Source organism: Euleptes europaea, chromosome 15, assembly GCF_029931775.1.
Source record: "Euleptes europaea isolate rEulEur1 chromosome 15, rEulEur1.hap1, whole genome shotgun sequence".
NCBI lineage: Eukaryota > Metazoa > Chordata > Lepidosauria > Squamata > Sphaerodactylidae > Euleptes > Euleptes europaea.
In genome coordinates, this window is record NC_079326.1 from 56,612,172 (window position 1) to 56,756,350 (window position 144,179).

At 46.0% G+C, this 144,179-nt stretch overlaps 1 non-coding gene across 1 annotated transcript; it reads right to left on the bottom strand.

Moving 5' to 3' along the window:
- Nucleotides 1-78,696: 78,696 nt before the first annotated feature.
- On the bottom strand, nucleotides 78,697-78,768 carry TRNAG-ACC (transfer RNA glycine (anticodon ACC)). Its single transcript has one exon. It is a non-coding gene; the product is annotated as a tRNA-Gly (tRNA).
- Between the last annotated feature and the right edge of the window lie 65,411 nt (nucleotides 78,769-144,179).

Sequence of the window (144,179 nt, forward strand, 5' to 3'; positions counted from 1 at the left end):
CAGGGGCGATCCTGGTCCAAATCTCTTCTCAGCCATGAAGTTCACTGGGAGATGTAGCTTGATTCATTCCTTAGCCTTGAATACATCACAGGGTTCTTGTGAGGATAAAATGTGAGCAACAACAATCCCTGATCTCTCTGGAGAAAGGAGAGGATAAAAAAGTGAAGGATATATAGATAAATACTGTCTGGCACACTGAGACATGAAAGCCAGCATGGTGAGGTGGTTAAGAGTGGCGGACTCTAATCTGGAAAAACGGGTTCCATTCCCCACCTCCACATGAAGCCTGCTGGGTAACCTTGGGCTAGTCACAGTTCTCTCTCTGAACTCTCTCAGCCCATGCTGAGGCAAGCAGCGGCAAACCCTCTCCAAATGTCTCTTGCTTGAAAACCCTCTAAGGTCATCATAAGTCAGCCGTGCCATGATTGCACACACTTACACACACACATAGACACACACAAATACTAGGGTTGCCTGGTTCCTCTTCTCCACCGGAGGGAGGTTTTATGGGGGGAGCCTGATGAGGGCGGGATTTGGGGAGGGGAGGGACTTCGAGTCCATAGAGTCCAATGGCCAAAGCAGCCATTTCTCCAGGTGAACTGATCTCTATTGGCTGGAGATCAGTTCTAGTGGGAGATTTCCAGCTAGTACCTGGAGGATGACAAGCCAACAAACACACACACTGAGACATGGGCTTCCTCAAATTTGATAATGAAGATGAACTTTACATCTGGTGCTTTAGCGGCATTTCCAGGCCAAGCCGGCAGGGTTTGGAGGGTGGGGTTTGGAGAAGGGAGGGACTTCAATGCTATAGAGTCCAAAGCGCCCATTTTCTCCAGGGGAACTGATCTCTGTCGCCTGGAGATCAGTTGTAATAGCAGGATATCTCCAGCTGCTGCCTGGAGGCTGGCAACCCTGCTGTTGCCCCAGTTGGCTCCAGGAGAGCCAGTGTGGTGTAGTGGTTAAGAGCAGAAGTGTGGAGTGGCGGACTCTAATCTGGAGAACCAGGTTTGATTCCCGAGTCCTCCACGAGTTGCGGACTCTAATCTGGTGAACTGTATTTGCTTCCCCACTCCTCCACATGAGGCCAGCTGGGTGACCTTGGGTTAGTCACCCAAGGTCTCAGCCCCACCTACCTCATAGGGAAGGGAAGGGAAGGCGATTGTAAGCCGGTTTGATTCTCCTTTATGTGGTAAAGAAAGTCGGCATATAAAAACCAACTCCTCCTCCTCCTTCTTCATCTTCTTCTTCTTGCCATATCTAAGCACCAGCTCTGGATACAGCTACACTTCACAGAGAGATCCAACGTATGTGACTTCTTATCACAGAAGCACTGTGACGGGACAGACTGAGTCAGCCACCACATCCTGTCACACTGCTTCAAAGACACAGAAAGCAGCTTTGCATCAGGAATTGGCAGGCCCATCCGATTCTCAGAAGCACTGCCAGGGACTCGCGGTTCGTAGGTCCTGGAGCGGGAATTTTTCCAAGATATTTTGAAACACGCGATTAATTCACAGGAGCGCTGCCAGGTCCTTCCAATATAACAGCAGCATCTTTGAAAAGTCAGATGTACTGAAATGCAAAATAGGAAGGGGGGGGGGGAAGGAGGCAGCTGAAATCCTTCCAATAAATTATCAGAAATGCTCAGGCTAGGGTTGATGACAATGTACAGGTGGGGGCCGGTAATCTCCCAGAATTACAAGCAATCTCCCGATGCCAGAGATCAGTTCCCCTTGAGAAAACGCTTTGGAAGGAAGAACCCTATATAGGGTTGCCTTCCTCTAAGTAATAGCTGGAGATCTCTTGCTATTACAACTGATCTCCAGCCAATAGAGATCTGATCACTTGAAGGAAATGGCGGTTTGGCCATTGGAGTCTATGGCATTGAAGTCCCTCCCCTCCCCAAACCTCGCCCTCCTCAGGCTCCACCCCAAAAAACCTCCTGCCAGTGGCAAAGAGGGACCTAGCAACCCTAACCCTATGGCATGATACCCTACTAGGGTTGCCAACCTCGTTAGTGGCTGGAGATCGCTCGCTGTTACAACTGATCTCCTGGTGAGAGAGAACAGTTCCCCTGGGGAAATGGCTGCTTTGGAAGGTGGACTCTATGGCATTAAACCTCACTGAAGCCCCTCCCCCCTCCAAACCCCATCCTCCTCATCCACCCCCAAAATATCCAGGTATTTCCCAACCCAGAGTTGACATCCCTGTACCCAACTGATGTTCCTCCTCTTCTCAAACCTCAGCTTCTCCAGGCTCCACCCCAAAAAACTCCCAACCCAGATTTGGCAACCCTAGTTCAGTCAGAATGGGAAAACCTGAGCTTGCCCAGAACTGGATGAATTGGTAGGGTTGCCAACCTACAGGTACTAGCTGGAGATCTCCTGCTATTACAATTGATCTCCAGCCAATAGAGATCAGTTCACCTGGAGAAAATGGCCACTTGGGCAATTGGACACTATGGCATTGAAGTTCCCCCTCCCCAAACCCAGCATTCCTCAGGCTCTACCCCCAAAACCTCCTGCTGATGGTGAAGAGGGACCTGGCAACCCTATGAATTGGTGGCCCACATAGCCAAATACCTGCTTTGTAAGGCAACTCAATCAACTTCTTACTTTTGCTTTCTGTTTGAGACCATAAGAAAAGAGGAGGTGCATAAATAGAGTTGCCAGTTCTGGGCTGGGAATTACCTGGAGATTTTGGGGATGGAGTCTGAAGAGGGCAGGGTTTGGAGAGGGGAGGGACTTCAATGCCATAGAGTCCAATTACCAATTGCCAAAGCAGCCATCTTCTCCAGGAGAATTGATTTCTATCGCCTGGAGATCAGTTGTAATAGTGGGAGATCTCCAGCTGCCACCTGGAGGTTGACAACCCTAATAATCAAATATTTGGGAGACCGTCAATAGATCGTCAATGAGCTGTATTTAGCTTGGTGTATCTCACATTGTAACATTAACAATTGGAGATATGCCGATGATAGTACATTACTGGCAGAAAACAGTGAAGACTTGAAACGCCCACTGCTGAAGGTTAAAGCAGAAAGTGCCAAAGCAGGATTATAGATGAACATCAAGAAGACGAAAATAATGGCTACTGGGGAATTACACACCTTTAAGGGAGACAATGATGAAATGGAAATTATTAAAGATTTTCTATTCTTTGGCTCCATCATCAACCAAAAAGGAGACTGTAACTAAGAAATCAGAAGGATATTGATACTGGGAAGGGCAGCCAAGAAGGAGCTAGAAAAGATTCTTAAGTATGAGGATGTTGCTGGTGTCCAAGATCGAGATGCCTTAGTATTCCCCATAGTATTCCCCATGCCATAATATTCCCCATTAATATGTATGGATGGGAAAGTTGAACAATGAAGAAAGTTGACAGGAAGAAAGTTGATTCCTTTGAAATGTGGTGTTGGAGGATAATTTTATAAATACCGTGGACAGCCAAAAAGGAAAATCAGTGGGTTCTAGATCAAATCAATCCTGAACTTTCCCTAAAAGCTAAAATGACTAAACTGAGGCTGTCATACTTTGGTCACATTCTGAGAAGACAGGAAATACTGAAAAAGTCAGTAATACTAGGAAAAATTGAGGGCAGCAGGAAAATAGGAAGGCCCAACATGAGATGGGTTGACTCAATTAAGGAAGCCACTGCCCTCAGTTTGCAAGCCCTAAGCTAGGCTTTTAATGATAGGACATAAGAATGTAAGAAAGGCCATGCTGGATCAGACCAAAGCCCATCCAGTCCAGCAGTCTGTTCACACAGTGGCCAACCAGGTGCCTCTAGGAAGCCCACAAACAAGACAATTGCAGCAGCACCATCCTGCCTGTGTTCCACAGCACCTAAGATAACAGGCACGCTCCTCTGATCCTGGAGAGAATAGGTATGCATCATGACTAGTATCCATTTTGACTAGTAGCCATGGATAGCCCTCTCCTCCATGAACATGTCCACTCCCCTCTTCAAGCCTTCCAAGTTGGCAGCCGTCACCACATCCTTGAGCAGGGAGTTCCACAATTTAACTATGTGTTGTGTGAAGAAGTACTTCCTTTGTCTGTTTTCAATCTCTCACCCTCCAGCTTCTGCAGGTGACCCCGCGATCTAGTATTATGAGAGAGGGAGAAAAGCTTCTCCCTGTCCACTCTCTCCATACCATCCATACCACTCTCTCTGCACCATGGACGTTTCGGAGGACATTAATTCATAGGATTGCCATATATTGGAGGTGACTTGATGGCACTTAACACACACATGCCCATCACGGGTCGTGTAGGCCCAGTTCACATTTAGGAACAAGGATTGGGATTCCAGTACCCAGCACTATGTATCAGGCACTCACCTTCTCAATTTACATCATGCCCAGTTTTGGAATGGAAAATTACTCACTTGGGGGTTTCTGACTATTGCCCTCAATTAAGAAAAAATGCAAGATTTCATTGGCTTGTCTGGCTTTTGAAGGGTATACTCAAACTGTCAGACAACTGGCGCAATTAATATATGTTAATGAGTTGTTTTCTTCCTATTCTACGTCACTGTGTATGTTATGTTTTCTCTTTGTTTTGTCCCCAATTCCCAGCCTTCCAACAGGGTGGGGGGGCATATAACTAATGAAAGGACTGCCTTGAACAAGAATATACTCTTCCGAAAACACCCATACATAGCTCAGAAAGGAAGACGTCCAGGTTTGTTTGCTGAACTGGTGGTGGTGGGAAGTGCCGGAGTTGGTTTGCTATTGTCTGCCTCTGTGAGGGCTGAGAAAGTTCTGAGAGAACTGTGACAAGCCCAAGGTAGGGCTGCTAGGTCCTCCTTCACTCCTTTTTGGGGTGGAGCCTGAGGAGGGCGGGGTTTGGGGTTGGGAGGGACTTCAATGCCATAGAGTCCTATTGGCAAAGCGGCCATTTTCTCCAGGTGAACTGATCTCTATGGGCTGGAGTTCAGTTGTAATAGCAGGAGATCTCCAGCTAGTACCTGCTGGATGGCAGCCCTAGCCCAAGATCACCCAGCAGGTTTCATGTGGAGGAGTGGGGAATCGAACCCGGTTTTCAAGATTAGAGTCCGTCACTCTTAACTACTACACCACTGTTATTACAACATATGTTCTTATTGGTTGGGTCACCCAGAAGTCTTCTTCACCGATACAATAGCCCTACATACAGTATTCTCGATGCTTGTAGTTGCCATGACAACAGCAAAGACCAAATGCAATCCTTCTTGTATTTGTACACTTCAGATATTCTTGACCCTCCCCAGCATTAGATTTCAACACCTTTTTGGAAATGTTCAAGCTGCGTGGTGTGTTCTTTTCTCTTAAATGCCTTCTTCTCTGCACAAAATATATTCCTGATACCAGACAGCCAAAGCTTGTTACATGCTGCTTTCCCAGAGCAATCCCAAGCATGTTTACTCAGAAGTAAGTCCCAGAAGTTTCAGTATCTTTTGATTTGCTCTAGAACCCACTGATTTGTTTTTTTTGGCAGTCCACGGTATCCGTAACACTCTCCTCCAACACCACATTTCAAAGGAATCTATTTTCTTCCTATCAGCTTTCTTCACTGTCCAGCTTTTACACCCATACACAGTAATAGGGAATACGATGGCATGAATTAATCTAGTCTTGGTGGCCAGTGACACATCCTTACACTTCAAAATCTTTTCTAGCTCCCTTCCCAGTCTCCTTCTGATTTCTGGGCTGCAGTCTCCCTTTTGGTTGATGGTGGAGCCAAGGCACAGAAAGTCTTGAACAATTTCAATTTCCTAATTGTCAACCTTAAAGTTGTGTACTACTACTTCTACTACTACTACTACTACTACTACTTAAAACCTTGGAGAACCATTGTCAGCTGCAGTGGACAATGCTGGGCAGGCCAAATCATAGTCTAAAGTAGGGGTGTGCAAAAACAATTGGTAAATTTCGGGTTTATTGGGCCCAGTTTTTTTCTGGCAACCCCAAAATAAGCCAAATACCCATACTGGTAAATGAGTATTTGGCTTTATTTCCAGGTTTACCAAAAAAAATTCCAGATCCATTTTAGCCTATGGGTTTTTTTTGTGAAGCTCCTGTGGGGGCATTTTTTGAGGTAGGATTCCCAAATTTTCAGGGTAGCTCCTCCTAAAGACTTTCAGCCCTTGAGGTGAGGAATGGGCTGTTAGTATAGTAGAGATATATTCTTCTCCAACTGCCTTTGCAAAAGAAGCAGGCGGCCTGTGGTGTCACACAGCACCACTCTAATTAGAATGCTCCTCATTGGCACACAGAGAAAGTTTAAAAAATAGAGGACGCGGGGAGAGGGGGAGACGACTGATTTCTGTTTGAAAAAATGTTCAAAGCCAAAGGTTTCTCGCCGAAAACTCCTGAAGATCTTTTGAAAGTACAAACCAGTCATTCGTTAAGCCGGGAGTTTATTTACCTGCCCGCAGAGAGAAATCGGACTCGGTGGTGAGGAAGCCGAGGCAGGAGTTCCGAAAAGCACTCCGTCTACTCATTGTGCAGCAAAGAACAGAACGCGGAGAAGTAATTAGAAGGTCAGAACCGGCAATAACACCCAGGTGTTTTTCCCCTTCTCGATATATTTACTGCCGCCTGCCACTACAGCTGTGGGTGCCCAAGTATGACTTTTCGGATATTAATTGCATGCAAAGATGGCACTTCTTCTTGATGAAGATTCATTGCCTCTCCACCAAGGCAATCCAAAGTACATGGCCACTCCGTTGTGACCAAGTGTCAGTCCGTGTGCGTGTGGCGAATTTAGCAAGCAAGAAGTAGCATTTTTCCAGTAATCCTGTTGTGGGAAGAAATGCTCATCAGGGACTGTGTTAATACTGCTACTTCTTTTGGAGGCTCTAGGCCTCTAACTTCATGGCAAGCGGAAAGTCGTCAGTGGCAATATTTCCCAGCGGAGGAGGAGGAGTTGGTTTTTATATGCTGACTTTCTCTACCACTTAAGGAAGAATCAAACCAGCTTACAATCACCTTCCCTTACCCTCCTTACAGGGGAGGTAGGTGAGGCTGAGACAGTGTGACTAACCCAAGGTCACCCAGCTGGCTTCATGTCGAGGAGTGGGGAAACAAATCCAGCTCATCAGATTACCCCATGTGGAAGTGGGGAATCAAACTCGGTTCCCCAGTCAAGGCAAGCGATGTTCAGTGGTGGTTTGCCATTGCTTGCCTCAATTAGAGGTCAAAGATTTTAATCAAGGGATTAGAGTTGCAGTATAATGAAGCAATCCTAGAGAACACTTTTAAAAGGGAATAGAAATGCAGTCGGTTGCATTGTATATTGGTAGGGTTACCAGCTCCAGGTTGGGAAATACCAGTAGATTTTGGGGGTGGAGCCTAAGAAGGGTGGGGTTTGGAGAGGGGAGGGACTTCAATGCCATAGAGTCCACCTTCCAAAGTGGCCATTTTCTCCAGGCAAACGGATCTTTGTCACCTGAAGAGCAGTTGTAATCCCAGATCTCCAGCCACCACCTGGATCTCGGCAACTCCATTCATTGAGTATCTAGCACTGATAGATTAAATATATATATATACATATTTTGTATCCACCTTGAGGCCCAGTGAGAAAGGCAAGTCCTATATGAAGTAAATAATTAAAAATGAAAATTTTGCTTTTCAGGTTCCATATCGGATCATACCTGGTTAATAGGTTTGCCAGGTCCCTCTTCGCCACCAGCGGGAGGTTTTTTGGGGCGGAGTCTGAAGAGGGAGGGGTTTGGAGAGGGGAGGGGCTTCAATGTCATAGAGTCCCATGGCCAAAGCGGCCATTTTCTCCAGGGGAACTGATCTCTATCTGTTGGAGATCAGTTGTAGTAGCAGGAAATCTCCAGCTAGTACCTGGAGGTTGGCAACTCTACCAGTTAACTTGCTCTTCTCTTTGTTCTGGTAACATGGCTCTTGGCTCCAAGATCTGCCACACACACAGAGAGAGGAAGACGATTAAAGCTGTGGAAATGCAAACAGTGAATAGGTTTGCCATGTCTTAAGGGATTACCTCCAGCTATGGCACCTCTTCTGTTGGAAACAGCAGACGGAGCATCGATGCAGGAGTTTTCCGGCTCCATTCCAAGAAAGGGATAATGCTGGGATGGAGGGGAGATTTGAACATCCAGGAGCTTTTGTTTGACTTTTCTCCAGATGACTTTGTACGTACTTTTCATCAGCATGGACATCTTGGCACTGATACCGTAAGCATCCTCTATCTGAGAAGACGGAGGAATGTTTATGTTTGATTCTTTTCCAATTTGTCTGCGTGACCCTTTAAAGAATGAGCATCAATAGCAGGGGTGTCGAACTCAATTTTTATGAGGGCCGGAGACAACATAAATCCCACTTGGTTGAGCCGGGCCTAGGGTTACCAGATCCCTCTTCATCACCAGTGGGATGTTTTTGGGGCAGAGCCTCAGGAGGGTGGGGTTTAGGGAGGGGTGGGACTTCAATGGCATAAAGTCCAATTACCAAAGCAGCCATTTTCTCGGCTTGAGATCAGTTGTAATAGCAGGAGATCTCCAGCTAATACCTGGAGATTGGCAACCCGGGCCGGGCCATGTCTTTCCAGCCCAGATCGAGAGTGAGGGGGGGTGGCTGCCTTGGCTGGCTCGCAGCCCGGATAAGAGCTCTCAAGGGGCAGGATCCGGCCCACAGGCCTTACAGTGGGGGGAAAAAGTATCAATCTCTGACTTTTGTCTTCTGGGTTTCTGGGGTTTTTCCTGTTGTTATTCTGTCTCTCACAGCTACGATAGACCTACCATTACAATTATGGACTGGTCATTTCTTCTTCGTAGGGCAAACGGGCAAATTCAGCAGGGGATCAAATACTTTTTTCCCTCACTGTACATCAACTAGTCAATCAAACTCAAATGTATCATGGCATGTGTCTGTTCATTAAAGGAAGAAGAAACGTGTCTAGTACAGAAAATGGGAACAGAGGCTGATTTAATCACAGCCTTTGGAACATCTGTCTCGGCTGTGTTATTTACTCAGGTAGGGGAGGATTCCTTGCCGGGCTCTCGTGGCATTTGCTGCATCAAAAGAGACATCAAGAACTGATCCAGGGAGATTGTCTGCGCCAGGGGTTCCTAAACCTTTGAGCCAGCTGGCACCTTTGGAATTGTGATAAGTGTCATCGCCAAAACGGCTGCCACAGAAGGCAGAGCCAAATGCAATACCTTCCTCCTGGCTTGGCAGCTATGGAAAACCCTTTCAATTGAATGACCTTGGGGGTGCATCAACAGAGGCGTAACATCCAAATCGCAAGATGTCCTAGTTCCGCTGTACACCGCATTGGTCAGGCCGCACCTGGAGTACCGTGTGCAGTTCGGGAGGCCTCACTTCAAAAAGGATGTGGACAGAATGGAGCGGGTCCAGAGGAGAGTGATGAGGGTGATCAAGGGCCTGGAGACCGAGCCCTAGGAGGAAGAGCTGAGGGAGTTGGGAATGTTTAGTCTGGAGAAGAGGAGGATGAGGGGGGACATGATTTCTCTCTTTAAGTATTTGAACGGGCTGTCACTTAGAGGAGGGCAGGGAGCTGTTCCTGTTGGCAGCAGAGGATGGGACTTGCAATGATGGGTTTAAATGGTAAGTGGAAAGGTACCGGCTGGATATAAGGAACAAAATTTTACAGTAAGAGTTGTTCGTGGAATGGGCTACCTAGGGAGGTGGTGAGCTCCCCCTCATTGGCAGTCTTTAAGCAGAGGCTGGACAAGCACTTGTCAGGGATGTTCTCTAGGCTGATTCTGCATTGAGCCTGTAAAGACTAGAGGGCCTGTCTGGCCCCTTCGAACTCTATGATTCTATGAGGGCAACCAGTAACAAGCCCTGCCTTACAATGGCCACATCCCCTTTCTGAAAAGTAGTGTGGGTGCCAAGGAAAGAATTGATGGGTGACATGGTGCCCATGGGGAAACCTGTTCTATGCAAAGGATTAACAGTGGCCCTTGTCCACATATACCTGGTTAGGAGTGTATGGTTGTTATTCAGAGTAATCTCAACAAAAGAATAGCACCCAGAATTCTTTGGGGGAAGCCAGGGAACAAATGCTGGTATACCGGTGTGTAGGTAACCCCTGGCATACAGAACTATGCTAGACATTGTTTGTTCTCCAAATATCAGATTAAAATAGCATCCATAAAACCCGGGCAAAATGTGGGAGAGCGAGGCAACCTCTGACTGGCGGGAAAGTCATGCAAAATCAAAAGGAAAATATGAAAATAAATATGAAAGTAAATAAATAAATATGAAAATAAAGAACGAAAATAAGGAATCCCTGAAGCAGTCGCCAGGGGTGGCCGTGGGAAAATATCCTTGCATAAAAGCCATAGTAAAATCCAGCTGCAAATTGCATTGAAAGTGGATTGAAAGTGCATTATTCAGCAGGTGTGAAAGCGCCCTTTCTCAATGCACAATGTAAAGTGGATCCATTACAGAACTCTGCAGAAGAGCTCTACTGAGCCACTAAACCATGCTCCAAGGATTGGGTTGGGCATGTGATTTTCTTTTGTTGGCTTGGTCCAAGGTACAGTCTGGTCATTCATGCATGGTCGCTGTAACCTCCTTTATTCCATGTTTCAGCCAGGATCTAACTTTTCAGTATGCACGATACCCCGTTCCTTGGTAGCTCGATGATGTTACAGCACAATACTAACCTGGGTACTCCCACATTTCTGTTAATCCGACTTTCCCCTCTCCCTTGAGCTCAGCCTGGCTCAACTTTCCATGCAGTTGGCAAGCAGGAGAAACACAGAAGATTGGCTTCTCTCACAGCCAATCACAAAGCAGTGTGTAAAGAAGCAGGGATTCAAGTGCTTCCTGCTACCTCGGAGCTTTTTCTGAGCAAAAGAAAGGCTTTTTAAAAACGAGGTTTGGATTTTCTCTCCCCCCCCCTTCCATTTCAGATTGCTCCGTTTTTTGTTCTTAAAATGCTTTTTTATGCGGCAATTGCGTTTGGGGGGGGGGAGGAAATCTCTCACGGTGAGCACTGCGAAGTAAGCCAATTACAAAGCAGCATTTAAAGAGGCGGGACTTGATCTGAGCTTGGAAGACGGCCGGTGCATAGATTCCCAACAGAAAAGTGTGAGTCCAGCCAACAACGAACCTCAGGTAAAACTCCCATGCAGAAATGACCACTGTTTCTGTTCTGACTTTGGAAAGAGCCGAGAGAAATGCAAACGGCTCTCCTTTCTTACTGTCCAGAAAGTGTGTCTGGAAATCTCAGCAGTAGCATCTCAAAGGCAATTCCCCTCGGGGCCTCTTGTCATCACCTGTTGAACAGTTCTTGGGCATGTGATCACTGAAGCTGTAAGAAAAGCTACCCTCCCCACCCCGTGGATTATAACTGGTGATATTTGAAAGGGATGCTTTTGCATGGGCAAAAATAAAAAGGGGAAAGCGGCGGCATCCTCTGTCAAGGGAACTGAAACCCAGAAATATGTTTCTCCATAGCAATGACTTTAAAATAAATTTCGGGTTGTCTTTTATGCTCCTAGCTGGTGCTGTTTCTCCCAAAACATCCTCTAACAATCGATTAGATGTTTCCCCCTATCTGCTAAGCTTGGCATTAACTATCGTTTTAGATAAGATAAAGCAGCCAAGCAAGGGGGCCTGAAAGATGTACTTTTTGCACTCCTGCATCTATCCAAGCGAGCCCCGTGGTGCAGAGTGTTAAGCTGCAGTACTGCAGTCAAAACCTCTGCTCACGACCTGAGTTCGATCCCGACGGAAGTCGGTTTCAGGTAGCCGGCTCAAGGTTGACTCAGCCTTCCATCCTTCCGAGGTTGGTAAAATGAGGACCCAGCTTGCTGGGGGTAAAGGGAAGATGACTGGGGAAGGCAATGGCAAAACCACCAGCAAACAAAGTCTGCCTTGGAAACGTCGGGATGTGACATCACCCCATGGGTCAGGAATGACCCAGTGCTTGCACAGGGAACCTTTACCTTTTTATCTATCCAAGCATGCATCTCAGTTTCACAGTTTAGAGATACACGAGAATGCACTTTTTCATTTCTTTTTGATTGGGTATGGCTACTATAAGAAAAGAGAGCCAGCGTGGTATAATGGTTAAGAGCTGTGGTTTGGAGAGGTGGAGTCTGAGCTGGAGAACCGGGTTTGATTACCCACTCCTCCACATGAGCAGCAGAGGCTAATCTGGTGAACTGGATTTGCTTCCCCACTCCTACACACGAAGCCATCTGGGTGACCTTGGGCTGGTCACAGTTCTCTCAGCCCCACCTAAATCACAGGGTGCCTGTTGTGGGGAGAGGAAAGGAAGGTGATTGTAAGCCAGTTTGATTCTTCTTTAAGTGGTAGAGAAAGTAGGCATATTAAAACCAACAGTACTTCTTCTTCTTACTGTACTTTGGTCAAAACAGAGGGGGAAATGACCCAACCTAACAAAAAAAGTTGGGTACCCAGGCTGTCTTTCTTGGTTTATACTGATATATGCACAATTTGAGTGCAATGACAGCCCAGTCCAGAAAGAAATAATCCTCCCTCCGTTTCCCCACATTTTGCCTGCGTATTCAAAATTCGAGATGAAACAGGTCCCTGAAGATGCGGGCAAAATGTGGGGAAACATAGGGGGAGAGTGAGGTGACCTCTGAAGGTCAGAAATGGCAGGCATAATCACAACAAAGACCTGGCTGTAGGAGGGTGATGGCGAGTGAAACAGCCATACATAAAAGACCATGTTGACAGCTGACAAAACAGGATCCACTACGTTGATGGATGAGCCCAAGATGGTGTTGCTGTTGTTAGGACCTATAATATTTGGAATGCAGGGAGGATTTTTTGGGGGGGAGGAAGCCTGCTCGCGAAGTTTACGCATCATGTCTGTGGCCCAGGGTTTTTCATAAGGAACCGTATTTTGGGGTTGCCTTCACAAACCCAGTCTCCTTTGACTCAACTCTGCTTTTCTACTTCACGAGGGCTGCATTGCCGCTCACGCTCGGTTGCAAAAGGTGGCATTTATTCTAATTCTTTGCTCACCCTCTCCCGTTAAGCTTCCATTTCCAGTCATCAGCTATTGAAGCACTTCGCTGCACCGCTAAGCAAGCCATAGTGGTGTTGCATGCCGCAGCTGTGCGTGGATCCTCCGTTATCAGTTTGCTGATACTCAGCTGATAAAAACTTATCCGCTGCAGTGACGACTGCCAGCGAAAGGTGTCTAGATTTTAAAAAAAATATAATACTCTGAGTTTAAAGATAGCTTTGTTCATAGGCCCAGGAGCAAATCTTTAATCCAGCAGAGAAATGCCATCAGTCTGAGTTTGGGCTCCAGGATTTAAGGACAATGTCTGTGTCGTGTTTGTCTGGTATTTGAGCAGCACAGTTGAGAAAGAGGGAATGGAAGGATACACTCTGGACAAGTGAGAAAGAATATTTTTCTAAATCCATTGAGACAAACAAACAACAAATCCTCTTGACAATAGAGCTGCCAGGTGGGTGGTTTCAATGGACAAATGCCCGCCAATCCACCCAGCTGTTCCAGAGCAGTGATCACATGCAAGCGCTGTCGTGCACATGCAATGGCATCACTTTCGGGTTTACCCCCAAAAGTGCCGCATCACCGTGGCTGCTTTAGCACTCAAACCCCCCAGCTGAAATCAAGAAGTATTTCAGTCCTCACCCCTTGAAATGCTGCTTCCTAATTGGCTGTAGTGAGACAAAAGTTCCTTCCCCTCAAACCCAATTGCTGCATAAAAAAGCATTTTAAGAACATAAAACAAAAAACGTAGCAATCTGAAAAGAAGGGTGGGGGAGATATCTAAGCCTCGGTTTTAAAAAAGCCTTTCTGCTGCTCAGAAAGAGCTCCGAGGAAGCAGGAAGCATTTGAATCCCCGCCTCTGGACATGCTGCTTTGTAATTGGCTGTGAACAAAACTAAGCTTGCATGTGCCGCACTTTGCCTTATGCATGGGGATTTCACCCAGGCTGAGCTCAAGGGAGAGGGAAGAATCAGGTTAACAGAGGAAAGGGAAGTCCCGAGATTTGTGAGGGCTGGCAGCGAGATCATCTCTAATGGAAGGGAAAACTCATGCATAACGCCAAGGAACAACCGAGACAAATGGAGGGTGAATGTGAGTGAAAGTACCCATGCATAAATGACCTTTATGAATGAATTATATCTGGCCACCACTTAGAGGGAGAGCTTCAATGTAAACTATGCCATCCTTACTCTTCTTAATGAGATCCTTGCTCGAGAATCGACTGAAGTTTTGCCCTCACTGGGACTTCGAAGTTCGCTACTCCTAAATCATCATAACTGTTGGGGAAATTAAAATGTGAGGCAAATAGAGCCGACTGCTTAGACTGTGGAAGGAAAGATTTTTCACATTGCTTAATCTAGGGATTCATGACTTTTGATCACAGCATTACAAAAAGAAAGATGGAACCATAATTTTTTTAAAAAATTCTGTCTGTATCTCAATGACAAGAGTTATTCTCTGCCTTTGACCCATGATGTTGAATCTTGAACAGCCCAAATGACAATTATCCCCGTGACAATTATGAAAATGAAGGTTTGCATTGATCTGTCATAGATGCCATGTTTAAATCAAAGGCAAAACTGCACACTACACAGGTTTTTTTAAAGCAAGGTAATTCAATCGATAGAAATCCAGATGGGATGCAAAGACTGAAGACCAAACGGCTGACGCTTTACATTTAAGGGGACGCAGGCATTTTCCTGCTTGCTTCTAAAGAATGAATGCCCTGTCCGTACAGCCGATTAAACTGGCCATATGAAATATTAAGCAAGAATAAACTGTTCCTTCAGAATTTTCATAGCTGGTCACCGATCACCTCCACTCTTTCTCAGTAGAAAAATTATTGTTGATCAATACAGGGTTTGAAAAGAAATATAACAGAACACTTCAAACTTATGGCCTTGATTTGGAAGTAATTATCATTCTGCAGTTCTAGTAGAAGTCTATGAAGAGTGCCTGTTATAGATAATATCTTCCCAAGGAAGGAGACTGCAGAAAGCATGGAAAAAATATATTTATTATGAACTGTTTACTAGGTGCCTTACTGTTTCTTGCTAGTTCCAATTTTGTCTAAAGTTGGGGACAGACATTACATTGTGAGAACCAGCATGGTGTAGTGGTAAAGAGCGGTGGTTTGGAGCAGTAGATTCTGATCTGGAGAACCAGGTTTGATTCTCCACTCCTCCACATGAGCGGCAGAACTGGATCTGGTGAACTGGATTTGTTTCCCCGCTCCTACACACGAATCCAGCTGGGTGACCTTGGGCTAGTCACACTCTCTCAGCCTCACCTACCTCATAGGGTGTCTGTTGTGGGGAGGGGAAGGGAAGGTGATTGTAAGCTGGTTTGAGTTTCCCTTAAGTGGTAGAGAAAGTCAACATATAAAAACCAACTCTTCTTCTTGTTGTTACATTTCAACAGTTTCTGAAAAGGGACTTGAGGAGGTCCTCATAAGAAAGTCCTGCTAGATCGAGCCCAAAATCCTTCTCATGCAGCATCCTGATTCTCACAGTGGCTGGAGAGAAGAAGTCAACTGGCAGTGGACATAAAGATGCAAGTTAGGGTTGCCAGTCTCCAGGTGGCGGCTGGAGATCTCCCACTATTATAACTGATTTCCAGGCGACAGAGATCAGTTCCCCTGGAAAAAATGGTCACTATGGACTCTTTGGTATTGAAGTCCTTCCCCTCTCCAAACCCCATCCTTAGGCTCCACCCCCAAAATCTCCAGGCATTTCCCAACCTGTAGTTGGTGACCCTATTTACAGTGCTCACAAATTACCCCTTCCTATGTTGTATGAAGACTTCCTATTCCAACTAGCGAGGTGTAGTAGTTAAGAGTGGTGGTTTAGTGGTGGACTCTGATCTGGAGAACCGGGTTTGATTCCCCACTCCTCCACATGAGCAGCGGAGGCTAATCTGGTGAACTGGATTTGTTTCCCCACTCCTACACATGAAGCCAGCTGGGGGACCTTGGGCTAGTTGCAGCTCTCTCAGCCCCAGCACTCAGCAGGCCGATTCAGCTTTGGGAAATTGAAAAATGGCATGAAAACACTGGCTCATAGGTTCAGTTTCCATGAGGGAGCAGTCAAATCAAAACAGGGATATTGGATTCACACCACAAAGCTTGCCAAATTCAATACTGTCCCAAGGTTCAACCCCTCTCAAGTCATCTTTTTTGTAGAATGCCATTCACCTTTTGTGCTGTGTTGTGACTTAAATCTGGTGAGAGCCAGCATGGTATAATGGTTAAGTGTGGTGGTTTGGCGCAGTGGACTTTGATATGGAGAACCGGGTTTGATTCCCCACTCCTACACATAAGTGGCAGAGGTTAATCTGGTGAACTGAATTTATTTCCCCACTCCTACACATGAAGCCAGCTGGGTGCCCTTGGGCCAGTCACATTCTCTCAGCCCCACCTACCTCACAGGGTGTTGGTTGTGGGGAGAAGAAAGGAAGGTGATTGTTAGCTGGTTTGATTCTTCCTTAAGTGGTAGAGAAAGTTGGCATATAAAAATCAACTCTTCTACTACTACTATTAACCCAAGTTATGATGACTCAAAAGTGACTAGACATAAGAAAAGCCATGCTGGTCCATCAAGTCCAGCAGTCTGTTCACACAGTGGCCAATCAGGTGCCTCTAGGAAGCGCACAAGCAAGACGACTGCAGCAGCATTTATCCTGCCTGTGTTCCACAGCACCTAATATATTTGGCATGCTCCTCTGATCCTAGAGAGAATAGGTATGCATCATGACTAAGAACATAAGAAAGGCCATGCTGGATCAGACCAAGGTCTATCAGCTCCAGCAGTCTGTTCACACAGTGGCCAACCAGGTGCCTCCAGGAAGCCCACAAACAAGACGCCTGCAGCAGCATCGTCCTGCTTGTGTTCCAAAGCACCAAATAATATAGCATGCTCCTAGATTTATGAAGGCTCTTCCACCAGTAACCAAACCAGCTGGCCACTATATGAGCAATGCTTAACAGGGCAATCCATTCCTAAACAGAGCTACACAGCTGGCAACCCTATCCATGCTGAATGGGTCACATATGGAAGCTTTGATTCTGTGGGTCAACCAGGTCACATACTGGCTTCTCATACCAGCAGTGAGCTCCATTGAGTCCACTGTTATGACCATGGGAAGTGGTCCTGTGATCCAGGTCATATGTGGGATTGGAGCTGCCATATGTTAACCGGTTTGATGTAGGGTTGGACGACATGGAAACACTCCCCCCTCCCCCGTGTCCAACTCATGCCAGATTGGCAACGTATGAATTGGCCTTTAGCATCCCTGTTCAATCACTTAGAATCTTTCTGATGGTCGGTCCTGCTGAGAACGAGTCTCCGCTTATTTTTCTCTTTTCATCAAACCAAATGAAGCCATATGGCCAAATTACGCAAGGCTTGCCAGAATTGTTCACAAAAGACTGCGCTCAGGGACTTTCTTTTTTAATTCTGTGAAATTGCGTAGCCGCTGGTTAATGCACTGCAGATCTTTGGTAAATGCAGCGAAGTCCAGGGAGATCTCTCTTGCGCGCACGCATTGTTGAAGGTGCTTCACTTGAACATTGGCCTGATTCTGCCTCAATGGTTCAGAAAGGGCCCACCTCTCATACGATGAAGGCTTTCAGATTTTCACTATTTAAAAACACACACTCACCCCCAACCACCAGTGAAGCACTTTGTAGCTCGGCACAGCAAGGAGCGCATAATTATACCGGGGAGATTCAAAGGCATCGCCTGTCATCAGACATCAAAGAGAAGAAAACATATTTTGCATCATTAGAGTCACAGTTGTTTGTCATTGCGAATGCGCCCGAATGAGACGGGAATGCAGCTTGCGCCAGATGATTGACGTTTCCCTCAGATGTCTACGGTGCGTTTCTAAGAAAGGCTAAGTGATGTGGATCCCCTTTGATTGTTTAACATCATACTGGTGAGATCTGTGAATCTTAGGGTTGCCAGGTACCTTTGCTCCACCAGCTGGAGCTTTGCAGGGGCGTGGCTAGGGTCACGTGACACGCATGTGCGCCCTGTGAGATGCGCGCGTGCCCTGCATGATGCAGGTGCTCTAGAAATCTCCACTAAAACTCTATGGTTGCTAGAGTATCCACAGGTAAACCCGGAAGCGAGGTCAGCACGTCACGTGGATCGCATGCACTCACGTCTCCCACCTCCCTCCAGCCCACAGACCCACCGGGCACCTGGCAAGTCTAGTGACTCTATGTAAAATGTTTAACGTCACACTGGTGAGATATGTGACTATATGTAGAATGTTTCTACCCACCCTCCCTGGCGTAGGCTGGGCTCAGAGTGTCTCACAGAGCATTATGTTGGCAATGATGCTTCTGGGTATTCCACCCTCCCTGCCCCCTCCAGAGTTTCATCTGAATCCTTGAGCATCACATGAGCATCTTGTCAGTGACGAGAAGAAGAAGAAGAAGAAGAAGAAGAAGAAGAAGAAGAAGAAGAAGAAGAAGAAGAAGAAGAAGAAGAAGAAGAAGATGGTTTTTATATGCCAACTTTCTCATACCACTTCAGGAAGAATCAAACCGGCTAACAATCACCTTCCCTTCCCCACTCCACAACAGACACCCAGTGAGGTAGGTGAGACTGAGAGAGTGTGACTAGCCCAAGGTCACCCAGCTGGCTTCATATGTAGGAGAGGGGAAACAAATCCAGTTCACCAGATTAGCATCCACCACTCATGTGGAGGAGTGGGGATCAAACCCCATTCTCCAGATCAGAGTCCACAGCTCCAAACCACCGCTCTTAACCACTACACCATGATGTCACTTCTGGATTTTTTTTTAAATGACATTGCGTCACCAACACAACATTGGCTTTTCAGCAATTTTCTTTCCCCCTCCCCCCACTACCACTCCACCGAGGGGCAGCAGGCAACAAAGAGAAAGACCTGGTCTCCTGAGTCTCAACAGTAAGAAACTGAATTTGGAAAGGACAACCTGAACCTAGGCCAAATTCCATAAAGCTTGGCTCTACCTTGTAGTCATGACTTGCCAGATTTGCATTTTTGCATGAATGTTATTGATTTGCATAATCTACCAGGGTGACTTTGGTGCAGAATGTTTCAAGTCACCTAGCAATATTTGTAGGTAAGTTTCAGTGAGTGATGGAGGAATACACCCTTATTCGTTTTGTCTTTGTTCACTGACATCGTGAACAGTTTTGGTTGATCCCTTTTCACTGTTCACATTAATGATTCATTTGTTTCTCTCCGACCTGTTAAAAGCAACGTATACAATGTTTAGCAGCCTGAATCGTCAGAGCTTGAAAGCTAAGCAGGGTTGGCCCTGGTTAGCACTTGGATGGGAGATCGCCAAGGAAGTCCAGGGTCTCTACACATTGGCCAGCAATGGCAAACCACCTCTCCTCATCTCTTGCCTTGAAAACTCCTGGATGAGCCAGCGTGGTGTAGTGGTTAAGAGCGGTGGTTTGGAGTGGTGGACTCTGATCTGGAGAACTGGGTTTGATTCCCCACTCCTCCACATGAGCAGCGGAGGCTAATCTGGTGAACTGGATTTGTTTCCCCACTCCTACACACGAAGCCTGCTGGGTGACCTTGGGCTAGTCATGGCTCTCTTAGAGCTCTCTCAGCCCTACCTACCTCACTGGGTGTCTGTTGTGGGGAGGGGAAGGGAAGGTGAAGGGAAGGAACTCAGCCGGAAGTCGACTGAGTTCCTGTCTAAGAAGCTTCTGATGGGGGAGATTCCTCATCTTTCACTCCCCACTGCTAAATTCTGCGCCATTGCAATTAAAATATGCAAAAATAGGGTGGAACAAACTGTTAAACTCTTTTATACTTTCATATTTTTAGTAATCTTAAATTGGCAAGCCACTTTTATGTCATGCACTAATTTTGTATATCTTATTAATACCAGATTTTTTATCAATGTTTGTAATTTGTAACAATTTTTACATTTTTATCAAGTTGGACAATAGGATAAACTAACTTCTGGCTGGTTAAATAGACGGTATTAATAAACTTGACTTGACTTGATTGTAAGCTGGTTTGAGTCTCCCTTAAGTGGTAGAGAAAGTCAGCATATAAAAACCAACTCTTCTTCTTCTTCTTCTTCTTCGTTGCCATGAGTCATTTGTGACTCAACAGTACTTAATTATTATTATATTATACAATGCTTATATGCATCATGCACATGTATTATGTAAAAATCATTAATCGACTCACAAGTCATGTGGCAAAAGCGTGCATTCTGCAGGCCTATTCTGCTTCAGGAAATTGAAAAATGGCATGAAAAAACTGACTCACAGGTTCAGTTTCCACGAGGGAGCAGTCAAACCAAAATAGGGGTATTGGATTCGCACCACAAAGCTTGCAAAATTCAATAGTGTTCCAAGATTCAACTCCTCGCAAGTCGTCTTCTTTGTGGAAGGCTTTTTGCCTTCTTTTTTTGTAATATGGCCCAACAACATTGTACTGTGACGTGACTCGAATCTGGAATCTCAATAGCTCTAGAGGGATTGAGTCGGGACAGACTGAGTTTCTCTTTCTTTTCTTTCCCCCTGTTCTTAGACTGAGGTCTTCAACAATAAAAATATAAAACTTAAATAAGTCCCATCTCTAAAAACCCCTCCTTTCGTCTCTTCTCTGCAGCCTCCAGAAAATGAGAAACAAAATAAGTAAGCTGAAGACTGAGTTTCTCTTGCAAACTTCCACAGAAGTAACCGGATCAGCACATTGCAGGCAATGTACTTTTTCGTAAGATTGTTTATGCCTGGGAGTTTTACCTGAGGTTCGTTGCTCGCTGGATCCACATTTTCCTGTTGGGAGTCTATGCACCAGCATTCTCAACACTCAAATCAGGAAGTACAGTATTTGAATCCCTGCCCCTTGAAATGCTACTTCGTAATTGGCTGTAGTGAGAGAAAGGTTCCCTCCCCACCAAACCCAATTGCTGCATAAAAAAAGCATTTTAAGAAAATAAAACAAAAAACAGAGCAATCTGAACAGAAGGGGAGGGGAATCCAAGCCTTGGTTTTAAAAAAGCCTTTCTTCTGCTCAAAAAGGGCTCAGAGAAAGCAGGAAGTATTTGAATCCATGCCTCTGGACATGCTGCTTTGTAATTGGCTGTGAGCGAAACTAAGCTTGCGTGTCCCACACTTTGCCTTAAGCATGGGGATTTCACCCAGGCTGAGCTCAGGGAAGAGGGAAGAATCGGGTTAACAGAGAAACAGGAAGTCCCGGGATTTGTGAGGGCTGGTTGCGAGGTCATCTCTAATGGAGGGAAATCTCATGTATAACTCCAAGGAACAGCCTAGACAGGCGGGGGGGGGGGGGTAAAGTGAGTGAAAGTACCCATGCATAAATGACCTGTGTTTTTCATTGTCTTTTTTCTCCTTCCTTACACACAGTGACCATCCCCCCCCCCCCCGAGATTTTCCTGTGCTTTTTCAGAGCACCACAGTTATAAAAACAGAGGGGAAATGTGAAAAAAATGACCGGCAAATGTTATTGTGTGTAAGGGGTGTGTAAGATGTTAAGAAGCCAAGCCGGGACAAAAACCTGATGTGGAAAAGTCCGCCTTCATCTGAATGCCATCAACAGGTTTGAAATAAACACGCATACCAGCAGTAGCCTGGTACCATGCGCCAAAGAGAGCCTGCAACATTTCTGGCGGGCAAGTTGTCTTAAGCATGCAATCAGCATGGGAAATGGTCTTCCACACTGGAGGTTTATGAAGCGCCAGGATCTCAATGGTACTTCACGCGGTGTAGACAAATAGACTGAATTCTATTCTTGGCTAGGCTGCCATAAAACTGAAGTGAGTCATCTGTCTTCGTCGCGGCATTTAATGCTCGCTGTTCCTGGAGGCGTGATCTCATGACTGCAGCTTTCAACATTTCTGGAGCCTGTCATGAAAAGCCTTCCTTTTATGCTGTTTTCTCCCTGTCTTCAGCATTTCAATCTTTTGTAGATAAGGATGGCATGAAGTAGCCGCAATGATGTGTCAAAGAGCTTCTATTCAAAGAAATGCGCTTAGGACAATCAGAGCCCTCGAAGCCCAAACGCATCAGTCACTGAAGAGGACTTGCGCTTAATGAAAAGCGATACTGAATTTTCCGGCTTTCATATTTTGAAGGGAGTTGGGCCCAGGCAGAATCCGCTTGCCACAAAAGAAAAGTCAGGGGTGTGTTGAATAAGTTAGTGTCAGTTTTATTGCACTTGGCCAAAGGTTGTTACAAAAAATAAAACACTATGAGTACAGGGGAGCCCCGTGGCACAGAGTGGTAATCCACAGTACTGCAGTCAAAAGCTCTGCTCACGACCTGAGTTCGATCCCGACGGAAGTTGGTTTCAGGTGGCCGGCTCATGGTTGATCCTTCCGAGGTCGGTAAAACGAGTACCCGGCTTGCTGGGTAAAGTGTAGATGACTGGGGAAGGCAATGGCCAACCACCACGTAAACAAAGTCTGCCTAGTAAACGTTGGGATGTCACATCACTCCATGGGTCAGTAATGACCCAGTGCTTGCACAGGGGACTACCTTTACCTTTTTAAGATCATGGTGCTAGGAGCCCTGTGGCACAGAGTGGTAAGCTGCAGTACCACGGTTAAAAGCTCTGCTCATGACCTGAGTTTAGTGTGTAGATGACTGGGGAAGGCAATGGCCAACCACCCCGTCAACATAGTCTGCCTACTAAACGTCGGGATGTGATGTCACCCCATGGGTCAGGAATGACCTGGTGCTTGCACAGGGGACTACCTTTACCTTTATGAGTACAGATGACAATCATTAACAAAGTGTTGAATAAAATTGGCTTCTGACAGTACTGGATCAACTCTCGCTAGCTGGGACAGCAGACGGAAACACATGACTACATAAAAAACCATCTCTGTCCTGAGGTTCTGGTATAGCTTTAGCAAGTCTAACAATGCCAAAACCCCTCTGTTCAGGAAGGGAAGGCAGCGTGGTAGAGCCTGGTCTTGTCAGATCTTGGAATGTAAGCAGGGTCAGCCCTGGTTAGTACCAGGAAGGGAGACAACCGAGGAAGCACAGGGTCACTATGCAGGGGCAGGCAAGGAGAAACCATTTCTGCTCACCTCTTGCCTTGAAACCCCCATGAGGGGGCACCATGAATCGTTTGCGACTTGATGGCACTTTCCACCACCACACACAGAGTCTATTCCCTTTTATCCCCTGTGCATGAATCACCACCCCCTTCAGCTGTCCGGCTTTTGCCCGTAGTGATGCTCTAGGAATTTCCCCATGTCTATAGTCTTCATCATAGACAGTAGAGGAAATTCCTTGACTGTCACCTAGAAGAGACATCACATTCCCCCCAACTCCACTGTCCTCAGGCACCGCCCTCAAAATCTCTCATTTTCCAAGGCAGCGCCGGCAGTCTTAAGGAGCCATGACAGCCGAACCAGAAGAATGCTGATAAAAATGAGTGGCACAGATGTAACCTTCCTCCCTGACTTCCTCTTGCACACACCAGGGGCACATGCGCCACTTCAACTCTGAGATGAAAATAAGACAATGTCAAGTAGACTGGTCCTTCAAAAGAATATCAGTGAGCTCTCGCCTTTCCTTCCCACTTCCTTCTGTGAGTCAGTGTGGTATAGTGGTTAAGAGCAGTGGTTTGGAGCAGTGGACTCTGATCTGGAGAACTGGGTTTGATTCCCCATTCCTCCACATGAGCAGCAGATGCTAATCTGGTGAACTGGATTTGTTTCCCCACCCCTACACACGAAGCCAGCTGGGTGACCTTAGGCTAGTCACACTCTCTCAGCCTCACCTACCTTACAGAGCGTCTGCTGTGGGGAGGGGAAGGCGATTGTAAGCCAATTTGATTCTTCCTTAAGTGGTAGAGAAAGTCGGCATATAAAAACCAGTTCTTCTTTTTCTTCTTTTTCTTTTCCTTCTTCTTCTTCTTCCTCTTCCTCTTCTTCACTTTGCAAGAGTTCCAAACAACAACCAGGGCACATGTGCAGAATGTGCAATGTGATCCTCCCCTTGATGGAACAAGGAAGAACCTGGGTATCATTATTCAACTAGGGGTGAAAATGCATGGTCGCTTTATCCTCCTTTAATCCCTGTTTCACCCAGGATTCAGCCTGGATCGAATGCATGCATTTCGCCTAATGTGCATTCGATCCTGGCTAAAACAGGGATTAAAGGAGGATAAAGCGACCATGCGTTTTCGCCCTATGTCTCCTGGAAGCGCGGTTTTCATTGCAAGGAAGGCAGCCTCGCCAAGATTCTGAGTGAAATGCCACGTCTATTAGCCTATCTCCAGGACACCGTTGAGCCCCCCTTTTTTTTCATTCCCCCTTATTGTGTTCCTTTGGGCAAAACTGGCTATCTTTGAACACCCTGACATTTTTTTTTCTCCCTGTGGTCTGGTGAAAAGCTCAGAGCACTCAGGCACGCCGCTTCTGATGCTAGCCACCATTCTCCTACCTCGGGGGTCACCGGGAAGAATAGATTGCTGCGAATTTCACCTCGCGAAGGTCATTTCATTCAGGAACGGAGAGCGCGGTTGCCAGAGGGTAATCCCATCTCATTTGATCCGTCAGCTGGCTGATGAGTTCAAACGGTGACATTCAAAAGGCCCCGACGCAGGAGAGCTGCGCTATGACTAAGGCAGCAGAAACGCCTGTAACACCAGCAGTGTGGGATTTTTTTTTAAAAAAAGGAGAACAAAGCATTCCTGCTGTCCCAAGGTGTTTGCTCGATTAATACCACATTTGCAAGAGAAAACTGATTGATCGCTCATGCCGGGCTCCCTGTGCAAATTGTACCGCTCTGTTGAGTTGCAATGAGAACCAGCGTGGTGTAGTGGTTAAGAGCGGTGGTTTGGAGCAGTGGACTCTGATCTGAGAATTGGGTTTGATTCCCCACTCCTCCATGTGAGCAGCAGATGCTAATCTGGAGAACCGGGTTGGTTTCCCCACTCCTCCTCTTGAAGCCTGCTGGGTGACCTTGGGTGAGTCACAACTCTCTTAGAGCTCTCTCAGTGTGGTGTAGTGGTTAAGAACAGTGGTTTGGAGCAGTGGAATCTGGAGAACCGGGTTTGATTCCCCACTCCTCCACATGAGCGGCAGACTTAATCTGGTGAACTGGGTTGGTTTCCCCACTCCTCCGCATGAAGCCAGGTGGGTGACTTTGGACTAGGCACAGTTCTCTCCAAACTCTCTCAGCCCCACCTACCTCACAGGGTGTCTGTTGTGGGGAGAGGAAGGGAAGGAGATTGTAAACCGGTTTGATTCTGCCTTAAGTGGAAGAGAAAATCGGCATATAAAAACCAACTCTTCTTCTTGTATCTATGAATGGAATTTCCCAGGACCAGTGTGGTATAGTAGTTAATAGTGGCAGACTCTAATCTGGTGAACTGGGTTGGTTTCCCCACTCCTCCACATGAAGCCAGTTGGGAGACCTTGGGCCAGTCACAGTTCTCTCTGAACCCTCTCAGCCCCACCTACCTCACAAGGTGTCTGTTGTGGGGAGAGGAAGGGAAGGAGATTGTAAGCAGGTTTGATTCTCCTTAAAAGGTTCAGAAAGTCAGCATATAAAACCAACTCTTCTTCTTCACGTAGGTTCATATGGGAAAATTGTTGTCTTCTGGAAGCAGACAAAGACTTTTTTGTTTTGTTTGGCAACCCCCCAATGACTATTATTGACCTTCCTCCCAGGTTTTGGTGTTACATGGGTTGGTGTGTTTTTATTGAATTACTGGATATAAACTTTATTCTAAATATTTCTTTTATTGTTGAAATGTTTTGATGTTCACTGCCTTGGGGACCCTGTTTGGGTGGGAAAGCAGCACAGAAATTTCTTAAAGTAAAAAGGTAATCTATAGTTAAATGCCCTGCCCTTGAAGAGAACATCCCCCTTTTTAATATAAAAAACCCACTTCTTAATTAAGAAATGTGCAAAAAAAATCAAGCGTGGATAACAACATCATAGGATTTAATGAGCATCAGAGATTAGGCATAAATTCAACAGAAAAGATGGACTTTTCAGATGCTACAGCTAGAGGTGCCTTTCTGTCAGGGTTTTAGTATGCCGCTTCTCACCTCAGGCTGGAATAGATTTTCAGCAAATAAACACAGATCTGAAATCTTCCCTGGTTTCATCTACATCTTCAAACAACCCCTTTCCAATCACATGAAAATGAGAACTCTCAAGAGGAGGTGGCGGAAAGTGAACAGATGGATGGAGGAGGAAAAGAACCGTGTTCCTCTTCCCACCATTTCAGTTCCTGTGTGCCAATTGAAAGCTGATATACAGTATATGCAGGTTGAGTATCCCTTATCCAGATTTCTTGGAACCAGAAGTGGTCCATATTTTGGATCTTTCCATATATTGGAATATTTTGGAATTTTTGCATATACAGAATGAGATATCTTGGGGATGGGACCCAAATTCATTTATGTTTTATATACACTTTATACACATAGCCTGAATGTAATTTTAAACAATATTTTTAATAGTTTTGTGCACACTGAACAATCAGAAAGCACAGAACTGCTTTGGCAGTTGGACTCTAAGTCCCTCCCCTCTCCAAACCCCACCCTCCTCAGGCTCTGCCCCAAAAACCTCCCACCGGTGACGAAGAAGGACCTGGCATCCCTTTTCTCTCACTACAGCCAATTACAAAGCAGTATTTCAAGGGGCGGGGCTTCAAATACTTCCTGGTTTCAGCTTGGAGACTGCTAGCGCATAGACTCCCAACAGGAAAGTGTGGGTCCAGCGAGCAACTCCCAGGCAAAAACGACCAGATGTGATATGCTTGTAGCACACATCCTTATTAAAAATGCAGAATTCCTTCCCCCCTTCATATAGTTCACAAAATCAAATCCAATGCAACTGAGGCTCATCATACTGATAGCAAATATTACAAAGGCCTTTCATATGCAAAATCTTGTCCCCGTGATTGAAGGTTTGAAATAAATTAGGCCTATCTTGGATTGCAAAAGCCGCTTCTTGGGGCTTAGTGGGATTTTTAAAAAAGGATTTCTCTGCCATTGTGGATGTTTCATGAAGTGCTAGTGTTATTAGTACTTACTTAAAATTTCATCTCTCCTCCCCCTCCCACCACTATCCAAACATGGGATTAAAACAAACGCTATATCCCAGAGTGAGAGCAGTAGGCATAGGGAGCTAGAAAAATATTCACAGAACTTTTTTTGGGGGGGGGGGATCTGAGATTACTTCATTCAAAAACTTACCCTGACTTCAATATTTCGGGACCAGTCTTTGGAAAGTTTTGCAGTCCTCTTTTGCATCTCCAAGGAAGAGGGTAATCTCACTGGTGAGATGTTTCGGACAGAATTTATGGTTACAAAATGCATTTTTGCTAAAATAAAATCACAAACAAATGTTGCATGAACACACATGAAGCTGCCTTTTACTGAATCAGACCCTCGGTCCATCAAAGTCAGTATTGTCTACTCAGACTGTCAGCGGCTCTCCAGGGTCTCTGGCGGAGGTCTTTCACATTACCTACTTGCCCAGTCCCTTTAACTGGAGATGCTGAGGATTGAACTTGGGACCTGCTGCATGCCTAGCAAATGCTCTACCACTGAGCCACAGCCCATCCCCAGGTCTGGTTTTGCCACAGGAAAAGCAATTTCAGCAACTCTTACACCACACTGAGATGTCCATATCATAAAGCCTAACCACAATCTGTACAATAGAGATAGGGTTGCCAACCTCCAGGTAGTTAGTGAACAGAAACAGCAGCAACAACAATGCAACAATATATTTTGTAACACTAGTGGTATTTTAAGTCATATCCACTAAATCATATAGAATTTGGCCTTACCTAATTTTTATTATTATCATATGATTATAATTATGTATTTAGTGGTCCCTGAGGAAGGCTTCTAAGCCGAAACAGAGAGATAAACAGATCTCTGTAAAGAACTACACCTCTTGAAAGGACTGGAACCACAAGACGCTGAATTATTATTGATATAATTTTATTCAAGTTGTCATTGTACATACTGAACATAATTTCAGCACATGTGTCCTTGTTTGGACTTGTATATCAATGTATATACTATGAAATGATGAATTTTTTGAACCTATGTAACCAATAGTGGATATGACTTAAAATACCACTAGTGTTACAAAATATATTGTTGCATTGTTGTTGCTGCTGTTTCTGTTCACTAATTAATTTACAGCAGGCTAACTACCTTGTTAGCATGGCAAAATAGAAAGAATCTTTTGCTTTTTCTATAGAAGAAAGGGACAAGATTTTAGACTTTGCTTTACCCTTCTCTACTACTGCCAACGCGTAAGCGAAGTACTAACAGCTAGCGTGTGAGTATATGAATTGTTGTATATTATTGTATTCAAGCAAAATTCTATATGATTTATGCCTATATACCTTACCTAATTTTTATTATTATCATATGATTATAATTATGTATTTAGTGGTCCCTGAGGAAGGCTTCTAAGCCGAAACAGAGAGATAACAGGACCTCTGTAAAGAACTACACCTCTTGAAAGGACTGGAACCACAAGACGCTGAATTATTATTGATATAATTTTATCAAGTTGTCATTGTACATATTGAACATAATTTCAGCGCATGTGTCCTCGTTTGGACTTGTATATCAATGTATATACTATGAAATGATGAATTTTTTGAACCTATGTAACCAATAGTGGATATGACTTAAAATACCACTAGTGTTACAAAATATATTGTTGCATTGCTGTTGCTGCTGTTTCTGTTCACTAATTAATTTACAGCAGGCTAACCTCCAGGTAGTAGCTGGAGATCTCCTGCTATTACAACAGCCGATAGAGATCAGTTCACCTGAAGAAAACGGCTGCTTTGGCACTTGGACTCTATGGCATCAAAGTCCCTCCCCTCCCCAAACCCCACCCTTCTCAGGCTCTGCCCCCAAAACCTCCCGCTGCTGGCGAAGAGGGACCTGGCAACCCTAAATAGAGACCATTCTGGTAACCACCTAGGGTTGCCGGGTCTCTCTTCACCACTGGTGGGAGGTTTGGGGTGCAGAGCCTGAAGAGGGTGCAGTTTCGGGAGGGGAGGGACTTCAATGCCATAGAGTCCAATGGCCAAAGCGGGCATTTTCTCAAGCTGAACGGATCTCTATTGGCTGGAGATCAGTTGTAATAGCAGGAGATCTCCAGCTAGTACCTGGAGGCTGCCAGCCCTATAATCAACTGTGAATCTTGTATGATCTCATGACCGACACTTGCATATGTGAATTGTCCTATCCAGGAAGCAAATCTGAGAAAGTACTATCATTCTAAAAGTGCAATCTTGAGCAGCGTTATGCTCTTCTAAGTAGGGTTGCCAGACAACTTGTGGGACAGTTGGGGGAGGCAAAATCCTGGGAGGAAAATTCAGAAGAAAAATAAAGCCTCGGCTATTTACCAGAAGTTCTGACCATAGGGTTCCTGGTGATTACATTGCATTGAAGCCCCTCCATATCCCCACCCACAAACCTTCCAGTGGATGCCAGGCAATGCCTGGCTACTCTAGTTAAGAGAACTGGCAAGTTCTATGCCCTTACTAGTTACCGCCACTGGGTTTTGGGAAGGCAACTTCCTGGTGGGGCCTGGAGATCTGCCAAAGTCTATTGCTTTGAATTATTTTTGGGAGGACTGGGTAATATCGCCATTCCCCAGAGACTTCAAAAGAGAATGAATCCTTTAGGGGATACTTCAGGCATTAACCAATACACCCCCACCCACACACATCCCCCCACATACACACACACACACAGAAACCTTATGATTTCCACCCCAGGGAATCATAAATTGCTTATAGCAATATGGAGTGAGTATAGTTCCACTCATAAATAGACGGTAAGCTTATTCCATTTGTTAAACCAATCTGGTCCCTCAAACAGCCTGTAGTTCTATTAGCTCAACTTCCTCTTTACTGTTGAGGTCTAAAGATGTCTTTAGACCAGAGGTTCCCAAACTGTTTGAGTCATGGAGCACTTTTCAGGAGAGAAATTTGTCACGGAGCACTAATTTTCACCTAGCGCCTATATACTAAACCGAATGACGGTAGTATTTTTCTTTCCAATCTCTTCACGGACCATTAGGAGATTCTTAGCGGAGCACCAAGTGCTCCTTGGAACAGTTTGTGAACCTCTGCTTTAGACTGTGTTCCATTTACCAAGTAGCTAACTCACCATTCAATCCTAAGAACGCTTTCTTGAGAGTAAACCTCACTGAATAGACCTGAGTAGGATTCTGTACTGGCCGGGTAGGAGCTTTTGTGAGCCACAGCTCACTTCTTCAGATACAGCTAGAACCACCCTTGTCATAGGCATAGGGTTGCCAGGTCCCCCCCCCCTTTACCACCAGGGACAGCTCACATCTGTTCAACACAGTTGAATGTGGTAACTTGTCGAACTCCACAAAGACTCGACGGAAACCTGTTCGGCAGACATTGGAGCTGTTTAGTACTCAACCAAACAGACTCAGTCTTTATTTAGATATGTATTGATTTCAAAAATGTATATCCTGCCTCTCCAGAGACCTGCGCAACAAAGCTCACACATCTCTTCATCACAGGTGAGCATGGTTAAGTTTGACTGCCATGTCATTCCTAGCAAAATTCGCAGCATCGTTAATCATGACCTACACAGATCGAAAGCTTCAGCACAATCAGAAAATACTCAAGGTGTCCCAGAATCAGGTATATTGGCTCGTAAACCCTGCTGCTTCTATGATCCAGTACAAGTGCCACATTTTGCCTCTTAAAAGAAATCTTTCATCTAGAGAGAGAATTCAACGAGATCTGAGCACACTGCAAAAGTGGGCGGATGTGAACAGGATGCAATTCAGCAAGGATAAGTGCGGAGTTCTACACCTGGGTTACAGAAATGAGGGTCGTGCATACTGGAAGGGGGATACACTTCTGGGCAGCAGTGTGTGAGAACAAGATCTTGGGGTACGGGTGGACCGTATGTTAAATATGATCAGCCAGTGTGATGCAGCGACAAAAAAAGCTAATGCGATCTTGGGGTGCGTCAACAGAGGCATGACATCCAAATCGCAAGATGTCATAGTTCTGCTGCAGTTGTCGCTCATTGGTGTGGAAGTATGATTTATTGGCAGCGTCTTCCCCAGGCAGATCTGCTCAGCTTCCTATCATGTCACTTGAGGCCAAGCTCTGAGCCTTATATATGGTTTCAAACCACAGGTATGCCTTGTGACATCAAAAGCTGCCCTCAGTAATGTGGATGTGAATCATTAATTTTCCTCCCACTCTTTTGGGTTGCCTTCTAGCAATATCTTTGCTGGAAAAGGAGCCAAGAAGAGTAATTACCTTTCCCCCATTTGCATGCATATTATTGCCTATTTCTCATTATTCTCCATTTATTTAATAACCTTTATTTTCAACAGTCTTAATGGCTGCAGCTCATGAGCCTTTGAGCGTAATTTTGTTAGTTAAATAAACCAAAGCCAGTACGTAAAATGGCATATTATGTGCAGGAGGATTTTTCTTCTGTTAATTGAAAACAAACTGGAACTAAGCGAAATGACATGAATATTCAAACCGTTCTCTACCACACAAAGGTTATTAATGGGTTCAAGTGTGTATTTGTTTCTTGACAGAAATGGAGACCGAGCCTTCTAAGCAACTTGGTGGATGAGGAATATTTCCAAGTGTCTTGGCATCTTTCCTGTCATGTCATTGATTTCATCACGCAGCTCCATGTTCAGAGGCAACATGAGTCTAATTAGCAGATGCGGAAACCAAGCGCCAGTTGTAGGACATCAACCCCTCGACTTCTTTGTGAGCCTCCTGTGGTTAGAAACGGTAAGAAACAGAGACCGTGGGAAAAGAGGCCGAGCTTGCACTGATACAAGGCACTTATGGCTAGGGGCGGTTATGGGTCATGAATTTCTGAAGCGAATAGAACTTCCGAGAGCTGATTTGTGAATGACGCTTGTAAGGAACACTGACCGTGATCTCGCAAGTTCCCGTACAAGTGTGGACATGTGCGGCGTCTGACTATTTTCCTTTTTTTTGCAGAAGCTGGCACATGTCCTACCACTCTACTCAGCTAAATTGGAATACTTTATCCAGTTTAAGGAAGCAGCATGGTAGAGTGGTTAAGAGCAGTGGAGTCTGATCTGGAGAACCGGTTTGATTCCCCACTCCTCCACATGAGCAGAGGACTCTAATTTGGTGAAGCGGGTTGGTTTCCCCATTCCTACGCATGAAGTCCTCTGGGTGACCTTGGGCCAGTCACAGTTCTCTCCAAACAGTCCCTGAAGAACTCTTTAAGGTCCCGCAGGATCCTGATGTTACCAGGCAGAGCATTCCACTAAGCCAAGAAGGCCTTGACTCTAGTTGAGGACAGCCGTACACTCTTAGTGCCAGGGACCACCATCAAATTCTTTTCAGATGATCTTACTGTGCTTCAGGGGGGGGGGGGTTTATGAAATCAAAGATGATGTTCATAGTAAGGAAAAAATAAGTTCCTGCATTGGGTCATAGAAAAATCCAAAAAATATTATACGGAATCTGCTTTGGATTCTCATAAGAAATTGTACCGAATTTCCTAGCCTCACTGTTTTGTCTAGAAAAATCCCATTTTTTCCTTCTTCCTTGTATGAATGAAATCCTCTTTGACTCATTTGTTGTAAAGTTTTCTAATTTCTCACTTCAATTTTACACCCCTTTTCTTTTTTGGCATAGTTACTTATAAATGGATGGTGCATATTTCATACCTAGCATAAAATGGTGCAAAAAAAAAAATAAAGACATAAAACTTCCACTTCTCAGTTTGCTTGGAATTAACTAAATCACACATTGGAAACAAAAGACATTTATTCCGATGTTATCATTTTTGGCTATCCATGGACACTTGGGACTTTTCCCCTTTGTTATATTCTTGAGCAGAGGCAGCGGGTGGACTCATTATTCATGAAATGAAATTACTCGGGGATAATTTTGACAGTAACATGGCAAGTGAGACTCAAGGGGGGTTAATGAAGAAAGGTGCTGTCTTTAACAGGCAGGCGGGACTCTGAGAGACGCGTGAGGCTTTTATAGTGTACAAATCGCACAAAGGTTTCTAATAAATTATCCCATCAAGGAACTCATTTTACCAGAGCTAAGAGGGAAGACCGCAGAAGATAAAGACTGACAAATGTAAAACTGGAGGATGGATAGGGTTGCCAGGTCCCTCCTTGCCACTGGCGGGAGCTTCATTGTGATGGGGCTGGGGGGGGGGGTCCATAGAGTTTTTGGAGGAATGTGCTTGAGCATCCCCATCACTACCCAGTGATGGAGACGCTCTAGCACATTCTTCCAAAAACTCTATGGTTTCCAGCATGGTGTAGTGGTAGAGAGCTAGTGCGGTGTAGTGGTTAAGAACAGTGGTTTGGAGCAGTAGACTGTAATCTGGAGAACCGGGTTTGATTCTCCACTCCTCCACATGAGCGGCAGACTCTAATCTGGTGAACTGGGTTGGTTTCCCCACCCCTCCACATGAAGCCTGCTGGGTGACCTTGGGTTAGTCACAGTGCTCTTAGAGCTCTCTCAGCCCTAGCAGGAATGTGCTAGAGCGTCCCCATCACCGGAAGCAGTGGGGACACTCTAGCACATTCCGAAGAAGAAGAAGAAGAAGAAGAAGAAGAGGAGGAGGAGGAGGAGGAGGAGGAGGAGGAGGAGGAGGAGGAGGAGATTTTTATATGCTGACTTTCTCCACCACTTAAGGAAGACTCAAACCAGCTTACAATCACCTTCCCTTCCCCTCCCCACAACAGACACCCTGTGAGGTAGGTGAGGCTGAGAGAGTGTGACTAGCCCAAGATTATCCAGCTGGCTTCATGTGTAGGAGTGGAGAAACCAACCTGGTTCATCAGATTATCGTCCGCTCATGCTCATGGAAAATTCAGCTGTCGTTGGAAATGATGCATCAAGCAAGATACATTTGTTGAGAGCAACCACCTATTTGGAAGCAAAAAGCTAACCTATATACAAAACGGAATGGCAAATGTCGAGGGAAAGAGGGGAAAGAGTGAGAATTTCTTCTTCCGACAGGTGCTGATGAGCAAAGTAACTCCTAAGCAAAGCAGTTGTAAAATGTTATGTCTGACGAATTTGACCTTTGAATGAATAATTAACCCTCTCCACAGCCTGCTGCCCCATGTCTGGAAGAGGATTGCCAGCTCCAGGTTGGGAAATACCTGGAGATTTGGGGGTGGAGCCGAGGAGGGCAGGGTTTGAGGAAGGAAGGGACTTCAATGGGGCATAATGCCATCGAGTCCACCTTTCAAAGCAGCCATTTTCTCCAGGGGAACTGAACTTTGTCGCCTAGGGTTGCCAGGTCCCTCTTCGCCACCAGTGGGAGATTTTGGGGGCAGAGCCTGAGGAGGGTGAGACTTAATTGCCATAGAGTCCACCTTCTAAAGCGGCCATTTTCTCCAGGTGAACTGATCTCTATCGGCTGGAGATCAGTTGTAATAGCAGGAGATCTCCAGCTAGTACCTTGAGGTTGGCAACCCTACTGTCACCAGGCGATCAGTTGTAATCCCAGGAGGTCTCCAGCCACAACCTGGAGGTTGGCTACCTTACTATGGAAGAAGATTGGTTCACAAGCAAGAGCAGAGGCCCCTTAGCTGGAAACGGTGTTTGTTCTCCAAACGGCAACCACTGAGCTGTTGAAGGTTTTGAGATCCCAACGAGTTTCTCTCCGGCAGGTTTCGGTTTCAGATTTGCTTCAGCTAATCAACTTGCAATTTGGCCCAAAGACGAAGACAGAAATATATACATTCAGCAAAGCGTCGGGACATATGCAAGTGGGAAGGGAGACGTACCGCTGCTTTCTCGACGCAAACTCCGATTTACTGTCGTTGTCATGTCTGATCATTGTAAGCCGTAAAGAAGCCGGCGCAAAGGATGAAACATTGGAGCTCCGGTGCAAGCGGCGAGCAGCTTGGGAGCGCACCGTTATTGATATTCTGCTAGGTCAGCAGATCTAAGATTTATTAGAAAATAAATTACTCAGGTACGATCATGTCTAGCAAGATAATGAAACACTATCTGATATATGTGATGGTGCCGTATGTATAAAGCCCAGGGAAGAGAAAGCAAGATCAACAGAGAAAAGATTTCCGTATCATAACATTTCACGGTTATGATGCTTCTGTATTTGTATTTCCAACTCAGAGGCTGCCCGGGATGAAATAATAACATCCCTCCCCTCCCATCATTCTCGCAAACCTCACCAGCTTCTGACGTTGGGTTTCATATGATGAGGAACAGGTGGAAACTGCAGTCATAAAAGCAGGACAACCGAGGCCTGTAAGCAGAAACACAAAGGGTTTTTTGCCTGAGTTCACTGCTAGACATAGGGTTGCCAACCTCCAGGTACTAGCTGGAGATCTCCTGCTATTACAGCTGTTCTCCAGCCGATAGAGATCAGTTCCCCTGGAGAAAATGCCCACTTTGGCAACTGGACTCTACGGCATTGAAGTCCCTCCCCAAACCCCGCCCTCCTCAGGCTCCGGCCCAAAATCCTCCCGCTGGTGGCGAAGAGGGACCTGGCAACCCTACATGACAAAGGAAATCTTCTTTCAAAAAAATTGTCTTTCTCACTTTTCTTTAGTCCCAAAATATGTTTACTAATAACTGAGCTTCAGTGAATGAAAAGATCCCATTTGGAAATTAGGTCAAAAGGTGACTAAGCCAGAGATGGTGATGTTTAATAGCTCTGCTCTATCAGGAACCAAAAACGTATTCTTATCAGGCAGAAACACAAAGGGTTTTTTGGCCTGAGTTGACTACTAGACATAGGGTTGCCAATCTCCAGGTAGTTGCTGGAGGTCTTGTTTTAAAGAACAGGAAAATTTCTGGTCTGTAATGGTGGAAACTATTTTTCCCTTTCTCCAAGAAGCTCAGGGGGACAAAAATTGTTATCCATACCTCTATTTTTCCCTCACAACAACCCTGTGAGGTCTGTTAGCCTGAGAGAACGATACTTTGGAATATTTCTGTAAGTGGGAGCGGGAGGTTTTAGGGGTGGAGGTTTTAGGGGTGGAGCCTGGGCAGGGTTTGGGGAGGGGAGGGACTTCAATGCCATAGAGTCCAATTGCCAAAGCTCCAGGTTGGGAAATATCTGGAGATTTGGGGGGTTGGAACCTGAGGAGGGCAGGGTTTGGGGAGGGGAGGGACTTCAATGGCGTATAATGCAATGGAGTCCACCTTCCAAAGTGGCCATTTTCTCCAGGTGAACTGATCTCTGTCGCCTGGAGATCAGTTGTAATAGCAGGAGATCTCCAGCTAGTACCTGGAGGTTGGTAACCCTACCAACCAATCTTAGCTCCTTAATGACTGTGGGCTGGAGACAGTATTGACAACCTCCTGCTAATACAACTGATCTCCAGGAGACAGAGATCAGTTCACCTGGAGGAAATGGCCACTTTGGAAGGCGGACTCTATGACATTATAGCCCCTTGAAGTCCCTCCCCACACCACGCCCTGCTCAGGCTCCACTCCCAAAATCTCCAGGTATTTCCCAACTGGGAACTGGGAACCCTAGCTGGAGCGCACCAGCATGACCATCATTTGGTGATTTCAAATAGCTAGTGGGCATGAATAGAAAATCACCAGATAGGCGCTTACACAGCAGAGGGTTGTTTGGGGGTTTTGCCATCAGTTCATTCATTCAGCTGCCAAGTTTACAGACAGCGTGATGTCTGTTCATGCGTGGACCGTGCCAGTATGCATATGACACACCTATGTGCTATACGACTTTATTTGCATTTCTGGTTCGCACTTTAGATTTCAATTTTTTAAAAAATCTCAGGTGTATCCTGGGGGGAAAATAATGTGTGAATCAATCCGAATGTCTGCGATGTAACTATGTTAATGTGTTTCTTTCCCTCTTACCATTCTGAAAAATGCAGTGGGATCCAATATCAAAGCTGTGAATAAATAACTCTTTTTGCTGGGGAGAAGTACATACTGCAATTACCTTAGACATCTCACTCCATGACTACTTGGTGTCAAACGTTCTATTCTTGGTTGACCTCGTGGAAAAGATATTCAGATGCAGGTGTACACAGTCCATTTACTTCCTGTCTGGAATAGCAAACTGAGAAGGGCTGGTTCCAGGGTTACAGGGGCCCTGGGGAGAGAGTGTCAGCATACCTTGCCTCCCACCAGCCCCCCCTTAAGCCTCCCTTCCCACCCACTGACCCACATATCTCTGTATCCTTCCTCCACCCACTTCATGAGCCCTCTTATCACCTTCACTCACAGTAGGGTCGACAGCTCCGGGTTGGGAAATACCTGATCTCCAGGTGATAGAGATCAGTTTGCCTGGAGAAAATGGCCAATTTGAAAGGTGGACTCTATGGCATTACACCCCACCGAAGACCCTCCCTTCCCCAAACCCCGCCATCCTCAGGCTCCACACACCCCCAAATCTCCAAGTATTTCCCAAACCAGAGCTGGCAACGGTCCTATGCATACAATTTGTGATATACTGTTAACTTGGCCAAGCATTTCCTTTCTCCACCTCAGATCAGGTTGCTGGATATTGGTGGGGGTAGAAGAAGAGTTGGTTTTTATATGCTGACTCTCTCTACCACTTAAGGCAGAATCAAACCAGCTTACAATCACCTTCCCTTCCCCTCCCCACAACAGACACCCTGTGAGGTAGGTGGGGTGGAGAGGGTGTGACTAGCCCAAGGTCACCCAGCTGGCTGCATGTGGAGGAGTGGGAAAACCAACCCGGTTCACCAGATTAGCCTCCGCCGCTCATGTGGAGGAGCGGGGAATCAAACCAGGTTCTCCAGATCAGAGTCCACCACTCCAAACCACCGCTCTTAACCACTACACTGTGCTGGGGAAATGATGCCATCACTTGTCCTGCTGTGATACAAGAGACAGATCACAGTAGGTCTACTCTCAGCAGTGTTTCTTTTCTTATTTTGCTGACCTCTGAGGATTCATGCAGCCCTGGACTTTATTTTTTTAAGACAGCCAAGGAGAGCTGAATAGTTCTCCAATTAGGAATGTGATCAAAAATTGATGACATGCCAGTGTTATTTAAGAGTGATCACCGCACAACTAATTCCACCTCGAGTTTCCACTTTGTTCTCCTGACATTTATAGATTGTGACACTCTTTGCTTTTCATTTTGTGATGATACTCGAATCCCCTGAAGGAGATATTTTCCTTCCAAATGATGCTTCAACGTCTACTGTTCCATGTTGGATACAGCGTCATGTCACTCTTAATGCTTCATGGCATATGGCAAAACCCCTTGTTTTCCTATTCATAGACTCGACTGTTGAGATGATTTATCACTTGCATTAAAAGATGGGTATACTCACAGAATTATTTCCCATCAACCAGTCCTTCCAGATAGTGCTAAAAAGAACTAATAAGCTTTACTATAAACCCAGAGGGGCAGTTGGGATATTATATTTGGTGGCTCTTTGCACTAGCAGGAATCCTCCCCGTGTCTTTATGAGTAATGTTAATGAGTAATCTGGGACCACTGATGATTGTTAATAGATGCTTTGGTAGAAAGGATTACATGGGCTGTCAAGATTAGCTTCCTGAGTCTTAAGGGGCTTTGTGGTGTATGAAGCTCTCCACCAGCAGCAGGAATCAGAACAAAATGCACTGGTAGATGGACAACACCCTGACCTGGACAGCTCAGGCTAGCCCAATCTTGTCAGATCTTGGAAGCTAAGAAGGATTGGCCCTGGTTAACATCTGGATGGGAGACCACCAAGGAAGTCTAGGGTCATGACGCAGAAGCAGGTAATGGCAAACCACCTCTGTTAGAAGAAGAGTTGTTTTTTATATCCTGCTTTTCTCTACCATAAGGAGTTTCAAAGTGGCTTACAATCACAATCCTTTCCTCTCTCCACAACAGGCACCTTGTGAGGTAGGTGGGGCTGAGAGAGTTCGTAGAGAACTGTGACTGGCCCAAGGTCACAGAGCAGGCCTCATGTGAAAGAGCAGGGACTCGAACCCAGTTCTCCAGATTAGAGTCCACCACTCTTATCCACCACTCCATGCTGGCTCTCTTGCCTTGAAAACCCTACAGATTGCCATAAATTGGCTGTAACTTGATGGCACTTTCCAGCACCAGATGGAAGAGAGGGACCCTCTCCATTAACAAGACTTTTCCTTCTGATACACTCTGTCCATCCAAACAGTGGGGTTTTCTCTTGGTTCAAACTCCTCTCTATTTCTACTTCAGGATTTTTGTTCTATTTCTTTGTTTCAAACCACCACCAGAGATGTCATAAAATTCCACAAAGCTGTCAGTCCCCCAACAGAGGTGTGCAGGAACCTACACAGTGAAATTACTTGTATGTCACTAAGGAGCAATGAATAGGTATTGCAAGCATTCATGGGAAACTGAGTTTTCCCATGACTCTTGGATGTGGCCATTAAAGACAGTGAAAAGTAAGTGCTTGTAAAATTCTCTTGGGGGGGGGCATTTTTCGAGGTAGAGTCACCAAATTTGCAGCATAGCTGCAAGGGAATCTCCTTGCATGAACCCCAAAGTTTGGCAAAGTTTAGAATGAAGGGGTCTGATTTTATGAGTTCTCACAGGGGTAGCCTCCATTCCCCAAAGAAAAGCATTGTAAACGATAGCATGCATTTCTATGGAGGGGGCGCTCTCTTCCGTTAGGGCTGTTAAAAAAAAATCCGGTATAGTTCAGATTCGGCCGAATTCAGCCCGTCTGGATTCAGGATATGCTGAAGTCCGAACTCCCCCGCTTCGGGTCCGTGCAATTCGGCGCAAATTCAAAGTTCGGGAAAAAATTTGGCCGAATAAAGCCATTAAAAACACAACCGGGCCTTTCCGCGGCTCCAGGGGGGCATTTTTGGGGGTAGAGGTCCCAAACTTTCAGTGGAGCTTCAAAGGACGCTTCTTGCAAGATCCCCCAAGTTTTGTAAAGATTGGGTCAGGGGGGGCTGAGATATGGGCCTCGAAAGGGGTCCCCCCACCCTTAATGTGCATCTCTGAGCAGAGCTTGCCACCCACGCACAAAGCTCCCAGCCCCGACAAACAGCTGAGAGCAAGGGCGGGGCAGGTGCTAAGAAGTTTGCAAAGCAACACAACTGCAAAGCAACACTGCAAAGCAACACAACTGCAAAGCAACACCCACAACTGCAAAGCAACACCTTTGCAACCATGCAAAGCAACACCTGACACCTGGGAGTTTGCAAACCATGGAAAGGGACAGAGGCAGCTAGCTATGCACAATGAGCAGGAGGGGGTGGAATTTCCCCTTTTGCATCGGACCCGGGACCAGGCAAATGCATTCTTTAAGTAACCATTTGAAAACCAGTTTTGAGCAAGCATCAAAATAGACCTAACCGATCTTATGAATGAGGGAAAACCTGAGGACACACAACTGAAGCCCCCCCCCTCAAACCAGGGAGAGAGAGACTCAAGGGGGCACACACACCCCAGGCAGAATGGGCGAAAGCCCCCTTTGGCTTCCCCCACCCACCCACAGAAACTGCTCCCTCCCCACACACACACAGACTCTGCTTCCCCCCCACACACACACACACAGGAGAAAAATTATAGATTAAAGCCCCCAAAGGGGTCTTACTGTGGCTGTCTTCTGTTCCATCAGGAGGGGCTGGGAGGGAGAAGGCTAATAAGGTCAAATATTTGGGAATCTGGATCTCTGCAAAGAATAAAGAATTGATAACTAATAACTATCTTAAATTATGGGACAAAATAAAAACTGACATGATCATTTGGTCAAATAAAAAACTGTCACTTTTGGGACATATATCAACAGTCCAAATGAATATTTTACCAAGGATGCTTTTCTTATTCCAAAATTTGCCTATAATATCACATGTTAAATACTTTGATACATGGAGGAAAGATGTATTAAATTTCATCTGGCAAGGGAAAAAGCCGAGGATTGCTTATAAACACTTGGTGGACTCTAAAGTTAGAGGAGGTTTAGCATTTCCCAACTTTCAACTCTATGCTGAAGCGGCCGCTTTAGTATGGCTAAAGGACTGGATGAACTTATCTAACTCGCGTTTGTTAGATCTTGAAGGTTTTAACAATATAAGTGGATGGCATGGCTATTTGTGGTATGGTAAAATTAAGATACAAGCATCATTTCGTAATCATATAATCAGGTCCTCCTTATTTCATATTTGGATGAGATATAAACATATTCTTGAACCAGTAACACCGATGTGGATATCACCTCAAGAAATGTTGACATTACGCCCACTTAGATTGGACAAATTTATCACCTACCAAGAGTTAATTAACTGGGAAGGGAAAAAAAGCTCACTAAAAGACTTTCAGTTACTTAAAGACTATTTACAATGGCTTCAATATCATCAAATTAAATCAGTATTTACACAAGATATGAAGAATGGATTTTCTAAAGAAAAATCGCCTTTTCACAGGATGCTATTAGATAATAACACTCAACTGATTTCTAAAATGTACAATCTTCTTTTAACAATTTATTGTGAGCAGGAAATAATCAAACCAACAATGATTAATTGGGCTCAAACTGTGGGACATGATATTGCCCTAAACAAATGGGAAAGACTATGGGTGAAAGACCTGAAAGGAATAAATGCGCAGTCAATTCGAGAAAATATCTACAAAATGATGTATAGATGGCATTTAACACCTAAGAAGATTGCAAGGATTTACAAAGTGACATCCCCTAAATGCTGGAAATGTAATAAAGAAGTTGGTTCTTTTTATCATATGTGGTGGACTTGTGACAAAGCTAAGGATTTTTGGGATATGATTTATAATGAATTAAGACTAATAGTACAAAAAAATATACCCAAAACACCAGAAATGATGCTATTGAGTATGATACCTGATGACTTGTTAATACAACGGACTTTTTTGATCTATGCGACAACAGCTGCCAGACTGCTTTATGCAGCAAAATGGAAAGGGGCAGACACTCCTGGGAAAAAAGACTGGATTATGAAAATGTTTGAACTGGTGGAAATGGCAAAACTTACAGCTACTTTAAATCAAAAAGACAATGTTCAATTTATGGGGGAATGGGAGGCTTGGATGAAATATTGTGAATATGAATTAGGACTGGGGAAAATGGAAGAGTACCTTTTAATCTGATCTAGATGACATTGCTAACATAAAGAAGTGTAATCAATTATATTAATAGCATATTGTGATTGAAACTTAATTGAGATATAAGAATAATTAAGATCAGACCATATCACGATGGGATAGAATACTTTATTAAGAGGCGGACGGAGGTGATGGGGAAGTCAATAAATTTTCCTTTATTTTTTATTTTTATTTAGTAGTTAAATAACTATAACAACATTACTTATGATTTAGTTTTTTATATTACTTTTATTGTTGTTTGTTAACATGGAAAATTTATATTATAAAAACCAATAAAAAATTTCAAAAAAAAGGAGGGGCTGGGAGGAGGACTGGGTAATCCAATATGATTCTATTTAAGCACGGGAGGTTTGCCTTGGATTTGCCGCTCTGGAGATGCATACAGGATAGGGTGATCCATTCATCCCAACAGGGAAAAGGGGAAAGCCCATATCTCAGGACCCCCTGACCCAATGTTTACAAAACTTGGCGGGTCTCTTAAGAAGGCTCGTCTGAAGCTATGCTGAATATTTGGGGGCTGCACCCCCAAAAATGCACCCCCTGCAGCCACGGAAAGAGAAAAGGGGGGAGCCCATATTTCTGTCCCCACTGAACCCATCTTTACAAAACTTGGGGGGTTTCTTAAGAAGGCTCATCTGAAGCTATGCTGAAAGTTTGGGGGCTGCACCCCCAAAAAAGTGCCCCCTGAAGCCACGGAAATGGAAAAAAGGGAGGGAAAAGGGGTGGAGCCCATATCTCGGGACCCCCTGACCCAATGTTTACAAAACTTGGGGGGTCTCTTAATAAGGCTCATCTGAAGCTCCGCTGAAAGTTTGGGGTCTCTACCCCCAAAAATGCACCCCCTGCAGCCATGGAAAGGAGCAAATGTGCACAAGCACCCCCCCCCACGAGGATTTCTCTCACTCTCTCTCTCTCCCCGGCCCGGCCGAGCAGCAGCTGATTCCTCCAGTACTCAATCCTGACTGATTGGCCAGAAGAAGACCCAGCTTGGCCACCAATTGGCTGGGGGAGGAGAATGCTGCTTACTGACAGTTATGCTGCTTACTGACGCCCCGAATTTGCTGAATTTATTTGTGAACTCCCGAACTCGCTGAATTCGGCTCCCCCAGTTTCCCACCATTTTTAAGTTCGGTTCGTCCCGAACTAAAAACCACCGAATCAGGGGAAATTCGGCTGTTTTTCGGTTCAGGCCGAACTGAATCAACAGCCCTATCTTCCGTATCCCATAAAATCGGACCCCCTGACCCAAACTTCACCAAACTTTGGGGCTCATGCAAGGAAAGTCCCTTGAAGTTCATTTAAAAATTCCCATAGGGAAAAGCTTGGGGAAAGCCGAAGCTGAAAACAGCCGAATACCTATTCGGCTTTTTCAGGAATTGCCTATTCGGCTTCGCGCAGATTCCCAGGTTTTGGTAATTGATAAAACTGACACCCGAATATTGCCGAAACAACTAATTTTGAGTTTATTGTTGGTTCGGGTATATTGATATGCACAACCCTACTCTGGTAGTATGACATGGGATTCAAAACATGCCTGCTAGATTGCTTGATATGGATTTATCTTCCCGCCAGCATATTTGTGAAGCAGCCTGAACAGCCCTGGTTAGCCTGAGCTTGTCAGCTAAAATGACTAAACTGAGGCAGTTGTACTTTAGTCACATTATGAGAAGACAAGAGTCACTGGAAAAGACAGTCATGCTAGGAAAAGTTGAGGGCATCAAGAAAAGAGGAAGACCCAACAAGAGATGGATTGACTCTATAAAGGAAGCCATGGCCCTCAGTTTGCAAGATCTGACGGGTAGTTTCGGAGGACATTGATTCATAGGGTCGCCATGAGTCAGAGATGACTTGACAGCACTTAACACACACAACTAGATGACCAAACCTTTCCCCATTCACTCTGGGCTCCTTTTATTAAGCCAGTTTTCCTTTTGTGGAAATCCTGTTGTCTTCCACAGCTCTGTCTTTGGATACCAAAATCAAATGCCTCATTCATTCTGGATGGATATCCTTTTTGCAGAGAATACCGATCTTGATAGTTCACCTTATTAGCTGTTACTCTTGTGTTCGGTGCTGACAGTACGAATTCTGTGGTTTTCTGTGAATTCTGTGATTTGTGCTTACCATATATTCAGAAGAATAAAAATATTTGCAACCACCTTATCTTTTATTTGGGGGGTGGGGAGGAATAAACACTCCCCTTCTTCAGCCACTCCAAAAAAATGCTTTGTTTGTTCTTGGTAGTTCCGTTGCTAAGGGTAGCAAGCGTTTTGCAGCTTCCTTTTTAACTGATGTTTCATCTTAACACTTGTCAGTTCACTCAATGAGAACAAAGCAAAGAGGTTTATTTTTTTAAAAAAATTAACATCACCTAAGGCTTTTTTCAAGGGTAGGTACACCACGGATTCTATTCTCTTGTCACTTATACTGTCTGCCTGTCTGCCTTATGCATGAAATAAATGAAATATAATGCCACTTCCTTGGGAAAAATTATGCACAATGGTTTTTATGAGGCCATACTTGATTCTTGAAAGAAAGAGCTGCATTCAGCCAACTGAAGGTCACCGCTTAGGATGGGTAACTGTGTATGCAGAGAAACCAGTTCCTTTTAGCTTTCTTCCTTTGCAGCTGCCATGGCTTTGTAATCTAGATTCAACAAGGTTTTTGTCTACAGCAACAAACGTCGCCTCCCCAGTCCACACTCTGAGGCAGAATTTAATTGAAAATTCGTTGAATTGGGAGCAAGTTCTTCTGCAACCAGCACCATGTCACTGTATAAACATGTCCTACAAGGAAAGGCTGAGGAACTTGGGCATGTTTAGACTATAGTAGGGTCATGCAAAAACAAAATCGGTAAATTTCGGGTTCAGGTTTATTGGGCCTGGTTTTTTTCAATAAACCCGGAATAAGCTGAACACCCATACCAGTAAAGGGGTATTTTGGCTTTATTTCCAGGTATACTGAAAAACTCAATAAAGGAAGCCACAGCCCTCAGTTTGCAAGACCAAAGCAAGGCTGTCAAAGACTGGACATTTTGGAGGACATTGATTGATAGGGTCGCCATGAGTCGGAAGCGACTTGACAGCACTTAACACACAAACACATACTGAAAAAATTCAGGTCCATTATAGTCCATGGGAATATCCTGTGGGAGCATTTTTGGAGGTAGAGTGCCCGGAAGTCATGTTCACCATGCTGTGTGACACTATAGGAACTGCCCCAATCACTATGGTAAAAATCATAGAGCTCAGAGAAATCCCCAGCGCCCCACACGATGCATTGATGACACTTCTGGGTGCTAGCCTGGAAGTGTCATCATGGGGTTGTGCAATGGCTTCCCCCCTCTCTCTTGTTGCAGGGGCCAGAAGCTGGTGACAGGAGGTTGCCTGCCAAAGCAGGCAACTTGGCAAGCCTATGGGCTGTCCATCAGATGCACATGAAGCTGCCTTATACTGAATCAGACCCTTGGTCCATCAAAGTCAGTATTGTCTACTCAGACCGGGAGTGACTCTCCAGGGTCTCAGGCAGGGGTCTTTCACTTCACCTACTTGCCTGGTCCCTTTAACTGGAGATGCTGGGGATTGAACCTGGGACCTTCTGCATACCAAGCAGATGCTCTACCACTGAGCCACAGCCCCTCTCCACAGCTCCCCAGGGTCTCAGGTAGAGGTCTTTCACATCACCTACTTGCCTGGTCCCTTTAACTGGAGATGCCAGGGATTGAACCTGCTAATATTGCACCCTCGCTCGGCATCAAGCACACACTAGAATTTAGGAAGGAAGGTTTCTCATTTTCCATGTCTTTTCTTCTTTTCTCCCTCTTCTATTAATAAGAAACAACCTGGCTCTTTATTAAACCCCGCATGTCCAATTACCTTAAAACTCTGTTTCCACAGCACAGTTTGTTTCCCCACTGCCCACAATGATTCTGGCTGCTTGTCAGAATAAACTATGGCTCTCCGGTTCTCTTTCTACCTCTATTTGTTGGATACCAATCCTCCCCTCCCCTCTCCCCCCACCCCAGTAAAATTCTTGGAAAGAAAAACTGTAGTCTGCGTGAAGAAGTGAGTGGGGAAACAATGGTTGCCAATTAAATGTATGTTTGTTTCTTCCAACAGCATCTTTCTAACCATAGATTTTTCTCAGTTTCCGCTTATTAAGGATTAACATTGAGGGTTTGCTTTCATGAGCATATATTGCCAAGTGAGAAGATAAATGTGCAAACGCTGCTGCACGGTCGTCTGTTTTACTCTCATCTTTCTTCCCTGTACGCTCTGAGCACAAGAGTACAAGGCTACAAAACGTGATGTGTCTTGCGGGTGTACTCATAACGCCGGAAGGATGGTGGGGAGGTCGGCTTCCCATTGGACATGTGTGTCGCTTACTTGGTGTACATCACAGCATGAACTGCTGTGGCGTAGACCTGAGGGCCACAAGGGGAACATGGGCCCATATTTCATGCGCAGAACCGCTGCCCATGTTTCTAGGTGATGGTCCAGCATATTACAAGCGAAGCTGCAAAAATGTGAGTGATATTGCTAGAAGGATCTGGGTAGTCCAAGCTAGGAAGAGAAGCAATGAGGATGTTCTGTGTTGCTTTCATTAGGGGCGGGGAAAGGGTTGCCAACCGCCGGGTACTAGCTGGAGATCTCCTGCTATTACAGCTGAGCTCCAGACGATAGAGATCAGTTCACCAGGAAAAAATGGCCGCTTTGGTAATTGGACTCCATGGCATTGAAGTCCCACCCCTCCCCAAACCCCACCCTCCTCAGGCTCCACCCCAAAAACTTCCTGCCGGTGGCAAAGAGGGACCTGGCAACCCTAGGCGGGGAGAAGTCGAGCAAGGATGCACATAGGGTTTCCAGTTCCAGGTTGGGAAATAACTGGAGATTTGGGGGGTGGAGCCTGAAGAGGGCAGAGTATGGGAAGGGGAAATATTTCAATGGGGTATAATGTGGCCATTTTCTCCAGGTAAACTGATCTCTGTCACCTGGAGATCAGTTGTAATAGCGGGAGATCTCCAGCCACCTCCTGGAGGTTAAAGGAAAAAAGACACTTCCGTGTACAAAATGTAGTTACAACCCAAATTTGACACAGAAGGCTATATATACATAAGCAACTATACAAAGTGTATTGAAACAAGAATGATACAATATATATGGGTAGGTATATTGTTACAATCAATACTACTATCAAGACACTTCCACAGTATACACATACAGTTTGGTGGGCTCAATAAATTGATAGTATAAGTATCAAATCAGTTGCCAGTGGTATTCAAGTTCTGGTCAATCTGCAAATGAGGAAGAGGAAGACGGCTGTTTCTGAATTCTTCATCAGTTCCTCTTCTTCAGCCCTTCCTAATCCCACGTATCCATGTCCCTTTCAAATGGTATATGTGCCTATCTGTTTCTCAAGTTCCCCACTGCTCATGTGGAGGAGTGGGGAATCAAACCCAGTTCTCCAGATTAGAGTCCACCGCTCCAAACCACCGCTCTTAACCACTATACCACGCTGGCCACAGAGGTATACAAAACATTCCAAAAGCATCACTACAGTGGCCATTTTTCATCTATTTTTGCTCTTGTTTCTCAAGGGCAGAGGATTGGAGCTGTGGGTGCAGGTTTGCCTACCGTGGGTGGGCAAATGGCGAGCCTACTCACAGCAATCCTGCTTCTGCCTGCCTTCTTGGTCTTCTAATTACCTCTCTCTGCCTGATGCGCTCCTAGTGTTGCCCACTGAAGGAGGGGTGATTAACATCACTTACAACCACTGGCTTGCAATCTCCTTCCCTTCTTCTCCCCACAACTGACACCCTGTGAGGTAGGTGGGGCTGAGAGAGCTGTGACTAGCCCAAGGTCACCCAGCTGGCTTTGTGTGGAGGAGTGGGGAAACCAATCCTGTTCACCAGATTAGCCTCCACCACTCACATGGAGGAGAGGGGAATCAAACCCACTTCTCCAGATCAGAGTCCACCACTCCAAACCACCGCTCTTAACCACTACACCATGCTGGTTCTCACACCACGCTGGAAGACAAATAAACATTTGCAACACCAAAAGAAATTGCACACCACACTTTGGAAGCAATCATTTCCTTGTATAGATTCGCTCTTGCATGGATTCTCCCATGGGTAATGACACCGGATGTTCAGCTCAAAGGATTTCTAACCACACAAAAATGGACATTATTATGTTTATTATTATGAACAGAAATATGTTATCTCTCATATCCAGCATGGTAACATTTGTACTTGCTGTTTTTGCCCCAGTCTGAACATTTAGATGGTGATTTTGCTTCTCTATGTGTTCTTTCATGTATTGTAAGGTATCATCTCTCCCCTGGAGGGTTTTTCGCAACCTGAGCATTTATATCATTTTTTTCCTGCACAAATTCCTCTCATGTGTAATAAGACTTAATCTGCAATTGAAGTTTCCCACAGGTTCAGCCCGTTATGTGACCTCTCTCCTATATCAATTCTCTTATGTCTAAATTGTGATCTGTAATTAAATCTTTTTTTTCCCCTGTGAATTCAGCACCAGGTGGATTATTTCCTGTATAGATTTTCTAGCATTTGATGAAGCTCAGTTTCGGATGCAAGTGCTTTGCACGAAATTAACATGGGCCTACCAGCGTGGTGTAGTGGTTAGGAGAGGTGGAGTAAAATCTGGAGAACTGGGTTAGTTTCCTCACTCCTCCACATGAGTGATGGACTCTAATTGGGGGAACCGGGTTTGATTCCCCACTCCTTGTCATGAGCGGTGGACTCTAATCGGGTGAACCAAGTTTGATTCCCCTCTCCTCCACATGAGCAGCGGACTCTAATCTGGTGAACCAGGTTGGTTTCCCCACTCCTCCACATGAAGCCTGCTGGCTGACTTTGGGCCAGTTACAGTTCTCTCCAAACTCTCTCAGCCCCACCTACCTCACAAGGTGTCTGTTGTGGAGAGAGGAAGGGAAGGCGATTGTAAGCTGGTTTGATTGTCCTTAAAGGTAGAGAAAAATGAGGCATAAAAACCACCTGCTTCTTCCTCTTCTTCTTCCTCCTCCTCCTCCCTCTCTTACCCCCTAGTTCCTACACCCATCAGCTCCTGATGCACCTTACTTTCTTCTGCCCCGAAGCCGCTTCCTTGCTAGACCAGCCAAGGCCCACCTGCATGCGGCTCCAAGTCATAAAATCAGGCTTCTGTTTTTGCGGCACCTTCCGGTATTGCTGCCTTTAAGGCAGTTTTGGTCTTAAACCATGATGCAGCCTTGGCATTTCCTGGGAGGAAATGAATGTTGGCCTACCATGAATCTTAATGTCATCCTCCTCTCGTTTCGTATCATGTCGGCATCGAGGGCACGAGGGAATCCCTCTCGCTAACGCAAGGTGGCTCTTTTTAAAATTTCAAGTGGGCCTTTTCTGGCAGCACTCCATCCGAGTTCCCGTTTCGCACTCTCAGTTTGCTTTGAGTCGGTTTCAGTGCTATGCCAGCAGTCGACTTCAGCAAACTGCTCAAACATTTGCCCGCCCACGATAAAACAAGCACCGCGAATTATAACAATTTAATTTAAAAATGCTTTTCATATAGTAGCTTGTAACCCAGTCAAGATAGGGCAGTCTTCTGACTCTCGTATTACAAATCAGAGTCAGAAGCTGACAGCAAGCATCTTTACTAATGCCATGGAGTGAGTTTGTGGTGTGGATGAGATCTGAAAGCTTCCAGATCACAGGTCAGTAGATGTGTCCACTACGGTACGGCAACTAATCAATGCCTTTGGGAATTAATATTCTTTCTGCATTCTTCCTCCTTTTGGTAGTGTGCCATAAAGACTTCAGCTTCCATCTCTCTATTCTAGTTTGTGAACATATACCAAGATTTGAGAGGATTAGTGGCTCATTTAGGAAGGAGAGTTGTAAAGTGTGTCTGTGATTAATGGTGCAAAACCAGAAATCCAGTCGGAAGCTTTTTGCATTACCCCGTGCCTCTGGTTTAAATGTGAGCTCCCTTTCATCACTATGTTTACACTGCTTTCATCTGAACTCTGTTTATATTCTATTCCTCGCAATATTAGCTTGTGGATTCGTTTGTCAATTTGAAAATAAATAATTCTTTTTTCGCCACCCACTATCATTAGACTTACCGTACATATGCTTTGTTACACGGGAAGAAGCTATTTACAGAGTTCCTTGCCTTCTATTCCGTCTGGTGCAAAATAAATCCGCTTTATTCTCTGAATTCAATGGTGCCTGAATAAAGGTCATTTAAATACATTCTTCCCACCCACCCCCTTCCCTTTTTCTTATCTCCCGTGTGTTTATTCTTTAATTCCGCCTCCTGTGGCTCAGGAGAGAGCACCGTTCTTCCGGATACCTTCTCTCAGCTTGCAGAGAAACCGTAACCTTTTATTAAACAGCTCCATGCCAGTTCTGCTCTAAATCCCTAATGGCTGAGTTTTAGGGGAGTCTGCTGCTTAAATAAAGTTTATTTGTGTGTTTAGACTTATCGTAGGTAATTGTACCTGCCAAGCTATCTCTAATTGTCATGTCCTAGGGCCAGAGGAAGGGAGGCAGGGTCAACAGCTGTACAAAGTCAAAGCTGGTGTATCTGTAGAGTTCATCGAATCATAGAGTTGGAAGGGACCACCAGGGTCATCTAGTCCAGCCCTCTGCACAATGCAGGACATTCACAACTACCTCCCCCCCACACCCCCAGTGACCCCTGCTCCATGCCCAGAAGATGGCCAAGATGCCCTCCCTCTCATGAGCTGCCTAAGATCATACAATCAGCATTGCTGACAGATGGCCATCTAGCCTCTGCTTAGAAACCTCCAGGGAAGAGCTCACCACCTCCCGAGGAAGCCTGTTCCACTGAGGAACTGCTCTAACAGTTAGAAAATTCTTATGTCTAGATGGAAACTCTTTTGATTTAATTTCAACCCGTTGGTTCAGTACCAATTAGTACAAACACAGTCCGAGAGACTAGTCAGGGTTCAGTGCAGACTCATAGGCATGCCGAGTTGAGTTCCAAGGTAACATCACCTTTTAGCACAAGGTGGTAGCACAATTTGTTCCCACACCCACCTGGATGCAAGCCTCTGCTTAAATATGCTTAGGAGAAACCAGCTGTTGCAGTTTCCGCTGACTCAGCACTCCTTGGAGGAGGCTCACTATCCTCACTGTTGTCAGCTGGCAGTGCTCTTAGTTGTGCTTGCAACCTAGCACTTCTCCTACACTCGAGTAGTACTAAGGTTGCCAACCTCCAGGGACTAGCAGGAGATCTCCTGCTATTACAACTGATCTCCAGCCGATAGAGATCAGTTCACCTGGAGAAAATGGCCGCTTTGGCAATTGAACTCTATGGCATTGAAGTCCCTCCCCTCCCCAAGCCCCTCTTTCCTCAGGCTCCGCCCCCAAAAACCTCCTGACTGTAGTGAAGAGGGACCTGGCAGCCCTAAGTCGGACTCAACTGCTCTTCCTGCATCGCTGCTCCAGAGGCTGTGGAGGGCTGCTGTCAGACGCAGGTGAGTCCCCTGCCCTGGATGGTTGTAGGCACGGGGAACCTTACTCTGTTTGTGCCTGCTCTGCTTGCTGTGGTTCTTCCCTGTCACTGTCTGCTGCTTCCAGGTCCTCTTCCTCCGAGGAAGCCTCAGCAGGCTGACTCATGACACTAATGTAGGAGTTGCTTACAGAATCCAGATTCCATGGTCTTTTCCATTGGAAATGTCAAAGCATAGATGCAACAGGGGGTTAGACTAGATGGCCTGTATGTCCCCTTCCGACTCTATGATTCTATATTATGCTCTTGTGTCCTGGCAGGTATTCCTTGGCCTGGCTTTATGACTTCTGTTAAAGTTTTAAGGGATTGAGGTTTTTAAAGTTGTATTGGCTCGTTGGTATTGGATTCTTGTTTTGTTGTCAGGAGCCTCGAGTGGGTTCTTGAGAGGCTGCGTACAGATTTTCTAAATCCATAAATCCTGGACTTTTGTTATGCTAAATAGGCAGAGTTTGGAACGGTCCACTGCCACACTTTTCTTTCCACAATTAACTAGTGGCATCATCAATGTATCTGTCCGGTTCATGGATACATTTCCTAGAAACACAAGAAAATGGGCTGTGGCTCAGTGGAAGAGCCTCTGCTTGGCATTCAGAAGGACCCAGATTCAATCCCCGAGCATCTCCATTTAAAAGAAACAGCCAGTAGGTGATGTGAAAGGCCTCTGCCTGAGACCCTGAAGAGCTGCTGCCAGTCTGAGCGGACAATACTGGTGTTGATGGACCAGTCGTCTGATTCAGTATATGGCAGCTTCATGTGTAAACTTTGAGGAAGGGCTGTGGCTCAGTAGCAGAGCATCTGCTTGGCATGCAGAAAGTCGACATATAAAAACCAACTCCTCCTCCACCTCCACCTCCTTCTTCTTCCACCTCCGCCTGAGTAGGCAATACTGACCTTCACAGACCAGACGTCTGATTCAGTATAAGGCAGCTTTGTGTATGTGTTGAAATGTTATCCTCTGGGTGTCCTGCAGAAGACGTGTGACTTCCACTGATGGAGATGTGTTGCTGCCCTTTTTCCATCATGTTTAAGATGCAAAGCTATACTTTGGCAGGGGAAAGGGAGGCAGCAACTGGAGCAGAGCAAGTTGATAACACTTTGAAAGATTTCATTTGGAAAATAATCACGGCTGGTTACTTGCTTTGCCTTGAAAATTTGTCTGAGTACATGCTTTTATTGTCCATTTATGACTTGTCACAAAATGTCTCTGGGGCAGATACAGGTTCCTGAACTGCTTCCCGGCCATGTTTTACATCTGTTTCCGCATACGGAAGGGTTTTGAGGAGGAGAAGAAGAAGGAAAAGAAGAAGAAGAGTTGGTTTTTATGTGCCGACTTTCTCTACCACTTAAGGAAGAATCAAACCGACTTACAATCACTTTCCCTTCCCCTCCCCACAACAGACACCCTGTGAGGTAGGTGGGATTGAGAGAGCTCTAAGAGAACTGTGACTAGCTCAAGGTCACCCAGCAGGCTTCATGTCTAGGAGTGGGGAAACCAACCTTGTTCTCCAGATTAGAGTCCGCAACTCATGTTGAGGAGTAAGGAATCGAACCCGGTTCTCCAGATCAGACTCCACCGCTCCAAACCACCACTCTTAACCACTACACTAAAGACTATGATTCTATGATTTGATATCCTATAAACATCTTCTGAAACTACACTAATAAGAGGAATTCTCTGAATTCCTCTTTACATAGTTTCTCCCTGAAACCCAACAGACTGTTTCTTTCCCACTTTTTAAGGAATTTAGAGAACCGCATCGGGAAGAATATTATTTTTCATAATAACCAACCCTCCTTGTCATCTCACACCCATTTGCATGAGTAACAGCCAAACTCTCTGGCTTTAAGGCAGTGTGCAAAGCAAAGGCTCTCGAACTAATACAGAAGGTTCAACAGCCAGTTTAGCTGATTCTATTTCTATTCCCACCATTTGGTGTGCATTTTTACTGATTGTTCAATATTTCCCATTACATTATTAGCAAACAAGGAATCACCACTAGGAGAAAGAGAGAGGGTTCAGAGACACACCTGGTGTTTACGGTCATTGCTTCTCTTTTAGAATCAAAGAATATCAAGCGGGGGACAGAACGGATTGTTTATATCGTACTGACCATCCGGCTGTATTATATACTGAGTACCTTGCTAGGCATACCAAAAACAAAAAGGACATTACTTTAAATTCAAAATGTCGTTGCTCCTGCATCCCGAGTGCTTATTGTTTTTAATGCTTCAGAACAGTCGTTAAAGTTAATTTCCCCCAAACAGCTGATGGAGATATAAGAAACGGCATCATGTCACCCCTTCCAAACACTGATGCCTTCCCTCCCTCTCCACATCTATGGGCTTATGGCTTTATGCGGCCATTGAGTGACCATCTGCCAGTGATGAAATTTGGCTATGCGCTTTTCACTTTGGATCGTCACAATTATTATTTTTTTGCCAACCATAAACTAAACGTAGCGATTATCATTCTGACCAAGAGGTTTTTAAAATTTTTAAAAAAAGACTTTTTGTCACACAAAATGGTTTGTGATTTATTTAAGCAGCCATTCAAACAGACTGTGAAAGGGGGTATCGTTTCGTAAGGGCCTTCGGTAGGCCCGCGGAGCATTTTATCGTCAGGCTTCTCGTCTCATTAACTGGCTTCTAAAGACGAACAGCCTGATCCAAAAGTTTGTGGCGCTGGCACTAAAGCTCTCGGACTGGGGCGTACATAAGAGCGATGCCACCAAGCCCGGTGTTCATCAAATGTTGGAAACAAAGCTCCCCTGGCATCATAGACACATACCTTGAGTCGGTTTTTGCAGTCAAATGCATTAACTCGTTCACGCTGCTGTGATTTTAGTTTTGAAAACAGTATGAGAGAATGTGTGTGTGTGTGTAAAGTGCAGTCAAGTCACAGCCGACTTATGGCGACCCCTTTGGGGGGTTTTCATGGCAAGAGACTAACAGAGGTGGTTTGCCAGTGCCTTCCTCTGCACAGCAGCCCTGGACGTCTTCTTCATTTCAACCTTGGTGGTCTCCCATCCAAATGCTAACCAGGGCTGACCCTGCTTAGCTTCTGAGATCTGACGAGATCAGGCTAGCCTGGGCCATCCAGGTCAGGGCATGAGAGAATAGTACATAGGAATATTGTTTAGGCTTAAGGGTCGGAGGAAGGACCTCATTCGCGAGAAAGAGCGGAGAGTGCCATATGAGGGAAATGGAAAACACTGATTTGCTCACAAGTTTTTTTTTTTTTTATTCTACACCTATATGACCAAAATTACCAAGTGCTATTCCAGGACATGTGGAGGGAAGGCAGCATGGTATAGTAGGGTTGCCAACCTCCAGGTAGTTAACCAAGTAAACATACAGCTGTTCCAAAGTAGTATATAAACAAATTACAGCCACTGGCACTTTAAATCACAATATCCGCATAAATTAAATGCAAACCAGCAAGGTTGAATTTAGCACATTGTAAATTTATATGGTTACAGAAAAAACTGATGGCGTTAATACAAGTGTCATGAAAGTTCAGCTCAACCTCACAATCATTTAACTATCTCCGCATGCAAAAGGCAACTAAGGAAGACAGTGAAACAAAGTTCATACCGAGAACTTGTTCTGCCTAATGGGAGATTCTTACAAAAGACTTTATAATTTGTGTATATTGAGCTGTATTTTGAGCTGTAATCATTATACTTTGAATCACTTACTGCAAATTGTCACAATCAACGTATTAATAACATGTAAGAAAAATATTTTGTTTCTCTGAATAATTAATATAAATGCACATCGAAGATTCAACCTTGCTGGTTTGCATTTAATTTATGCGGATATTGTGATTTAAAGTGCCAGTGGCTGTAATTTGTTTATATATAACCTCCAGGTAGTGGCAGGAGATCTCCTGCTATTACTACTGATCTCCAGCCAATATAGATCAGTTCCCCTGGATAAAATGGCCACTTTGGCAATTGGACTCTATGACATTGAAGTACCTCCCCTCCCCAAACCCCGCCCTCCTCACCTCTACCCCAAAAACCTCTCGCCGGTGGAAAAGAGGGACCTGGCAACCCTATCATAAAGTAACTTCTTCTCAGATCTCTGAAGTGAAATAGGGCCAGTATTTGGATGAGAGAAGAAGAAGAGTTGGTTTTTATACCCCGCTTTTCTCTACCGAAAGGAGTCTCAAAGCGGCTTACCATTGCCTGCCTTTCCTCTCCCCACAACAGACCCTTTGTGAGGTAGGTGGGGCTGAGAGAGTTCAAAGAGAACTGTGACTAGCCTAGGGTTACCAACCTCCAGGTAGTAGCTATAGATCTCCTGCTATTACAACTGATCTCCAGACAATATAGATCAGTTCTCCTGGAGAAAATGGCCCCTTTTGCAAGGCATTGAAGTCCCTCCCCTCCCCAAACCCCGCCCTCCTAAGGCTCCACCCAAAAAAACTCCTGCCAGTGGAAAAGAGGGACCTGGCAACCCTAGACTAGCCCAAGGTCACCCAGCAGGCTGCATGTGGAGGAGTGAGGAATCAAATCCAGTTCTCCAGATTAGAGTCCACCGCTCTTAACCATTACACCACGCTGGCTCTCCAAGGAAGAGTCTGCAGAAGAAGCCAATGGCAAACCCTATCTGCTTCTCACTTGCCATGAAATCCCCTTGCTGGGGGTCGCCATAAGTCAGTTGTGACTCGACAGCGCTTAACATAGGTATTTAAGGAAATCTCCACCAATGTAGGTGATTCTTCCTCCAATGGAAGAGCTACACAGTTTGGAGAAAATCTTATCAGATTGAAGGAGGGCTTCAAATTAAAGCCAAAAGGAAAGGTTTCTGGGGAATAGGTTGGCTCTATGCCATTTTGAGGGCAAAATGTGCCCTTTGACCAGAACAGCTTTTACCTCCCTCTGGTTTCAAACCATGCCAACGGCTTGGATAGCTGGACGTTACTCCCGAACACCACGGGCCTCTCGCCTATGTATTTGTGGAGCCGCTCCAGAGGACCTAATTCATTACACCTTATTCTGTCCTATTCACACAGAGCCCAGATCTAAATTTCTCGGGGTGTTTCTAAAGGGCCTAAATCATTTTCCAGATCCAGAGAAACTGTTCTTTCTCCTATCAGATGCCAATCCTGATGTTTCCTACAAAATGCCACTCTTTGCTATAGCAGCCAAGAAAATCCGATCTAAAGCTGTTTTTAATCAGGGGACTTAACATATTTAAATACTAGCTTCTTGGGGGTCAGACTGTTGTAAAGTTATTTCAATGTTATTTTATGTTATTTTAATGTTACTGTTTTGTACGGTGGATTGTGATGGCCTTTGGCCACAGACAATAAACTTTACATCATATCATATCATACCTGAATACTGAGCGGCCCAGCCCTCCCCGGCAGGATTTAGAGGGGGTTTTTTGTCCTGTGTGTCTGTCCATAGCACACACTGATTTTTATGCATTTATTTATCTGCATCCTGCTTTTCTGCCCAATGGATGCCATGGAGTTCAGCTTCCCTTTGGTCATGCTAGTTGTTTATGCTGTGCGGATCCATCATCTTCACCAGTTCCTCTGCAATGTCTATGACATTCTGAAACACAGGTAGGGTTACCTTGTCCCTCTTCGCCACCAGTGGGAGGTATTTGGGGTGGAGCCTGAGGAGGGTGGGGTTTGGGGAGGGGAGAGACTCCAATGCAATCTAGTCCAATTGCCAAAGCAGTCATTTTCTCCAGGGGAACTGATCTCTATCTGCTGGAGATCAGTTGTAATAGCAGGAGATCTCCAGCTAGTACCTGGAGGCTGGCAACCCTAAACACAGGTCTGAGGAACACAAAGGGAACATGGACCCATATTTTTCACACAGTCTTGCTGCACATGTTTCTAGGTAATGGTAAGGGTTGCCAGCCCGAGTTGGGAAATACCTGGAAATTTTGAAAGAGGAGCCTGAGGAAGGTGGGGTTTGGGGAGGGGAGGGACTTCAATGCAATAGAGTCCAATTGCTAAAGCGGCCATTTTCTCCAGGGGAACTGATCTCTATCGGCTGGAGATCAGTTGTAATAGCAGGAGATCTCCAACTAGTACCTGGAGGTTGGCGACCCTATGTATACACCCCAATCCCAGCGGCCTACTCCCTCATGACATTATTTTCTTTGGAGCCTATTTTGCAAGCAAGCAAATCTTCTGAAGATAACACTTGTTTAAAAAAAAAAAATCCCAAAAGAACATGTGAAGGATTTGATTGGAATGGAAATAAAATTGATTAGATGACTCACCATTTAGCCGCTGAGCGATTCTGAGACCCTGCAGGGCTTAGTGGCCAAATCGAAGTGCATTTTGCATTGAATTTATGATTCACGCACCCCAGTGGCTTGTCCTTAGAAACAGACCACTCAAACAAATCTGTGCTAGACAATGCCTTCTTTGATTCTCATGTCTATCAATTATGTACATAATAAGAGAGGAAGGGAGGAATTATATTTTTACTGAAAATAGAACTGCAAAATAGTCAGCGCCGGCCTTGGGCACTTGAGATTTCAGTTGAAAAAGCTCTCCTGGTTATCTCGCAATTATGCATGCAGCAACTCGGTTTCTCTATGGTGGATTGTTATATATTTTTATTTTGCAAAGAAGAGAGGGACCGCTGAGTCTGTTTGCACGCCTCCTGGTTTGCTTAATCTTCCTGTCCTCCCGATCCATGACTTCAAAAGTCTCATTCATGCCAAACTTTCCAAACTGCTGTTTGCTTTTCGTGCAAAATAAAACAGAAGTTTTGAAATGACACCGTAACACCAGGGTTGTAACTGGGTGCTGCCAGTGACTGTACTCCTGCTATCACAACTGACATCCAAGTGACAGAGATCAATTCGCCTGAAGAAAATGGCTTCTTTGGCAAGTGGACTCTATGGCATTAAAGTCCCTTCCCTCTCCAAACCCCGGCCTCCTCAGGCTTCACCCCCAAAATCTCCAGGTATTTTCCAGCCCGGAGCTGACAACCCTATTCATCCCACCTAAGAATTTGTAAGACATTTATATATATATTTATATGTGAATTACTGCAGTCCAAGCTCTGTTCACGACCTGAGTTCAATCCCGACGGTAGACAGTTTCAGGTAGCCGGCTCAAGGTTGTCTCAGACTTCCATCCTTCCGAGGTCGGTAAAATGAGTACCCGGCTCTCTGGGGGTAAAGGGAAGATGACTGGGGAAGGCACTGGCAAACCACCCCTTAAACAAAGTCTGCCCAGTAAACGTCGGGATGTGAAATCACGCCATGGGTCAGGACTGACCCAGTGCTTGAACAGCGGACCACCTTTACCTTCGAGCCCTGTGGTGCAGAGTGTTAAGCTGCAGTACTGCAGTCAATGCTCTGCTCATGACCTGAGTTCGATCCCGACAGAAGTCGGTTTCAGGTGGCCAGGGCTCAGGGGAGCTGGAAGAATTGGGTTAACAGAGGAACGGGAAGTCCCAGGATTTGTGAGGCTGGCAGCGAGGTCACCTCTAATGGACAGAAAACTCAAGCATAACTCCAAGGAACAACTGAGACAGACTGGGGGCGAATGTGAGTGAAAGTACCCATGCTTAAACGACCAAAAAAGGCTTACAGTGTAAGAAACCAACAATCCATAAATGCATACATACAAAAATTCAACAAATCTACCTGGCATCTTTTTAACTGGAGATGCTGGTGACTGAATCTGGGAATCGGGACGAACAAAATCGTACCGCTCCATCTGGTGAAAGTGTTGAATGTCTGTCAAGGCTGCAGCAACAGTCTGTTCAGTTGCTCGGGCGGGTTTTCTTCTCATTTGCATCTTTCCCATTTTTAGGTGGATTCTGCAGTGTCAGCAGAGTTGTTCTCCTGCCAGATCAGACTCAGGCCTCAGCATTAGGCGAGATGGATCTTTGCTTTGATGGGAAAGATGACAGCGCCCAAAGGTCTGTGTGATGAAAGAACCCTTTGCTCACACACACACTCAAAAACTGCAAAAGCATCACCTGGGAATGATGACACTGGTATGTGAAATAGGCAGATGTGATGATCAATGAAACCAGCACTCCGTGGAAAGATAATCTAGATAATCTATTAACATACCATACCCTCATTAGCACATTATCTTGATACTTACAGGACAATGATTAGCACATTACTTTTGCAGGACAATACTCAGCTCAAACCCAACCCCTTTCTGACTATATATTACTCTTCCTACACCCTTGACACTGAGAGACACTGTCCTTCAGTGTTACTACTCTGAAGATGCCTGCCACAGCTGCTGGCAAAACGTCAGGAAAGAAAATTCCAAGACCACAGTTACGCAGCCCGGATAACCTGCAAGAACCAATCTAGATTCTGTTTCTTAAGGTTGCCAGCCTCCAGGTGTGGCTGTCACCATGGCTCTTTCCTCCTTAGGGTTGCCAGGTCCCTCTTTGCCACCAGCGGGAGGTTTTTGGAGCAGAGCCTTAGGAGAGCTGGGTTTACCAAAGCTGTCCATATTTAATTGCAAGCTTGCAAGCTTCTTTTCCCATAAGGGTTATTGGCACACGGAAACATTTGAAGCTTGAAAAAAGAATATGAAATGGGGACTTTACCGGAAGCCCATTGCGGTTTATAACTACTCCGTTGCCTGTGCATACTTACCAGTTGGATGTTTGGACTTTTGGCCTATTGTACCTCGACTTACCTTTTAGAGAAATTGTATACTTATACTTACCTTTGGGATACTGTAACTGTGAATTTTGTTTGATTTTTGTCTTTTGCTCTTTGAGCACGTATTTATTCTTATAATTAAGGTTGTTCCTTTGAATAGATCTAATTGCATTTCAGTTTGAGTCTGAGCTTTTATTGTTAGCTATACAAGTGCATTATTTTGATTCCTTGCCTTCCTTGTGTACTTGGAGCCAGTTTTTGATTACTACCTGGAGGTCAGCAATCCTAGTTGCCAGGTCCAGGTTGGGAAATACCTGAAGATTTTGGGGGTGGAGCCTGAGGAGGGTGGGTTTGAAGACGGGAGGGACTTCAATGCCGTAGAGTCCAATTGACAAAGTGGCCATTTTCTCCAGGTGAACTGATCTCTGTCAGCTGGAGATCAGTTGCAACAGCAGGAGATCTCCAGCTAGTACCTGGAGGTTGGCAACCCTATCCTGGGGTGATCTAACCACTGGACTAACTGGCTGAGTTTATCATCCAAAGGGGCTCTAGTTCACCTTTATTACAATTCTTTTTTTCAAGGGCTCCAGCTCGCCCATAGCGCCGCTCGTTCTTCTCTCCCTCTCATTTTCTGTGTCGGATTTCCATCTAGGAGAGCCATAAAAAAAATGCGTCGATGCAGAGCGGCAAATGCAACACGCGCACCTCCTGACCTGGCTCTTTCCGAGGACAATTTCTTCAGAAAAATAACGTGCATTTCATATAAAAAAAGCCTTCAAAAGGGACTGTACAGGAAAGAAAATAAAAAATAATGAGGTAATAATAGCAGGTTTAGATGTTCAGAAACAGTTCCCCCTGGGCTCAGCTTGCCTCATTGTGTAGATTATATATGGCTTCATTATGAACAAAAAAACAATTTACCGTAGAACTGTTTTCTGCAAGGCCGTTTTATGCATCATATACCTTGCTGACAGTTTACAGCCATTTTTAACCCGCATAAAATCAATTATATTTATCGGCGGCACCAAAATGAACCTCTGCGTGTCAAAGGGGGTATCTGTCCCCCCCCCCTTCCCACTCCACCACACGGACAGTTTATTTCCTGAAATAGATACAGGAAGCTGATTGAGATAAAAAGCGTGTTTGGATGGATGGTCGCAGCTTTGGAATCCCCCAAGGATTCATTAGTGGGGGGGGGGTTCACACTTGTGAAATAGCGGAGACCGTTTCATGCTCCTTAAGCCTCCTGTGGGCCTTATTCATCTCCAGGCGCGAGGAAGTCAGGTGTCACAAGCGGTGGTCTTGGATGTAGAGACGCTGTAAATTTGAAGGTGGGAGACCTTTACTCTTCTTCTGTAGATCAATGTAAAAAACATGTAGCCAAATTGATCTATGCTAGAGATAAAAGTTACACTCATTTTGATGCTTGGAGAACATGTTCTCCAGTTGCCCTGGGCCTGTTCTCTAAGGGTAATCTTCCTTCCTATCTGGATTCTCTGGTTAGTCCAAAGTTATGTAGAATCTTTATGCGTTCAAGATTTAATTGCCCTTTTTCAATAGTTTTGCTGGGCCGTATGCTAAAGATCCCCTTTTCACACCAGCTGTGTCCCTGCCCTCTTTAGTCAGTGGACTCCTTGGTACATATCCCTTTGCTCTGTCCTTACATATACCAACTTAGGCTAAAATGGATTATACCATGATTTAACAAATGGTCTACATCTTCTCGAGCAACTTTGGAGCAAAAGGTTCAGTTCCCCTTAGAGGACCCTGATCCCCAGAGTACTTGTTTTGTTGCTCATTTTCTGGAGGTTGCCCACCATGACGGGTGACCTGGCAGCCAACCCCACCCCCACATACATAAAACGATGTACATAGTCCAAGGAGTTGCAATATCATTGTACTGATCCTGAGACTATCAGGAGTCCCGTGGCGCAGAGTGGTAAGCTGCAGCACTACAGTCCAAGCTCTGCTCACAACCTGAGTTCGATCCCGACTGAAGTCGATTTCAGGTAGCTGACTCAAGGTTGACTCCGCCTTTCATCCTTCCAAGGTCGGTAAAATGAGTACCCAGCTTGCTGGGGGTAAAGGGAAGATGACTGGGGAAGGCACTGGCAAACCACCCCGTAATCACGGTCTGCCTAGTAAACGTCAGGATGTGATGTCACTCCATGGGTCAATAATGACCTGGTGATTGCACAGGGGGACTGCCTTTACCTTTTTACCTAAAGAATAGAGTTCTTTCACATCATGTAATTTTTTTTTTGCCATCAAATCACAATTTACTTATGGTGACCCTGTACGGTTTTCAAGGCAAGAGACTAGGGCTGTGCATATTGGTAAACCCGAACCGAAAATAAACCAAAAAATAGTCATTTCAGCTTTTTCAGCTTTAATTTCAGCTGAATACTAAAAACTGGGAAGCTGAACAAAGCCAGATAGGCAATTCACAAATTCAAGTTTCAGCTATTCACCTTTGCCCAGATGCACTGCTCTGCGTCTTCTCTCATTGTTCTATCTTAGACTGGTTTTGTTAGGACCCCACCATTGGGGCTCTTTTGAGGTAGGGGACATGTAATCGGAGCCAACTTGGTCTGACCAACTTTCCAAATGTATCACCCAACAGAAGACTAATCTGCATAGCAGAAGGATCATTTAAAAGATGGGGCTCACCCAGTCCCGTCCGGAGGGATATACCCTCCAACTAAAAGCACTAGTTTTAACAGCTGCTGATAGGGCTTCTGAAGAAGAGTCCCTCACCCACACAGATGAGCAATCTCCTTCAGAATAGCCACCTTGATCAAGACTTCGGCTAGCTCCAATATCACCCCCCCCCCATGAAAACCTGCTTTCAAACTGAAGCTCACCCTGAGTAGTGGCTTCATTTCCCGGCACTGTGACCATCTCTTGAAATCAGATTTTTTTGTGACTATATTCAAGGACTGTTCACAGGATGTCATTTGCCACCAAAAGACATGTTTTCCGTGCCTTATTTTTCTTGCATTTAAGCCGTTTTCCTCAGTTTGGAAGCTAATGTGCATGGACATCATGCAAAGCAACCCGGATACGAGCGGAGCCCCCAGACTCAGAGGTGCAAGCCTGCCAGGCAGCTCTTTCCACCAGTCCTCACCAATGCTGACCTTCTGGACCTGCAAACTGATTGATACCTCGGCTCCCACAAACGCATGGAGGATGGGGGCAGCTCCTTTGCAGGCCCATAAAATTGGACCCCCTGTCCCAAACTTCACCAAACTTTTATGTCCATCTAAGGAGAGTCCCTTGCACCTACACTGCAAATTTGATGCCTCTACCTTGAAAAAACCTCCCCCCCCCCCCCGAGCCTTGAAAATAAATTCCATAGACTACAATAGACCCAGGTTTTTTCAGGAAACCCGGAAATAAAGCCGAACACCCATTTACTGGTATGGGTCATGGATTTATTTCAGTTTACCCAGGAGAAAAATGGAGCCAATAAACCCAAACCTCAAATTTACCAGGGGGAAATTTTTTGCACACCCCTACAAGAGACATTCAGAGGGTTTTCCCATTGCTTGCCTCCACATCACCACCCTTTTATTCCTTGGTGGTCTCCCATCCAAATACTAGCCAGGGTCAGGGTTTAGAGTTTGTGATTGGCCCAAGTTCACCCAGCAAGCTTCCATGGTGCGAGTGGGGATTCGAACCTGGGTTTCCCAGGTCATAGTCCAACACCTTAACCTCTACACCACACTGGCTCTCTGAATGACCTACCACTTGATCCTTTTAACTGGGGATGCCAGGGGTTGAACCTAGGACCTTCTGCACGCTGAGCAGATGTTCCACCACTAAGCCGCAGTCCCTCCCCATCTATCTGTGCCTGAAAGTTTTCTGCTGTAGAGTCTGAATTGCTGTCCCAGGTGACCTTCCTGAGAAGTTTATGTTGATAGCACCGCAGGCAGAGAGACTGTATACCAAAATATGGGATAATCATTCATTATAATGCAATGACTTTCCAGAGGGGGGAAATAAGCTTAATAGCATATTAAAGCAATCCATTCGGATATAACACATCAATAGGCCAAAATATATCAAAAATCCCTGAGCCATACGCTGCTTAGTAGCAATTGAAAGATAAGCTTCACAGAAGAAAGTGCTGCAGATTTGCCTATTGGAATATTTTAACACTCCTCCAAGACTTAGTGCAAAACTCCTGCAGCTCCTGTGGAGAAACTGAGGCCCAAGGTCACAGCAGGCTGGTGGAACAGTTCAGTTCAGAATAGTCTTCTTGATGAAAGAGTCAACACAATGGGAATGCTTCTTGATTCTCCTTCGTGTGTCTCATTATGAAAATAAGGTGTTTAATTGTTCAATTTGAGCCAGCGTGATGTAGTGGTTAAGTGCAATAGACTCTGATCTGGAGATCCAGGTTTGATTCCCTGCTCCTCCACATGAGCAGCAGACTCTAATCTGGAGAACCAGGTTTGATTCCCTGCTCCTCCATATGAGCGGCAGACTCTAATCTGGAGAATTGGTTTGATTCCCTGCTCCTCCACATGGGTGGTGAACTCTAATCTGGAGAACCGAGTTTGATTCCTCACTCCTCCGCATGAAGCCTGCTGGGTGGCCTTGGGCCGGGCATGGTTCTCTCTGGACTCACTCAGCCCCACCAACATCACAAGGTACCTGTTGCGGGGAGGGGAAGGGAAGTGATTGTAAGCAGGTTTGATTCTCCTTAAAGGTAGAGAAAAGCGGGGGATACAAACCAACTCTTCTTCTTCTAAATACCTGCTTATGTAGTAGTTAAAGTGTTGGACTAGTATTTGGAACACCCAAGTCCAATCTCCACTCTGCCATGGAAGGTTGTTGGGTGTAAATTGGGAATGAAAACCTGGAGCTTCCCAGATCTTAATTCAACACTCAAATTCCACACTATACCACAGTTTAAATCAGGCACAAAATAAACTCGTCGAACTCGTCCCAATGGGGATGCCTCCCTATGGGAGGATTCCAGTGGTACTTCCTTTGTCCATCAGCAACAGTCAGATGAATACATGGGAGGTGCAGTCCTATGGGCATCATCAGGATCCATGAAAACCACATCGACCATCGATGTTTCCAGCCAAGTTGCTGAGCATGTACAACAGCATCCCAGGTGCAAGGATCCATGGGGGAAGTGACTCTTGCAGAGTGTGAGAATGCTACTCAAATATCAGGATCCATGAAATGAAGTCTCCCATGGATCCTTGCACTTCTGATTGGACCATGACAGCAACAGAGACATGGCGGCTACGGTGGGTCTCTCCAAATATAGCAGCCACCACTTGGTAAGTCTAACTGGGAAAGGGGAAGAGATCGCTTCTCTGGAGTTGGTGCAGGACTCGGCTTGCCCACTACCACGGTCTTCCCAGGAGATCTGTTTCTATTTGTTGCCATTTTGAATTTCTGTAAAAGGTAAAGGTAGTCCCCTGTGCAAGCACCGGGTCATTACTGACTCAAGTGGTGATGTCACATCACAACTGTGTTTACAGGATGGTTTGCCGTTGCCTTCCCCAGTCACCTACACTTTACCCCCAGCAAGCTGGGTACTCATTTTACCGACCTCGGAAGGATGGAAGGCTGAGTCCACCTTGAGTCGGCTACCTGAAACCGACTTCAGTCGGGATCTAACTCAGGTTGTAAGCAGAGCTTGGACTGTAGTGCTGCAGCTTACCACTCTGCACCATGGGGCTCCTGTGGGACTCGGCTTGCCACTACCATGGTCTTCCCAGATCTGTTTCTATTTGTTGCCATTTTTAATTTCTGTACAAGCCTTAAATTAACCCTTTTTTTTCAATCTGTTTCAAAACCATGTACGCTGAATTATATTTCAGTTCTACAACAAGCACAGATTCGTTCTTGTTTGGGGCTTGTGCCGAATTTTCCAGTATATTCTTTTTTTTTTCTTAGTAATGCATTCCTTTTCTTGCCTCTGTTTAAAGACGGTGCTGTTTTATGCAGTAACACCTGATCAAAAGTTAAATTGCCTGAGTTTATCTCAAATTGCACCATAGTAACTGATTGATTCTGTGATTTAATGTACATCAGAGGTTGTAAAGAGCAGGCATTCAGGAGTTTGGATGATATCTGTGAACGCAGAGAAGCCATTTGATGTATAAGATAAGAATTCTAACAGGTGTCTTTTGATGTCACATATGAAAGGGCTCAGACTTCATTAAGTGGCACATCAAATGTATGAAAATGCAGCCATTAATCTATTTTTCATGACATCCTCCTAACAATACCTAATAGAACTGCACTCCATTTTTCTTAAGCTGATTATTTTCTTCAACTCGTTTTGAACTTTAAAGAACAGGATTCTTCATTATTCACAGAACTTTAGTAATCTGGTTCTGGCATATTAGGTAAACAATCCTAATACTTATCTGGAGAACTCCTAATTTTTGCTGTAATGGGCAAAGTTCATACAAGGCTCCATTAAGGATTTAAAACAGGGGTGTCTAACATAAGGCCCGCGGGCCAGATCCAGCCCCTTGAGAGCTCTTATCCGGCAAATGAGGCAGTCAAGGCAGCCCCCCCCCCACTCTTGATCTGGGCTGGCGAGGCATGGCCCGGCCCGACCAAGTGACATTTGTGTCATATCCAGCCCTCGTAACAATTGAGTTCAACACCCCTGTTTTAAAACCACTCTCTTGGGTTTTTTAAAAATAGATTTAGCTAGAAGTCTTTGTTGTTTTGAATCAAGCATGCTACAATTAATAATAGTATACCATCAAGTCACAGCCAACTTATGATGATTCCAGGACCACAGGATTTTCAAGGCAAGGGATGAACAGAGGGGGTTTGCCATTGCCTTCATCTGCACAACCATCTCAATTGTTCATGGTGGTCTCTCGTCCAAATACTATACCAGATTATGAAATATATGAAAAGAGAGTAATATCCACAACTGAAAAATGTCACTCTTGATCCAGATGACTTGGAGTTAAGACCAGCATCCATAGAGCCAGAGAGGTCTAGTGGTTTAGAACGATGAACTCCAATCTGGAGAAGCAGGTTTGATTCCCTGCTCCTGCACATGATACCCCATTGAAGTCCCTCCTCTTCCCAAACCCCACCCTCCTTAACCTCCGCCCCCAAAATCTCCAGGTATTCCTCAACCCGGAGCTGGCAACCCTAACCACACTGGATCTTTTATATACTAATGTAACATTCCAATGTCTTGTGTTGCTGAGGAGCCTTCTGTCGTCCATTTGTAATAACTCATCCCCCGTCCTCACCATTTTCCTTACGGCATCTGCGGACTTTGTCTCATGAAAACGTGGGCCACAATGCAAGTGTTATTTTGCCAGGTGCCATGAGAGTCATCCCTGTCGATCCGAATCTCAGGCTTGTAAATGAGATTTAATCCTAGCATTTCGGAGATGGAAACTGATGAAATCACTTTGAAGCACATGAACACACATGAACACGTGAAGCTGCCTTATACGGAATCAGACCCTTGGTCCGGCAAAGTCAGTATTGTCTACTCAGACCAGCAGCGCCTCTCCAGGGTCTCAGGCGGAGGTCTTTCCCATCACCTGCCTGCCTAGTTCCTTTAACTGGAGATGCTGGGGATTGAACCTGGGACCTTCTGCATGCAAAGCAGATACTCCACCCCTGAGCCATGGCCCTTCCCCAAAGCAAAGATGATCTTTTCTCTGTTGATGTCCTAACAACTAATTCATTTACGAATTATGGCGGCATGTTCTACATGAGCTCTAAACAGATTCCTTTCCATTCCTCCCTCGTTTCTTGTGAAGGTCAAAGGTTTAATTTGTAGGCTCATCTCTCTGTTCCTCTTTCCAACATATCCTTAATTGAAACTTGACACATATACCCATTAGACAAATTTATTCTTTTCCATGCTTCATTAACAATGCTCTTTGCTATACTGCGAAGATAATGCTCTTCGTAAAATGTTCTTCTATGTAATGCGGGTAACTATGGATGGTGATTGATGGTTATCAAGGTAGAATGGAAAGAGAAAGTGGTGGTTGTTTTTTACTTGCTCAAATGGCAAGCCGTGCAATGAAGTTTCAATGGTTTATTGACCGGATCAGATCTCTGATACGCAGGTGTAAATGTGCGTCAGTTCCACAGGTGCCAAATGGGTGATGTTGGTTTTACACCAGTTTATCCACATTACAGTATGTTTCCTTGACAAGTATCAACATTGGCCACAGATGCCTGAGCATGGTCACCAAGCGCGTTATTCATCAGCAATGTTGACTATTGTTTCATTCCCACCGAACAATGTGGCTGCCAAACCTCTGGAAGTTAAAAACGAAACGCAGATACATAAATGCAAATGACTTTTTTTTGTCTTAAATGACAATTTCCTATCCTGATGCACTCTGTCACTTGTCCATGAAGTTTCGCCTCTGTGGAACATGACATTTCCCCACCGTGCAGAAGACTCGTTGGGTTGCCATGGAAACTGGGCCACTCTACTACCGGCCTTTCTGCACCTTGAGAGGAAAAAGGGTGGTCATTTCCATAGCATAATTTTGCAAGTTAAACTTTCCCCAGAACGCTCTGAGGATAATGAAAAGAAATACTGTAGATCAGGGACTGGGGAGGGGGAGAAGTGTGAAAGAACAGAGCCCGTCTTTGAAGGACACGTCTCTGCTTTCAGCAAGCTTGCCTGGAAGTAAAGTGTAGGGATGGGGGGGTGGAGAGGGGAATAAAACCCAACCTAGAAAACAGAAGCTGGGTACCCAAGGTTGGGTGGGATAAATAAAATATATAGATAATGAAAATATAATTTATTTAAAGCTCTATGTCAAGATAAAAACTGTTTTAAAAATGTTAAAACAGCACAATGGCATTTCCTAAGGTTGATATCTATAACCACATGCCAGACGCATTTCAGCCTGTTTGGCCTTCCTCAGTGGTCAATTGAAACTCATGTAAAACATACACACATTTACAGATATATATACATATACAGACAATATATATCAGACCAGGCATGTATATAGGTTGTATAATATATTACCAATTATACAAACATCTGATAAGATTGTCTCAAGTTGTTATACTGGTCTGTATATGTCTCCCATTTAAAATGTGTGCAGTTATCAACCTGGTTAAACAATGCCAACAATCATCCAGCTTTTCGGGATTCACCTATTTGGCTTCGGGAAGATCCCCAGGTTTTGCCATTAGGTAAAACCAAAACCTGGATATTGCCGAAATGGCTAATTTCGAGTTTATTTTCAGTTTGGGTATATCGATATTGAGACCGATGGGAGCAAAAATTGAATATAACAAAGAAACGAAATATGTATCATACCAAACATGAAGATAAGGACTATAAAGATCCTGAATTTATTGTGTTCAGCTCCCTACTTTTCCCATTGTTATCAATGGGAGAGATTTGAACCCTACTTGTCTCTTGTCGTTGGCAAAAAAAAGGAGCTCACAAGTAGGACTGCCTTTGGCTGGATCTTGGCCCATGTTTGGAACAGCCTATGGAGACAAAAGCAGTAAACAAGATGCTGCAGTTTCAAAATACCTCCTCATCCACCTGGCATTTCATAAGGTATTGCATAAATCTGTTTATAGTTGAAATGCAGAGCTACATTAGCAAGCTGTCGCAGTACTTTAAGATCATTCTTGGCTCTACATAAAGCAAGTGCACCCAATTTCAATTTGTCACTTTATGGCTACTCGGTGTGCGTGTGTGTTTTTTTTACACTTCCTCAAATATTTCCATATTCAACTGCAGAAGGCAGATTTGTGCAAAATACGCCATACAACAAGGTGTCCTTCAGCCTCCTCAAGATGGTCGGTTGTTGACACCACCTGATAAAGTTTCTGATCTGATCTCAGCAACCCAGACACTTTTTCTAAGCTCGGAAAAAATGTTTGTGGTAAAAGTAGGAACAAAGTCGTTATGCTTGACTATGGGCAGGGTCAGTTCATGTACTGCTTTCTAGTCACAAGTAAGGAACCAATAATCTGGCGAGCTGTTTGGATGCATGATCACACTGCTTTGTTGCATGATTACACCGCGTTTTCACAACTGTACTTCCAACATTTTTAAAGTGTCACTGTAAAAAAAGGGGTGAAAACTCATTTAAAGTTTTCTTGAGCTGAGACTTTCTATTTAGGTGACCCTATATGTCTTAGGTGTCTGCCCATGAACCCAAGAACTATAGCAATTAGTTCCTGCAATCACTGCTTGAATAAATACCTCCAACGGCACAGGCACAAAAAGCAGGTAATATGGGGAGGAGCTGTGGCTCAGTGGTAGAGCATCTGCTAGGCATGCAGAAGGTCCCAGGATCAATCCCCAGCATCTCCAGTTAAAGGGACTAGGCAAGTAGGTGATGTGAAAGACCTCTGCCTGAGTCCCCGGAGAGCTGCTGCCGGTCTGAGCAGACAATGCTGACTTTGATGGACCAAGGGTCTGATTCATTATAAGGCAGCATCATGTGTTCATGTGTTAAAATCAAGCCAATGTTGCTCATTTAAAGAATACATCTGGTGTAAAGACGAATAGCAAGTAACTGTGTTTTACATAAATTGGTCGAATTAATAACCTAACCATTCCTCTTCTTCAATAAGTGAGATTATGTAGTTCCCAGACTGGGCAAATCAGTTGCACTGTATCAAGCGTGACTACTGCACAGACACAGTGTTTTGGCATAGCACTATACTCACAAGGAAGTTCACTAGGGAACACTGAGAGAATCGGATCAAGTGCTTGCCTTGGGTGTTACGGAAGGAATTGAAACAAGGTTGGTTTACCCGGAGATCATGTTTGTGTCGAAGGGCACAGCATGCCTAGAATAAATATGATTCTTGTCTGATGTTGGTCATAGCTGGACTATCAGACACTATCAGACATCTGATGTTGCGTTTCCTTGGGAGGGAAAGACAAGTTAATGTCTGTCACTCAGCGTGCTTGTTTTTTCTGTCCTGCCCATTCCTCTTGCTTTTGCCTTGTCAAACGATTCTACTGGGCTTTTGACATTTCTTAACAAAAGGTGGCTTCCATATATGCTTCCAATGCACAGTCCTGCCCCACTTGAGACCAATCAAGCCGAACACAGCCTTTCATCTGGGAATGGCGACATGCCAGGTGTGTGACAAATGGTACCCTGTTTTGGCAGCCCCTGGCAGTCAGGGAAAAAAGGTGGCCTGCATTTAGCTCAGTGGGTTATTCCAGCCTGCTTTAATACATTTGAGTTTGCTGTCTGGTATAAATGCTTGTTATTGTTTGTCCTGCGCATATTAGAAGACCTGAGGTTTGCATGAGAATGGTGTGGGGACAGTCATTGGTCATTGATGCATGGGTACTTTCACTCACGTTCACACACAACCCCCCTGTCTCGGTTGTTCCTTGGAGTTATGCATGAGATTTCCCTCCATTAGAGATGACCTTGCTGCCTGCCCTCGGAAATCCTGGGACTTCCCGTCCCTCTATTAACCCAATTCTTCCCTCTCCCCTGATCTCAGCCCGCTTGAAATCCCATGCATAAGGCAAAGTGTGGGACACAGAAGCTTGGTTTCTCTCACAGTAAGCACACAGCCAACTACAAAGCAGCATGTCCAGAGGCGGGGATTCAAATGCTTCCTGCTTCCCTGAGTTCTTTCTGAGCAGAAGGCTTTTAAAAACGAGGCTTGAGTCCCCCCCTTTCAAATAGCTCAGGGTTTGTTTGTTTTTTTGTTTGTTTTTGGTTCTTAAAATGCTCTGAAAAATGCTTTTTTATGCGGCAATTGGGTTTCGGGGGACTTTTCTCTCACTACACCCAATTATGAAGCAGCATTTCAAGGGGCAGGGATTCAAATACTTCCTGATTTGAGCTCAGAGACTGCTGGTGCATGGACTCCCAACAGGAAAGTGTGGGCCCAGTGAGCAATGACCCTCAGGTAAAACTCCCAGGTATAAACGACCGTTGTTATACAGACTTGAGTTAACAGGGTCTGGAAGACCCAATTTGGCATGTGAAGGTTTGGTTTGGTTTGGTTTGGTTTGGAGGGTAAACAAATGGTGTCTAGTCGGCAACCGAGAGAGGGCCTTTTCAGTGGCAGCCCCATGATTTTGGAACAACCTCCACAGGGAAGTGCACCTGGCTTCGTTTAGAATGACATTTGATTAATTTAGTTTGGTTGCCTTAAATTGTGATTTTAAAGTGTGGCCTTTATGTATTTTGTTTTGTGTTTAAAATTGTAAGCTCTCTTGAGTTCCATGAGGTAGAAAGGCAGATAATAAATGTTTTAAATAAATATATGATGATAATGATTAAAATAATAATAATAAAAATACAAACATAAAGGTGAGAGAAGAAGGAGAAGGAGAAGAAGGAGATGATGAAGAAGATGATGAAGAGGAGTTGGTTTTTATACCCCAATTTTCTCTATCTAAGGAAACTCAAACCGGCTTACAATTGCCTTCCCTTCCTCTCCCCACAACAGACATCTAGTGATGTAGGTGGGGCCAAGAGAGTTTGGAGAGAACTGTGACTAGCCCAAGGTCACCCAGCTGGCTTCATGTGGAGGAGTGGGGAATCGAACCCAGTTCGCCAGATTAGAGCCCACCGCTCCTAACCACTACACCATGCCGGCTCTCAGCTTTTTGCCTGAAACCAGATTCCATGTAAATACTCACCAAATACCTGGTCCTGGTCCTTCATTGTTTTCATTTTACCATGCAATAAAAGTGTACCAGTTTCACTTAAGGGGAAAAAAAATCTGAACTGCAAGAACCACGGAAGGATCATGAGCGCTTTTTTAATTTCAAGAACGTAAGTATTTTTTTAAAAAAAGAAAAACCCTACCTGTCAGTTTTGCTAGTTCATTTCACTTACAAATATCCCGAACACGCCATGAGGTGACCATTCTGGCAGGAGAGAACAGTCGCTTAACATCAAGAGCCTCACTAATTGACTGCGCGCCGATGAGCCGATGGCGATTATCATCATTTGTTCTCCTCGGGAGTCGCCGTTAAAGAGTGACGTGGTGCTCGGGCCAGATGACTTCCATTCTGTCCACCGTCTCGCTAACGACCTTCCCGGTGAATTTTGTACAAGGGATCTTTTCCTAACTTGAAACTACACGTGAAACTTTGCTTGGCTGCCGTGGCGGAGATGAATTCCTACCCATCATGCTGCTCGGCAGGTTTCTCTGTTTCACCTTTTCCGTGACCACGTCACATAAGATCAAGGGTGCTTTCCCACACAGTGAATAAGGTACTTTCCAGCCACTTCCAGGGCACGTTGCAACTGGATTGTACTGTGAGAAACGGCAAAACCCAATTGCAAACGATTGCTAAAGATTGCTAAAGAGTTTAAGAATGAATAAGGCTTGGCTTCCTGTTCTAAAAAAACTCCAGACTAACAAAGATAACAAAGACAACATTCAACAATAGCCATGCAGATTAGCTTTGGATTACACACATTACCAGATCACTTCAGGATACAATGGTTCCATATTAACATACCACACCCTCATTAGCACATTATCTGGATAATTACAGGACAATGATTAGCACATTACCTTTGATACTTTTTGCAGGACAATGATTCAGCTCAAACCCAACCCCTTTCTGACTATATATTACTCTTCCTACACCCTTGACACTGAGAGACCCTGTCCTTCAGTGTTACTCCTCTGAAGATGCCTGCCACAGCTGCTGGCGAAACGTCAGGAAAGAAAATACCAAGACACAACCCGGATAACCTACAAGAACCGATTGCTAAAGTACATTGAAAGTGAAGGGAAGTTCATTATTCAGCGTGAGTGAAAAGCACACAAAGCTCATATACATGTAGGGTTGCCAGGTCCCTCTTTGCCATCGGCGAGAGGTTTTTGGGGCAGAGCCTGAGGAAGGCAGGGTTTGTGGAGGGGAGGGACTTCAACTCCATCCAGTCCAATCGCCACAGTGGCCATTTTCTCCAGGGGTACTGATCTCTATCGGCTGGAGATCAGGTGTAATTAGCAGGAGATCTTCTCCTGCAACCCTATATACACGGCCGCATCATAGTAATGACAGAGTGCCAGTGATTTTTTTTCTTTTGGCTGATACTCTTAAAATGCTCTTAGATACTCACAATTCAACTTTCAACATGTAGTTTGGGGAGCTACTGAAATTACTCTGCAAGTGAAGGAAATATCTGGGTGGACCAACCCTTATGGTTACTATTACAGCTATGCATAATCTCACTCCTTGACTTTCCGGTGGGCAGAAGTAGGCCAGCTGAGGGGCGGGGGCGGCGATCTGCACGCATGGCACGATGCCATCACTTGCGGGTTTACCCCAGACGTGCCAGCGACGCTCTAGCATGCTCACCCCCAAAACTCTATGGTTTCCATATAGTTTTGGAGAGAGTCCAGCACGATGCCAGCGCTTCTGGGGCTCCGCCTCCTGCAGCCGCCATTTTGTGATTGCGCCAATCACCATGTGTCAGAATTCTGAAGCTGCCCACAGGCTCAAAAAGGTTGGGGACCCCTGACCTAATGGCTGAACATTTCATGCCCCTGATGAAGTGAGCTCTGGATCATAAAACATTATGATGGAACATTTTCTGAAGTCTTTATGGTGCTGCTGGACTCCTGTTTTATTTGGCTGCAACAGATTTACATGCTTTATCATCCGGAATTACAAAAACTCTACAAAGTCAGGACACAGGGCACAGTTTGTCACCATGAATTCAGAGGGTTGCCCCCGTCCTCCTCAGGCTCCACCCCCAAAATCTCCAGGTATTTCCCAACCCGGAGCTGGCAATCTTATGAATTTAGCAAAGCATTCCTGTACACCATGACATTCATGTGTTTCTTATAACATGTATTTCTGCCTTCTAACTTTAGCTCAGTGAGTCTGCCACAAGTCAAAACTACTAAATTTACTTAAGAGCCAGTGTGGTGTAGTGGTTAAGAGCGGTGGTTTGGAGGGGTGGGCTCTGATCTGGAGAACTGGGTTTGATTCCCCCATTCCTCCACATGAGGGGCGGAAGCTAATCTGGTGAACTGGATTTGTTTCCCCACTCCTCCGCATGAAGCCAGCTGGGTGACCTTGAGCTAGTCACACTCTCTCAGCCCCACCTACATCACAGGGTGTCTGTTGTGGGGAGGGGAAGGGAAGGAGATTGTAAGCTGGTTTGATTCTTCCTTAAGTGGCATGTAAAAACCAACTCTTCTTCTTCTTAAAAGTTTCCTCGGGTGTAACTGAGGACTGCCCTGACCTGGATGGCCCAGGCTAACCCAATCTCATTAGAGCTCAGAAGCCAAGCAGGGTCAGTCTTGGTTAGTATTTGGATGGAAAGACACCAAGGAAGTCCAGGGTTGCTATGCAGAGGCAGGCAGGGGTAAACCACCTCTACTCCTCTCTGTCTTGGACAGCAAAAAAAATATTGAGGACTACAATTCTGTACCCACAGACTCACAATCATGCATAAAAACCCTTGAATTTTATGACATAGGACTGACCACAGAGAGGGCCAGGTAGGGTTGCCAGGTCCCGTGACACCACTATCGGGAGCTTTGTTGGGTCAGGGCTGGGGGGGTGAAAATCCATGCACATGCAACGTGCACAGTGTAATGATGTCCAGTGGGGGGGGGGTGGAGTCCCCGTCTTTGGAGGTTGGATGGCCATCTGTCGGGAGCGCTTTGATTGTGGGATCCTGCATGGCAGGGGGTTGGACTGGATGGCCCTTATGGTCTCTTCCAACCTTGTGTGATTTTTGTGATTTTATGTCACTTCCGGGTTTACCCCGAAAGCACTGGCATCGTGCCGGACTCTCTAGCACATTCCTCCAAAAACTCTGTGGAAACCATAGAGTTTGGGCGTGAGAGTGCTAGAGAGTTGCCGGCACTTCTGGGGTAAACCTGGAAGAGACGGCATCATTCCACATGCACAGATCGCTGCTCCCCCTCAGCTGGCCTACTTCCACCCAGCTGAGGGGCGGCTGGCAGCCCAGTGAGTTGGCAGGCAATTGCCCACCACCTAGGGTTGCCAACCTCCAAGTACTAGCTGGAGATCTCCTGCTATTAGAACTGATCTCCAGCTGATAGAGATCAGTTCACCTGGAGAAAATGGCCACTTTGGCAATTGGACTCTATGGCATTGAAGTCCCTCCTTTCCCCAAACCCCACCCTCCTCAGGCTCTGCCCCAAAAATATCCTGCTTGTGGTGAAGAGGGACTTGGCAACCCTACCACCACCACCACCACCACCATGTAGTTGGGAACCCTAGGGCCAGGGGTTCTATCTATGTAGATCTGTTAGGAAGATGAACCTTTCACTTTGCCTGTGTTCAACTCAACTTTCTGGTTTTGGACCATCAGAAGTCGCAGCCTGGCCCAGTCGACCTGATGGGTCAATGCCCAGGAACTTTTCCTCCCCCAAGCCACTTATGTACAGAAGCTGACCTTTGCAAAGCTGGCGGTTTTAATCCATAATGCAAGCATGAAATAACAGCAAAGAGAATGCTAATCCTCTGGCAAGAGAAAGGCAACCAAATGGCATCAAAACAACTCCCAGGTTTTAACGGAAGGAGAAGAGAGGCTTTGGAAGGAATTGGACAGATGAGGCCGGCTGCACATGGGTCATTTCAGCTGTTATAAAACAGTTGTAAATAGGAACTGTGCTACCACTTTTCTTCTAAAAGAAGGTGTCCTGTACAGCGGCAAGCCTGAGGGCCAGAGGCACGAGGCAAGATCAGGAGCAGACCAAGTCGAGTGCCGGCTCGTCTCTAGGGTTAGGGTTGCCAGGTTAGTTCACCTGGAGAAACTGGCCGGTTTGGCAACTGGACTCTAGGGCAATAAAGCCCCTCCCTTCCCCAAACCCCGCCCTCCTCAGGCTCCACCCAAAAACCTGCCACCAGTGGCAAAGAGGAACCCGGCAACCCTACCAATGACACAAAGCATGATGTGCCAAGCAATTCGGTGGCACCAAAACGGCCCGTGCAGGCCTATTTCATGTGAGAAACAATCTGGCAAATAACCAAAGGGATTCCTTTTCTAATTTTTTTTATGAAATGCAGGATGAAACCCCATTTCAATTAGAAGTCATTAACTCATCAGGAAGGAGATAAGGCTTATATTTTCAAAGGTGGGATGTAGCCTGAAATAATTTTTAGTAAGACATTTTAGACAAATAAAAATTAACTATAGGGATAAGAGGGAAAGGTTTTTCTTCTCTGATCCAAATTCTTCGCCAGCCATAAAAGAGGGTACATTCTTCTAATCAACATTACAAATGGGTCTAATTAATTTCATAATTAACCTTCATAATTTAAAGAAAAATCAGTGACCTTCATTCAGAATGTTCGCAATTTAGTTTCTGATGAGAAGTAAATTCATTTGAGCTAATAAGGCCAACCAGTCCCAAACGCTGGTGTTATAAGTGAAAATTAATTAGTACATGCAAATGAAGTATTGCTTTTATTACAGAGTCCTGCCACGCCTAATCCCACGGTCCTATTCCTGTCCAGTTTCGGATGCTGAACAGGTTTATATACAAAATAGAGCCTTATATAATTTAAAGCATTTGCTTAGAGCTTTAAGAAAAAACCCGTCTTTCAAAGAATTTGCAAAGTGACCCGTAAACCAAACTGCAAGATTAGGATCGCGAGACAACCCATCCGATAGTAACTGATGAATAGATTCATCAGATTTTTAGATTTTTATATGCCGATTTTCTCTACCACTTAAGGAGGAATCAAACCGGCTACAGTCACCTTCCCTTCCCCTCCCCACAACAGACACCCTGTTAGGTAGGTGGGGCTGAAAGAGTTCAGAGAGAACTGAGACTAGCCCAAGGTCACCCAGCTGGCTTCATGAGGAGGGGTGGGGAATCAGAGTCTACAGCTCCAAACCACTGCTCTTAACCACTACACTACGCTGGACTGAATAGAGACCTGAGATTCCTGTCTCATTACTAATGCTGATTTCTCCACGCCTACTACCCCTCTGCATATCACACCTAATCCAGTCACGCCTGCTAATGTCATTTACCTGCTATTGACATTTATGTGCTGTTTCCATTGGGTGTTTGAATTCACTCTTCTCTACTTAAGGACAGATGGACTCACATTCTTGCTGTCTCTGAAGAAGGGAGCTCATCCGCTGCCAGAAATTTTGTTAGTCTTTAAGGTGCGACTGGACTCTTGTCCGTTTCTACTGCCTTCATAAGGGCCACCAAGGCAGCTAACAAATTAAAATTAAACACACTAAAAATTAAACATCTCTCTCTTACACACACACAGATACACAGATACATATCACCCTACTCTGATTTCTCTTACACATGAACACATGAAGCTGCCTTATACTGAATCAGAGCCTTGGTCCATCAAAGTCAGGATTGTCTACTCAGACTGGCAGCAGCTCTCCAGGGTCTCAGGCAGAAAAGGGTCTTTCACATCACCTACTTGCCTAGTCCCTTTAACTGGAGATGCCGGGGATTGAACCTGGGGCCTTCTACATGGTAAGCAGATGCTCTACCACTGAGCCACAGCCCCTCCCCAATCAAAAATCCTTACAGATTTTTGTGACGTGGAATAAGATGGGAGCAAAGTAGGGTTGCCAACCTCCAGGCGGTGGCTGGATATCTCCCACTATTACATCTGATCTCCAGGCGACAGACATCAGTCCCCCTAGAGAAAATGGCCGCTTTGGAAAGTGGACTCTATGGCAGTATAGTCTTTTGATGTCCCTGCCCTCCCCAAACCCCACTTTCCTCAGGCTCCACCCCCAAAATCCCCAGCTATTTCCCAACCTGGAACTGGCAACCCTAAGCAGAAGGGCAATTAAGAGCCGACAGGGAATCAGTCAATCTGATCTACCCCCTCTTACTTAACCAGCACATAGCTGTCCCCTGCCAAAAAGGAAGTCCTGAATCAGTCCTTCCAGCCATTCCTTCCTTTTTCGTTGTTGCTAGGTACCCTCCGATTTGTCAGTGTTACGGGGAACAAATTGCATTACTCCAACGTAAGTAAGTGTCTCCAGAAGATTCACTGTGGTCACGCTAACCCAATCTGGCGAGAGAGACGCTGTCTCATATTTGTGTTTAATGTCATGTCCATCACTTGGGAGAGCTGCTCTTAAAAACTCATTAAATCCGACCCTGGACTGCTTCCTTTTAATTTGCTTTGCACTCTCTAAAGAGATTTTGTTTATTTTAAACCCAAGCTCAGTTAAGAGCCTAGGTCAACAAAGAGATGATTTGGTTAGAAAGGTACGCCGGGTCGTGTAATCGTTTCTGCAGTTTATCCTAGAAGTGTTTCTTGCAAAAGCTGCTAGGTCAATTCGATGAACAGCCACACAAATTGTGCACAGTGGATATGAGAGGTCCTCTGTTCCATTGAAATATCAGCCTGGCAGTCTTATTCATTCTGGGGCCCTGGACAAACATCCAGGATGAGGGCCCAGAATCACTTCCTCCTGGGGTAGCCAGCTCCGGGTTGGGAATTACCTGGAGATTTTGCGGGTGGAGCCTGAGGAAGGCAGGGTTTGGAGAGGGGAGGGATTTCGATGCCCTAGAGTCCAATGGCCAAAGCTGATCTCTATCACCTGGAGATCAGTTGCAATAGCGAGAGATCTCCAGCCAAGGGTTGCCAGGTCCCTCTTTGCAACCTACGGGAGGTTTTGGGGGCAGAGCCTGAGGAGGGCGGGGTTTGGGGAGGGGAAGGACTTCAACGCCATAGAGTCCAGTTGCCAAAGTGGCCATTTTCTCCAGCTGAACTGATCTCTATCAGCTGGAGATCAGTTGTAATAGCAGATCTCCAGTTAGTGCCTGGAGGTTGGCAACCCTTGTGCCACCCCATTGCTGGCCTTCCTCACCAGGGTCAAGCAAGGGGTGGTCACTCGCTAGGGTTGCCAACTGCCAGGTAGTAGCAGGAGATGTCCTGCTAATTCAACTGCTCTCCTCTCCAGCGGACCGAGATCAGATCACCTGGAGAAAAATGGCCGCTTTGTCAATTGAACTCTATGGCATTGAAGTCCCTCCCCTCCCCAAACCCCGCCCTCCTCAGGCTCCACCCCAAAAATCTCCCGCCGGTGGCGAAGAGGGACCTGGCAACCCTACCCTCACCCAGAGTGAAGTGGAGGGGAACCACCATTGTCTCCATAAGTAGGGTTGCCAACCTCTAGGTGACACCTGGAGATCTCCCACTATTACAATTGATTTCCAGATAACCGAAATCGGTTCCCCTGAAGAACATGGCTGCATTATAACTTGCTGAGGTCCCTCCACTCCCCAAACCTTGCCCTCCCCAGGCTCCACCCCTAAACTCTCCCGGTATTTCCCAATCCAGAGCTGGCAACCCTATCTGGAAGCCAGCTGTCCAAACCCCAGAGGGGCAAGTGTTGGCATGGAAGCTTGCTGAGTGACCTTTAGAGTTGCCAGGTCCCTCTTCACCACCGGTGGGAGGTTTTTGGGGCAGAACCTGAGGAGGGTGGGGTTTGCGGAGGGGAGGGACTTCAGCGCCATAGAGTCCAATTGCCAAAGCGGCCATTTTCTCCAGTTGATCTGCTCTCTATCGGCTGAAGATCAGTTGTAATAGCAAGAGATCTCCAGCTAGTACCTTGTGGTTTTGCAACCTTAGTGACCTTGGACCAGTCACTCGCTATCATCCTGACCGGCCTCACAGGGTTGTTGTGGGGAGGAATTGGAGGAGAGAATGATGTAAGCCCCTTTGAGCTCCTTGGAGGAAGGGAAGGATAAAAATGAAGACAATACAGTTTAGGTGTTGATGCTTATCATGTACTACTGTGAATTATGGGTCATGTAGGGCAGAGGTTCCCAAACTGTGCTCCGTGGAGCACTTGGTGCTCCGCAAAACATCTCCTAGTGCTCCATGAAGAGATTGGAAAGAAAAATACTACTGTCATTCGGTTTAGTATATAGGTGCTAGGTGAAAATTAGTGCTCCGTGATGAATTTCTCTCCTGAAAAGTGCTCCATGATTCAAAAATGTTGGGAACCTCTGATGTAGGCTATGGGAAGACAACCAATACTGCATTTCTAGCTGGCTGGTATTTAAGCTGGTCCTCAGAAATCATTGCATGGATCTCTATAAGTGGTGCTCGAGCAAAGTCGTGTTCTTTCAGCATGGCTTCTTAGTTTGGCCCTGCTTTCATACACGTTGCTTCTCAAGTCATATGCCAAGCCCAGGAACATCTCTGTGTTAGGAAAACACCATGTTCATCTCTTGAGAAAAGTATGGGGGATACTTGCGGGGACACCGCCTCATTTAAGAGTGTGATTTGCTCAGTGGGGGGGGGGAATTGTCTGACGCAAAGAAGTGCCAAATGAAGAGAAATGACGGGCTTTAAAAGATGGTTATGTGGCAGATCTGTTCCTAATAAATAAGCCATGTATCAAGTGCGGTGGATATATTTGCACAAACACTGATACATACACATCTATATATCACAAGAATTGCCCTGTGAGCAAGAGATATAAATCATCATTTTATGGGCAACCCAAGAAGGAATTACCTCCCGTGATTTAAACGGCATGTCAATAGGAAAGAAATGTCATAGGGAAATGGTCCAGGGTTTTCTCTTGTGCATGCTCATATGCATACTCATTCATTCATTTTTCTCTGTTTACTTGACATTTAGTTTGTTGGTCTCGTTGGCCTAAGTGGAATTGCATGTCTTCCCGGTGTACACAAAGAGTGAAAACGAGACAACGGCAGCAAAAATTGCTTGTCCCTGTGTCTGTGCTGCACTCTTCCTAGGTCTAGGGCAGGCATCCCCACATTTTTTGAGCCCGCAGGCACATTTTGAATCCGCGAGGCATGGTGGATGCAGCAACAAAATGGCTGCCACGAAATGCCACCTGCAGGAGGCGGAGCTAGCCACAAAATGATTGCCACAGCTTAACTTAGATCCATAGAATCATAGAGTTGGAAGGGACCACCAGGGTCATCTAGTCCAACCCCCTGCACAATGCAGGACATTCACAACTACCTCACCCCACACCCCCAGTGACCCCTACTCCATGCCCAGAAGATAGCCAAGATGCCCCCCCATGATCTGCCTAAGGTCACAGAATCAGCATTGCTGATAGATGGCCATCTAACCTCTACTTAAAAACCTCCAGGGAAGGAGAGCTCACTATCTCCCAAGGAAGCCCGTTCCACTGACGAACTGCTCTAACTGTTAGAAAATTATTTCTAATGTGTAGACAGAAACTCCTTTGATTTAATTTCAACCCGTTGGTTCTGGCTCAACCTTCTGGGGCAACAGAAAACAACTCGGCACCATCCTCTATATGACAGCCCGTCAAGTATTTGAAGATGGTTATCATATCCCCTCTTCATGCTAAACATACCCACCTCCTTCAACCTTTCCAAACCATCTTTGTTGCCCTGCTCTGGACACGTTTCAACTTGTCTACATCCTTCTTAAATTGCAGTGCTCAAAACTGAACACAATACTCTTCAGTAACACAGTACAGATCCTTGTGTTGTGGTGGCAGCTACTGTCAAAGCGCCATTTTTAAAAAACTCCAATGGTCAATCAGAAGCCTTTCTGGACAACCTGGCCCCACCCACTTCCTAAAAAGACTTGGCGAACACCAGAAGAGGTGTTGGCAAGCGTCATGGTGCCCACAAGCACCATGTTGGGGACCCTAGTCTAGGGACTTTCCATGGGCAACTTATATTCTATTCGTAGCTTTCCTCTTCAGCTACTCAGGTCTCCAAATTCTTATTCCACTAATGGTGAGGAAGATCTCTCAGCCTCCCTCCAATCTTTCGTTTATGGCAAAAAGGCAACTTTATCAACTGCTTGGGTGGCACAGGTCTCCTAGCTAAGGTTGAGCCATCCGCTGGCACTGGACAAGTCCTGCCTCACAATAAATAATCACCGCAACAGCTTTTTTATGTCTGTAATCATCTGACATCCAAGGCTGCGAGTAAACAGTCTTCCTGATATACTGGAGAAACGTTATTTGAGCAAATAATTCTGCCTTGAGAGCCAGCATGGTGTAGTGGTTAAGAGAGGTGGTTTAGAGTGGTGGACTCTAATCTAGAGAACTGTTTTTGATTCCCCACTCCTCACATAATCTGGTGAACCAGGTTGGTTTCTCTGCTCCTACACATAAACCAGCTGGGTGACCTTGGCCTAGTCACAGCTCTTTAAAGCTCTCTCAGCCCCACCTACTTCACCGGGTGTCTGTTGTGGGGAGGGGAAGGGAAGGTAATTGTAAGCCGGCTTGATTCTTCCTTAAGTGGTAGAGAAAGTCGGCGTATAAAAACCAACTCTTCCTCTTCTTCTTCTTAAGGAGACTCTACTTGATTTAAAAAGTAGAAACCTGTAAAAATTGACAAGGAAAACCCATGGGTTGGATCCAGACTAAACTGGCATTTTCTGCTGATTCCTTCTTCCCACTGCAGACTTGCCTCGTGTTGTTCTTCATTGTCCCACATCATAAGGGGGAGGGGGCAGATGTGGTATGAAGTAGGAAGGAGAGGCAGGTAAGTTCTGGTCCACTGATGGAAAATTTTGTCTGGATCCAACCCCATTTTCTGTAGTCTTATTCAGATTTCCTAAACTTTCTTTAGTCCTTCATATTACCACACACACACAAATGCTATGTTACGGTCTCTCCTGAACAAAACTCCATTCATTTTCTGCAATAATGGTCTGAAAATTTAGTCCTTTGAAAACTCTACAAATACCAGGAAGGATTATATTAGGTCTGTTGTAAAGTGCAGTACTAAGGGAGTACAGGCATACCTTGTTTTTATTGCGCTTTGCTCTATTGTGCTTCGTAGATATTGTGTTTTCAAGCAAGTCTATCAGCACTAGGACTGTGCATTTTCCCCCCTGATAAAATTCAGGTTCAGGTTTATTGGTCCCGATTTTTTCAGGAAAACCAAAATAAGCCGAATACCCATACCAGTAAATGGGTATTTGGCCTTATTTCTGCTTTTCCTGAAAAAGTTCAGGTCCATTTTATCCTAATGGAGATATTTTTCCATTTTTCGAGGTAGAGTCTCCAACTTCACAGCATAGCTGCAAGGGATGCTCCTCAAACGGACACCGACGTTTGGAAAAGTGTGGGTCAGGGGTCCAATTTTATGGGCCTTTGAAGGGGTCACCCCATCCTCCACTATGCAAGAAACTCAAGCATCAGGTCCAGGCTGAGATGGTTGTTCCTCCCTCCCTCCCTCCCTCCCTCCCTCCCTCCCTCCTTCCTTCCTTCCTTCCTTCCTTCCTTCCTTCCTTCCTTCCTTCCTTCCTTCCTTCCTTCCTTCGAGATATCTGGGCTTCTCCTAGTGAATCTCTCCATGTTCTGCTCGTTCCCTGTTCATGAATCCATGGACAATTCAAAAAACCTTGGCCCTGATAAATCACCATTAGGAGAATTGTCAAGAAGATCTGGAAAAGCGCCCCAGGCCTGATGGGAGAAACTTCAGCAAACTTGATGCTACCTCACTCTTCACGGTCACCTGCTGACAGCAACTCGAAATCCACTTTCTCTATAAAAATAGAAGCTCATGGAGTGAAGTGTTTATCTTACGAAGGGTTGCATCACTGAAAGGTGTTCAGCTTTAAGCCTTTATTTTAATGTTAATGTGATTTTATGATACATCGCTCAGCAGCAAGAATCACTTGGAAAATTACTGTGGCTAGATCATCAGGTAAAGGATTGGAATGAAATTACATGCTTACATGTTTTAAATAAAGTGTAATGCTCATCAAAGATGCCGTCTATGGAGATGATTGTCGAGAACTGCAGACTGCAGAGATGCAGAAATTAGGAAAGGCGGGTAACACTGGGAAATTACCTTGTACTTGTGTGTTTATTTTCAGGGAGACCTAACAAAAAGAAGAAGAAGTTGCGAACTAAAAGAAAATCTGCAGTTATATTTATCAGCCATTACTTGCTCAAGGAACATGAGAAGCAAGGTGACACTTGGAAACCCTATCTCTGTCTTGGGGGAAGTCTGTTCATACCGAGGCTGGTGGTGTCAAGCATAGACAATGGAAGCTCACACAGCTTTTAGCACAGAGGGAACAACCTTTTGTTTAGCCCACAAAGGAGAGATCCCAACCTCATACCTATCACACATCACTGGCACAGAGACAAGGTACCTCATACTGTTATTATGTGGGGCAATACCTCCATGTATGAACCTCTTTGTGGGTTGCCAACCTCCAGGTACTAGCTGGAGATCTCCTGCTATTACGACTGACCTCCAGCCAATAGAGATCAGTTCCCCTGGAGAAAATGGCCGCTTTGGCTACTGGACTCTATGGCCTTGAAGTCCCTCCCCTCCCCAAACCCTGTCCTCCTCAGGCTCTGCTCCTAAAACCTCCCTCCAGTAGCGAAGGGGGACCTGGAAACCCTATTTATTTAACAGTCTTTGATCATCAACACCTTGGGGTTGGCTGTCTCGGCTGGCGACATGGCTGGCAACCTGCAGCGAATTTACCAGCCATAATTGGGACTGGGGGGGGGGGGCTGCCTCGGCTGGCTCACAGGCCGGATAAAAGCTCCGAATGGGCCGGATTTGGCCCTCGGACCACATGTTTGACACCCCTGATATATAGGGTTGCCAGTTCTCCTTCTATGGCGGGAAGCCTCCCAACAGTTAACGTCTGTTTCCTGCAGCTGCTCCATCAGCTGGTGGGAGAAAAAATGAAATTTTAAAAAATCACAGCCAGCATGACTGCATGACATCACTTCCGGAGGAAACCCAGCAGTGATGTCACGCTGCTCTAGGAATTGACACAAACTGTGATCTTGAGGTCCAATTCAAGAGGGATTCACTGGGACCAAATGAAAATCCAGACCTGCACACATGAACACTTGAAGCTGCCTTATGCTGAATCAGACCCTTGGTCCATCAAAGTCAGCATTGTCTGCTCAGACCGGCAGCGGCTCTCCAGGGTCTCAGGCAGAGGTCTTTCCCATCACCTACTTGCTTAGTCCCTTTAACTGGCAATGTCGGGGACTGAACCTGGGACCTTCTGCATGCCAAGCAGATGCTCTACCACGGAGTCACGGCCCCTCTCCAAGGCTCTCCAGGGTCTCAGGCAGAGAAAGGTCTTTCCCATCACCTTGCCTAGTCCCTTTAACTGGAGATGCCAGAGATTGAACCTGCAACCTTCTGCATGCTAAGCAGCAGATGTTCTACCACTCAGCCACAGCTCCTCCCCTGCATATTTCCATTTCCTCCACTGCTACTAACAGAGCAGAGACACCAACGAAAACAGTCGCTCTATAAAAACACCTTCCCCTCTCTTTGAAAACCATTCGCCCGTATCTACTTTGCTGCAATACATCAGTCCCTTGGGAACTTGCCATTTTTAGCAGGGCACATGAAAAGAAAACCAGTCCTAGGTAGGCTACGCTTTTTGGCATCTGTAAAGTTAACAAACAAAAATAAGGCCAAGCTGTAGAAACGGTAGCTTAAGACAGTATAATTGCGCTGAAAATCCTTTCATTCTCTCTTTCGTTTTTCTTTCAAGTGACAACAAAGGAGAAAACGCCGAGAACGAGAGGGCTACGGCAATCGACACATTTGCACAAAACGAAAGATCCTGGGTCAGTGGAGAAAGCATCTGCTTGGCTGTTTTGTCAATCTTTCAAAAACCTCTTTGCCACAAAGCAGCAGGCAACCGTCTTCTATAAGGACCAAAGAAAATAACCACCCCTAAAAGGACATGATTCCTTCTAAGGTCTGGAAGAGATACTGCACTTCTTTTATAGGCATCCTGAATGGAATTGCTTGGCGAATAGCATAGGATTAAAAAGGTAAAGGTTGCAAGCACCGGGTCATTCCTGACCCATGGGGTGACATCACATCCCAGCGTTTACTAGGCAGACTTTGTTTATGGGGTTGTTTGCCAGTGCCTTCCCCAGTCATCTTCCCTTTACCCCCAGCAAGCTGGGTACTCATTTTACCGACCTTGGAAGGATGGGAGGCTGAGTCGACCTTGAGCCGGCTACCTGAAACCAACTTCCGTCAGGATCGAACTCAGGTTGTGAGCAGAGCTTGGACTGCAGTACTGCAGCTTACCACTCTGCGCCACGGGGGTAGGGGGACTGTTTTTTCTCCTTCTTTTAAAGATAGTATGGACTAAAATATGGAGGAAAAGGTAGACAGGTGGATGCTTGACAAATCCTAGATCAGAATCCGAAACAGCAGAGCTAGGCTTGCCAACTTCGGCCTGGGAAATTCCTAGAGATTTGGGATGGTGTTTGTGGAATGGGCAATTTTGGGTGGGGTTTCCCCTAGAATACACATGAACACATGAAGTTGCCTTATACTGAATCAGACCCTTGGTCCATCAAACTCAGTATTGGCTACTCAGACCAGCAGCGGCTCTCCAGAGACTCAGGCAGAGGTCTTTTGCATCACCTACTTGCCTAGTTCATTTAAATGGAGATGCCAAGGATTGAACCTGGGACCTTCTGCATGCCAAGTCGATGCTCTACCACTGAGCCACCGTTTCACCTCTGAAGCAGCCATTTACCCCAGGGCAACTGATCTCTGTAGTCTGGAGACCAGTCGTTATCTGGGGAGGACTCTAGGCCCCACCTGGAGGTTGGCAACCCGAAGCAGAGCCGATACCCTGTTTATGTCATGCTCAGAAGCTCACTTGCTTGGAAGTCACAGCTCGTGAGATCACATTGTTAAAGAAGTATGATCAGGAGGAACGGAAAGCACCACGGCCTTCCTTAGTCAGTGTGTGACTCCATTCCCCCCTGCAGGTGTTCCTTTTCACCAGGAGGTGTGAGGGGAGAGGTATTCCAGAAGAAGAAGAAGAAGAAGAAGAAGAAGAAGAAGAAGAAGAAGAAGAAGAAGAAGAAGAAGAAGAAGAGTTGGTTTTTATATGCTGACTTTCTCTACCACTTAAGGGAGACTCAAACCAGCTTACAATCACCTTCCCCTCCCCTCCCCACAACAGACACCCTGTGAGGTAGGTGGGGCTGAGAGAACTGTGACTAGCCCAGGGTCACCCAGCAGGCTTTGTGTGTAGGGGTGGGGAAACAAATCCAGTTCACCAGACTAGAGTCCACCTCTCATGTGGAGGAGTGGGGAATCGAACCCAGTCTCCAGATCAGATTCCACAGCTCCAAACCACCGCTCTTAACCACTACACCACACTTGGCTCCTCCTTCTGTAGAAGCCATCTCTGGGATGGCCCTCAGCACCCTGTCTAAAACTTCCAAATGTGCCCTCCGGCTCAAAAAAGGTTGGGGACCACTGAAGTAAAAGGTTCATTTTAGACTTCTCCCCACCTTTTTCAACATCTCCCTGCCGGGACCTGCCTTCCAACCTTTGCAGCCTTCTTCAGTGTCTTCCTGCACATTTCATGAAGGTTTAACTCCCTCTTTTGTGCTTTGCTTTGAGGGAAGGTGTTGGATGGGAGGGACAGACACGTGGGAGGGAGAAGCCAAAACGGGCCTGGGGAGAGAAACCCGAAGTTAAGAGCTATGCATGGAAATAAGGGGGGATTTGCGTTGCTCTTGCCTCGAAGCAGTATTTAAATTTGTCCTAAAATAGGTTCCTAGAACTGCGGGGGAAGAACGAGGCCAGAGCGAAGTCACGTCTGAAGGTCGGTAAAATCATGAATAATGCAAAGGAAGCCTCGAAGCAGTCCAGCAGGCAAGAATGCCCCTGCATAAATGGCCACAGTAAAATCCAGCTAGAAAGTGGGTTGAAAGTGCATTATTCGGCATGTGTGAAAAGTGCCTAAGGGTGAAAGTACACGGTCGCTTTAGCCTCCTTTATTCCCTGTTTCAGCCAGGATTCCGCCAGGATCGAACGCATGCATTTCGCCGAACGTGTGTTCGATCCTGGCTGAATCCTGGCTGAAACAGGGAATAAAGGAGGCTAAAGCAACCATGCGTTTTCGCCCTATATCTCCAACAATCAGAAGCCTTGCTGGGCAAAAGCCCTACCTCACTCTGCCCACTTCCTAAAAGCACTTGGTGGGTGCCAGAAAAGGTGTCGTCAGGTGCCATGGCAACCATGGGCACCCCATGGGGGACCCCTGCTCTATAGCAATAGATACAGCCTGTCTTATACCCCAGTGATCTAGTAACTTTTTTGGTCAAATGCACATTTAGGTTGTTGCCTCTAGGGCTGTCAATTCAGTTCGGCCCGAACCAAAAAACAGCCGAATTTCCCCTGATTCGGCGGTTTTTAGTTCTGGACGAACCGAACTCAAAAATGGCGGGAAAACGGGGAGCCGAATTCAGCGTGTTCGGGAGTTCACGAATAAATTATGCAAATTCGGGACCCAGCAGCATAACCGTCAGTAAGCATTCTCCCCCGGCCAATCGGTGGCCAAACTGGGTCTTCTTCTGGCCAATCAGTCAGGATTGAGTACTGGAGGAATCAGCTGCTGCGCGGCCTGGCCTGGGAGAGAAAGAGAGAGAAATCCTCTTGGGGGGGTGTGCACATTCGCTCCTTTCCGTGGCTGCAGGGGGCACATTTTTGGGGGTAGAGACCCCAAACTTTCAGCAGAGCTTCAGACGAGCCTTCTTAAGAGACCCCCAAGTTTTGTAAACATTGGGTCAGGGGGTCCCAAGATATGGGCTCCACCCCTTTTCCCTCCACCCCTTTTCCATTTCCGTGGCTGCAGGGGGTGCTTTTTTGGGGGTGTTGTGTTGCTTTGCAAACTTCTTCGTACCTGCCCCGCCCTTGCTCCCCACAGTTCAGCTGTTTGTCGGGGCTGGGAGCTTTTTGCGTGGGTGGCAAGCTCTGCTCAGAGATGCACATTAAGGGTGGGGGGACCCCTTTCGGGGCCCATATCTCAGCCCCCCCTGACCCAATCTTTACAAAACTTGGGGGGTCTGGCAAGAAGGGTCCTTTGAAGCTCCGCTGAAAGTCTGGGACCTCAACCCCCAAAAATGCCCCCCGGAGCTGTGGAAAGGCGCGGTTGTGTTTTTAATGGCTTTATTCAGCCGAATTTTTTCCCCGAACTTTGAATTGGTGTTGAATTGCACGGATTTGAAGTGGGGGAGTTCGGACTTCGGCATATCCCGAATCCAGACGGGCTGAATTCGGCCGAATCCGAACTATACTGAATTTTTTTTTTCAACAGCCCTAGTTGCCTCTGCTCATTATATAGTGGCTCAGACGGTAGGCGCAGATTTGATCAGCTTGGCTGCATAAAATGGTGATAAGAAGCCCTCCCTCCCCAGTTCTAGTGATCAGCAACAAGGGCAAGATTAAATTTGAATACAGAGAGATAGAAACGACAATTGCAGACAGCAAATAACAAACTCATTTTGCCCGAATTCAGCGGAAGAACTCTTACCTAGCTTGGGATGATTCATGTCAGAAAGTAACACGTTCTTGCAACCATGCTTTCCGCCCCCTCAGGAATCCATCCTTATAAAAGCACACCAGAAGCAGACAAAGATTTTGGGTTACACAACAGAATCTTGGTGAGTATTAGTCAAAGTGATTCGTTACTAGAAAAGTAGGAAAGTACATAGTTGGGCATCAATTTTAGTTCACAAAGTTACTTGGACAAATGATTAGGGGCTGTGGTCTCTACTACTGTTAAGGCTGCCAACCTCCAGGGGGTGGCTGGAGATCTCCCGCTATTACAACTGATCTCTGGGTGACAGAGATCAGCTTACCTGGAGAAAATAACCACTTTGGCAATTGGACTCTATGGTGTTATTCTCCACTGCAGTCCCTCCCCTCCCCAAACCCTGCCCTCCTCAGGCGCCACCCCCTTCCCCCAAATCTCCAGGTATTTCCCAACACAGACCCAGCAAGCCTAACTACTGAGTATCGTTTGTTGTAAGTTGGATCCTACTATGCAAACATTTTGCATCATTTAATGTGTCGTGTTAATATTTAGGTTTTGTTTCTGATGAGATCAGGCTAGCCTGGGCCATCCAGGCCAGGTCGTGTGTACACATTTAGAATTTCAAGTGGAGAAGAAGAAGAAGAGGAAGAGGAAGAGGAAGAGGAAGAGGAGTTGGCTTTTATATGCCAACTTTCTCTACCACTTAAGGAAGAATCAAACCGGCTTACAATCACCTTCCCTTCCCCTCCCCACAACAGACACCCTGTGAGGTGGGCGGGGCTGAGAGAGCTCTGAGAGAACTGTGACTAGTCAAAGGTCACTCAGCTGGCCTCATGTGTAGGAGTGGGGAAACAAATCCAGTTCACCAGATTAGCCTCCGCCGCTCATGTGGAGGAGCAGGGAATCAAACCTAGATCAAAGTCCACCGCTCCAAACCACCGCTCTTAACCACTCTGGCTCTACCACTACACCACGCTGATTTCAATAACTAGTGTTCCTTGTTATTGAAATTTCAAGCACTGTTCATAACAAAAAAGGGGACAAAGATGATAGGAAGGGAGGGAAACGCTCATTGCAATTGTTGATTTTTTTTTTTTTAAGAAAGCACAACGATTCTTGGAACAAAACAAGCTGTCCCCAATGAAGTGATGAACCTGATCTGGCAAGGTGAAGCTTTCCTGCATTTCTCAGCTGTTAACCATTTTGCACGTCTTAGCAAGAAAGGAAGAGCTTGGAGGAGGTATACACACAACGCAATGTTAATGACAATGGGATTTTAAAAGTCCACCCTGCTTTGTGGCATTAGGGCTTAATCCATCAGGGTACCAAGATGAGAGACTCGAATGAGATCTGTGCATTGGTTCTGTCGCTGTGGCTTAGCATGGCTTTGCCTTAATGACATCCTCACTCTTTCCTTTCTTTAAAAAAAATTCCCCTCTTGCCATTAGGTTAGGGCTGCCAACCTTCAGGTGGTGGCTGGAGATCTTTTGCTATTACAACTGATCTCCAGCCAATAGAGATCACTTCACCTGGAGAAAATGGCTGCTTTGGCAATTGGACTCTATGGCACTGAAATGCCTCCCCTCCCCAAAACCTGCCCTCCTCAGGCTCCGCCCCAAACTTTGGCAATTGAACTCTATGGACTCTAAGTCCCTCCCTTCCCCAAAATAAATAGGGCTTATTTTGTGAAAGAAAGGAACTATTTCAAAACTACTTCCAGGCTTCTCTTCCACCAAGAACTTTCAGACGCGCTACGAAAATGGGGCTCCCCACACTTGTCAGCTCTCCATTGGGAAACGACAACATTAAAACTGTAACACTCAAGTAATCCATTTAATTGTAAATTTGCCAAGCGCGCTTGGATTTTGTCTCTCCTTTTGTTTCAAGGGTTGCAAATCTTCCTCTTCATTTCTTTGGATAAACAATGCACCCGTTATATGACATGCATGGATTATTAGGAACGCCTCCCAGTAGAGCTCCGTCAATGTTTTTAGCATAATTAATTTTTAACAAGACTCAAAGTTACCTTTTATCAAACTTTCAGAGAGATTTAACAAATCAAAATTTCCCACCACCCCCTAAAAGAACTCTATTTAGAGCAAACCCAAGTAAGGTAATAGCTTTTATTTCATGGGATTTATTTTTATTTTTTTTAAAGGAGAAGAAGAAGAGGAAAGATTAAAGCTTAAGCAGAAATCACCTAGGGCAGAATGTGGCTTCACTGATAACGGAATTATATTTCACAGTCAAGCAAACCAAAACCAGGATCTAATTAATACGCCAAGTCCGATAAAACAAGTCAAAGGAGAAAAACCCCTCGCCTAATTCTGTGGTCCTACCTGCGAAAGATTCAAGCGGGAGGAATATCTCACCCCTATCTGATAACACGCTTATAAATCACACGCGAGAAGGAAGAGAGAAATGGATGCATGCTGGGAAATCCCATATCATTGTGTGAGGTTCTGTGTGTCTTTTGTCTCCTGGGAGAGAGAAAAGCTGCCCACCTAGAGTTGAGTTCAGTTAGGTTGTCTTTGCCAGACCTTGCAGAGGTTGGGTTGCCAGGTCCCCCTTCACCACCGGCAGAAGGTTTTTGAGTCGGAGCCTGAGGAGGGGGGGGGTTGGGGAGGGGAGGGACTTCAATGCCATAGAGTCCAATTGCCATAGCGGCCATTTTCTCCAGGGGAACTGAGCTCTGTCAGCTGGAGATCAGTTGTAATAGCAGGAGATCTCCAGCTAGTACCTGGAGGTTGGCAACCCTATGCAGAGGGCACCACGTATGGGCATGATTTTCATACATGCATGTTCATCGTTACAGTTTTCTGCCCTTGGTGAGCATACCCTTGATGACCCAGGGCCAACGGTGTGATCCTCGTTCCAATTAAAGGCATTGTGGAGGAATTGATATGGGTGTCCTTGCTGGGGCACCATGACCTTGATAGCCCATTCCCATGTTAAAGCCGATGCAGGATGGTGCGGAGGAGAAGAAGAAGAAGAAGAGTTGGTTTTTATACCCCGATTTTCTCTTATCTTTAAGGATTCTCAAACTGGCTTACAATCACCTTCCCTTCCTCTTCCCACAACAGAATCATCTCCTTTCCTTCTCCTCTATATACTGATATCTATTATAACTCCCTTTGGGATCCCTGTTCACGTGGGTGCAGGGCAGAGGTTTCTCTCAGTGTGTCACAAAGTGCTTCACTTTTCTACTCACTTCTGTGTGAATAAGAACAGGCTGTCTGGTGAGTCACACTAGAACATTGCAATGCCTTGGGAACACATTTAGAAAGAGAGGCCATTTGCTATTCTTTACAGATATTGTTTGTGTCCATGAAAGAGAAGGAAGTACATTGGCTGGCGGAACGTGAGTGTACAGTGTTTTGTGTGTATACAAAATGCCATCAAATCACATCCGACTTATGGTGACCTCTCATGGGTTTTTCAAGGCAAGAGGTGAACAGAGGTGGTTTGCCATTGCCTGCCTCTGCATAGCAACCCTGGACTTCCTTGGTGGTCTCCCATCCAAGTACTAACCAGGGCTGACCATGCTTAGCTTCCCAGATCTTCTAAGACCAAGCTAGCCTGGGCTATCCAGGTAAGGGCAAAAGACATACAGAGGTGGGTTGTCATTGCCTGCCTCTGCGTAGCAACCCTGGACTTCCTTGGTGGTCTTCCAGTCCAAATACTAACCAGGGCCGACCCTGCTTAGTTTCCCAGAACTGATGAGACAGGGCTAGCCTGGGCCATCCAGGTCAAGGTTTTGTTCAGAGCAATTTTACATTTCCCATGACTGAAGAGCATCTAAAGGGAGCACGATCGGGTTAGGAGGAGCTGTATTCCTGAGAGATTTCATCTTATCTCTGGACGGAGCTTGTTCAATGTCATTTGTTCATGCCTTGCAGCACTTCATCGTTTCGTGGTTAAAAACTTATTAACCTAATTCTGTTCCTCATTCCTTTCCTTAGAGTATTCACCCCCACACACGTTTTGTGAATTTGTTCACTAAATGGAAAATGACATTTGATACTAAAGGTCAAATGATAAAAAGTCACAGTTCCCCCACCTCGATGTTCTTCTTTCCAGCTCCACAGTAAAGGACTACAATGTCAATAACTTCCTTTTTGATTCACACCTCTGATCTGTGTCAGAGGGTAGCCACATTGGTCTGCAGTAGAAGAACCAGATCTGAGTCCAGTAGTACCTTAAAGACCAACAAGGTTTTTGGATAGGGTTGCCAGGACCCCCTTGGCAACCGGCGGGAGGTTTTTGGGGCGGACACTAAGGAGGGCGGGGTTTGGGGAGTTTGATTGAGTTTGATCTCAGTTCAGTAGACCTGGGTGGTGTTCAGAATGTCATGGAGGCTGGTAGTCTTGGAAGTAACCACAGCTAATGAACCATGGTGTTTGGTCAACACACCATGAGATTCTCTACCACAGTAAGCAAGAGTTGTTGGTTTAAGACAATGCTGTAAATGTCATGCACCAACCGCACTTGAAAACTTTGTGGGATGAGGAAAGAAACCATTAGCTCTGCCAACGTCCCTCTTGGTTCTCTTCTTCTAGCTGCATACAGGAAACAGAATGATGAGACATGTCCAGATCACACAGCAGAAGATGACTTTATTAAAATAAGAATTATTGAAGATGCAAAGGGTACCTTTGATATCCATAGTCCACCATATTACTACATGTGTTTGCAAATCGAATGACAGGTGTGTTAAGTCCGCGTGGGGAGGACACACGAGGTCGAGACGGAGTTCCAACAACAACGCTTTATTGTAGTGAAGAACTGAACTGGGCATACAGTGGAAATGGCCCCGCTTATGTGCTACCCTGGCCGCCCGCGGCCACTCCCCCCCCCTGACCAATAGCGCTTGCCGGCAGGGGGCCAATCGCGTGTGCAGGGTTTAGGATCCTTTGTCCAAGACTCAAGCTCCTCCGTTCCCCTGCCTGTCTGCCAACTATGTACATACACAACACCCCTCCCCCCTAAGTCTTGACACGCAAGAGCACACATAGTCCTTAAGGTGGCTGGGCCGCGATCTAATGCGCTGGGAGCGGTGAGGTGCAGGAATAGGGGTTTCCGACTGCTCAGCAGCTGCGGTGCTACCCTGTTGCTCAGGGGCGGGGAGGTGGTCCTCCACTCTGTCTCCGGGCGGCGCGGCCTCATTCAGCAGTATCGGCCAGTCGGGTGCTGTGGACTCTGTTGCTTCTGTGAGCGCGGGGTCTGCAGTGCCAGTTTCCGAAGCAGGTTCCGGGGCAGCTGCATGGTCGGGCAGGGGGCGGCGCAGCTGGTCGATGTGTCACCACAGGACTCGCCCGTCCGGAGTGGCGACTCGGTAGGAGACCGGCCCAGTTGCTTCCTGGACTGTGGCTGGGATCCAGGCCGGGCCAGTGCTGGAGTTCCTGGCGTAGACCGGGTCTTCCTGCTCTACTGTCCTCGGGACTGTAAGGCCGAGTCAGCAGGGCTTCACTGGCGTGAAGTCAGGGTGCAGGTGGTCGAGAAGTACATTCGACCGGCGACCCATCATTAGTTCCGCGGGGCTTCGGCCCGTCGCAGAGTGGGGGGTGATGTGCTGGTTTAGCAAGAAGTTGGCTAGCAGCACATCCCAGTCCCCATGAATGATGCAACGCAACGCATCCTTTGTTGTGCGATCCATGCGCTCCGCTTGGCCATTGGTGGAGGGGTGGAAGGGTGCCGAAGTCACATGGCGGATCAGGTTCCTCGCCATGAATTTGTGGAACTCGGCGGACGTGAACTGTGGCCCATTGTCGGAGATGACGGTGTACGGCAGGCCGTGGGTGGCGAAGAGCCGGCGCAGCTCCCAGATGACGGTCTGCAAGGTCAGGGATGTCACGGCTACGGCTTTCAGCCATTTTGAGTAGGCGTCCACAACGACTAGAGAAGTCTTGCCTTGGAATGGTCCCACAAAATCGATATGTAAACGGGACCAGGGGACGTGTGTGGATTCCCACCGTTGGACCAGGGCGTGTGGCATCTCGGGCCGGGACTCCTGGCAGGGCTGGCAACAGCTCACCCATTCCTCTACTGCGGCGTCGATGCCTGGCCACCAAACGTAGCTGCTTGCCAGTGCCTTCATGCGGACGATGCCCGGGTGGCTGGCATGCAGTGCCTCCAGTATTTTTGAGCGCAGTTTGGCAGGTATGACGACGCGGCTTCCCCAGAGCAGGCACCCTTTGTGAAGTGAGAGTTCATGCTGCCGGCTCGCAAATGGCGCTTGCCGGCAGGGGGCCAATCGCGTGTGCAGGGTTTAGGATCCTTCGTCCAAGATTCAAGCTCCTCCATTCCCCTGCCTGTCTGCCAACTATGTACATACACAACAAGGTGAATATTCATCAGTTGAGTAGCGGTTAGAGTGTCAAACTGGTATCAGGGAGACTCCAGGTTCAAATCTCCACTCTGCCAAAAAAGCTTGCTTGGTCCTGTCATACACTCTCAGCCTTATCTACCTCACAGGGTTGTTATGAGGAAAAAATTGAGAACAGGAAAAGGCTGTCAGTAGGGTTGCCAAACTCCACGTGGTGGCTGGAGATCTCCCACTATTACAGCTGATCTCCAGCCAACAGAGATCAGTTCACCTGGTGAAAAATGGCTGCTTTGGAATGTGGACTCTATGGCATTACACCCAATTGAAGTCCGTCCCCAAACCCCACCCTCCACAGGCTCCACCCTCAAAATCTCCAGGTATTTCCCAATCCAGAGCTGGCAACCCCAGCTGTAAGCCACTTTAGTTCCCCATTGGGGAAAAAATGGGGTGTAAATGAAGTAAATAAATAAATAGTTCAATCTACAAGTTAACACATACAGCACAGATATATGCTATAGTTACCAGACAGGCTCTTTAATGTATAAGGACTTCTCTCTTTCTAAAAGGATATACACTCTCTAATCCAGATATTTTACTGGAATCTTGTGCAGAGAAAGATTTGCTGAGTAACTAACTGGTAACAGCAGCTGGATTTATAGAGACTCAGGTATCGCTCACTTCTGTTCTGTAACCTTTTCCTCTTCTGCTAGTTATCTTTTAGGTTGACTAAGAGATGAAAATCAATAGCTACAGTCCGTGTATTTGGCTCGAACAGATTCCTTCCCTCCTGGCATCTGTACAATATTAATAAATACCTTCCAATATTAGTAGGATTGCCAACCTCCAGGTGGCGGCTGGAGATCTCCCACTATTACACCTGATCTCCAGCCAACAGAGATCAGTTCCCCTGGGAAAATGGCTGCTTTGGAAGGTGGGTTCTATGGCATTATATCCCACTGAAGTCCCTCCCCTCCCCAAACCCCACCCTCCTCAGGCTCCACCCCTAAAATCTCCAGGTATTTTCCAACCCAGACCTGGTAACCCTAAATATTAGTGATGTGGGTACACCATGGTTAAGAAAGATGCGTGGGTTAAGGGTTAAGACTGTAGGCTATACTACTGACTATAGTTTGTACCATCTGTTGCTGTATGTAGGACCCTACTATGTAATTTTTGCATTGTCGAATATGCCATGTTGATACTTATGTGTTGCTTCAGTTCTGTTTTCAGATTTCTGGTTAGTTCCAGATTTCAATGATCCAGGTCTTATGGATTTGTTCATTGGATGTCCCATCCTGTTGATTCTATTTACCTTCTCTGTGTCCTTGGCCATTTATGCATGGCTGGTTCCTCGCGGTCACCCCGCTGAGTACTTTGGGGCTTTGCTTTGATTATGCTTGCATTTTCCGAACATCAGAGGATACCTTGCTCTCCTCACGCGTTTCTGCACATTTACCCCCATGTTTTCTGGATTCATGTTCAGCCAGAATTCAGAAAATGCTGAGGAAATGTGCAGAAATGCGCAGGGAGAGCAAGGCAGAAAATGCAAGCATAATGCAAGCATAGCAAAGCCCCAAAGTAGTCAGCGGGGTGACCATGAGGAAACAGCCAGCAATCTTCTCTTCTTATTTGAGGTCCAAGCATTCATAAGAATCACCCTTAAGCTACTGAATTGCATTTCCCAAGCACCAACAGCGAGTTGAGAAAACAATCACAATTTCCATACCTTTAGATTGGACTCTCCACCCAAGGAAAGGCATCTGAGTGTGCTGTTGGTTGCTCATATTTCAAAAATGACATCAAGATGCGCATCCAAAATAGAAGTTGAAGCTGAAGTCCGATGAGGAAACATTGAAGTAGCTCGGTATGTTTAACCTGGAGAGGAGATGGCTGAGAGGTGATATGAGAACCATGTTCAAGTACTTGAAGGGCTGTCATATAGAGGATGGTGCAGAGTTGTTTTCTATTGCCCCAAAAGGTCGGACCAGAACCAACGGGTTGAAATTAAATCAAAAGATTCTTGTAGGTTATCCGGGCTGTGTAACCGTGGTCTTGGAATTTTCTTTCCTGACGTTTCGCCAGCAACTGTGGCAGGCATCTTCAGAGTAGTAACACTGAAGGACAGTGTCTCTCCTTCAGTGTTACTACTCTGAAGATGCCTGCCACAGTTGCTGGCGAAACGTCAGGAAAGAAAATTCCAAGACCACGGTTACACAGCCCGGATAACCTACAAGAACCAATGGACTCTGACCGTGAAAGCCTTCAACAATATTTTAAATCAAAAGAGTTTCCGGCTAAACATTAGAAACAACTTCCTGACAGTTAGAGCTGTTCCTCCATGGAACAGGTTTCCTCTGTAGGTGGTGGGCTCTCCTTCTTTGGAGGTTTTGAAGCAGAGGCTAGATGGCCATCTGTCAGCAATGCTGATTCTATGACCTTAAGCAGATCACGAGAGGGAGGACAGGAAGGTTTGCGTCAGTGTTTGGCTCTCGTGACCCTTTCTTACATGCCCAGGGTAATGCAAATCACCACTTTGGGGTCAGGAAGCAATTTTCCTCCAGGCCAGATTCCTCCCTCCCTAAACAACACCTTCCTCAGGCTCCACCCCCAAAACCTCCTGCCGGTGGTGAAGGGGGACCTGGTAACCCTACAGATTGGCCAAGGATCCTGGAGGGTTTTTTCTTCCTGTTGGCTGGGCATGGCGTAGGGGTAGGATTGCCAGCTCCGGGTTGGAAAATACCTGTAGTTTTTGGGGGAGGAGCCTGAGGAGGGCAGGATTTGGGGAGAGGAGGACTTCCATGCCATAGAGTCCAATTGCCGAGGTGGCCATTTTCTCCAGGTGAACTGATCTCTGTCGGCTGGAGATCAGTTGTATTAGCAGGAGCTCTCCAGCTAGTACTTGGAGGTTGCCAACCCTAGGTAGGGGTCGCTGGGGGTGTGGAGAGGTAGGCAGTTGTGAATTTCCTGAATTGTGCAAGGTTGGACTAGATGACCCTGGTGGTCCCAACTCTATGATTGCCAGGTCCCTCTTTGCCACCAGTGGAAGGTTTTTGGGGCAGAGCCTGAGGAGGGCTGGGTTTGGGGAGGGGAGGGACTTCAATGCCATAGAGTCCAGTTGCCAAAGCGGCCATTTTCTCCAGGTGAACTGATCTCTGTCGGCTGGAGATCAGTTGCAATAGCAGGAGATCTCCAGCTAGTACCTGTAGGTTTGCAACCCTATTCTAAGTAAACCTCCCACACTGGTGTTCCAAAAGAGCCAACTGAAACAGACGGGACATCGACGGGCCTCAATGTGTGTTATTAAGTGCCTTGATATTCACCCAATTTCTTACTTTAGTTTAATCATCTTTCCCTCCAGTGGTTTAGACCCAGCATTGTAGGCACCGTCTCCATCATCTCGCGTTGGCGTGAATCACAGGGGAAACTCGACTGTAATAATCCCCCGAGGGATTTCTCGAGCACCTCATTAAAAGCTGCTAAAAGAGCACGAATTGAAGCAAGCCGCAACTTCAACAGCACCGGAGCTCTCTGCCCCAAAGCCCACGGCCTCAGAAACCCGTGCATTCCTCTATCAGCTTCCTTCCTTTCCCACTTTCACCCACTGCTTGTTACGTCTTCCCCGTCAGTCAACTTTATCAGGTCCTTTGAACATACTAGCATATTCACGGGCTCACAGCTAATGTTAGGAAAGCATCTGATTTTTTTTCCCCCATGACCATTTTGAGATGTGTTTTTGTCTGCTGGCATTTTTTGTAGTCGACAGTGATGAGGTTTTGTGGATGAGGACGTTTGAAAAGCGGAATGTCTGAGGTCAAATTGCCCCCTTGTGGTGGCAAATATCTCTAATAGAACTCTTTCCTCCAAAGTTACTACTGGGTGTTTACAGTGCATTCCTGAGAGTTCGGCGTTTGGGGATGGTGGGGAGGAGGCGCCACTATGGCACCTCCTAACCCATTTTCCCAATGCCAAAAACTTTTTTAAAAGCCTTTTAAAGGCATTTTAAATTTTAAATGAGGCTTTTTGCCCCATAGAGAAAAGGGGACAGGAAGCTGCCTAACAGCAGCTCTTCCCCCCGCAATGCCCCGGGAACGCCTCCCAGGATGCCAAAATGCCCCCCAGCACACCAGCACGGGCCTTTACACCAGTATGATGCTGGTGGAAAACCCTGCAGGCATTCTGGGGCGGCGCTGCCACAGCGGCGCCCAACATCTGGGCCTCCACGCCAGGGCTGGGGCCACTAGCACCAGCGTCAGTAGCCTTCCTGGCCTCCTAAGGGCTTTCGCCCTCGAGGCTCAGGAATGTGCTGTTAGTTTCAGAGGGTAGACATGTCAACCTGCAGAGCAGCACCTAGATTTGAGTCCAGTAGCACTTTAGAAATCAACAAGATTTTCAGGATAGGAGCTTTTGTGAGTCAAAACTACCTTCATCAGCTATCGGACGAAGGAAGCTTTGACTCTTGAAAGCTCATCCACCAAAACATCTTGTTCTCTAAGGTGCTCCTGGACTTGAATCTAGCTATTTTACTGTGTGCTAAAAGTAGGGTTGCCAAACCTCCAGGTGGTGGCTGGAGGTCTCCCGCTATTACCACTGATCTCCAGGAGACAGAGATCAGTTCCCCTGGAGAAAATAGCCACTTTGGAAGGTGGACCCTACGGCATTATGCCCCATTGAAGCCAAACCCTGCCCTCCTCAGGCTCCACCCCCAAAATCTCCAGGTGTTTCCCAACCCGGAGCTAGCAACCTAAGCAATTGCCCACAATTACCTGGTATCTGGCAACCCTAATTTCACTCCTGACAAGTCTTCCAGGTTGGTAGGTTTACCATTACTCCTTGCAAGGATCCCATTTCATCTGCACAGCCAATCAGATCTCTAGTGAAGCACAAATGAGAGGGGAGAAAATTCAACAACATTCCCTTTTTTAATCTGCAACCACTGTAGGAGCTCAAAAGATCCTCCCCAGATGGGCACTAGGCTGGTTACTTGCTATCACTCTTCTAATCCATGTAGATTTTTCTCTGTTTGCATGGTACAAAGGCTAGATGTGCTAGACTCGAGTCCAGGAGCACCTTCGAGACCAACCAAATTATCAGGGTATTGATATGATGTAGTTTCAACAATGTTCTCAAAGCCGCCAAAGCCAAATACACACACATTCCCAACACTCCATAGACACACAACGCCGAATGAGCTGCAAGAGATGAGGGAAGATAAAAATCATCTCTGTATCTGAGAAAAAACTACTGTTTCAGGATCTGAGATTTCTCATCATCGGTACTGGCATACAAAAGCATTAACCAGGTATGGTTTTCCCCTCACAGAGATTTTTCTTACACGTATACACAGTCCCTTCAAGAGCTGACCCGCCCCCTCCAAGTAAAGTGCAACAAGGCTGCGTTTTCACGGGGAGGGACTCAAAGCTCCCTGATTCACTGGGGATACCTAATTCATCAGAAGGCACTCCTGGAATTTTTTTGGGGGGGGGAACCCTCATGCATGTGATGTTTGAGAATTCGGAGCAGAAAACTATGCAGCAAACCAAACGCAAATTTCCCCTGCATAAATGACCTCTGTCTTTTAAATCCAGTACAGTGTAATGATTACTGTTGGATGAGGATCAAGGAGACCCAGGTTCGAATCCCCACTTCTCCAAACTTTGGAGCGAAATTTGAAAGACTGGACCCAGCTTGAGTCGAGGAACACTCACTAATTTATATTTATTTACTTTGCGACTTCATTTATATCCTGACTTTCTCCCTCGACAGGGACTCAAAGAGGCTGACATACTAGGGGAGGGGCCGTGGCTCAGTGATAGAGCCTCTGCTTGGCATGCAGAAAGTCCCAAGTTCAGTCCCTGGCATCTCCAGGTGAAGGGACTAGGCAAGAAGGTGATGTGAGAGACCTCCGCCTGAGACCCTGGAGAGCTGCTGCCAATCAGAGTAGACAATACTGACTTTGATGGACCAAGGGTCTGATTCAGTAGAAGGCAGCTTCATGTGTTCTGTCTTCATTCTCCTCTCCTCCATTTTATTCTCCTCCATTTTTTGTTGATGGGAATGTTTTAAGTCTGATATACACGGTATGAATCCGGTTGGAGCGGGGATGAAGAATTAAACGTCGGTCCCTGAGTGCGGCTGGCTTTTGCAATCGCAAATAGGACATGGGGTAATAATATTTAGCTTCACACAAACATGTTTATATGATCTAAAGCTGCTCCTAGTCCTATTCTCAGGGCATCCACACCTGCACTGATCCACCTCTGCTAAAAATAACAGAAGCTTTGGTATTTATGAATTAATCATCTCCTTTCAGTGCATCTAAGAGCCCCGATGGCTGTTTTCCGCATTCTTTCTGCAGAAGAAATCTATTCACAAAGTACAAATGTGTTTGTATGTTTCAGTACCCATAAGACACAGTGTATCTCGCTTCAGAATCAGCAAAGATGAAAGGGAAGTACATAGGCTGGAATTTTGAACTCTCTCCCATAACACATGCTCCCAAATGTTGCTATTAGAAAGAACTATTCACATATTGAAAACCAGCGTATGTTTAAATCATGTGCATTCGTTTCCCTTTGGTAGGAGAGTGAGTTTGATTAAGGATTTTTTTTAGGGAGAGGTCTAAATTTTGCTCTGGACCTTGAATCACTGGGAGTGAGTTTGGAAGAGGAGAAGAAATTGAAGTATTCTCCAGATTGTTGGAAGGAATGGACCATGCAATGTCACTGATTGCTACCACAAGCTTTGGGGTTTCAGGGGAGAGCGGTCATGAGTTAGTGTAGGGGTAGTTAGGGTTGCCAGCCTCCAGGTACTAGCTAGAGATCTCCTGCGATTACAACTGACTAGAAAGTGGGCCAACCCTTCACCAAGAATCTGCCCCCGTAAAGAGGAGGATGAAGAGGGAAATGGTAATCGGCACCTGGAGGTTGCAGATGATTAGGGCTGCCAACCTCCTGGTACTAGCTGGAGTTCTCCTGCTATTACAACTGATCTCCAGCCGATAGAGATCAGTTCCCCTGGAGAAAATGGCTGCTTTGGCCATTGGACTCTATGGCATTGAAGTCCCTCCCCTCCCCAAGCCCCACCCTCCTCAGGCTCCACCCCAAAAACCTCCCACCAGTGGCAAAGTGGGACCTGGCAACCCTATTAAGCTGAAAAAGAAAATACAGTATTTTTACCTTTCTGTATTCATCCCGAAGAATTAACTACCTGATGATTTCAGCGATCAAGATTTCAATCTGATTTCAATCCAATTTGGGGACGGGAGGGAATTCAGTGCCATAGAGCCCAATGGCCAAAGGGGACAGTTTCTCCAGGTGAACTGATCTCTATCAGCTGGAGGTCAGTTGTAATAGTGGGAGATCTCCGGCTAGTACCTGCAGGTTGGCAACCCTATATATTGAATCTATTCTGTGGAAAGCAATATGCTCTTTTATGAGTGGGCTTCTGAACCCCTCCGCTCAGATGGATGCCTGATAAAAGGTGATACAGACTTGGCAGCCAGAAAATAGATTTCGGATGAAAATATATTCCGCAATGTGTAACAGAGCAAGGAACATACTCAGAAATCAATGGTATTTGCAATAGGGGGAAGAAGTTTTCATGTTTGTTGAATCAGATTCCAATGCGTTTGCTGGTTCACCACATGCATCCTACCTTAAACAGAGCAATGTCCCCAGTTTCCTGGATTCTCAGGGAGGAACCCTGTACGTAGGGTTGCCAACCTCCAGGTGGTAAGCAAATCCAAAACAAGGGCACCTCCGTGCCTGTACCGAAAGGTTTGGAAATTAGCATGGGAGAATTGGTACAAAAATGCACATAGACAGGTTGCAAAATAGCAAATATATAATGAGTGATAAAGCTAGAAAAGACAAGACAAGTGTGCAACACGAAATCTTAACAACTAGGTTGCTAACTATATACAAAATTACAAGGTAAGTATGAAATAGTCTTTGGTGTAAATCAGGAGACAAACAGTCCTCTTCTGGATTTCAAAGATAACCAGTTCCTTAGGATATCCAATTGTAGGTATAAATCCAAAATTGGCAATTGGACTCTATGGTATTGAAGTTCCTCCCCTCCCAAACCCTGCCCTTCTCAGGCTGCACCCCCAAAAACCTCCAGCTGGTGGCAAAGAGGGTCCTGGAAACCCTATTGCCAGTCCCCCTCCCCTGACCACCAGTGGGGAATGGGGAGATGGGTTGTCAGATTCAGATTGGGAAACTCCTAGGCCATTTATGCATGGTCAATTTTGATGCTCAAAGCTCCTTTTTTAAATGCGACTTTAAAAATGCCTATTCACGCTCCCGATGCTAAAGGAGAAATTCCACACACACACACACTCGCCTGCTCCTTCGTTCCTGTTTGCATAGCTAGATGAAGTTAAGAAGCCAAGCAGCAGCAAAAACCCAGCATAGAAATACCCAGTGTATAGGGTTGCCAACCTCCAGGTACTAGCTGGTGATGTCCTGCTATTCTAACTGATCTCCTGCCGACAGAGATCCGTTCCTCTGGAGAAAATGGCCGCTTTGGCAATTGGACTCTATGGCATTGAAGTCCCTCCCCTGCCCAAACCCCGCCCTCCTCAGGCTCTTCCCCAAAAACCTCCGGCTGGTGGAGAAGAGGGACCTGGCAGCTCTACCAGTGTACCAACTGGCCTGGAGACAGGGTTGCCAACCTCCAGGTGGTGGATGGAGATCTCCTGCTGTTACAACTGATCTCCAGGCGATAGAGATCGGTTCCCCTGGAGAAAATGGCCGCTTTGGCCATTGGACTCTATGACATTATATCCCTCCCCTCCCCAAACCCCGTCCTCCTCAGGCTCCACCCCCCCAAAATCTCCAAGTATTTCCCAAACCAGAGCTGGCAACCCTACCTGGATATCGCACCCACGCACCCCCATCCCAATTTCACCTACAAAACCTCTTTACAAAACTTGACTCTTCACCTCAACTATCTACGTAGATTTCATGTTTTCACTTCAATGTCTTAAAAGCTGGGTGAGTAAGCAGCGTAATTAAGAAGGGCTTTCTGACTTCATAAGATTGGCATCTCCAGAGAAGATGGTTATTTGTTCCAAGGATCAACAAGCACCACAGTTGAAATTAAATGTGCCTTTTCACCTTTAAAAAATTCCCCTTCTGCTTTTGGGAATGGAAAAGTAAGTAGGTAAACAGTCCAAACAGTGGAGAGCCAGCATGGAGTAGTGGTTAAGAGCGGCAGACTCCAATCAGGAGAACCGGGTTTGATTCCCCATCCCCACTCCCCCACATGAGCAGCAGACTCTAATCTGGTGAACCGGGTTTGATTCCCCACTCCTCCATGTGAAGCCAGCTGGGTGACCTTGGGCTAGTCACAGTTCTCTCTGAACTCTCTCAGCCTCTCCTATCTCAGAGGGCATCTGTTGTGGAGAAGGGAAGGTGATCATAAGCCGGTTTGAGTCTCCTTAAAAGGTAGAGAGAATCGGGATCGAAAAAATGAACTCTTCTTCTTCTTCTGCCTGATAAGTGTTCACATTCATTTCAGCGGTTCCTCGTTGTTTATTACTTTCATAAAGAAATGTTTAGATATCGGCCTCAGCCCAGACCTGGATGGCCCGGGCTAGCCCAATCGGGTCAGATCTTGGAAGCTAAGCAGGGTTGGCCCTGGTTAATATTTGGATGGGAGGCCACCAAGGAAGTCCAGGGTCACAACGCAGAGCCAGGCAATGGCAAACCACCTCTGAACATCCCCCCTGCCTTGGAAAGCCCATTGGGTGGCACCATGAGTCGGCTGCGACTTGACAGCACTGGCAACCGCCATCATGATTGGCCTCCGTCCACAAAGTTCTCTCATGTATCTACCTAGTAAGCAGATGCCCACTAGTGTTAACTCAACCTATACAGCAGGGGTGGGGAACATCAGGCCCGCGAAATCCTTTGGTCTGGCCCTTCGTGGGTCCTGGCAGATCTCTAGCTCAGAAGGATCTAAGACTGGCGATCTGCCCCCTCACACGGACAGGAACAGCCTCTATTCAAGGCAGATGGGCGTTTGTTTTGCCGAGAAAAGGAACCTTCTTTCCCCCTTGCAGAAGAGTCACTAGCTATGGAGCTGCTAGGACCGCCCAAGAAACTGTATTAACCCTTTCCCACCTGGGCCGTGGAGAAACGTATTCCTTCTGTACTACAAGAGGGCTGGGGGCAGAAGTGGCGACAATGGAGGGGTTAAAGGGGGCAGGGCTCTCATGTCTAAGCCCACTGAAATGAAGGGGTTTAGACTCATGTTGCTTTGCCTAGGATTGTGTGGAAAGGAAGGAACTATGTTCTGGTAGACCTGAAGATGACATACCTGTCCTTGACCCCTTTCAATCTGGCTTCAAGCCTGCTTTGGGAATGGAATCAGCCTTGGTTGTTCTGCTAGATCTGTGGTTCCCAAACTTTTCGGGCCGCCACCCCCTTGGTTCCACAAATTCAACCCCAGCCGCCCCCTACCCTATAAAAAGCATTATTCAAAATAGGGGTTTGCATGACGCACTAAAGAAGATAATAACAATAACATTTCAAAACAGTAACAATTAATTGCACATCTATTCAAAAACAAAATAAAACTTTTTAGTTGAAATTTGTGTCCCGGGAGGGGCCCCCCAACCCCCTTCCCGGGCCGAGGAGTAGCCCCCACACTCACCCGACAGGTCCGGAGGGCGGCATCACCCAGGCTCCCTCTCCCCACAGCTGACCGCCAGACCGGAGAGAGGGGAGCCAGCCGGCCAGCAGCCCCCCCAGGAGCAGCCGGCCGCCGCCCGAGCGGCCCACCCCAAGCCGCCGCCGGAGCCGCGAGCCGCTGCCGCGCCAGCCCCCAAGCCGCCGAGGGAGCCATGCCGCGCCAGGACGCCCGCGCAGGCGTCCCAGCAGGTGGAGCCGCCAGCCATCTCCGCCGTGGCGGGGCCGGGGCCAGCGAGGACCGTCAGCCGCCCGGGCAGGCGGCAGGAAGAGGGGGGCCTGGGAGAGGCCGGGCGAGGGCCGCGGCAACAGCCGGCCTCCCCGCGGCTCAGCTGGCCGGCGGCCGCGCAAGGGCAGGGAGGGGGCGGAGCCGACAATTGGCTTCCCCTGACTGGGAGGGAGTTCCTCCCAGTCCTTCTATAGGTTCCCAGGGGGAGGGTTAGGGGCGGAGCTGGGAGGGACTTCTCTGGCCTGGAGGGCATATAAGGCCAGAGAAGTCTGCCTGCCAGGGAGGAGCAAGCTGCCAGTGTTGCTATAAGGTGTGTCCTGTGGCAACCTGGCGATGACCGAGGGAGAGTCGAGCTCTGACTCCCCCTCGGATTGGTCTGAGGCGGAAGAGATTGTCTCAGCCTCAGCGTCCTCCAGGCCAGAGACCCTCGAGACGGCCACGCCCAAGGCGCAGCGCGACAATTTATTCAACAAAACTGATGAACTTGATCCAGTGGTATCATCTCTTCAAAGTCTGGAAGAAAATGCTGACAGTTTCCACCAAATTTGCCCGCATGGTGCCATAGCTTGATCTATTGTAAATAGATCTCTCAGCCCCACCTGCCTCACAAGGTGTCTGTTGTGGGGAGAAGAAGGGAAGGAGATTGTAAGCCAGTTTGAGACTCCTTAAAAGGTAGAGAAAGTTGGCACAGAAAAACCAACTCTTCTTCTTCTTCCCTCCCCAGGCTCCATCACCACCACCCCAAAAAAAAAATCTCCAGGTATTTCTCAACCCAGAGTTCGCAACCCTATCAATTGCATATTTGGTAAGCTGCTATATCTGAACGGGGTTTTGAATCTGGGATTCCTACATTTAAACCCCACACGGATGATGTATGACTGTACCACCTTTGTGCACACTATAAAAAAATGAGTCTAGAAACCAACGGCTAAAGAAAGCAGAAAGCCAAAACTCGCAGCCAAAAAATGATTGGATTTAAAAAGAAAGAAAATGGAGAATGTCTGCTCATTCCTAACTATAGGCATGAACCGTAGCAGAGGGGAGGGAGATTCATAAGAGAGGGTAGAAGGACTCTGAGGAAGGGCCATGATCCAACAGCCAGCTTCTGTTCTCTTAATCATGGTTTGGAGATTGGGGAGTTACGCCTGCACTGCATCATGCCGGTAGTGGTGTAGTGGTTAAGAGCGGTGGTTTGGAGTGGTGGACTCGGATCTGGAGAACCGGGTTTGATTCCCCACTCCTCCACGTGAGCAGTGGACTCTAATCTGGTAAACTGGATTTGTTTTCCCCACTCCTATACATTAAGCCAGCTGGGTGACCTTGGTTAGTCACACTCTCTCAGCCCCACCTACCTTACAGGGTGTCTGTTGTAGGGAGGGGAAGGGAAGGTGATTGTAAGCCAGTTTGAGACTCCTTAAAAGGTAGAGAAAATTGGCATATAAAAACCAACTCCTCCTCCTCGTCTTCTTCTCTTTCATCCGAAGGATTTGTGTGGGAGATTGAAGCACGTGGTGATATTTCTCCTGTTGAAATCCAAAGGCCCTTCAAAGTGCTCAATATCATGTGGACAGCAGCCAATGCATTGGGGGGAAACATACTATTCACAGCTTCTAACATGAAGGAGGGAGCAGAATGGTGTAGTGGTTAAGAGTGGTGTTTGGAGTGATGGACTCGGATCTGGAGAACCGGGTTTGATACCCCATTCCTCCACATGAGCAGCAGATGCTAATCTGGTGAAACGGATTGGTTTCCCCATCCTCCACATGAAGCCAGCTGGGTGACCTCGGGCTAGTCACAGCTCTCTTAGAGCTTTCTCAGCCCCACCTGCCTCACAGGATGTCTTTTGGGAGGGGAAGGGAAGGTGATTGCCAGTCGGTTTGATTCTCCCTTAAGTGGTAGAGAAAGTCAGCATATAAAAAACAACTCTTCTTCTTCTTCTAGAGCAGGTGTCTGGTTGCAGTTCAGTTGTGGGAGGGAGGCAGTTCTTCTAAAAAAAGCAATTTTTTTCCCAGTTAGGCGGTGGAACACAGGTGTTGTTTATAAATGTTTCTCGTGACATTTTCTTTTATTTTTATGGAGCAATTCTTCACACGCGAAACGGGACGTTTATGGTTCAGGTATACAACGGGTAATGAACCCTCAAAGCCGATGCCGGTTTCATAAAACGAGTGTGTCTTCTTGGAGCGGAGAATAACAAGCTGCGATGGACGTTTATAAAGCCCTTCAAGAGCATTCAGCGTCATTCCTGAAGTTGTCCTTAATGACTTTTGTAAAGACTGGTTTTTACCGCTCCGCGGGAGGTGCCAAACCACCAGTTCAGAAGCTTGACGTTGTCTAGTGCTCGACAACGTAAAAGCAACAGACGACTCCCTTCATTTCCCCCCTGGCAATTTCTTCACTGCAATTTCTCTGCTTGCAAGAACATTCGGAGTTGTTCTCCCTTATTGAATCCAACCAGAAACAATAATCTTGTGATATTTCCATAGAAATTGGCACATGACAAAAAAAAATTGGATGTAAAAGAGATGCTTCCCTATACAGAGCAGTGGATTTCAAACTGTCTACCTTTACGAAACTTTTCCGCAATGACCTCTCCCCCATTCCTCTACTATGAAAACTCAGTGTGGTGAGAGATTTCTATGGCGTGTTCTAAGGCATACACTCAAACCCTATACAGAAGAAGAAGAAGAAGAAGAAGAAGAAGAAGAAGAAGAAGAAGAAGAAGAAGAAGAAGAAGAAGAAGACGACAACAACAACAACAACAACAACAACATTAGAAAGAATTTTCTAACAGAGCAGTTCCTCAGCAGAACAGGCTTCCTTGGGGAAATCCATGTCTACCCTCATGAGCCAGCGTGGTGTAGTGGTTAAGAGTGGTGGTTTGGAGCGGTTGACTCTGATCTGGAGAACTGGGTTTGATTCCCCACGTCTCCTCCACATGAGCAGCGGAGGCTAATCTGATGAACTGGGTTTGTTTCCCCACTCCTACACACGAAGCCAGCTGGGGGACCTTGGGCAAGTCACAGCTCTGTCAGAGCTCTCTCAGCCCCACCTACCTCACAGGGTATCAGTTGTGGGAAGGGGAAGGGAAGGTGATTGTAAGCCGGTTTGAGTCTCCCTTAAGCAGTAGAGAAAGTCAGCATATAAAGACCAACTCTCCTCCTCCTCCTCCTCATTCTTCTTCTTCTATTTCTCAGCATCACATATATGTCTGTCTTGACATGTACATGAGCCTTGACAACCAGATGCTCATCTTGTTTTCCAACATACGCACAACCGCTAAAGTAAATATGGATTTGATAATGATGTGAAACACTTGTGCAGGGAAGATATGCATAAAGCATAAGGGAAAGGAAGGATCTTTGCTGATTCGACACAATATATACCGCTAATAGTACAGAGGTGTAGGAGGCCCTGAAAGACAAGGCGGGGTCTATTCTCCCTTATCAGCATGAATTTTATCAGTCACATTATAACTTATGCACTGGCATTATGCGGTGATATGTCACAAAGAGAAAATGGCTTTTTAAAAAATCCGTGGTGAGCATATGAGGCACGCTTTAAAAAGGGATCTTTTGACTTGTAAATTTAGCAAATTTGATATGAAATCACTGAGAGATAATAACCCTCTGAGCTATTTTACCAGCTCTTTCAGGCTGTAAATCAGCGTTCTACTTTTGGTTTCTCCAGATGTTCAAAAGTTTGAAAAGCCTTAATGGTTATTGGATTTTATTACAGCGTCTGCATGCATTAATGCCCGCTTCAATCTAAAGTGTGTTTGGTCCAAACAGAAATAAAGTTTACAAACTGGGTTCAGCTAACTAGCTCCTGCCATACACCATCATCTAGTGAGATAATTAGAGGGGCATTCTCTGAACAAGGCTCAGATTGCAAAGGAAAAAATAAGTTTATTGGCCAATCTCGGCATTGCAGGCGAACAGTCTAGGTGGGTGGACATCTGATGAGCAGGACAGTTACAGCACTTTAAAAAGACCTCTCTTGGTCAAAACCAGGCACATCTTAGCAGTAAGAAGCTTATTACACATGTCGTTTTTCCCGGACAGAAAGACATTGATGGGGACAAAAATATCGACCCTATAATCATAAGGGCTCTTTCACCGTGGTCTTCCATGGTTAATGCAGTATCTCCTTTTGGTGCTGATCTGACCAAAAAAGGAAGAATTGGACCTGGTTATCTAGTTTCTTCCCTAATCTGGATGGCCCAGGGTAGTCTGGTCTCGTAGAGAAGGAGGAGGAGGAGGGGGAGAAGGAGGAGTTAGTTTTTATACCCCCCTTTTCTCTACCTTTAAGGAGTCTCAAAGCGGCTTACAATCACCTTCCCTTCCTCTCCCCACAACACCCTCACCTGGTTGAAGTAGGTGAGGCTGAGAGAGTTCTGAGAGAACTGCAACTTGCCCAAGGTCACCCAGCTGGCTTCATGAGGAGGAGTGGGGAATCAAACCCGGTTCTCCAGATTAGAGTCCAAGGCTCTTAACCACTACACCACGCTGGCTCAGAAGCTAAGCAGGGTGGGCCCTGGTTAGTATTTGGATGGGAGACCACCAAGGAAGTAACGGATCACTACACAGGGGGAGGGAATGGCAAACCACGTTTGTTCATCTCTTGCCTTGAAAACAGTTTGGGTTCAGCTTAAATTGGCTGCAACTTGACAGCACTTTCCATCCCCATCTGATTTTTACTAGCATTCTATTTTTTTGGAACCCATTTTCTGCATTGTTTATGGTATGGCATTTCTTAGACAGCTTCTTGTCTACAATATCATCTCATTTCTCAAACCGGCTTACAATCGCCTTCCTTTCCCCTCCCCACAACAGACACCTGGTGAGGTAGGTGGGGCTGAGACAGCTGTGACTAGCTCAAGGTCACCCAGCTGGCTTCGTGTGGAGGAGTGGGGGAAACAAATCCAGTTCACCAGATTAGCCTCCACCGCTCACGTGGAGAAGTGGGGAATCAAACCCAGTTCTCCAGGTCAGAGTCCACCGCTCCAAACCACCAGTCTTAACCACTGCACCACGCTGGAATCATATGTACAGTAAAACACCAGCAAACCATTAGACAAAATGTGACCTGACATATGATCATCTCCAAAATTGCTTTTTTGCAGTGTTTTCTTAATGTGCATGTAAGTAGCAAGGGAGAGAAGAAATGGAGCGAATGAGGAAACTGTGCCTCTTCCAGTTCCTACTTCAGCTGGAGTTCAGGGATGGAATCCAGAGTAACATTACGGAAGAAGAAATGTAATCACGGCAATCATCTCAGCCCTCTTTTATTCACTTGAGTAGATGTCAACGATGTGATTCACCTTGCCTTGATGCATATTTGATCACTTACTGATGAATGCGACAGCGAATACTGCAAAGTAAGTATCCATTTTTACCTCTCTTCTAGACATAAGTTTCTTCTTAAAAGTCAAGTTAAATAGACTTTCTTAAAAGTCAAGGTTGGATATGCAGGACGTCATCTTAATGGCTTTTCTTATGTCCTTGGCTTTTTCTTCTTTCCTCGCCCAACTTTGTCCTACAACTGATATTAATACTTGCAAAAAGAATGTTCAGACTGTGTGTGTTTGTGTGTTCATATTAAATTTGCTCTTTGTTACTGTACGATATCATATCACCACTCCTACAGTGTGCCATGACATAGGGGTTCTTTGGTTAAATCAAGTTTCTAGTGCCAGTGTGGTGTAGTGGTTAAGAGCGGTGGTTTGGAGCAGTGGACTCTGACCTGGAGAACCAGGTTTGATTCCCCACTCCTCCACATGAGCGGTGGAGGCTAATCTGGTGAACTGGATTGGTTTCCCCACTCCTACACACAAAGCCAGCTGGGTGACCTTGGGCAAGTCACATTCTCTCAGTCCCACCCACCTCACAGGGTGTCTGTTGTGGGGAGGGGAAGGGAATGTGATTGTAAGCCGGTTTGCGTCTCCCTTAAGTGGCAGAGAAAGTCAGCATATAAAAACCAACTCTTCTTCTTCTACTACTTCTTATGTACCAGCATGGTGTAATGGTTAAAAGCGGTGGACTCTAATCTGCAGAACCGGGTTTGATTCCCCAATCCTCCACACGAGCTGAGGACTCTAAATTGGTGATCCGGGTTTGTTTCCCTGCTCCTACACATGAAGGCTGCTGGGTGACCTTGGGCTAGTCACAGTTCTCTCTGAACTCTCTCAGCCCCACCTACCTCACAAGGTGTCTGTTGTGGGGAGAGGAAGGAAAGGTGATTATAAGCCGGTTTGAGACTCCTTAAAAGGTAGGGTACACCCTGGTGGCAGAAAGTGCCATCACCTGGTATCTGGCAACCCTACTGCCTTTGCATAGCAACCCTGGGCATCTGAGAATGGCCGCTTTGGAAGATGGACTCTATATCATTATACCCCATTGAAGTCCCTCCCCTTCTCCAAACCCACCCTCCTCAGGCTCCGCCTCAAAAATCTCCAGGTATTTCCCAACCCGGAACTGTCAACCCTAACTACCATACAGATTTGATGGGTTCCTAGAGCATCACAGAGGGACAGTGATATCACTTCCAGATCGTCACCAGGAATGACATCAAAACACTAGCAGTGATGCCCCCTCTGTCCTGTTTCCTCCTGCTGCTCACCCAAAAAAGGGTGGGCAGTCAGGGATTAGAAGCTCCCCCACTTTCAGCAAGCACCCGGCAACCATAAACCTAACTTGTATACTGCTTCAAGTCTACCAGGCTGATGCGCACAGGGTCAGAAATCAACAACAATGTCAGAGGCATCAGTAATGAAAAGATCAGTCTGGTAGTACATAAGAACATAAGAAAAGCCCTGCTGGATCAGACCCAGGTCCATCAAGCCCAGCAGTCTGTTCACACAGCAGCCAACCAGGTGCCTCTAGGAAGCCCACAAGCAAGACGACTGAAGCAGCACCATCCTGCCTGTGTTCCACAACACCTAATATAATAGGCATGCTCCTCTGATCCTGGAGGGAATAGGTATGCATCATGACCAGTATCCATAAGAAAAATCCTGCTGAATCAGGCCAAGGTGAATCAAGTCCAGCAGTCTGTTCACACAGTGGCCCAACCAGGTGCCTCTAGGAAGCCCACAAACAAGACAACTGCAGCAGCACCATCCTGCCTGCGTTCCAAAGCACCTAATATAATAGGCATAAAATAGTAGTCAAAGTGGACAGACATCAATCCCTGTCTTGGCTGTTGAATTTCTGGGAATGAGACCTAGAGATATACAGAGAGATATACAAGGGGGCATTGTGTGTAGCAGCTGACTGCTAAGTGTGACAGGCACGCCCCCCATCTGTTTTGTGCCGCTGAATCCATTGGAAACCTGGCAGGCTGGCATTTTCACAGGAAGGGGGACATGAGAAGTTGATCTGTTTGTTCTGTCAGACGCATCGGCAACTTTCTCTCAACTCAATTGCATTTTCTTCTGTTTGTCACATGGATTTTTATAACCTGTGGCCAGGACCCAAAGAACCCCATGAGTGGGCAGTTTACCCTTCCAAATGCATCCCCTGGAGACATCTCAGTTCTTCTCTGAAGGCACCCCCACTAGAATCAGCATTGCTGACAGATGGCCATCTAGCCTCTGCTTCAAAACCTCCAGGGAAGGAGAGCTTACCACCTCCTGAGGAAGCCTGTTCCACTGAGGAACCACTCTAACCGTTAGAAAGTTCTTCCTAATGGTTAGCCGGAAACACTTTTGATTTAATTTCAACCATTTGGTTCTAGTCTGGGGCAGCAGAAACTTCTAAGAACAGTTCTTGGGGCGGTCCAAGGGGCTACAGTAGGAATGATGAACAACAAAGCCCAGCACACATGGACATTTCCACATGCACATCTTTTGTTCCCCAACCCCAATAAATTATGGCTACTTAACTAATTCCTGTGAAAAATCTGAAGAAAAGGACTCCCTGATGTCTGAACAGTCTCTTCATTAGGGTTGGCAGCTCTGGGTTGGGAAATACCTGTAGATTATGGGGCTGGATACTGAGGAGGGCGGAGTTTGGGGAGGGGAGGGGCTTCAATGCCATAGAGTCTAATTGCCAAAGCGGCCATTTTCTCCAGGTGAACTGATCTTTGTTGCCTGGAGGGGAGCGGCCACGGCTCAGTGGTAGAGCACCTGCTTGGCATGCAGAAGGTCCCAGGTTCAATCCCCGGCATCTCCAGTTAAAGGGACTAGGCAAGTAGGTCATGTGAAAGACCCCTGCCTGAGACCCTGGAGAGTCACTGCCAGTCTGAGTAGACAATACTGACTTTGATGGACCAAGGGTCTGATTCAGTAGAAGGCAGCTTCATGTGAGCTCTTCACAGTCTAATTTTGTTTTAACCACCCTAAATAATTTGGTGTCATCTGTACACTTGGCCACCTCGCTGTCCATTCACAAATCCGGGTCATTGATGAACAGGTTGAAAAGCACCGGTCCCAACACAGATCCCCGAGGCACCCCACTGCTCACATCCCGCCATTGTGAGAACTGACCATTGATTCCTACTCTCTGCTTCCCATTTTTCAGCCAGCTCTCAATCCATAAGAGTACTTGTCCTCTTATCCCATGACTATGAATGGGTGTGTCAGCCCTTGGCCCACAGAACCAGAAATCACCACAAAGTCGTATAGAGTCCAAACAGATGGATTTTACTGATCAAATAGGCATACAGTGCAAACGAATAAAATGACAGCTATGAAAGGCTCACTAGCTGGGAGATATTATAAGGCAGGAAAGGCGGGAGATTACACGCAGGAATACAGTTTCCCAGGAGCTGAGTTCCCAGGCTTAGGCTTAGGCATGCGACCTTGGGGGGCAGACAATACAGCACAGAGACAGAGGCAATAACGAAACCGAGATAGCAGCCTGACATTCTGCTCCCCTCAAGGCCCCCTCCCAGTTCGCAAGGGGGCTGGCCTGTTCGGGTAAGCAATGTGAAAGGCGTCGACGAGGTCGGGGGCGGAGACATCCCGTGCGCGCACCCATTCGTCATAGGCAGGGGGGAAATGTTTCCAACGAACTAGATACTGGAGAGTACCATGGTGAATACGGGAGTCAAGGATCTTGGAGACTTCGAAGTGTTCTTCCCCCCCCACCATGATGGGTTGCGCAGGCGGTGGGTCCGGATGCCACCGTGGAGAAGCAACATGGGGTTTGAGGAGGCTTATGTGGAAAACAGGATGCACACGCCTCAAAGATTTGGGGAGAGCCAGTTCCACTGTGACAGGGTTTATGACCCGAGTAATGGGGAAAGGGCCAATGAATTTGGTGCTGAGTTTATGGCACGGTTGGGTGGACCGGAGGTTTTTGGTGGAAAGGTAAACCAAAGCACCCACTTGCAGATCACCCCCGGGGGAGCGATGTTTGTCAGCTTGCGCTTTGTATTTACGTTTGGCCCGGTCGAGGTTGCTAACGAGCCAGGGCCAAGTGGTACGGAGGGCGTGTGCCCAGGAGGCAATGTCGGGGTTCCCCTCCCCCTCTACATCATCTGTAGGAACGATGGGACTGAAATCTTGTCCATACACAGCGAAAAACGGGCTAAAACCTGTGGATTGATGCATGGCATTATTGTAGGCATATTCTGCTAAAGGTAACAGTTCTACCCAGTTATCCTGGTGGTAGTTAACATAACAACGCAAATAACATTCGAGTACAGCATTGACACGTTCAGTTTGACCATCAGTTTGAGGATGGTATGCACTAGACATTCCCTGTTCCACCCCCACCAACTTGAGGAAAGCTTTCCAAAACTTAGAAACGAAACCACTTCCGCGGTCACAAATTATTTTACGCGGAAACGAATGTAAACGAAATATATGCGTTACGAAGAGGCGGGCCAGTTTCTGAGCAGAGGGGATCCCTGCACATGGAATCAAATGTATTTGCTTAGAAAACAAATCAGTAACAACCCACAACACAGTTTTACCCCCACTGAGAGGGAGATCAGTCATGAAGTCCATAGCAATCACTTCCCAAGGTCTGCTGGGCGTTTCAAGAGGTTGTAGCAATCCCGGGGGTTTGCCCTGCGATCGTTTCGCAGCGGCACAAACGGGACAGCTGCGGATGAAGGAGTCAATGTCGGAACGCATTCCCCCCCACCAGAACTGTCTGCGCAATAAGTGAAGGGTCTTCAGAAACCCAAAGTGCCCAGCTGTTTTGGCTCCATGAGCTAAATGTAAAACGTCCTTCCGGAGAGCTTTGGGTACATACAATTTTGAGTCTTTGTACCAGGACCCCCCTTGTTCCAAAACACCAGGAGGTAGGGTATGAGCGGAACGTTCTAAAAGGCACTGGTCCCGAAGGACCGTTAAAAAGGATTCGGAGATGGGGAGCTTGGAGGGAGCCCCCCCGTCGGTCCCGGAGATTTGAGAAATAGTTATAGGGTTAGTGCTTACGTGCGGCGGCGCGCAGACTGCAGGCGGCTGAGCGGTCGGAGGGGTAGGAGGGGCGGGAACTCCGGTCTGTTGCGGTGGCGGCTGGGCAGCCGGTTGGGCTGGCGGAGCTTGCGAGTTAGGGAAGGTGTGTTGATGCTGGGATCGGGTTTGCACAGCCAGCATAGGTAGGGCCCCACGTTGCATAGGGGTGAACAGAGAGTTGGTGGGTCTTTCGAGTTTTACCGGATATTGTGGTAAACGGGAGAGGGCATCCGCGAGAACGTTCTGCTTCCCAGGGACGTGCTTCAGGGTGAAACGGAACTGAGCAAAGAACTCCGCCCACCGTTGTTGTTTCACCGATAGTTTATGGGACCCCGTGAGGGCAGCTAGATTTTTGTGATCGGTCCAAACTTCAAAGGGTACTTTAGACCCTTCCAAGAATTGCCGCCATAAAGTCAGTGCATGATGAACTGCAGAGGCCTCTTTCTCCCAGATGGGCCAGTTTAATTGAGCGTGCGCAAATTTTTTTGAAAAGTAAGCGCAAGGGTGAAGAAGACCGTCCGGTCCTTGTTGGAGGAGAGCCCCTCCCATGGCTACATCGGAAGCATCGACTTGTACAATGAACATTTGATTTGGGTCTGGGTGCCGTAGCACCGGCTCCGAAGTGAAGAGGCGTTTGAGGGCCAGAAAGGCGGCTTGGCATTGCTCAGTCCATAGGATTTTTGCGGAGGGCAAGGCAGCCGAGCTTACTTTTCCCTTAGTTTTCAGTAGGTCCGTAATGGGTAGAGCCACTTGGGCGAAGTTAGGGATGAATCCCCGATAGAAGTTTGCAAATCCCAGAAATTGCTGTACTTGCTTACGGTTGGTGGGGGGAGTCCAATCGAGGACGGCTTGGACTTTGGCGGGGTCCATGCGAAGACCTTGGTGGGAGATGATGGATCCCAAAAACGTGAGTTTGCTTTGGTGAAATTCACACTTAGCTAGTTTAGCGAACAGTTGATGGTTACGCAGGCGTTGTAGAACTTCTCTGACCAGAGTCACATGCTCGTCCATAGTTTTCGAATAAATGAGAATGTCATCTAAGTAGACCACCACCCCACGATATAGAAGGTCATGTAGGATTTCATTGATGAGTTGCATGAAGACCCCCGGGGCCCCTTTTAATCCGAACGGCATTACAAGGAATTCATACATTCCGAAACAGCTAGAGAAGGCAGTGAGGTGTTCATCTCCTTCGCGGATACGGACTCGGTAGTAGGCTTCCACCAAGTCTAATTTAGAGAATACACGGCCTTCCTGTAATTGTCCCAAAATATCCGATATTAATGGGATAGGATAGGCGTTGGTCTGGGTAACCGCATTGAGCTTTCTGAAGTCAATGCACAGGCGAAGGTCGCCCTCTTTTTTCCGGACGAAAAACGCGGGGGCCGAGTTTGGGGCATTCGAAGGGCGAATGAACCCTCTGGCGAGGTTTTTGTCCAAAAAGTCCCGGAGGACAGTGCGCTCGGAAGCGCTCATAGGGTAAATCTTACTTTTGGTTAATGTGCAGTCCTTTACTACTTCAATCGCACAGTCTGAGGCCCGGTGGGGGGGTAAGGCATCACATTCCTTAAGGTCGAAGACATCTTCAAAGTCCCGGTATACAGCGGGTAGAGCCGGTGGTACTGGAGCAGTAGAGGTTAACGCTGGAACGGGCGGAAATGGCAGAGCAAAGTTTTGCCGATGCTGGTCGCAGGTGGAACTAGCGAAAGAAATAGTGTTTGTTTCCCAATCAATACTGGGACTATGTCCTTTAATCCAGTTAATTCCCAAGACCACGTCAAATCGGATAGGGGCTATAGTGAAGTCTATTTGTTCCCAGTGGGAACCAATTCCCATCGCCACCCCTATGGTGCGATGATCAACTGGACCCCCCTGGAATTGGCTCCCGTCCATTTGAGCAAATTGGACGGGGGCGGGTAAAGCCTCTGAGTCGGCTCTGAGGGCAGCAAACGTGGCTTCGTTTATGAGAGTGCGACAGCAACCGGAGTCAATTAGTGCTTTGACGGGGATTTGTGGACCTCCGTTAAGTTGTTGTAAAACTGCATCTACGTAGACGGTGGAGTCCACTTCTTTGATTTTGGTAGGAGCATTCGGTTTGATAGGAAGATCCTGAGAGGTCTGTGGAGATGCTCCATTCACCACAGACCGGAGCCGTTTTTTGACAAGTCGAGGGGAGATTCCAGGTTTAAGGCTGGAGAAATCCAAGGGTTTTCCTCATCCGAAGAGGGAAAGCTGTCCCCCAATGGGGCACTTGTAATCCGAGACCCGGCGGGGTCGTTGGAAGCAGGCAGGGAGGCTGGGTCCCCGGCATGGAGTGCAGAGGGTGTGGGCCTTCCCGGAGCTGCGCTGCGGGTGGCCGCGGTGCCTCTGCGTGGTGGACGACCTCGGGCGCGGGTTGTCGTGCTGGGACGAAATAATTCCTGGCGGCGTGGGCAAACGGCTGCAAAGTGGCCCATTTCTCCGCATGTAAGACAGGCACCCCTCTGAAATCGGGCTTCACGTTCCTGGAGCGGACGTGGGGGATTTCGCGGGACGAGCAGTGGTGCCTTGGGTTGAGGCTTTTGGGTGCCCTTCTCCTTGTGCTTTTGACGGACGAGAGAAATAAAGCGGCGGCGGCTTTCCACTTCCTCGGCTAATAGGATCCAGCCTTCGAGGGTATCGGGATCGCCCCGCATGTAAGACCAGTTCAGAATGTCAGGATGCAAGGCTTCCCTGAAATGATGGATTAGGGTGGTCTCGGGCCAACCTACAATTTTACTTGCCAGTCGCTGAAATTCATCGGCAAATTCCCGAACTGTAGCAGAGCCTTGTTTTAATTGTAAAAGTTCCGTTTTGGCTCTTTCTCCCAGGAAGGGGTCCTCAAACCTCCTTCTCAGGGCAGTCATGAAGTTGTTGAGGGAACGAATCGCACGAGAGCGAGTGTCAAACTGGAGGACCATCCAGTCAGCCGCTTTGCCTGTCAGGAGGGAAGCTACGTACCGCACCCGGCTATCTTCCGTGGGGAAAAGTTGACCTTGTTCTCGCATATAACTGTCCACTTGATGCAAGAAACAAGGCAAAGTCTCAAGAGATCCGTCATACGTAGTCCTCAATTTGAGTTGCTTCCAAGGGCCGGGCGCGGGCTGACCCGGTTGCACGGGTGGTCCGGGCGGAGGAGCAACAGGAGCTCCAGGAGGCAAGGGTGGAGCAGGCACATTAGCAGGTGGTTGCACGGGTGGCCGGAGCGGAGGAGCAACAGGAGCTCCAGGAGGTAAGGGTGGAGCAGGCACATTAGCGGGTGGTTGTACGGGTACCGCCTGACCCGGTATCGGAACGGGCTGTCTCTGAGCTATCAGGGTTTGTTGTAATTGCCTGTTCTCGTGAAGCATAAGTTCCATTACTTCTTGGAGTTGATCCACACGGTCGGAGAGCTCCCGATTCTGGGCTCGTAAAAGATGAACCTCCTCACTTGGGCCCCCAGTAAGATGAGGCTTACTGGTTCGGAAGCTCGTGGCCCATTGAGAGCTATCCCCATATAAATCCTCGTCTTCAGACTCATCTGAGTCTCGACGTCGGTCAGCCAAACGGCGTGCGCGTTGGGTCGCACGCGACGGGACAAACGCCGGGGAAAAGGTTAGACCTGATAGTCCCAGTACATAGTCCTTGGGGCGCGTGTCCACGTTCGCCTGATTCCTTGCTGCAGCCGCCCTGGCTGCTTCCGCCGCCTCTCTCTCTCTTGCGACCCTAGCCGCTTCGGCGGCTTGCTGATCCGCAAGAACTTTGGCGTTCTCAAGTCTTAGGGCAGCCTCTGCCGTAATGCGCGGCAAAAGTTCTGTCTCGAGGAGCAAGAGTATGGGGTCAGGTTCCCCGCCCAGCAGAGGTTGTACTCGAACCGCCAGTGCGGATGCCTCGGCACCAAACGTCGGGGTCAAAACTTGAGCCAAGGTGGCTACCGGGGTGTCCTTAGTACATTCCACAAGGAGAAGAGCGGTGCTAATAGCGACTCGCTTGGCCTCAGCCTGGCAGCTGGCCGCATCCGGGATCAGGGAAAAACCCTCCGGTGGGGCTCCCGCCATGGTAGAAAGAGTTTGTCGAGAAATAAGATTATCCAGAAGTCCAGTTAATATTTGTAAATCCTCAGTCGCCAATCGGGCATCGTCCAGTAATTGATCCAAGTCCTGAAGATCTAAACGAGCATCAGTATCCTCCGATGTTAACATCCAGAGACGTCCTGTAAGAGATTGCCACTGCGCGTGTACCAGTCCCCTCAAGCGGCAAACCTCTCGGTTCGTCCGGAAAAGTTCAGCGATTAAGTCCTGTAACAGAGTAGGGTCCTCTGAGAAGGGCTCCAGGGTAGTAGATCACCTGGAGAGCTGCACAGCTCCCATCCAAGTGGCAGGCGAACCCCCCTGGGCTCCAGCCTGGCTAGGAGAACGGTGAAGATGTAAGATAGCTGTCATAAAGTCAGCCCTTGGCCCACAGAACCAGAAATCACCACAAAGTCGTATAGAGTCCAAACAGATGGATTTTACTGATCAAATAGGCATACAGTGCAAACGAATAAAATGACAGCTATGAAAGGCTCACTAGCTGGGAGATATTATAAGGCAGGAAAGGCGGGAGATTACACGCAGGAATACAGTTTCCCAGGAGCTGAGTTCCCAGGCTTAGGCTTAGGCATGCGACCTTGGGGGGCAGACAATACAGCACAGAGACAGAGGCAATAACGAAACCGAGATAGCAGCCTGACAGGGTGTTACATTGGCCATTCTTCAGTCCTCTGGACATGTTACATAATGTAAATGACATTAGCAGGTGTGATTGGATTAGGTGTGATATGCAAAGGGGTAGTGTGTGTGTTAAGTGCAGTCAAGACGCTTCCGACTCATGGCAACCCTATGAATCAATGGTTCTCCAAAATGTCCTATCTTTGACAGCCTTGCTCAAATCTTGCAAACTGAGGGCTGTGGCTTCTTTTATTGAGTCAATCCATCTCTTGTTGAGTCTTCCTCTTTTCCTGCTGCCCTCAACTTTTCCTAGCATGACTGTCTTTTCCAGTGACTCTTGTCTTCTCATGATGTGACCAAAGTATGACAGCCTCAGTTTAATCACTTTAGCTTCTAGGGTCAGTTCAGGCTTGACTTGATCTAGAACCCAATGATTTGGGTGTTGTTGTTTTTTGGCAGTCCACGGTATCAGTAACACTCTCCTCCAACACCACATTTCAAAAGAATCTACTTTCTTCCTGTCAGCTTTCTTCAATGTCTAGCTTTCACACCCATACATAGTAATAAGGAATAGGATAGAATGAATTAGCTTGACCTTGGTGGCCAGTGGCGCATCCTTACACTTCAGAATCTTTTCTTGCTCCTTCATGGCTGCCCTTCCCAGTTTCAATCACTTTCTGATTTCTTGGCTGCAGTCTACCTTTTGGTTGATGATGGAGCCAAGGAATAGAAAGTCAAAGGGGTAGTAGGTGTGGAGAAATTAGCATTTGTATTGAGACAGGAATCCTAGGTCTCTATTCAATCCCAGAGAATGCATTGTCTTGAGCTTCATTATTAGTTGTCATTCCGCAGTCTCTCTTTCTAATCTCCCTTTGAAATCCCTTTGTAACTGTGACTCTTAAATCAGCAACTGAATGTCCTGGAAGGTTAAAATGTTCCCCCACCAGTTTCTGATTGTGGTGGTCGAGTCAATTCAGGCATTACTTTGCCAGCTGCGACTGCAGAAATTGCATTCGCAGCTAACTCTGAGCTAGCAATGTGCTTCCGGAAGCGCTGACACTGCTGTGTCCTCTGAATATATCTTTGTGCTCCCAGAGTTCATTTCAGGACACAGATCTGGGTCAACCTCATATGGAAACAGTGAAGTGTGGAGGCCCGTAGCAACTCACTAGGCAATTCAGGGACTGGCCGAGTCTGCACAGACTTCAACCTAGTGGTGTAGCGGAGAGCCAGCGGGGTGTAGTGGTTAAGAGTAGCGGACTCTCATCTGGAGAACCAGGTTTGATTTCTCACTCCTCCGCATGAGTGGCGGACTCTGATCTGGTAAACCGGGTTGGTTTCCCCACTCCTCCACAAGAAGCCAACTGGGTGACCTTGGCCGAGTCACAGTTCTCTCTAAACTCTCTCAGCCCCACCTACCTTCCAAGGTGTCTGTTGAGGGGAGAGGAAGGGAAGGAGATTGTAAGCCGGTTTGATTCTCCTTAAAAAAGTAGAGAAAGTCGGCATATAAAAATCAGCTCTTCTTCTTCTTCTTCTTCTTCTGTATCACTCTGCTTGGAATGGCCCTGTGAATGCAAGATTTGTTCCCTCACCTATGATAAGTCTTTTAAAAAAGGTAAAGGTCCCCTGTGCAAGCACCGGGTCATTCCTGACCCATGGGGTGACGTCACATCCCGATGTTTACTAGGCAGACTTTGTTTATGGGGTGGTTTGCCAGTGCCTTCCCCAGTCATCTTCCCTTTACCCCCAGCAAGCTGGGAACTCATTTTACCAACCTCGGAAGGATGGAAGGCTGAGTCAACCCTGAGCCGGCTACCTGAAATCAATTTCCGTTGGGATTGAACTCAGGTCGTGAGCAGAGCTTGGACTGCAGTACTGCAGTTTTCCACTCTGCGCCAAAGGGCTCCTGTGATAAGTCTTAGGGGAACTGAAAAAGGACACAAATATATGAGGGTGAGGTTGAAATGTGCAATATTCAGAGCCCGGAATGTGCAGTATTCAGAACCAGGGGGATCTTGAAGAAGATTCCCCAAAGGCCAATTCACATGTTACAAAGTCCTTGGGGCCACCAGAAGGAATTTCATGGACAGATTAGACAGGGCGGGATACAAATCAAAATAAACAAATAAATATGCAAACACCTGGAGTCTCATGCTCAGAACTTAATTCCCACACATGTGCAGGCTCAGTTCAGGTAGGGATCACAGCGTGTGGGAGAAGACAGCTTTTATATGTGGGAAAAGACAGTTTTTATATGCCGACTTTCTCTACCTTAGAGTCCACCGCTCATGTGGAGGAGTGGGGAATCAAACCCGGTACTCCAGATTAGAGCCCACCACTCCTAACCACTACACCACGCTGGCTCTCTCAATGAACTCAATGGTCTTAGAATGGTGTACCTCTGCATAGGATGGCACTGTGAATGACTTTATCAATTTCCAGGTGCCAGAGCAAACAAAAAAAAACAGCCGTTCTACAACATTCCTCTTTGCTTCTGTGTCCAGGTATACTAGCTGAGTTATCCAAATACCATACAGAAGATAGACAGACATAAATCAATATCTCTGTTTATTTTGCCTTGGCATCTGTTCTGCACAAAGCTCTAGAAACATATCCCATAACGTCAAGGCACCCTAGACTTTGAAAATTAAAAGGAAAAGGAAAAGCCAAATAAATCTACTAGCGAGATACAAATTCTACCCTTCTGTCAGGAACTAACTGATTAGAAAACTCTTTATAGGTTAAGTCAACCATTACATTTTTATGTTGCTGTATATTTCAAAGCATAAAAAATATACAACATTCACACCATAAAACTTTTCAAGCCAAAAATGCTGGATCATCCAACCGTTTGGAATTGTAGACTCAATTTGTTATTTATCTATTTTTATTTCGCAACACTGTCTTTTCCTTGGCAATCTTGGCAAATCTCCCAAATAACCTTCTTTAGAGCAACCTATTATTTATAAAACAGAGGATTCTTATTTTTATTTTTTATTATTTGGGTCTGCACTGCGTGAGTTCTGGAACTAGCGAAGGAATGTCATGGAAAGTCTTACTAGTTTAGGAAGTGGGTCAGGAAAATAAATACCCCACTGCTCCTCACACACCATAGTTGGCAGTGCACATACAACTTCATGGACTGCAGTGATCCCCACTTTTCTCCCTCTCTCATAATACTAGAATGTGGGGTAGGGTGAGAGATTCAAAACAGATAAAAGGAAGTGTTTCTGTACACAGCACATAGTTAAATTGTGGAACTCCCTGCCCCAGGATGTGGTGATGGCTGCCAACTAGGAAGGCTTGAAGAGGGGAGTGGACATGTTCATGGAGGAGAGGGCTATCCATGGCTACTAGTCAAAATGGATACTAGTCATGATGCAGACCTATTCAGGATCAGAGGAGCATGCCCATTATATGAGGTGCTGTGTTACACAGGCAGGATAAATGCTGCTGCAGTCGTATTGTTTGTGGCTTCCTAGAGGCACCTGGTTGGCCACGGTGTGAACAGACTGCTGGACTTGATGGGCCTGGGTCTGAACCAGCAGGGCTTTTCTTATGTTCTTATGAAACAACACATTCCCCATTGCCTTTGAGAAAGTTGTGAGATTACTCTTTAAAAGAATTAAGTAATCTTTTTGCTGCTTAAGTGGAATTGAATTTCCTGCTTGAGTTTGCAGGGAGGGAAGGAACAAAGAAGAGGAAGGAAGGAAGGACGGATGGTGGCTTTTCGATAAGTGGAACAAGCCATAAAATACGTCTCGCTCACAAATCACTCACTAATCATCTTTATAAAACCTAATAAGCCATGTACAATGATGACAGGAGATGTACTTCTGAGTGACTGGAAGTCGTCGGACTGCACCTGTCAGAAATTGCCTCCAGTGAGCATGGAACTGCCGTGGAGGGAGCCGTTGCCTACTGAAGAACCGTTTTATTACTGGCTATTATTGCAGTGTTAAATTTCCTCTCTCTGACAAGGTGGCATTATCATACTGGGGAGAAAATATGTAATTTCGGCTGGTGAAGGGAATGTGGACAGGTCTACTCTATTGAAGAAAAGGCTGAATCAACACAAGATTTGCTACTCATACACACTGGGAGGGCAGTTACATCAGCTTGATACCTTTACCTGATGCATGTATCATCTGTACGGTTGTATCTTCCCAGTTGCTTGTATCATGGTAGGGTTGCCAGGACCCTCTTCACCACCAGCGGGAGTTTTTGGGGGGAGCCTGAGGAGGGCAGGGTTTGGGGAGGGGAGGGACTTCGATGCCATAGAGTCCAGTGGCCCAAGCAGCCATTTTCTCCAGGGGAATTGATCTCTATCGGCTGGAGATCAGTTGTAATAGCAGGAGAACTCCAGCTAGTACCAGGAGGTTAGTAGTGAAAATATAGTACTAGGCTCAAACCAATTAATTTAAATAATACACAAGCAAACTATGCAAACATATATTGTGAACAATGTGTAACATCTACAGACAAGTGAAAACAGCAGTGATGGTATGTACAAGCAAATCTAAGATGGAAAGTCTTTTTCAAGGTAAGTAAGAGTCTTATCTCTAGGTTGTTTTCTTCAAAAAGCAATACGAGGAAGGCTGAAAAAGTCCACAGTAACGCAGTCCGGATGCACACTAGCGTTTCCACTGCAAAATTGCAGCTTCATCAGCTGGAATCTTCATAGATATTAATTGGTTTGTCTTTGTAGATGCAATAATAGCAATCTAATACAGAGAGAATAATTCAGTCTTGTTGCACCAAAAAGGCTGCTCAAAATGGCTATGGCTCAGACTCAGTCAGTACCAGGAGGTTGGCAGCCCTAATCATCTGCGACCTCCAGTTGCCGATTACCATTTCCCTCCTCATCCTCCTCTTTATGGGGAAAGATTCTTGGTGAAGGGTTGGCCCACTTTCTAGTCTCACCTACAGTTCTCAGGCAACAGTAACTGTTTCATGTAAAATAACAATGGAACCAACAAAAAAGGGGGGAGGGGAAAAACTCAGAACCTTAAAGTTGAGCTACCAATTATACCTAAATAATAATATTTATTATACGGTGTACACAGAAATAACAACACTTGGCCTTATATGTAGCCTAATCAATAACAAGAATTGATGTGTATCGTTACTAACTTTCCAACATTGTTGATGATAAAAACATTATTAATGACTAATTAACGGAAGTTAATGGAAGTTAGTTTCAGGCTGGCAGCGAGGTCGTCTCTAATGGATGGAAACTCACGCATAACTCCAAGGAACAACCGAGGCAGACCAGGTGCGAACATGAGTGAAAGTACCCATGCATAAATGACCTTAATTTCTCGAAGTGGTTATGATTCAAGAAGAACTTCAGTCTTTTTGCAAGATACTGAGTTGAATGTTTGCAGAATTCCAACAGCACCAGAATTAGAATGCTGACCTTAGGCGTTAAGCTTAGAGTCGAATATGTTTTTTTGAGAATCTACCACGGTCAATACATGCAATTAAAATCCATCTTCAGTTTCGATGATTTCTGTTAAATTGCTGTTATCTTTTCAGCTCATCCTCATATGGTTATTTCTGTACAGTGTGAAGGTACAGCGCAGGTATGGCGTGCACAGAAGAAAACAATTTCCTCCGCTTTTTGAACATGAGGCAGCAGCTTTACATTCTCTCATTCTTCTGTTAATATGAAAAACTAGATTTAATGATCACAGGCTATTTTGAAAAGCTACTAGCTGGGTGACAAATTCTGCTACAGGCAGTGAAAATCATATTCTTTGAAAAATAAATGTATTCTACTCATCCCGCTGTTTAAATTACTTTTTTTTTTCCTCTGGGGGGAAAACCCTGTCATTAGAACATTGGCATAATTTGATCTGATACCTGGCCTGGTGGGAAATACCCCCACCCCTAGCCCAATGGCCTGTCCTTGAGAAACTAAGGTGCAGGAGAGAGAAAAACGGGCTCAAGTGATGCTCTAGGAATTTCCCCTAGTCTATATGATCTTTACCATAGCGATTAGGGGAAATCCCTACAACATAACCTGTAAGTGACATTACATCCTCCCCAAACTCCACTCTCCCCAGCATAGCAGGAGATCTCCAGCTAGTACCTGAAGCTTGGCAACCCTAAGCCACCACCGAGAGGCCGGCAACCCTAGATGTGGACCACAGTCTGTGAGACAGCACCTGACTAAAGCCAACTAATGAATTCATGGCTGAGATTAGATTACAGCTACAGATTTCCTGTTTCACACAGCAGGCTTGAAAACAATATGGCAATAACTGAGATGCTGACTTGGGGTTACCAGGTCCCTCTTCACCACTGGTGGGAGGTTTTTGGAGCCTGAGGAGGGCGGGGTTCAGGGAGGGACTTCAGTGCCATAGAGCCCAATTGCCAAAGTGGCCCTTTTCTCCAGGGGAACTGGTCTCTATCGGCTGGAGATCAGTTGTAATAGCAGGAGATCTCCAGCTACAACCTGGAGGTTGGCAACCCTAAGCTTGAGGAGGACAGGCTTTGGGGAGGGGAGGGACTTTAACATATAAAGAAATTTACTTGAATATATAAAAAAATCAGAGGCTGGGTTGAGCCCAGTAAAACTGACCATATAGACAGGCATTGAAGAAGCATTCAGATTATTTCACAAATAATTGGCTAATAATGAGAAAAGTGTTTGTGGAAAGGCTAGGGTTGCCAGGTCCCTTTTTGCCACCGGCGGGAGGTTTTGAAGGCAGGGCCTGAGGAGGGCGGGGTTTGGGGAGGGGAGGGACTTCAATGCCATAGAGTTCAATGGCCAAAGCGGCCATTTTCTCCAGGTGAACTGATCTCTATTGGCTGGAGATCAGTTGTAATAGCAGGAGTTCTCCAGCTAGTACCTGGAGGTTGGCAACCCTAGCAAAGGCCCAGTATTTCACTCTTAGACCTTTTTTCTTCAACTCATTATCTAGCACACAAATTTTTGTTAGGAAAGAAACTTTGGCATCAAGGACAGCATAGCTGTACTAGTTTCGAGACTTGCCTTTTAGCTCAGTTAAAGGCAATTTTTGCTTTTGGCTTAACCCCTGGCTACAGTCAATCTGAAACACCTCAAACGAAATTTTGCCAGGGAGTGTCATTCAGTTCAGCAGCATCTTTCCCCTGCCATTAGAGAAATCTCCCAGAATAGTATGGGCAATACTGAAAAGCTTGCTCTCACATAAATATGATTATAATTTTAAGTAGTGGGAACTAGGCTTGCCAATTGCCCAGTATTGGTAGGTCAAGTCACCGCTGACTTATGGTGACCCTGTAGGGTTTTCAAAGCCAGAGACATTCAGAGGGGGTTTTCCATTGCCTTTCTCCACGTCATGCCCCTGGTATTCCTTGGGTGTCTCCCATCCAAATACTAGCCAGGCTGAGAGTGTGTGACTGGCCCATGGTCACCCAGCAAATTTCCATGGCAGAGCGGAACTTGGGTTTCCCAAGTCCTAGTCCAACACTTTAAAAATGCTGGTAACTACAACTGCCAAATAAAAGTCTAATATTTTATAGATCATCTTAATAACAAAACTAGCTATTTATCATTGGGTCAATGTATCGTTACTAGCGTGGTAAGTAATGGTAATAGTAACCAGTATATGTTCACTTATTTATCGGTATATTCCTATATCAATAATTGCTTTTTGAGCTCTATGCTCCTACATATTTTTGAAGGCTTTAATCATCAATTGCATTTATGCTGCAATAGACTATCCTCCGCTGATTTAACAGCCAAGGGTGACTAATTGCATTCCCCTCCCATGTCACCTGTCTGCCACTACTGCCTCCAACTGTTATAACTTACATGGTCAAGAGAAAAGAAGCAGTTTGAGATTTTTCAGGTGAGACTTACTGCTTATGTGTCTTTGTGTGCCTGCATTATCTGCTCATGGACTCAGCTAATGCTGTGATCAGTTATTTGTGATTACTTCTCAAATAGGTGCTGCTGGTTGTGCAGGTGCAAAAAGGAAGAGGAGGAGGAGTTGGTTTTTATACCCCAATTTTCTCTACTTTTAAGGAGTCTCAAACTGATTACAATCTCCTTCCCTTCCCCTCCCCACAACAGACACCTTGTGAGGTAGGTGAGGCTGAGAGAGTTCAGAGAAAACTGTGACTAGCCCAAGGTCACCCAACAAGGTTCATGTGTAGGATCAGGGAAACATACCCGGTTCACCAGATTAGAGTCCGCCACTCCTAACCACTACACCACACTGGATCTACAGTAGGTGGTACAATCTGAGGCCAGTGCTTTAGAGGATCCATCTGAGCACAGAAGGGCAAAGATGGGATAAATTGCAAAGAATTCTATGCTCCCTACACCAATTCTGATACAAATCGGTCCAAAATGACTTATCCAGGACCCCTTATTTTTGTAGAAAGAAGCAGAAATTTAGGGGAAGGGGTATTAAATATTACAAAACTCTAAGAAATAATATTTTAATCAACCATCTCGGTAGGGTTGCCAGGTCCCTCTTTCCCTGCTGGCGGGAGGTTATTGGGGCAGAGCCTGAGGAGGATGGGGTTTGGGAAGGGACTTCAATGCCATAGAGTCCAATTGTCAATGCAGCCATTTTCTCCATGGAAACTGACTTCTATCACCTGGAGATCAGCTGTAATAGCAGGAGATCTCCCGCTAATACCTGGAGGTTGTAATCACAAACGGCTACAAGTGCTAATTGGAAGTTATAGCAATTCAAAGCAAAAGCACCAGTAAATATTGTGCAAAAAGGTAACAACAACAAGGTTATTGCTATTAAATAACATATATTCAGAATAGTTCTAATAAGCACAATCCAAATTGAGCAGAACACCACAATAATTATGTACAAGATGGTCTTAAGGAGACTCAATGTGAAAACGCAAGGCGTTACAATAAATAAATATCAGGCACAGTTGCTCAATTCCTATGAGTCCATAAAGTGCAAATGCAATAATTTAGGCAGCAAAAATCGGACATAGTGCGATGGAAATCCGGTATAATTCCATTTCTTACTTTGCCGTCCATGCGTACAAGGAAGGTATACTCCTTCATGAAATGATGCAATGAAGGACTTATGAAGCTTGAGAAAGTATTGCATGAAATGGAATTATACCGGATTTCCATCGCACTATGTCCGATTTTTGCTGCCTAAATTATTACATTTGCACTTTATGGACTCATAGGAATTGAGCAACTGTGCCTGATATTTATTTATTGTAACGCCTTGCGTTTTCACATTGGGTCTCCTTAAGACCATCTTGTACATAATTATTGTGGTGTTCTGCTCAATTTGGATTGTGCTTATTAGAACTATTCTGAATATATGTTATTTAATAGCAATAACCTTGTTGTTGTTACCTTTTTGCACAATATTTACTGGTGCTTTTGCTTTGAATTGCAATACCTGGAGGTTGGCAACCCTACATTTGGACACAATAATTAGGAATGGCTAATCATACACATAAGCTCTGAACCATGAGACAGAAATATGAGCATTATGCCTAAAGATAAGCAAAGGAGGTGATTTTATTTCTGCCTGCCTGTAATAGTTGTTTATATTAAAATTGCTGATTAAGTGAAATTTCACCAGCAATTTTCTTTGGAAGAAGTCAGATCTTTCCTGATGAATTCCACAGAGAGCTGAACTTCAACGTTAAGGTTACGGAACGAGACGGCTGAGAGTCACGCTCTTTCTAGACTCGAGATTGTAATTACGAGGCATGTGAAGAATCCTACTTGACCTTTAAAAATATTGACATGCCTGCCGTTATAAATGTGTTTGTGAAAACCGCAAATCCTGCGCTCATTAAATATTGAATAGCGTAGTGACTACCCATTTTAATCTCCCGTTTCGTTTCTCTCTCTGCTCCCACTCCTGATTTTTGACCATGTTTAAGTATGGCTGGATATATTACATATGCCCCCGACAAGAAAATAGAATTCCCTTTTCCAATAACAAATTAGAATGCCAAGCTTTGCTAAATAAGATTTATTGAACTTACGCGAGAGGAACAACGGTTATATTTCTCTGCCCTGATTCCTTTGACCTAAAAGAATCCTTTGGTAGCAAGACAATCTCCTTTACTCATTCTGACGTCTATATCTTAACAAACGAGAAGATATTAGAGGAGCAGTCGAATATACATACGGTCCTGAAACATTGTCTTGTGCTCTTTATTTGTCTTTAAAAACTCTCAGTAGTATTTCGGAAACACATACAGTTTTCAAGTGGAGAACAACGACTTCAGTTTTCCTGACCAGAAACAGACCACGATGGGTAGCTGTGTTTGTCTGTCTGAAGCAGTAGAAAAGAGCAAGAGTCCAGCCACACCTTAAAGGCTAACAAAATTTCCAGCAGGGTATGAGCTTTCGTGAGTCACATCTCACAGCTCACTTCTTCCCTGAAGATACCTGAAGAAGTGAGCTGTGACTCACGAAAGCTCATCCCCTGCCCGAAATTGTGCGAGTGTTTAAGGTGCTACTAGACTCTGGCTCTTTTCTACTGACCAGAAATAGTCGACTAGAGTGACTTTTCAGTGGCACAGGTTGGATGTCCCTTATCTGGACATCCAATATCTGGACTGACCTGAAAACCTGACTTTTTGAGCCAGCACGCAGGCATTACTGAGAAGTAATTAATTACTGAGTAATTACTGAGAAGTAATTACTGAGAGCACTGACCTGGATGGCCCAGGCTAGCCTGCTCTCGTCAGATCTCAGAAGCTAAGCAGGGTCGGCCCCGGTTAGTATTTGGATGGGAGACCACCAAGGAACACTAGGGCTGCTGTGCAGAGGAAGGCACTGGCAAACCACCTCTGTTAGTCTCTTGCCTTGAAAACCCCCCAAAAAGGGGTCGCCATAAGTCGGCTGCGACTTGACGGCACTTTACACACAGAGACACACAATTACTGAGAAGCTTTTCTCCCTCTCCCATAATACTAGAACGCGAGGTCATCTGTTGAAGCTGGGGGGTGACAGATTCAAAACAGATAAAAGGAAGTATTTTTTCACACAACGCATAGTTAAATTGTAGAACTCCCTGCCCCAGGATGTGGTGATGCCATGGCTGCCAACTTGGAAGGCTTGAAGAGGGGAGTGGACATGTTCATGGAGGAGAGGGCTATCCATGGCTACTAGTTAAAATGGATACTAGTCATGATGCATACCTATTCTCTCCAGGATCAGAGGAGCATGCCTATTATCTTAGGTGCTGTGGAACACAGGCAGGTCAATGCTGCTGCAGTCGTCTTGTTTGTGGGCTTCCTAGAGGCACCTGGTTGGCCACTGTGTGAACAGACTGCTGGACTTGATGGGCCTGGGTCTGATCCAGCAGGGCCTTTCTTATGTTCTTATGTTCTCACAGGCCCTCAGCAGTGCCACTAATGGTTCAATGTACACAAAATTATTAATAATATTGTTTAAAATTACATTCAGGCTATGTGTATAAAGTTTATATAAAACATAAGTGAATTTTATATTTAGAATTGTGTGCCATCCACAAGATATCTCATTATGTATATGCAAAAATTCCCAAATCCAGAAAGATCTGAAATATGGACCACTTCTGGTCCCAAGCAGTCCAGATAAGGGATACTCAACCTGTAGCATCTTTTGTATTCCCCTAACTTGATATAAAATATTACAGAATAATCACTATTTTCTAATCAACCTGGGAACAATAAGATAGGGACAGCGGTCGCTTAATCCCCAAGAAGGTGACAATACAGAAGTATTTTCCTGATAAAGAAGATGTGGAAATCAACTACTGCTGTTTGAAACACACTTTTAATGTAACACGACGCTCCCTTATACTAAGCTCCTTCTCCCCCACCAAACTCTTCCCTCCCCAGGCTCTACCCCAAACCTTCAGGAATTTCCCAACTTGGAGTTGGCAACTTGGAGTTGGCAGTGGCTAGGGTTCCAGCTTCGAGTTGCAAAATACCTGGAGAGTTTGGAGGTGGGGCCTGAGGAGGGCAGGGTTTGGGGAGGGGAGGGACTTCAATGGGGTATAATGCCATAGAGTTCACCTTCCAAAGTGGCCATTTTCTCCAGATGAACTGATCTCTCTCATAGGGTTGTCAGCCTCCAGGTACTAGCTGGAGATCTCCTGCTATTACAACTGAGCTCCAGCTAATACAGATCAGTTCACCTGGAGAAAATGGCCGCTTTGGCAATTGGACTCTATGGCATTGAAGCCCCTCTCGTCCTCAAACCCCACCCTCCTCAGGTTCCACCCCCAAAACCTGGCAGAGGGACCTGGCAACCCTACTCTCTCGCCTGGAGATCAGTTGTAATAGCGGGAGATCTCCAGCCACCACCTGGAGGTTGGCAGCCCTAGCAGAGGCTCTTCAGGGTCTTAGAAGGAAATCTCTCACTAGCCAGTCCTTTTAACTGGAGATGCCAAGTTTTGAACCTGGGGTCCTTCCACAGGCAAAGCAAATGCACTCCTACTAGGGTTTCCAGCCTCCAAGTGGTGGCTGGATATCTCCCGCTGTTACAACTGATCTCCAGGCGGCAGAGATCAGTTCCCCTGGAGAAAATGGCTACATTGGAAGGTGGACTCTATGGCATTATACCCCACTGAAGTCCCTCCTTGCCCCAAACCCCACCCACCTCAGGCCCCACCCCCCAAATCTCTAGGTGTTTCCCATCCCCCAGCTAGCAACGCTAACTCCTACTAAGCCAGGGCGTGGCCCTTCCCCAAATCTCTATTATTCTAGCTTCAGTTTTCAGATGCGGCATAGAAAATGCACGTTTCCAGAACTGGCATTCCGATTTAACAATTTAATGAACCGATCTAGCGGGTTGCAATTCATTTGCCACCCTCTTACGAACAAACAGAAGGGTGAAGGCACATTAGAAGTTTCGCACATACATCAAACATTTTGTGGGATGATTTTTCTAACGTTCACAAAGCTCCTAAAGGGAGTCATTTTTGACTAATTGCATTTAGCTAATAGTAATGAAAGGGTTTTTTGGGGGGAGGGCAGGGGGGATAAATTTGTTAGGTGCTCCAGCTGCGCTTATCTGGAGAGCAATCAAGGGCGCGTGCTCATTTTGCTAGCAATTGGAGTCGGAATTATTTCAACGTGAATAAAAGCAAAATTGCTTTCCATTTCCTGCCTTTGTAAGAATTAATCAGGTAGGGGAAAATTACTCTCCAAAATGGTTAATTAATATAGAGTTTGAAATTAAAGATGAGGAGAACTGAAGTTAAAATAAATGATGCGGTTATTGGGTCAAATGAGGCATAAGGAAACGTTTGACAGAACTGACTTGCTTCAGAAGGCCCGCATGGAGGTTTGGGTTTGTTTGTTTAGGGTCCTCTTTTCTGATCTATGTATTTGACAGCTTCCCCCCGCCCCCAACTGTTTAAGAGAGTGGTTTTCAAACTTTGTAACCGCAGGAAACTCTTTCAGCATCAACCTGTCTACAAATAAGGCTGCCAACCTCCAGGTACTATTCAAAAAAAAAGGCTTACAAGTGCTTACAGGAGTGTAGAATTCAAAGTATGGCACTTAATAGAAATAGCCAAATAGGGACAATCACAATACAAAACTTGCAGTTAGAGTAATGTATTCAAGATATTATAAACAAAGCCACTTCTAACGCAACGAATATATGAACAATAGATCAGGTTTCAAAACAAATACAAGTCATAAGAATATGCCGGCAAGAAACGTTCAGCTCAATGCAGTTCGTAGTCTGTAGAGTACCTAACAATCTCATCATCTAGCAGCGGGAACAAGAGGTAGAATAGCAATGGAAATCCGGAAAAGTTCCATTTCGTATAGACTTTCTCAAGCCTTTTGATCGTTCCGTGCAAAGTTCATTCAAAGTTTGAAGGAGTATACCTTTCCTATTTCTTGGGACGACACAAGTAAGGCGGAACGATCAAAAGGCTTGAGAAAGTCTATACGAAATGGAACTTTTCCGGATTTCCATTGCTATTCTACCTCTTGTTCCCGCTGCTAGATGATGAGGTTGTTATGTACTCTACAGACTACGAACTGAATTGAGCTGAACGTTTCTTATGACTTGTATTTGTTTTGAAACCTGATCTATTGTTCATATATTCTTTGCGTTAGAAGTGGCTTTGTTTATAATATCTTGAATACATTACTCTAACTGCAAGTTTTGTATTGTGATTGTCCCTATTTGGCTATTTCTATTAAGTGCCATACTTTGAATTCTAACCTCCAGGTACTAGCTGGAGATCTCCTGCTATTACAACTGACCGCTAGGCGATAGAGATAAGTTCCCCTGGAGAAAATGGCCGCTTTGGCAATTGGACTCTATGGCATTGAAGTCCCTCCCCTCCCCAAACTCCACCTTCCTCAGGCTCCGCCCCCAAAATCTCCAGGTATTTCCCAACCCAGAGCTGGCAGCCTTAGCTCTTGTGTAGGGAGGGTTAGGGTTGCCAGGTGGGGCCTGGATTCTCCCCAGAATTACAATTGATCTCCAGATAATGGAGGAAATAGCCGTGACTTCAGGCAACCTCTGTGACATCACTTCCCCACTGAGCACCCTCCACTCCCCATATTCCCATCCTCCCCAGACATCAACCCCAAATCTTCAGGAATTTCGCCAAGCTGGAATTGGAAGCACTAGGGTGGCTAAATATTTTCCCCTGTGCCTTTTGCCTAAGTTCTGTCTCCTCTGACACCCAAACTGAGACAGCGTGGTGTAGTGGTTAAGAGAGGTGGCTTGGAGCAGTGAACTCTGATCTGGAGAACCAGGTTTGATTGCCCACTCCTCCACATGAGCGGCGGAGGCTAATCTGATGAACTGGATTTGTTTCCACATGAAGCCAGCTGGGTGACCTTGGGCTAGTCACAGCTCTCTCAGTCCCACCTACCTCACAGGGTGTCTGTTGTGGGGAGGGGAGGGGTAGGCGATTGTAAGCTGGTTTGATTCTTCCTTAAGTGGTAGAGAAAGTCACCATATAAAAACCAACTCTTCTTCTTCTGATATGTGGTCTGGAGGGGAAATATACAGGCATCATAAGGCAAACAGCTGCTTTGCAAGAGTTCAAAACAGCACCAGTCTTATGTAAGTAAATCCTTATTCCCTAACCTTATAAAACAGCACTGCAAATAACGTTTCATGATACGCAAAGATTACGATAACCTATTCACAACATTAATCTATGGATACAGTGGCTCATTGGGAGATTTGCAGATAATAAATGCTTTCAAAAGAGACGTTTTAGAAAATCACGATGGCATCCGCCCAAACGTAATGGAATTGTTTGTTTGTATTTTAAAATGCGATTTAAGTTGGACTTACGGAGACCGAGGGTTTGAAGGGCTCAGCATGTTTCGGGGTTAAACGGCTTCCTGATTTTGGAGGCGGCAGAGAAACTGGAGGGAAATTGAAATGATACCCTCCGAGTCCGTCTTTGAATGATTCACCGTGCCAGAACTGAAGCCTGAGAGAACTCAAAACGCTACTTTACATAACAAGCTCAAAAACATTAATTTAAATAAGAGGCTCCCCGTTCCACTCGGGAACCGACGCTGCGGCATTTGCCGACTGTGTACTCAGAACTCCAAAAGACCATTATTTGAACGGGAAGGGGGGACAGTTCCTTTGACAAGAAGCAGCACCGAACCCCAAATCTCCAAAGTACTCGAGAACTTCAAGGACTGCTGTTGTACAAAATTGTCCCCAACTGCGAACACTTAGCTTTAAAAAGATACAGAGCACTTCCTTCTTCTGCCGCCTTGCTTTTATGCCTCAGAAGAGCTGTCGCTTCCGCACATGATTTTTACCTTATAAACCGGAGGAGGAAATGTCACTTTCAGGCTGTGATGTGTAAGTAATTGGGGGGAAAGGAAGTAAAAGCAGAGTCAAAAGGGCTACCCTTGGTTTATTAGTAGACTCTACATGCATTGAGTTGGATCTTACTGTTTTGAACACATGAACACATGAAGCTGCCTTATACTGAATCAGACCCTGGGTCCATCAAAGTCAGTACTCAAACAGACCCTGGGTCCATCAAAGTCAGTCCATCAAAGTCAGTACTCAGACCGGCAGCGGCTCTCCAGGGTCTCAGGCAGGAGCCTTTCACATCACCTACTTCTCGATCCCCTTAACTGGAGGCGCCAGGGATTGAACCTGGGACCTTCTGCATGCCAAGCAGATGCTCCACCACTGAGCCACAGCAGCTCCTCACCTACCTCACCTACCTCACCGGGTTTTGTTTTATCAGCATTTGCATGTTCCTCTGACATAGGGTTGCCTACCTTCAGGTGGTAAAACAAATACAAGATTCGTGCTACAAAAGTAGTTGCTACAAAAAGTTGCAGCACAGTGGCCACAAAACAATAAGTCACTCAGTACTGGATGCCAACAATTTATAATGCAACAATAATGTCACAGTTATAACTATTACTAACAGTCTACCTAACTATGCCTTGCAGAGGAGGAATGCATGAACACTGGCAGAATGCAGTGGTAGGATCCAGCCCATTATCTTAAGAACATAAGAAAAGCCATGTGGGATCAGACCAAGGTCTATCAAGTCCAGCAGTCCGTTCATACCGTGGGCAAGCAGGTGCCCCTAGAAAGCCCACAAAGAAGACAACTGCAGCAGCATTGTCCTGCCTGTGTTCCACAGCACCTAATATAATAAACATGCTACTCTGATCCTGGAGAGAACAGACGTGCATCATGACTAGTATCCATTTTGACTAGTAGCCATGGATAGCCCTCTCCTCCATGAACATGTCCACTCCCCTCTTCAAGCCTTACAAGTCGGCAGCCATCACCACAACCTGGGGCAGGGAGTTCCACAATTTAAATATGCGTTGTGTGAAGAATCTTGAAATCCTTGCAACAATCCTGCAGATTTGGTCAGGGTTACAATTCCCATACGTCCGCTTTGGAAGAGCTAAATTGAACGAACTTGGCAAAGCTTATATAGCAACCGCATGGTGGATGTGAGTTTCTGTTCAAGGGTTTCCTGATTTGTCATTCGTCCGGCTCTCAGGGATGTCTTATGCCACTTTCTGCATGGCGCTCAGCATCACACTGAGTGCTATTTTTCTCTCTTAATGGGGCCTGCATCAAGTACATGGCGATGTTTCCAAGAGGAAACTCTGTGGATCAAGCTACCCACGTGGAAGATTTGTCATACAGAAAAGGGAAATAAATGGCATCATATTGATGTGAGTGTCAGGATTCTCCTCCTTCCTCCCCAAAACCCCACTTCCTTCAAGCCTGCTGTGGAGAGCACCTTGTGGTAGCCATATAAATTTCCCATTGATATTACCTAATTTCAGAATTGAGTCTCAACTGCAATTGAGTAGAGGTGGTTTGTCATTGCCTTCCTCTGCCTAGCAACTCTGGTCTTCATTGTTGGTGTCCCGTCCAGGTGCTGACCCTGCTTAGCTTTTGTGGAAGAAGAAAGAGGAGGAGGAGGAGGAGGAGGAGGAGGAGGAGAAGAAGAAGAAGTTTGTCTCTACCTTTAAGAGGTCTCACATCAAGAAGGGTTGGTTTTTATACGCCAATTTTCTCGACCTTGTAAGGAGAATCAAACTGGCTTACAATCTCCTTCCCTTCCTCTCCCCACAACAGGCACCGTGTGAGGTAGGTGAGGCTGAGAGAGTTTGGAGAAAGCTGTGACTACTAGACCAAGGCCACCCAGCTGGCCTCATGTGGAGGAGTGGGGAAACCAACCCAGTTCACCGGATTAGAGTCCACCGCTCATTTATCCAGCTCATGCTAACAACTCACTTGAATCAGTTCGTTGGTTTTTAAAATTTAAACAAAAAAACCCCCTGTCTTACCCCTGTGCAGCTATTATGAACGTTCGTTGAACGAATCACCTAACTGCAGCGTGTGATGCTTGCAAAGAATTCCAGCGCCGATTTTTTGGGGAAAGCTATTTTATGACCTAGATATAGATTGGCTGAAGCAACCGGGTCCGGGGACGCTCAGGTTTGGTTTCAAAGCAGGCCGTGCCGCTAAGTAGCCTTTTAGAGCTGAATAAAGCCTTCCTTCTAAATGTTTAATGCAAAGTGCTTTCCTGAAGGACCAAGCTGAAAGGTGCCTCCCTTCCTAAGTATGCGGGAAATACATTTATCTCCGTCTAGCCTAAGAGAGTGGAAGGCTTACATGGCAATCGATGCATTGTGGGATTTATGTGTGAAAGGTACTATTAGACCTAATGGGAGTTAGGCATGTAAATCCTTTGGCCATCACTTGAAGAAAACACCCACAATGCACTTCATCATCCTAGCACAAAAGACCCCCCGAGTGTAGTGCTCAACCCCACTAAGTGTTCCACCACTTAACTGACTTTCTTCTGATCAAAAATGAAATGTTTACACCAACGAGAGCCCATCTCGTTTCTGGCAACACCTTTTCCTATTCCCGTTGATGACATCACACTTTTTCTCACGTGGAATGGAAACCTTTAGACGGCAAATCGACACCGGGCTGTTTATTCTTACATGTTTTATGGAAGTAAACGGGGCTAGCCGGAAAGCGGAGTCTAATGGACAGAACCCTAATTGTTGGGTGTAACTTAAGAGCTCAATTGAGGCAGCCATTCATCAGCAGGCGATTGTGACGCTTTCGTCTGCACATTATTGGACAACCCCACTAAACTGAGGTCCAGGTAATCCTGTTTTAATTTCAGTGGCAAAGACTGAAGCACATGCCAGCTGGTGTAGTGGTTAAGAGCGGTTTACTCTAATCTGGAGAACCAGGTATGATTCCCCACTCCTCCACATGAGTGGCGGACTCTAATCTGGTGATCTGGATTTGATTCCCCACTCCACCACTTGAGCTCTAATCTGGTGAATCAGGTTTGATTCTCCTCCACATGAGCTGCGGACTCTAATATGGTGATCTGGGTTTGATTCCCCACTCCACCACTTGAGCGGTGGACTCTAATCTGGTGAATCGGGTTTGATTCTCCTCCACTCCTCCACATGAACGGCAGACTCTAATCTGGTGATCTGGGTTTGATTCCCCACTCCTCCACATGAGCAGCAAATGCTAATCTGGTGAACTGGGTTTGATTTCCTCACTCCTCCACATGAAGACAGCTGGGTGACCTTGGGCTAGTCACAGTTCTCTCAGAAGTCTCTCAGCCCCACCTACCTCACAAGGTGTCTGTTGTGGGGAGGGGAAGGGAAGGTGATTGTAAGTAGGGTTGCCAGGTCCATCTTCACCACCAGAGGGAGGTTTTTGGGGCGGAGCCTGAGGAGGGCAGGGTTTGGGGAGGGGAGGGACTTCAATGCCATGGAGTCCAATTGCCAAAGCGACCATTTTCTCCAGGTGAACTGATCTCTATCAGCTGGAGATCAGTTGTAATAGCAGGAGAGCTCCAGCTAGTACCTGGTGATTAAGGAAAAAAGACTAGCACGACTCTATGTATGTAATCAACAATTCATTAACAACGTGCTTACAAGAAAAAAACCTACCGCAAACTGTGCAAATATATACAATATTTACAAAAATGATCGCTATAAACTTAATAGCAAAGTACAATAGTCCATATAAGGAAAATATCGCTACAAGCCTAATAGCAAGATCCGATAGTCCATCACAGGTAAGTAATATTCTAATCCAAAAGTGGTTGACAGTGTCAGTTAGTTGGCACGAAGTCCGAAAAATAATCCAAAGAAGGAGGAAACGCTATTCCGGATTTTATGTAGCGCTTTCACCAAAGCATAGCTTCATCAGCCTATAAAATTTATATAAATATTATAACATACTGCTAGTGACTTAACCAAGACTAGATTAATTCATGCCATCGTATTCCCTATTACTATGTATGGGTGTGAAAGCTGGACAGTGAAGAAAGCTGATAGGAAGAAAATAGATTCCTTTGAAATGTGGTGTTGGAGGAGAGTGTTACGGATACCCTGGACCACCAAAAAGACAAATCAGTGGGTTATAGATCAAATCAAGCCTGAACTGACCCTAGAAGCTAAAATGACTAAACTGAGGCTGTCGTATTTTGGTCACGTCATGAGACGACAAGAGTCACTGGAAAAGACAGTCATGCTAGGAAAAGTTGAGGGCAGCAGGAAAAGAGGAAGACCCAACAAGAGATGGATTGACTCATTAAAGGAAGCCACAGCCTTCAATTTGCAGGATCTGAGCAGGGCTGTCAAAGATAGGACATTTTGGAGGACTTTCATTCACAGGGTCGCCATGAGTCGGAAGCGACTTGACGGCACTTAACACACACACACAGTGATTTAACATATTTAAAAAAGAGGACGTAAATCAGCTTACCTCTCAATATGTTGAAAGCATACAAGAAGAGGAGAAATTCTTAATATTACGATACAATTTCTTCAGCGAAAGATGTTTGTATCAATATTATTATTTTTTACTTTTGCAATTTTTTATAATTTTCAAATGAGTTGAATATCATTATTGGCTCCCAAGCGGAGGGCTGCTAATCCTTCTATATTTAAGTTAGATAGTCACTAGCTGCATTTGCACAAAGGTTGCTACGTGGAAGTAGGCAATGGCAAACCACCTATGAATGTCTCTTGTCTTGAAACCCCTCCTGGGTTGCCATAAGTCAGTTATGACTTGATGGCACTTGAGTGCCAGCGTGGTGCAGTGGTTAAGAGCGGCAGACTCTAATCTGGTGAAACGGGTTCACTTGCCCACTCTCTCAGCTTCACCTACCTCACAAGGTGTCTATTGTGGGGAGAGGAAGGGAAGGTGATTGCAAGCCAGTTTGAGACTCCTTGAGGGTAGAGAAAATTGGGGTATAAAAACCAACTCTTCTTCTTTTCACTACTATTGTCTCTCTTGGAGGGCTCAAAACTAAAGATGGGAAGTGTCTCTTGAGCAAGTACTTAGTGGTATTCCACCCCATCCAGGGAGAGGAGAAAACATCATTCATTCTTCAGGAACATTATGTGAAAATAACAATAACAAATATAAATAATAAAAAGGAAAAAAGGAAATGCAAACTTTCAGCTAGGAAGATGACAGGGCTTTTTTTGCTTGCCTGGCTATAGCTAATCGTCTCATTCTCTGGCTCTCCACTGATGGATTAGATGAAGGACAACTGGCATTAGGGATGTTTGCATGGTTATCTATGCAGATTAACTTCACTAATTCTGCACAGGCATGATTAGGCATAGCACCTGCGTCCCTGTTAAGCAGGATATGCTTGGTTCAAACAGGGCATTTTCTTTCTTTCAAACGCACACATGCCTCATCGCGAGGGTTGCCAGGTCCCTCTTTGCCACCAGCGGGAGGTTTTTGGGGCAGAGCCTGAGGAGGGCGGGGTTTGGGGAGGGGAGG